Below are 144,179 nucleotides of genomic sequence, written 5' to 3'. Positions count from 1 at the left end.
TTTGAAAAATAATAGAATATACGAACTAATTTCATTTTGCTAGAATAAACATAAAACCTTGTATTTGTTATTTCGGTAGAATAAAAGCTATTTATTTGTTTAACTGATTCAGAATTTGTATTACTCTTGACGCATTAACCATAAAAAATAAAAAATAAAATAATAATTAGTGCTTGGCGCGATTTATCTCCATGAATATTTAGGCCAAACGTCTCTTCAAATTTGCGTCTTGCTCCCTTTTGATTTTCCTTACAAATTGGCAGATGGGACATTTATGTTTTACACCTTCTTTGCCCACCCTGGCGTTAAAGTCGACAAGCACGACTTTTATATTATGGCGTGGGCAGCGCTCGTATGTCCCTTCTAATTGTTCATAAAAACCTTCTTTCACCTCCTCATCGTCTTTCTACCCTGTCGGTGCATGGGCGCAGATGAATGATATATTAAAAAACTTTGCTTTAATTCGGATAGCGGCGAGACGTTCCTCCACAGGCGTCAACGCCAGTACTTGGCGACAAAGTCTCTCTCCCACCACGAATCCAACGCCGAAACTCCGCTTATTTGTATGGCCACTCTAATAGATGTCACACTTCTTTATCTTCCTTCTACCTTCCTTCGTCCAACGCATTTCATGATGGCGGTGATGTCAGATTTTGCTTTGATGAGGACATCAACCAGCCGGGCAACTGCGCCAACCCCATTCAGGGAGCGGACGTTCCAGTTGCATGCCCTCAATTCATTGTCCTTCAAACGTTTGCCATGGTCGTCATCAATAGGAGCGTTTCTTTTTATCCGAGGCTTGTTGGTGCTTTACATTGGAGTGTGGTTTGATGTGGCGGGTTCCAAGCCCAGCGCACAACCCGCTCAGCGGAGGTGAAAATATTAATGGCACGTTTATATAGCTAGCCGCTTGATCCAAGACAGACGCCCGCTTGCAGCCGCACCTCGTTGTGGACAGACGCTGCTGATGAAAGATCCCCTGGGTATCCCTTAAACCGATTATATCAGAGTGGCCTAGCCAGGTTGTCGCCTTCTCACATTAGCTCACCACTAAACGGCTACCCAGAGGATAGTTGGCCGCAGGCGACCGGAAGAAGTGAGTTGCTTGAACCGCATGCAAAAGAATCGCTCTGGCCTTTCTCAGGTGAATGGCGATCAGAAGCTTTCCCCAATTTCGTAGACTTTTACACACGGCTCCACCCACGCACTTTATCATTACTTGTTAATGCATTGTCCCAGTTTTTTCATATCTCGAAACTTTCGATATGGAAAGACAGATGGAAGGCTGTGTATAAGAAGTAAGCGTGATTTCAAATTGTTTCCGCCTATTTTTTTCATAAACAGTTATTGTTGTAAAAACAATACTCTAATCAAATATTGTGAGAATTCGTGGATAATTTATTAATAATTTGGGAAAGATTTAAAAAACGTCGCATCAGGACGGACAAGGTGACAGGTTTCGCTATTCTACTTTGTAAATATCTTCAGAGCCTTTTCTCACGGGAGAGTGATTCGAACCCGCACTCCTCCGAAGTCTGAACCGTAACAAGCACATTCAGTAAAGGCTATGTCTTTTTTATTATGCAACGTGTCCCAATTGACTTCCTTGCATAGTTTATTCTTTGCACAGTACACACTTTGTATGTTAGCTTTGGCTCAAGGCTTTTTTTGTTGTTGGTGGTTAAAAGGACTGGTTTCTTTGTTATATTTATAGGAATACAATGAGCTTTTTTTATTATTTTATTATCATTAGGCCTCGATGAACTGCAACCTTTAATTAGATCTATTATTTGTGCTTGGCCTCTCAACCTTCTACTGTATGTGGAGGCTTTTAATGCATTTAGGCACTCCATCAATCTTTTTGGTTCATATCGCGAAGGAAATAAAAGACACGCTACCTAGGCGGGAGTTTCTCTGCCTTAACAGAGCTATGTATACGCAGAACCGGCGTTTCATCCTCCAGCTCACAGAAGTGACAGATGTTTTTGTCGGATAAATTTAACTTACTTAGGTGATATCGTAGACTACAGTGTGTCGTAAAGTACGCAGAGTTCATAAGTAATCTCCGCTTAGATTAATGAGTGGGCTAATACTCTCGTTGCTGGGGGCATAAACGAATTGGTCTGTCTTTGCCCTGGTCATTCAATCCAGTGTTGTCTGAACTGTTTGGCTTCCCAGTTACTTATGGCTTTCCTAGTATGTGCCTCTGTGAGCCCACAAAAGACAAAGAATTTACCAAAATTGTTTATTGATATTAATTAGGCGAGGATTTACCTCATTGATTTTCAATGTATATGAATAAGAGTGATTTACTAAAAAAGTGGCGGTGCCACACCCATTTTCAAACATTTTCTAACTTTCGAACTTTGCTCCATTATATCAATTTCATTTGACTGTATATCGTGGTTGAATTCTTTGTTATCAGCAAGCTAGAAAAAACTGTGAAGTGCGCGTGCCCCCCAAACACAGTGTAAAAAGTAAGTAAGTAAGTAAGCTGTTTGGCTAATTTTAGTGTATTCACAAAAGATGTTTTGTTCTAAAAAATTGTCCAATTATAGATTAAACCCTTCGTTGGGCACCATTTGTAGGTGAAAACATAACTGTCAAATGAATCTATCTGGTAGGTAGCTATCCTCCAGATAAGATGTAACTTAGCTGGAGATGGTAAAAAGGCCTTTAATGACTACCTCCAAACTGGTGCTAATCGGATGCATATTGGAAGAGTAGGTAGCCACACTTGTATCAGCAATGCTGATTAATTTTAAAAGTTTAATTAATAAAAGTTTGCGACTATTTCAGAACCACCTAACACTGAACCAATTAGGAACGCTTTAAAAAGGTATACAATGAACTTGCCTTTTGAACGCGTCTTTAACTAATTCAGTGGCAGGTGGTTTTGAAATAGTCGCAGACTTTGATTAATTTATTTAAATATATATACCTAGCTCGAACCTAAGCGCTATTGGTACAAGTGTGAATACTAAATATCCCGCTCTTAATTTTCTGCTGGGTACTCATTTTTATTCTAAAGCTTATTGCTTTTTTTTGATTCAATAGCACACAATTTTTAGTTTGGTTTTCTTAAAGTGCTATGAAAAGGCAATTATAAGCTTCAAAAATAAATTATTTACCTTTAAGAGACACGTGTTGTTTAATTTATCTCATTCGTAATCTTTTTTGCATATGTGATCTGGAATCATGAAACGACCCTATTGTGCGAAAATACCGTTGTTCACTTTTTGAGTGATTCTTACAGGAAATTTAACGCTCTTTCCAATGGAGCAAACCGAAATTTTTTATCTTTCTTAGTTTTTTCACAAATCGCATTTAAAGCCAAATCGGACCACAAACCCGATTTTTTGTGAAATATTGCGATCCATGCGCCACCTAGGGCCGTAGAGAGGAAATCCGGGCCCGGGACTAAACAATTTACGGGCCCCCTATAACAAATTCAATAATACATTTGATTAATTTGAATTAAGGACATCTCATGCATGAATAATTACTGATAGATTACATCAAAAAAGTTTTTGCCACATCAACTAATTGATTTTGGGCCTAAGATCTGAAAATAAAATCAACACAGAATATTTACTATTTATACTGTTCTATTGTAACGTAGAAATAAAATTCTCTTTTAAAAGCCACATATTGTTTCAAATAATCGTTTCTAGTTATTTGGTAACAATTTAGTACATTTCTGATAAATATAATGATGATAATAAATTTTAATTATTCAATATAGAACGTTCGGATATCAAAGAGTGGCTTTTCTTGTTTTTTTCGCTACACATTTTTTTATAATAATATCCAAATTTAACTGTGTTGCCAAAACAGATTCAATACAAAGCGTGGCAAACAGGGCTGGATTCGCAACAACAAAACACAGCAAGCAGCGACACTTATGTACAAGTCAACGAAAAACATTCCACAAATATGACCAGCAGCTCGAAGTGAAGAGATATCTCACGCACACACATGTAGTCATCAGCCGAAGTAGTTACTCACACATACACATGTATAAACTACAAATATATATGTATATAGCTGGTAACCAAGCCTGACTTACAACAGTTCGCGATATTACTAGACCTTAGGAGAGATGTGTGAACGAGAAAACCGAGAGTATAAAAGCAGCGCAACCTGAGGAATCAGCAATCTGTTTGATTTAACCACGCTTTTATGAAGTACGCCATATTGAAGTATAATTGTACTAGTCCCAAAGTAGACTAAATAAAGACCATATTACAATACTGAATATTGAAGTTATTTCTTCGACAGTTCAGCGAAACGACCGTTAGCAGAAGGTGCACAATATCAGGAAATCCCCAAATTCGTTATTCATTTATATGTCATCCGTCATTAATCCTTCACTCATTCATCATTGTAGTTGAAATTTCCGCTTGAAAGCTTCTACACCCTCTGTTCCAAAACTAACCGAAATTTTTCAAAATAAAACAACCAGTGTACATTTTTAGATAATTCTTTTTTATTATTCAATATACTCCCCTTTCACTTCGATACACTTCTTTGTACGCTCATAAAATTTGTCAAATGAGTCGGAAATGTGCTTTTTAAGAACCTTGCCTAGTTCGTCGGTCGTCGCATTTTGAAAGCGGTAAATTGAGTTTTATTTATTTGAGTAAAATTTATTTTCAGTTCTGGGCCTGTATTACGTGTTACGATTCGTGATCGAAACTCATTTTTTAAATCACAATAGCTCTTGAAATGTGGATCGGATTAATGGCATATTTGAACTAGCGACAAATAGTACTTGTTAGATCTATTCCTTATTATAATTTTTAAAAAAATTTTGACAGTTGCATACTTATTGCTTGAGTGAAAATGGTTTTCAGTCACTGATCGTAATACGGGCCCTGATTATATTTTTCTTTCACTCTGTAGAATTTTATGTTGGTAAGAAAATTTTTGAAGACTTTTTATATTTTTCTAGGGCCCCCGATTTAGGCAACTCGCTATTCTGCCTACTTGTTAATCCAGACCTGGTGGCAAGTCCTGAAACTCGCTCTTGAGATGAACACGATCTATGAAAGTTTTTGGTTCTTTCAAGGACGCTGAAAAAACGTTCCGCACTAGCTACAATGGCAGATATAGTGCTAAAGATACATAAAGCAACACAAATGTTGGGGAAAATTGTATACAGATTTTGAACATAGATGGCATATAGCACTTCCAATGGCGACAGACCTTTATCAAAATTTGCTTCGTAAATGTATTTCAAGTGAATTATTTCGCATTCTGAGCTTTAAGAAACGTCCGACTTGTATTTTTCGACAAATTTTGCTGCGCTCGCCCGAACCGTAGTTTAATCTATGTCGTCAAATTGCCACCAAAAGGAAAACGTCTCGTTCAAATTTCTCAGTAATGCCGTGGTTACCGAATCAACGATCACCAAGAATGTATTGGATCAATCGTAATCATCTCATTTCCATTATCTTCAAAACGTCTTTTGGGTGTTCTCTACCGAATGTCTGGAAACTTTGGCGGGATGTTTAATTGAATAGCAACGGTTTTGCATTCGTTTCAAATTGTTTCCCATTGGTTCCTGATCAACTTCAAATCAGCAGATAAGGCATCTAGATGTCGGACCTTTTCATCTATGGTGGCGCCTCTAGCTTGGAGTACAACGTTTCTTTCATTAATGGTAGTCAGTATTTTGAACCAAATTGAGTACAGCAAGATACATTCGAACTTGTTGATGTAGTTGAGAATGTCGGTAACATCTTAATATGCTTGTGCAGTTAAATTTAGCTTAGGTAATGCGAACGTCACTGCCCGCGCCCTACATCCTATTATACAATCAGCGGGGACAGGCTCCACAATTCCTGGTGAATGGAAAGAAGGGGTTATAATCACTATCCCAAAAAAGGCGATCTTAGCCAATGCAAAAACTGGCGCAGCATTACATTGCTTAACACAATCCATAACGTTCTAGCATTCATCATACATGCAAGAATAACGCCCACGCTCAACGCACAATTGCGTAAAGAACAGAACGGCTTTAGACCAAATCGATATTGCCTGGACCACATCAATACCTTACGAATAACCATAGAATAGTCTAATGAATGGAGATCGCCACTATATTTTCTCTTCGCTGACTTTCAACGTGCGTTTGACACAATCTTCCGTGACGCGATATGGAGCGCGTTAGTTTTTACTACTCACACACTAGCTGCTGTTGCCGAAAAGCTAGAAATCAACGTTCGCGCAGTCGGTTTGAAAATTAACTACGCAAAAACTAAGCTAATGAGACTGCAAACAACGAACACATCTCCTCTCAAACTTGTATCAAAAGGCAGCACTACCGTCATTGAGGATGTAAAAGAGTTCTGCTACCTTGGTAGCCAAATTACTAAAGATGGCGGTGCAAAATCGAATGTATCTGCAGTGATCTGTAGGGCACAACTGCATTCCATAAGTTAAGCCGAGTATGGCGCTCTCGCATACTGTCGATGAAAACAAAATTGAGGATTTTTAACACCAGCGTGAAATCAGTTATATAGATCCGAAACCTGGCTTGTCTCTGACCGTATTAGCCGACGACTGCAATCGTTTATAAACAAGTATCTGCAAATAGTCTGCCGTATCTTTTGGCCAAGAACAATCAGTAACGCCGATACTGTCACTCACAAACAACCCCTCAATCAACACTGAAAGTAAAAAACGTAAGTGGGGTTGGATCGGTCACACTCTCAGCAGAGAAGATGACAACGTTGCCAAAATGGCCTTCCAATGGAACCCACAAGTAAGCCGGCGCAGGGGTCGTCCTCGACGTACTTGAGTGCGTACGATTTTCAATGAGAGCTCTTCCACCGCCACCTGGAATGAAATAAGACGTTAAGCGACTGATAGAAATCATTTGAGAGCGTTTGTCTCCGCCCTATGCTCCGGCTAGGAGCGATAAGTTGTGCTACTGGATGGCTATGGTATTAGTTTTAACTGTTGCGATTGTCAACTAGATGTTCAATTTTATCAAGGAATATAATAATAATAATGCGTTTAGTGCTTGTGTTAATCTTGGAACATAGTTTGCGAATGGTCTGATTGCCTTAATTCTAGCCGACCACCTAGTGTCTGAAAGACTGTGAAGAGAGCTCGGTACACTTTTTTTTTTTTTTTTTGAGGATGTCGTTGTGGACTACTGCTGAAAATAGTAAAACATTTTTGTACAACTCCGACGAAAGTAATTGCAGTCGCACAACACTCTGCAGCATCAATACCACATAAATTGAGACTGTGGGTTGCACAAGGCGAATAATCAGCATTCGAGCTTTTGTTGAGAATATGACGTTCTGCTCCGTTGTAAGCTCATTTCATGTTGGCCCGTTATCATACCCTTGTGCACAACAATCTTTTAATGGGATTTCATGTTTACCTAGAGTATAGCAAATTAAATCTGCGATTTCCTGACCAGTTTGTTGGTTACAATCCACGAAAGCCAAAAACCGTTCTTGAATTGTAAAATTTGTTGCTTTCGAAATGAAATGGAGGTAGCGCAAAATGAACGTAGTCTGTTCAACGTGACTAGCATCAACGATAATAGCAAAATACTTGGCTTCCTTGCGTTGATCTCATATATCATTAGCTAAATGTGAAAATGTGCTAAGTCACTTTTTTTGAAAAATTGTATTTTAATGCAGTTTTAAAACATTCAAAATACATCGATCACAAGACAAAAATTTTTTTATTTTTAATTTTTACGTGCTGTTTGCAATGATGTGTAAATGTGCTAAGTCGTCAACTGTTCAAAAAAAAAATATGCTAAGTCAACCTGTCAGTAATATCAATCTGAATTACTAGTCATTTCTTTGTGGGCGCATTTTATTTATTTATTTATTTAATTCATTCAGTCTAAAAGTACATGCTTTGTTGTTCTTGCTGTATTAACGATAAAGACACTCCCCGAAGGCTTTGGGCCGATGTTGATGGTTCTTTGCCGCATATAGATCCGGTACGTTCCGGTAACAAAGCATTATTAAGGTACTAGTCCGACCATCTCGGGAACGATTTATATGACATTAAACCTTCTAGGCTATCCCGTCCTCCCCACCCCCTAGTTCCATGAGGAACTTGGGGTCGCCAGAGCCTCGTCTGTCAATGAAACAGAATTCGCCACGGGTAGGCGAGGTTGGCAATTGGGTTGGAGAAGCTATATATTGCGCTGGGAACCCCTTGAGAGGGTTGCCTACACAGCCCCTTGAAATTGGATTTACCCAATTGAGACATGCCTTTGGTGTTTGATAAATGCTTTGCACTGACCTTAATCTACTTCAATTCTTACATGTCGATAACTACATGCTTTGTAACAGACTAGTTAAAAATAGAAAACAATTCAAGCTTAAACTTATATAAGCTGTTATTAAAATTAAGAACAGTACTGAATCGATTTGCTAGATGTATAGTCCTAGTTATAGGTTCATTCATAGCATAATTTGTTTTATTAGTTATTTAGATAAATAATATATTATGCCGAAGATCATATGGAATGAGCAAATTAGATAAATCAGAGCAATTCATGCTAACGTTTATTACATTATAGGATGGGAGGCCGTCTGGCCAGTGAACCATACGTAACTGTAAAAAATTGTTGAACTCTCTCAATTTTATAGGAGTTATATTCATAGGAAGGATTCCATATTATTGAGCAATATTCAAGAAGACTTCTGACCAAGGATATATGAAGTACCTTCTGGTCTAGTCACTGGGGTTATGTCTATTGAACCCAAACATTGCAACAAAAGAGAGTTTGGAGTTAAAAATTAGACTCAAGTCTTTACTCTCTTGACAACGATTAAGAGATTTAGTATTTAGTTTGTAGATAAAGTATGTGGCAGTTGTTTTTTGGGAATAAGACACAACACAGCATTTGTTTGAATTTAAATATAAATTATTGTCTGCGCACCATCCGGCAAAAGAGTCCAGATCAGAACCGTTAGAAATAGTTTGACAAATTATTATTATTATCTATATATGTATATAAAAAGAAGTGTACATTTTGATTGTCACTCCATAAGTCGAGAACGGATAGAAAGATTGCCATGAAATTTTTAGGAAAGATACAGGAAGGAGAGATGATGGTTAGTTGATTTTGAAATCCCAAATCGGTTTAGCCATTCTTGAGTTATGATTTTTTTTTAGAAAAAATGCAATCTAATATATAAAATTCTTCTGTCACGGTGTTAGAGGCTTAACTCCTCCGAAACGGCCGAACCGATTCTCATGAAATTTTGTGAGCATATTGGGTAGGTCTGAGAATCGGCCAACGTCTACCTCATTTTTCGCTACGTGCCTAGGGTCTTGAGATCAAACCGTGGACCCGGGTACCCCTAGAATGTGTTTATACAATATGGATAGCAAATGAAAGCTGTTGATGAGTGCTATAGTACAGGATAATTTTCGTACTCCTGGGTGATTAGGGTCTCGAGATATAAGCCAAAACGGGGACCCGGGTACCCCTAGAATGTGTTTATACAATATGGATATCAATTGAAAGCTGTTGGTGAGTGCTATAGTACATGATAATTTTCATACAACTGGGCGGCTAGGGTTTCGAGATATAGCCCAAAACGTGGACCCGGGTACCCCTAGAATGTGTTTATACAATATGGATATAAAATGAAAGCTGTTGATGAGTGCTATAGTACAGGATAATTTTCATACAACTGGGAGGCTAGGGTCTCGAGATATAGGCCAAAAAATGGACCCGGATACACCTAGAATGTGTTTTTATATTATGGGTATCAAACTGAATCTGTTGATGTGTGCTATAATACAGAGTAAGTTTTACACCGCTGAGTGACTACGGTCTCGAGATATAGGCCAAAACATGGACCCGGATACCCCTAGAATGTGTGTGTATTATGGATATCAAATGAAAGCTGTTGCAGAGAGCTTTAAAGTAATTTTCATTGTGATATTCGATTTAGTCGCATCAACCTGGCAAAACTGATAAATATGCATGGGAAGCCAAAATAAAGACATGAACTAATAATACCCACATACCTATTTACATGTCCTATTCGATTTGACTGAAATTTGGTATATAAATTTGCTTAGGCCCCGGCTTGCATCATGTTCCTCTTGTCCTGCAACTGGAGTTTTACGAATTTAGAAATGTCGACTTAGATTTGCTACCGGATAATTACTGTTTCAAAAATTGCAACTTTAATGCCATTAGCGATAGAATCAATTTGCATGATTGGGATACTATATTTTCTGGGAAAAGTGTAAATGAATGCTTTGATCTTTTCAAAGTTAAAGTCAATGAAATTTGCTCCACTTTAATTTCTCGAGTGAAAAGGAAATGTTACAAAATACCTTGGTATACAAGAAAGTTGAAAAGCCTTAAAAATTTAAGGAATACATTTTTTAAAAGGTATAAATTATCTAAAATGCGTCTTCATAAGGATAAATATTTATTATACTCAAGTAAGTACAAATCTTTGAGTAAGAAACTTCATAAAGAGTATGTTGCTAAATTTGAAAGGGATATTAAGTTAAACCCTAAATCTTTTTGGCGTTACGTTAAGGCTAAAAAGTCGTGTGCAAGTATCCCATGTCAAGTTTCTTATAATGGAAACTCTGCGTTTTCCCTCGGCGAAGCTGTCAACCTCTTTGCTTATTTTTTCGGGGCGAATTTTGAGACTGGGACGTTTCTCACCGAGGAACTAGATACGGAAAATGACACCCCTATTAATTTTGGTCAATTGTCCCTGACTCTTGAAGATGTCATTTGTGGCATCTCGGTGATCAAGTCGTCAGTACAAATGGATGTAGATGGTTTCTGTTCTTTTTTGTTTAAAAATATTGCAGCAGTTGCGTATCCAATCTTATTAATATTTTGATAAGAATTAATAGCCTTTATATTAAATAATATATTTTTAAATTTTTGAGCTGAAGGCCAATTTAAATAAAAACACAACTTTTTGTATTATAGTTGTATAATTTATTCTTGTCGATATTTCGGCTTTATTCTAAAGCCATCTTCGGGATCATATAAAGTCGATCGAACATGTTTATATGATCCCGAAGATGGCTTTAGAATAAAGCCGAAATATCGACAAGAATAAATTATACAACTATAATACAAAAAGTTGTGTTTTTATTTAAATTGGCCTTCAGCTCAAAAATTTAAAAATATACAATCTTATTAATTTTTAATAAATCTCTCAGGAATGGAGACTTCATAAACGCTTGGAAGGTAACGTCTATTACCCCGATATTCAAGAGTGGTAATAAAAGCAATGTTGCCAACTACCGTCATATTTTTAAACTTTCCACTGTCTCGAAATTGTTTGAAATTGTAGTTAAGGATAAAATATTATTCGCAGTAAAGACCTTGATTTCACCTAATCAGCATGGATTCATGCCTGGCAGATCAACTGTAACTAATCTAGCAGTATTTTCTGAATAATGTGTTCCTTCATTTAAAGGAGGGCACAAGTTGATACTATCTATACCGATTTTTCGAAGGCTTTTGAAAAAGTCAACCATTCATTACTAATATCTAAACTTGCTGGCTTGGGCTTCCATTTTAGTATGCTATCTTGGGTGAGATCTTACTTGGCAGATCGTAGCTGTGTTGTTGTGGTAGATGGTATTTGTTCGCGGTCGGTTACTGCCACTTCTGGTGTACCCCAAGGGCGTGTGTTGGGTCCCTTATTATTTGTTATCTTTATTAATGACATACGTCATTGTTTCAGTTATGCTGAATTCCTTTCGTTTGCTGATGACTTGAAAATTTTTGCATCAATCACGACTCAATCTGAGTCCACTACGCTCCAAGCTGATCTTGATAACGTAATGGACTGGTGTAGACGGAATCGTCTGCTTTTAAATATAAGTAAATGTTTTAGTATTATCTTTGCTAAAACTCGAAATGTTCTTCCTACTTCTTATCATATTGGGGACTCTACGCTGAGGGTTGTTGATGAAATATCAGATCTTGGTGTAGGCTTTGATGCGAAGTTTCTATTTCACAGTCAGATTAATTATGTCATTGCGAAGTCTTATTCCACACTCGCGTTCATTCGCCGTTTCAGTATGGATTTTAGTGATCCTTATACTTTAAAACTTTTATTTACAACCCTAGTGCGGTCTAAACTAGAATATGCTGTTTTCATTTGGAGGCCGTACCATGCCTGCCATATAGATCGACTTGAGCGTATTCAAAAAATATTTTTGCGATTTGCCCTCCGGTCTTTGCGTTTTCACGACCCTGTTCCAACATACAGTTCTAGGTGTCTTTTAATTAACCTTAAATCTTTAGTGAGTAGAAGATCAATGCTTTTATATGATATCATCAATGGGACGGTTGGCTCGCCTTATCTTTTAGAACGTATACGGTTCAATGTACCATCGCGAACCCTTCGATGTCACGATTTTTTCTGGTTAGATAGATTTAGAACGACTTATGCTTCCAATTCTCCAATTGCTAGGGCAATGAGGGAGTTTAATTTGCTGTATTCTATAGATATTTATTTTTTATTAAATAAATTTAGGTTTAAACTGCTATTGGATGAAATAATTTGAATATTATATATTTATTAGTTAAGATATATTAGTAAATAGTCTGTAAGGAGGTTCTGATTGTCCTAGACTATAATATGAATAAATAAATAAATTATGAAATAAATAAATAAATTATATTAGTATTTACGATGCTTTTTTCCAGGAAGTATACCAGAGAAGGACTGGGACTGGGATTAGGACTAGGACTGGGACTGAGACTGAGACTGAGACTCGGAGTGGGACTGGGACTGAGGCTCGGAATGGGAATGGAACAAAATACATACCACCTTCTGGGACTGGCAATAAGAGATGAAAAAGAAGGAGAAAAGAAAAGAGAGAAAGAGGCTGATAAAAAGATAGAATGAGGCGAAGATGGAGATGAAGCGAAAAAGACGGAGGGAGGAGTGAATAAAAAGATTAGGAAAAAGTGTAGAGGGGTAGGGCAGAGTTAGGCGGAAAAAGCTTATTAAAGAGTATGCAGATAGGCCAAATTTAGGGCAGAACAACGTCTGCCGGGTCTGCTAGTTATTATATATTTAGGAAACATTAGGACAATAAGACCTGACTGCAGTCTTTTTTAGTACAACTTTTATCACATAACTCTTACTCAATAATATTTATGTTAACAAAATCAATTTAATTTAAATTTAAAAATTATAATTTGTCTCGTTATTGGCCGTTAGTGTTTAGAAAAACTGAAATTTTTGGTTGAGCTCAAGGCCGGGTTTTGTTAAATAAAACACTTGGATGTGTATTTTATTTTGTTTTTATTTTTCAATATTTCGACTTCAGTGGAGATTTTGAAGTCTTCAAAGCGTAGCTTAAGATTCCTGAGGATGACTTCAGACTGAAGTCGAAATATTGAAAAATAAAAACAAAATAAAATACACATCCAAGTGTTTTATTTAACAAAACCCGGCCTTGAGCTCAACCAAAAATTTCAGTTTTTATTTAAAAATTGTATCAAAACTAAACATCCAGTTAGGAGTGTATAATATTATACTCTTCATGGAAATCATTATACATAAAACATATACAGAAAAGTAAATTAATAAAAGATAATACAATCTAAGATAAGTAAGTAATTAATAGTTTTATAGGTGGCCAATTTAAGCAAATTATGTTGAAAAATATTGATAAATAATTTGTCTATAGTTCCTTTGGTTTATACGGTTCTTTGTGGCAGCCGGTATGGAATTCCAGGTGCGTATAGTATTTACAAAAAAGAGTCTTGTTGAAGCCACAAAGTCGAAATTCGGCACGATTAAATCATTCAAACGACTAGACCTAGGAAAAACAAGCTTTTCATATAGATAAGAGGGCGTTTTTGTGCAATCAGCTGAACAAGAAAAATACAACTTCCCATTTTCAAATAAGCATGGATTTCACAACCAAGAAGCTTAGTTCTCCAAGCAGAAATATGGTCATACTTACATAGGCCATACACATATCACGTTATGTGGTTGAACACAACATCAATTGTATGAGCGGAACAGGAATCTATTTTATTGCATACCAACTCTGAATAGGTTATTATCGGCAACAATAGTTGAGCTGCAAGTTTTTTACGTATGGCAACTGGCGTAAATATTGACGACTGTCTTAGATTTCGGAGTGTGCAGTATACCCCCCCTACCATGAAATTAACATGATCAACGCAAGTAAGACTGGAGTTAACAACAAATCCCAGGTTTTTAACCTTGTTAACAATATTAATCACGTTGTTATCAATATGTATGATAGGTAGATTACCAATATTACCAATAACGATATACCTGCGTTGAGGCAGAGACCATCTGTGCTTGGCTCTAAATAGTATTTTTTGTGCAATATACAGTTTTAGTGTTTTATTTCAATCATTAAATGTGAGGAGTGATGGGAAAACATATTGAGTAAAAAGTGTTAGGTCTGGAGAAAAAATTCGTTATGAGTGCGGAAATTGTGCTAAGTCATAAAATAGCTGCTGGGTTGGCATACATGACTTTTATTTAACTTTTTTAAAGCTTCTACACTCAAAAGCATTGCAATTAAGGTATTTTCATTCACAGTTTTGGAAAAAAGAAGGTTATTTCAAAAGTTATTAAGTTTTTTTCGCCTCCTGTAAAATTCGTAAAAGTTGACTTAGCACATTTTCACATTAAGCTAACGATATGTAGTTTCCCTCACGTGTTCTATATAAAATTTCTTTCCACTTTTGAGTTTCAGTGATTAGCTGTTCATTAATAAGTATATCAATTGTAGCCTCTTTTTGAATTAGATTTTGTAAAGATCGCCATTGAATATAACATTTAATGTGATCTTGAGTATTTTCGTGTGCTGGCAGTTTATCGTATAGCTTCTTCCCACCTGCAATTTCGAATATCTGCCAGGACAACAAATTTTAGGTCGATTTAAAGTATTAGTGCTTAACAGACGATATGGTAGGCAATAAAAAGCATTGCTATTATTCCGCATCAACCAGTCACGCTCCACTTTCTCTCCATTTGGCAAGATTCTGTTTAACAACGAGGTAGGAAATGCCTCGTCCTGACGATCACGTGGAAAATACAGGACACTTTTTCGTCGATGAAATATTTCGTTCACTTCTTCAGATCGCAAAAACTCATTATTCACGGTACCGATGTCGAAGTCGTTTAAATAATCTGCACTTTGATACAGAGTTGGTGGTATTGTTGGAATACTTTTTCAAGATGAACCTTCATTAGTGTTGTGGGTTTTAGACCACTTAAAATGAGAACACCACTATTTATTTTTGATTTGAAATTTTATTATAAAATATTTTTATAGTTTAACTCCCGAAAGTATGCTTATGTAAGTGTCCGCACGAAACTTTACGATTTCGGATTCATGTAAACATATATTTTTGTTTGATGTTTTTATTGTCTCCTCACTGTTCGAAGGCCCAGGCAAAAAATCATTAACAATAGTCGAACGGGATGCAGAACCTGAATGGTTTTGTGCCAGCTGTCAAATGAAATATTTATTCTTAAATTTTAAGGAAAAGAACTTTTCTAATTATTTTTCACACTTCACTATAATATTAAAACGAAATGCTTTTGAAATTCGGCTTAAAAATTGCACATGGAAGAACTAAAGACTCCGGAATTAAAAAAAAAATGTCTTAGTACCTCTAAATCGCGGCCCCCTCAGAAACGACAAGCCCGGGGGCTTAAAGGCTTGCCAGTTTTCTATATATCCTAATATGGCCGAAACAGATATCCAATATTTCGAATAGACATCCTTCATATACGTATACAATATTTGGCATAGTGAACCTAGGTATAAAGAAAACGGGTTGGGGGTGGGTTGGTTAGTCGGGCAGCATTGGGAGATACCGGACCCAAATAGCGCTCTAGGCGCCATTTTGATATACTTTCAGTGTTTGGTGAGGGTGGGGTGGGAATTATAGAAGGTAGGGTAGAGATAAAAGGAGAGCTGTAGAAGGATGGATATGGAACTTAAGAGCAGCATAAGATAGTGTTAGGGGCCGAAGTGAGGAAAAAAGGGTTTTTAAAAATGTTAAAGCAACACACACAACAGTTGTGACAGATCAAAATCCGCAGTCTGCTTGTTTCTCCTTTATTGTGAAATTTTGTTGTGTTTTTTGTATCTTTCTTGTTTGGGTTTTTGTGTTTTATTGTTATGTTTTTTGGTATTTCTCTTTTTACACTTGCCTTGTTGTTGATCTTAATGCTATTTTTAAAGTGATGGTGCTTGTTATTTTGATAATGTTTGTGTTTGTTTATTGCTATTTCTGTAGATGTTTTTGCTATTGTCGTTTTTCTTCTTAGCTTGTTGTTTTAATTGTTCGTTCCTATAGCTGTTGGTAATATTTTTCCCACTTTTTGTCTGTTTGAAGCTTTTGTTTTTTAACGATACTCCGATACTCTATTTAAAATATTTTACCATCTTTATGAATTGAGATGTTTTTCTTTGTGACACAATCAATCCAAAACGGCTTAACAGATTTTGCTGATATTTTGAATTCAGATAGCGAATAGCCTGCAAAAGATCTCCTGGCTATATTCTTTCTCGAAAAAGAGGAGGTCCCACGCCTTAGTCATCCGAACTATTTCGAATTGATTTATAAATAATGTCGGCATCACTTCTAACCTGTTTTGGGATTATTTTTGAATTATCTCGGGATCACTTCGGTATTATTAACATTAGTGATTTTGGGATTATATCCGGACTATTTTCAAACCATTTTGGCATCATTGCGGGACTCTCTTCATGGGGTTGATTTCAAAAATACTGTACTATTTCGGAGCCATTTTGGCATCATGGTGTGACTATCCCAGATCTTATGGGCATTGTTTTCGGAAACACTGGAAAGTTTCGAAATCATTCCGGAACCGTTTTTGAATTATCTGCGGATTAATATGGGGTTTATTTCGAATATATTTCGGGATATTTTCACGATTATTCTCGGTATGGTTTCAGGACTATCTTCGGAGCATCTTTATCATCATTAATTGGCGCTTAACCACCCACGCAATTTTAGCTGATTCCTATCTGGGATAATTCTGGCCCCATCTGTGGATCATTTGGGAAATATCTTCACATTATTTTAAAATTGTTTGAATTATCATATTGCGATGGTGTCGACGCTTTCAGGATTGTTTTTTTTGGACTATTTCACTATCTTCATAAAAATCATATTGAGACTATATCCCATCTCCACTATTTACCTTCCTTTTCCTTGGACAGCCAGAGTTATTCGGAAAGAGAATGCACTGGAAAAATGCCTTGGTGTCAATTAAAAATTATTATCGCAAAGACAGCAAGATATTTGAAATAAAATACGGGTCACCTTTTGTCATAACTCCATTTTAATAATTTAATAAAATAGTATATAAATAAATATTGATAACAAGAAAAATTATATAATAATAAATAAAAATTTTTAACGACGTCTTAAGCCACCAAAACCTCCAAAGCTTTCTCCGCCGAAATATTCTAACCCTTGACCGCCGAAACCACCAAATCCTCCACCGAAACTAGATGCCGACGCCGAAGCGCTTGCACCACCAAAACCATCAGCCCAACCACTGTTAGGCCATACTTCAGAGGACGCGATATATGAATTGGTACAGGCAAAAATTTCGTCACATGCACTGGAACTGGAACCGGTACCGGTACCTGCACTGGTGCCAGTTGAGAATTGTTTATAACATTGCTTGTGGCAAAGGCACCTGCATAACCACCTTCAAAGCCGCCACCACCGAATTTTTTGAAATGCGCTCTTATAGGTGAAGCAAATATTCCGACGAGCAGTTTTGCAGCAAGCTGGTGATTTTCTGAGGGTGAAAAAAATCATACATTACCATCATTTATTCATAAAAAAAAAAACGAAACAAGATATGATCAAGATCAGAGATCGCAAATAACAGCTCCGGAAACCGATATTTTCAATTAAAACAATTATTTAACGAGCACTCTTTGAATGTCGGTTAAATGCCTGTACTTATCGTTTCGGTTTCTGCATGGCTCAATTATATGGTTGGCTCATATCATCAGCTGATTTTATTTTTTTCTTTTCACTGGCATAGGGATTGTCAAAAGCAAATGGCAAACGCAAAATGTACCAAAACAAATTGTCAATTCGTTTTTGCCGTCGTGCTAAATTTTTTATTAACAAATATTTCACAACATTTTAAGTTTATTTTTAGTAAATGCATCTAATTTAGCGTCTTATATTCCCTCCATTCCATTCGCCTAACACCAACACACAGATTTTGACAACCTGAACAAAGGTATGTTGTTGCTGCAGAATGAGCCAATCATATAGTTGAACCATGAGTTTCTGACAGAGAAGCAAAATAAAAGAAATGGTCAGTGAACGAGAACAACCGAATTACCGATAAAATACGCCCTGTTATACTGTGTACAAAAACACACCAAATTGGCAATTTGTACCATTTGGCAAATTTATTACGCAATTTATCATATAATAAAATGCAAATTTAAAAAAAATTGCGTAATAAATTATTTCAAACTGCAAATGCAACCTTGTAAAGTGTGTTTATTGAGTAGATTTAAACGTTGATCGATTTGTTAATGAAAAAATATGGTTCCTTTATAGAAAAGTGTCGATTTGTTGTCGGAAAGGTATTGAACTTTTATCGAAAATATATCGAATTGATATCGTAAAAATATCGAAAGATTTCGATTTTATTTCGGAAAAATTTCCATTTTTTGTCAAAATATATCGATTATATATCGAAAATATTTCTATCGAAAAGTTACCGACAAAACATCGGTTTCGAAAACAAGTCGATATTTTTGCTATAACAATTCGATATTTTGAATATTTTTCACACAGCAAATATACTTTTTTTTTGGAACCAATCGATAACAAGAATAAATATTGATTTATCATCGGAAAAATATTAGTTTTTTATAGAAAATATATTCATTTGTTGTCGAAAAGTTGCGATAACAATTCGATATTTTACAGATAAATCCTCGAAGAAAAATTAAAATTTTTCCGATGGCAAACCGGTAATTTATCGATAACTAATCAATAACAAATCGATATACTTTTGATAACAAATCTAGATTATCCGATAATAGTAAGACTTTTCGTATTTGTAAATGATTTTTTTCAAAATTATGCAAAATTTTTTATTATTAGTCACTATTGATCCAAAAAATATCCCGAAGCGATCTTAAATTAGTCCAAAAATAGACCCCGAAATGTTCCCGAACGACTTCCTGAAAGCATTACTACAAAAAGTCTCGTAATGATTGTAGTAATTGAAACCACGTATTATTATTTTAACAAAACTTTAAATTATATTTTTTAAAACGTCTAAATGTATGCGTCTATTTTATTTTTTATTTTTCACAATAATGAAAATTTTTGAAAATTAAAAATCAATATTTGAAAATTACAAAGTTCAAAGTAACTAAAATATAAAGTTAAATAAAAATAATAAGAACCCTACATTACTCCCCCTTCAAGAAAATTTATCATTAAACAAATGTAACTCTCTTTTTATGTAAATTCTTGGTGTTGTTTGTGTCCGTTGTTTCAATTATTGCAGGTTTTAATCTATCAATAGGAATAGTTTTAATATTATTATCTATTTGAAGTTTAAAACATTTTTGGTCTTTTTCCACAATTTTGTAAGGTCCTTCATATGGTTGTTGTAATGAATGTTTATTAATGACTCGAACAAAATCAAATTTACAAGTTTGAAGATCTTTTGGAACATAAATTCCAGTATCAGCATCTTTATGATGACTTAAATTTTATCTAACATTTCGAAAATGTTCACGTAAATTACTTAAAACCTCAGTTGATGAGAAATTTTTAGCTGATGTCACAACAAGTTCCCCTGCCAAACGTAAATTCTGACCGAAAACCATTTCCGCTGGTGTAGCCGAAATATCTTCTTTGTAAATAGATCGCAAACCAAGTAATATGACAGGTAACTCGTCATACCAATTATTTGTGTCCTCTCTAGCTATTATAGTAGTCTTTAATTGTCTATGAAACCTTTCAACCATACCATTTCCTTGAGGGTGATATGCGGATGTTGTATTTTGGTGACTACCAAGTAATTTAGTTAACTCTGAAAACAATTTCGATGTAAATTGGCTACCTTGATCAGTTGTTATCTTTAACGGAACTCCAAATCGAGAAATATATTCTCTAAAAAACTTATTTGCAATTGTAATTGCTGAAATATATTTTAATGCATATGCCTCAGGCCAACGGGTAAATATTTCAATAATCGTTAAAATATAGCGATGTCCTTTTGAAATAGGTAATGGTCCAACTATATCTAAATGGATGTGTTCAAATCTATTCTTGGGAATTTGAATTTTGACAACAGGGGATTTTGTATGACGATAAACTTTAGACTTTTGACAATTAAGACACTCTTTTGACCAAATATTAATATCCTTATTCATATTAGGCCAATAATATTTTTTAACTATGAGCCGTCGTGTAGCTCTTGTACCCGGATGTGCTATTCCATGTAAAATATCAAATACTGTCTTTCGCAAATTACTCGGTACAAATGGCCTAGGAGTGTCTCCTGAAATTTCACACCAAATATTAAAATTTAAAATGGGAATACTAATTAGTTTTAAATTTAGATATTGAGATTCAGATACAAGTTGATTTAAGTCATCATCTTTTTGTTGTTCAGTTTGTAAAATTTTAAAATTCAGTTCTGTATTATATATTGCATTAACCTCAAAAGCTCTAGATAGCGTATCTGCTACAACATTGGATTCTCCTTTAATGTATTGTATGTCATCAGTAAATTGTGCTATAAATTCCAAGTGTCTCGTTTGTCTGGGACTTCGTTCTGTTTTTGAATTTAAAGCAGTAGTCAAAGGTTTATGGTCTGTATAAACTGTAAATTGTCTTCCTTCCAACAGATATCTAAAATGTTTTATATTTAAGTAAATCGCCAATAACTCCCTATCAAAAGCACTATATTTTATTTCAGTTGGAGAAAGTTTTTTAAAAAGAATGCAATGGGCTCAATTTTATTATTGTAATTTTGTTGTATAACGCCCCCAATCGCTGTGTTAGATGCATCTACTATTAAAGATAATTTAGCATTTTTGTTAAAATGATTTAACAATATCGTAGATGCAAACTTATCTTTAATGCATTCAAAAGCTTCATTCGAATTCTCGTCCCATACCAAAGTTTTGTCACGTTTCTCACTTACTTTGTTAATTAGCTCATAAATTTTGTTTGTAAATTCTGCTAGTTTTGGAATGTATCTATGATAATAATTTACCATACCAATAAATTTCTGTTTGCTTAACTGATTTTGGACGTTCGAAATTGCGAATAGCTGATACCTTTTCATTGGAAGGTCGAATACCTGTTCCAGAAATGTTATGTCCTAAAAAATCTATATTTGTTACACCAAAAGTACATTTACTTGGTTTAATGTTTAAACCGTACTCTGTAAGGCGTTGAAAAAGGATACGTAAATCTTTTAAATGTTGTTCTTCCTCTTTATTTGCAATAAGTAAGTCGTCAATGTAAGCATATACAAAATCTAAGTCACCTACTACCTCATTTATAAATCTTTGAAAGGTTTGTGCAGAATTTCTATATTCGAAAGGCATTCTCATGAATTCAAACATACCGAAAGGAGTTGTAATAGCAGTTTTATAAATATCTTCTTCAGTCATAGGAATTTGGTGATATGCCCTAACTAAATCTAATTTTGAAAATATATTTTTATTATGAAGGTATTTAAAATCCTGAATGTGAGGTAAGCGATAACGATCAGGAACAGTTACAATATTCAATCTTCTAAAATCACCACATGGACGCCAATCATTCATCTCTTTTTTAGGTACAAGGTGAAGTGGTGATGCTACTGAAGAATTTGAAGGCCGACAAATGTCTGTTTTAACTAAGAAATCAAACTCCGTTTTCGCGACTTTGTATTTTACCGGATCTAAGCGCCTGGGCTTAGAAAATGGAAGACTACCTTCTGTTACAAGTCGATGTACTGTTGTATGTTTAACAGGTTTAGTATAATCTGGCTCTGAAATAAGTGACGGAAACTCTTTTAATAATTTTGTAAATTTATTGTCAACCACAAATAATTTAGGTAATGGCATATCACAAAAGTAGGATACTGTATTAACTGAGAGATTGGTTAATGGATCTACTAAACGTTTATGTTTAATGTCTATAAGAAGACCATATTTACAGAGAAAATCAGCGCCGATTATTGGCTTGGCTATATCCGCAATCAAAAATGTAAAGGGAAATTCACGTCTTAAACCCAAATTTACGTTTAAAAGCCTTTCCGGTAAGTGGCAATTGTTGAGCCATTAGCTGCAGTGAGAATTATGTCTGAACGTTTCGTACGAGGAAATTTAGACGCGGGTAATACCGAAATTTCTGCTCCACTATCAATTAAAAAATTTTGTTTGTTTTTTCTATCAAAAATAAATAAGCGACGCGTCGAAAATTCTAAATTTCCGTTGTTCGTCGCTGCAAAACGGAAGAATTTAGTTTGTTGAATCTTTGTTTTGTTATAAGAACAAGGTTGTTCACAACTTCTAGCATTATTTCCAACTTGTAGTGAAATCTATACAACCAATTTGGATTATTACGCGAGTTAGAACGATGCCTAAAAGAATTTCTAAAATTATTCCTAGAATTAGAACGCGACCTAGATTTATTCCTATACACTTCTGTTTTAATTTCTGCTAACTCCAAAGAAAGTTTCTGAAAACTTTCACACATTAAAGAAGTGGTTTTAACTAGATTTTCAATAACTGAATTTTGAGCTTTTGTATCTGATATTGTATTTACTGAGAAAACTTCTTTTTTATTCATAACTTCAAAAATATTATCCGCTAATTTTACTAATTTATTAATATTATTAGAACTTGAGCTAGCCAAAATTGCATTTAAATTTTTGGGAAGTTTTCTCAACCAAATTCTCTTTAAAATATTTTCACTAAAATTTGAACCGGCTAACAAAATTAATGACCGATAAAATTCAGAGGGCTTGCGATCACCCATTTCAGAATCATATAAGATTTTGTCAAGCTTTGAATTTTCACTAAGAGAATGTCTTTCTATTAAAACTTTTTTGAGTTCACTAAACTTGTTAGTGAGGGGAGGATTTTGGATAAAATCTAAAATTGTTACTATTACGTCTTGTGGAAGTGCTGTTATAATGTGTTCGTATTTGGTATTCTCTTGAGTTATATTTTTGGTGCTAAATTGTGTTTCAGCGTGTATAAATCACGCTTCTGGACAACTAGTCCAAAATTGTGGAAGTTTGACAGATGTAGCACAAATTTCGCAATTATTTTGATCAATAAGCGAATCATTTAAATTTTGTGTGAGTGTAGAAGTGTGTGTATTGTGTCGTGGAGAATGAAACATTTTAACTAAATTGAAGAAGGAGTTTACAAATTTAGTAAAATATTAAATATCAATATTATAAAAAATATTTATATTTTATAATAACTGTTTAAATAAACAATATATATGTATTTAATTAGCGAGCTTTGCTCATATTGCTTTATACAATGGTTTTTGTAATTGATATTAGAGAAAAATTGTAAGTTTACAAACGGCGATGGTTACTAGGACATGTTTCTGAATTTCACTTCTTCATCAGCTAGCTTTTCGGGAGCTGAGCGTTGAACTCGAATCTCCAACATTCATATCAGTGCAAGCCTTTAGCTGCTACGCCACATGAATGTTCCGTTGTTCGCTGTACAATTGGTCTCTAAGAGATGCCTTTTTGTTTATATGCCTTTTGATCACCATGTAGGCACATACACTCTGCATGTAGTTTATTCCTAATGGTGTGGATATGATTGTTAGGCGCGCTTTTGAAAGCTTAGTAACATTTGTTCGGATTTTTACAGTATTTGATTATAATACTTAGCGAGCTTTGCTCATATTGCTTTATACAATGGTTTTTGTAATTGATATTAGAGAAAAATTGTAAGTTTACAAACGGCGATGGTTACTAGGACATGTTTCTGAATTTCACTTCTTCATCAGCTAGCTTTTCGGGAGCTGAGCGTTGAACTCGAATCTCCAACATTCATATCAGTGCAAGCCTTTAGCTGCTACGCCACATGAATGTTCCGTTGTTCGCTGTACAATTGGTCTCTAAGAGTTGCCTTTTTGTTTATATTCCTTTTGAAGAAGTGAAATTCAGAAACATGTCCTAGTAACCATCGCCGTTTGTAAACTTACAATTTTTCTCTAATATCAATTACATAAACAATATATATATATTTAACTTAGAACAAACCAACCTCAAAATTCTTCTTCCAAAATTTTGTTCCCTTTTAATTGTGTAGTTGCTTTAAAATTGATTGATGAAATTTGACGATGGTTTTAATATTGTGCAATGGCTTTAAAATTGATTGATGAAATTGGACAATGTATTGTGCAATGGTTTTAAAATTGATTGATTAAATTATGCAATGGCTTTAGAAAGGATTGAGCCTCTGACAGATTGATTGATGCTGGTTTCACTATTTTGAAGCATTTGTATTTGACAAATGTGGACCTCCTTTTTAATAACTTTCGTTAATTTTATGTGATTTAATTAAGTTAAATATTTCAATAGAACGTTTCATTCGCACAAACGCATAAATGACTTTTGCTCAAAGAAATCATAGGTTCCAAATCAAAAATACATAGCAGGTGTTAGAAGCAAATGTCGATTATGATACGACTTAAATTGACTATATATATACTTTTCATAGAGTTATATTGTTTATTTAGTTTTTTTTTTTTTTTTTTAATACAAATTGTATAATTTGTGGCGGTGTGCACTATATTGCGATTTTTATCGAATTGAACAGCCGTCTGAATTATCTTGGTCAAATTGACCTCAAAATAAAAACGTTTTTGATAATTCCACCACACCAAGTTACTGCAATGAACAAGAAAAATCGTCTACTTTGCAAAATTTTAATTTAAGAATGTTCCATAATAACTACAGTTGCGTTTAGGAATCCCGTATAATTTATATATTTAAAATCGTTTTAAATATTTGTATGATCACACACACACTTTTTTAAAATAGGCAGAGATCGCCAATGTAGTAATTGAAACCACGTATTATTATTTTAACAAAACTTTAAATTATATTTTTTAAAACGCCTAAATGTATGCGTCTATTTTATTTTTTATTTTTCACAATAATGAAAATTTTTGAAAATTGAAAAATCAATATTGAAAATTAAAATATTTATAATACATTTGAAAATTACAAAGTCCAAAGTAACTAAAATATAAAGTTAAATAAAAATAATAAGAACCCTTCAATGATCTCAAAATTATCCCGAACAATCAAGAAATTGTTAAGAAATAGTGGCCGCGATCCGGACAAAGACGATATGCTGTTCATCTTGAAAAATAACAATTATTTGCATACCCTTATAATGTTAATTTTATCATAACAGAAGAGAGATTCACCATTACCGAAACCTATTACGGTCGCAACTTAACAGTTTTAAAAAGCCTAAAGGGCCCATTACTGATACTTAGCATAGACTTGACTTGACGCATACAATCTGGCATCATAATCAATAAATGTCAATTTGTTTGACAAAATGCCAAAATGAAATGGAAAGAAACAAATAGCATTTAAAATGTAAACGTTATAGTGTTAACTACTTTGTACTCTTTACTTTAATTTTTAAAATAATTTTAATTGAGTTTTCGTGTTAACTTAAAATTTTGAATAACTTCAAAAAAAAGAAAATTCTAATTAGTTGGAAAATATCTAAACTCAAAAATAAACAAAAATAAATTTTATATTATAAACCAAAATAAAAGTTTTTTTAAATATCAACATGAATGTTGATATATTGGCGATCCTACCAACGATCCTTCTGACCTACTCTCGATTTACGCGATAACAAAATTACGAAAATTCCGGATGAAATTTCGCTGTTAAAAAATCTAATAAAACTTGATTTTACGAATAATTCAACAACTAATCTACCATTGTCAATGACCTCCTTGGCACATTTAATTAACTTACAAATCGACGGCAATTCGATTAAATCCATACTACGCGTATTCTATGAACATTATGTGAACGTGCGTGTGCCTCTATCGAAAAACAACAACATCTTTATCAAAGTGATACATCATCGACATCATCGACAATTTCATTTATACCAAAAAGTTCATATAACATGAGTGTAGATAGTTTGAATAGCCCACGTCGTCCAACTGACGACTGTAATGACAATGCAATATCTTTCAACAATTCTTGATGAGGTATTCCAAACGAAATCAGAGAGCATATTAGCTACATACGTTAATTTATCTAAAAATCTTCTCGAAACATTGCCTGAATCGCTTCAATTTCTCAAAAGCTATACTAAACTTAGTGAAGCAATACAACAACATTCTGTGCAAATTTCATATAACAGTCGCTGTAAATTATATATACGAAACATTAAAACATAGAATAAATGTTGAAAATCAAATTAAAAACATAAAAAACTCTAAAAACGTGTGTGTAAACAAAATTAAAACATTTACAACCTAATACTCTTAAAAGCAACGATTGAGTTATCCAAGCCACAACAACAATTTTGCACGCAATACACACAAGAACAGATTTAAAATGAAGACATCACGATGAAAATTAAGAGATTTACAAAGAAAACAACAAAGCCATTGCATATTTTAAAAGCATTACAATATCAAATAATCCAGATATTAATTTCAAGATATTTTTAAACAATCATCAATCAACTACTTATTAATTTTAATATTTTTTTATTAAATTTAATTTTATGTAAGTATAATTTTTATTTTAATATTAAATTTAAATTTTTCAATTATAATTTAAATTAAAATTTTAAACCTTTTAACTTTCAAATTTATTTTAAGATTATTTTTATATCTTAAAAATTTTAATATACGTTATTTAAATTTATTTATTTTTTATATAAAATTAAATATTGTATTTAAATTGTTAACTCCCTTTCCAAAAAATTCTTAAATATTTTCTTATTTTCAAATTTTTCATTTAAATTTCTTTTCATATAGTTCTACGTTCACCAATACGAACTCGTAAATTTACAAATTCAGAAAATCAAAATATCAACCATACAAATAACATCATGACTCACAATACAACTCAAAATTCTAACATTAATACAACACAAAACAACATCTCTAATACAACACAAAATACTTCAACACAAGATAACTTTACAAATTTTCCTTCTACTAAATCTATTAAATTACCACAATTTTGGCAAGATTGTCCTGACGCCTGGTTTTTGTTTGCTGAAGGACAATTTGAAATTAACAATATCAATGATGATAATTTAAAATTTCAAAATATTCTAATTACTCTTCAACGAGATACTATATCTAAAATTTTAGATGTTATTAACCCACCTCCTCTTTTTAATAAATATGATACAATCAAAAAAGTTCTATGTGAAAGATTTTCTCTTAGCGAAGAAAAACGATTAGAACAATTATTTTCAAAAACTGAACTTGATGATCGTTCACCATCTGAATTATTCAGATTTATGAAATCACTTATAGGTTCTGCCTCCATAGTTAGCCAAGAATTACTCTTTAAATTGTGGATTCGTAAATTACCACAAGAAATACAAATTCATTTGACTTCCAATAATAATCAAAACAGAGATGAAATTATTATTTTAGCTGACAAACTTTTTGATTTAATCAATAAACCTCATTCTTCCAAATCTCCTGTAGTCTCAAGTATAAATAATAATATTTTAGAACAATGCGTTAAAAATTTAACTGAATTAACTACGACTATTTATCAAAATTTAAATAAAATTTCTAATGATATTAATCAATTACAAATCCGTTCAAGATCTAAAGATAGAAATAGATCTAAATCTCGAAATTTTTCAGGATCAAGAAATTTTTCAAACAATCGTAATTTTAATTCACAAACAACTATTTGTTGGTATCACACAAAATTTAAGAATAACGCTCTCAAATGTATACCCCCATGCAATTTTAATCAAAATCATAATTCAAATTACGAACAAAATTTAAACTGAAACGATCCATTATGACCGTGACGGATAATGGAACTATTATTAAACCTACTCGTCGCCTATTCATATTTGATAAATTCAATAAACTTAATTTTCTTATCGATACAGGTGCAGTTGTATCAGTTATTCCTTTTTCTAAATTTAAAATTTATAAAAAAAATTCGGATCTTACTTTGACCGCAGCAAACGGTTCTTCAATTGAAACTTTCGGTACAAAACTACTTAAAATTGATTTAGGTTTAAGAAGAGATTTTGAATTTCCATTCATTATTGCGAATATTGATACACCAATTTTAGGAGCAAACTTTTTAGAAAAATTCGGAATTATTGTCAATATTAAAAATAAAGAAATAATGGATTCTACTACAAAAATTAAAGTTACTGGATCTTCTGGATTTTCTGATATTTTCTCACTCAAAATTCCTATTGTCGAAAATAAGTTTTCAAAATTACTTAATGAATTTCCATCTATTACCTGTGAACCAGATTATACTAAAAAAGTTAAACACCATACGGTTCACAGGAGAGAAACAAAAGGTATTTTACCATTTTCGAAACCCAGACGTCTTGATCCAATCAAACTTAAAATTGCTAAAGCTGAATTTGAATTTTTAGTTAAAACGGGTATATGCAGACCCTCAAATTCTCCTATTGCATCTCCACTTCATCTCGTTCCTAAAAAAGAACCAAATGATTGGAGACCTTGCGGAGACTATCGAAGACTTAATTTTATTACTACACCAGATCGGTATCCTTTACCACATATTCACGATTTAACAATTGATTTAAAAAACAAACAATTTTTTTCCAAAATTGATCTTGTGCGTGCTTACCACCAAATTCCAATGGCAGAAGAAGACATTCATAAAACTGCAATAACTACCCCTTTTGGAATGTTTGAATTCGTAAGAATGCCTTTCGGTTTACGAAACAGTGCTCAAACTTTCCAACGCTTTATTAATGAAGTATTTTCTGATTTCGATTTTGTATTTACATACATTGATGACATTCTTATTGCCAGTGATAATGAAGATCAACATATAAATCATTTAAAATCAGTTTTCAAAAGACTTGAAGAATATAATTTAAATATCAAACCTTCAAAATGTACTCTCGGTGTAAATAAATTAAATTTTTTAAGTTACGAAATTTCAGGCGAAGGTATTAAACCATCTTTAGATAGAATTGAAATCATAACAAATTTTGAAAAACCAATTTCTATAAATAAATTACAAAAATTTTTAGGTATGATAAATTACTATCACAGATATATTAAAATGTTAGCAACAGAACTTAGTCCTCTGCATGAAATGTTAACACATGCAATTAAAAACAAACTCAAACAATTAAATTGGACAAATGAAACCACAACAGCTTTCGAAAATGTTAAAAAACTTTTTGCTCAAAATACTTTACTTACACATTTCGACAAAAATGGTACTTTATCATTAGCAGTAGATGCATCAAATGTTGCTATTGGAGCAGTTCTTCAACAAACTAGCAATAATATACTAGAACCCTTAGCTTATTTTTCAAGAAAACTAACTACAACAGAAACTAAATATTCAACATTTGATCGTGAACTTTTGGCAATTTATAATTCAATTAAACATTTTAAACATTTTCTTGAAGGTAGAACTTTTACAATTTATACTGATCATAAACCTTTAATTCATGTTCTAAATTCTAAAGTAGATAGATCTCCTCGTCAACTACGTCATCTTGAATATATTGCTCAATTTACAAATGATATTCAATATATACGTGGAAAAGACAACATAGTTGCCGACACACTTTCCCGTATTCCAGAAATAAATGCAATTTCAACTCAAGATATAAATTTAGAAACTTTATATAAAGAACAGCAAACTGATACATTTTTACAAAAAACCATTTCTGATCAAAATTCTAAAAATAATTTAAAGGAAATTCATATTCCAGTTATTAATTTAAATATATGGTGTGATGTTTCTCTACAACCTTTTCGACCTTATGTTCCACATTCTATGAGAAGAATTATATTTGACAAAATTCACTCATTATCTCATCCAAGTATAAGAACAACTAGAAAATTAATTCAAAATAAATATTATTGGCCTAACATGCGTAAAGAGATTAACGATTGGACTTCATCTTGCATCAATTGTCAAAAATCCAAAATTTCAAGACATACTAAATCTCCTATCCAAAAAATTCAAATACCATCAGGCCGTTTTGAACATATTCATATGGATATTGTTGGACCTCTTCCAGTTTCAAATGGAAATTGTTATATTTTAACAATTATTGACAGATTTTCACGTTGGCCTGAAGCTTATCCACTTAAAGATATTTCAACAAATACTATAGTAAAAACTTTTATTCAAAATTATATACCACGATTTGGTATACCATTGAATATTACAGTAGATCAAGGTTCACAATTCACCTCAAAATTTTTTATGGAATTAACTAAACTTTTAGGTTCTCATAAAATTCATACATCTCCTTACCATCCCCAAGCAAATGACATGATAGAGAGATTTCATCTAACTTTAAAAGCAGTAATTATAGCATCAAACGACTCGGTTCATTGGTCTGACATTTTACCATTCATTCTACTTGGTTTACGAACTTCTATTAAAGAAGATTTAAAATGTTCATCTGCTGAACTTGTTTATGGCCAAACACTTAGAATACCTGGTGAATTAATTATTTCAAATAGTAATAAAGAACATGATTTTTCTAATGACGCTCTTCATAAAATAAGAGAATATTTTTCGCTTGTTCGTTCTAAAGTGTTTCATCATAATAAAGAAAATTTTTTCGTTCCTAAACAATTAGAAAATTGTGAGTATGTTTTTGTTAAAGTTCTTCGTAAATCTAATTTAGAATCACCTTATGAAGGACCTTTTAAAGTTATCTCTAAGAAACATAAAACATTTACAATTCAATACAAAAATACTATTAAAAATATTTCAATTGATTTACTTAAACCAGCAAACATACTTATTAACACTAATTTAAATACAAATACATTAAACAACAAAAAACAAAAAAAGGTTACATTTAATATTAATTAATCATTTGTTTGTTTCAAATTTTCTTGGAGGGGGAGTAAATATAGTGTTAACTACTTTGTACTCTTTACTTTAATTTTTAAAATAATTTTAATTGAGTTTTCGTGTTAACTTAAAATTTTGAATAACTTCAAAAAAAAGAAAATTCTAATTAGTTGGAAAATATCTAAACTCAAAAATAAACAAAAATAAATTTTATATTATAAACCAAAATAAAAGTTTTTTTAAATATCAACATGAATGTTGATATAAACGTCACTTAGAACTTACATAGAAAATCAAAATTCACCAGACTTCTAAATCGAGTTAAGTGTTGCTAAGTTTTGAGTGATCAGTAATATGTAATGTTCATTTAACAGAACTGTGACAGTTCTCAAGCCAAGTCAAGTCTATGCTAAGTATCAATAATGGGCCCTTTACGCAATAAATCACTATACACGATCTCAGTGATAGTGAGAAAACGTTTGAAAATAAAAATTAATCACTGACAAAGACCGAAATAATTAAAAACAAAACATATCTCACTGAGAAAGCCTTTTATTCTTCTTGTATAAAAGTTGTTATCCGCAATCACCCGAATTGCCTTTTCTGGTTAACCGTTAAATGTAATCGCTAAATGAGATTATAAGCTCGAAGCTTCTTCACCCGAGCTGTATGACAACGTGTATTAAAAAAAAATGTTTTGAATTTTTTCATCATAGTGTTCTTGTGAGGCTGATTCTGCAGTTTTTGGACTACAATTGTTCTAAATATTTCGATAATTTTCTCAAACATCTTTTCATTTCGATAACTACTTCCGATTTGCCACCGGTAGATGAAAGAATTATATTTTTAGTATTAAATGTCCAAAGCAGATAAAACCCAACATTTATTCACGTACAACATTTCGCCGTCAACTTACGAAGCTTCCCATCATAAAACACGAATCCGGCAACAAAGCTTATTCACCAAAAATTTAAAACTGAACTGCACACAAAATGCGTATGAACTTTTATATTTCAGAGTCAATTTTTTGGCCAAAATGATCACTTATCTTTGACAATACAAATAGAACGTCAAAGAGGCAAGGGAATTCCAATTTAATAAGTCAAAGATGAAAATTTCCTGTTAGTCAAGCAGTGGCACACTGGCCCATATGGCCTTCACTAGCGGTTAAAAGTAAAAATTTTAGGTGTAATCAAGCGAGCATTTTTCATTTCCTATTGATGATAATGCCCAATTTTAGTAGTAAACTTTGTCAAAAACTGAAAAGCTAATGGAAAAAATGTATTTGTAAAAATTTTTAGGCAATTCACAAAGTCTGCTATCCATCGTGATTTGTCATGTGTTCTTTATTGATGTTTCGGATATAAAATAAAAAAAATATAATTCAGCAGCTTATGTACATTATACTGTAACGAATTTACTGCAAATCCTTCCTCTGTTGAATAAATAACTCCAATATTTAATAACGCAGAATGGCCTTTATTCAAGTACTTCACAATAAATAACTTTACTATTGCTCGACAGATAGCGTGCTTAATCGAAACTGATTGTAGCGCCTACGGTTGCTGTCTTATATACTCTTTGATTTCCTCATTGCATCTTCTAGGCGCTTCTGTTCTAGAATCTACTAGTTGGTTATCTGCTGTAATTATAACTACAGATGTACGTGTATAGCTCTCATATGCGCGTGTGTTTGTGAGCGACACTTCCACAATTATAATTGCATATCGCAGATAAGATATCTGCACGTGTTTGTGCGTTGCTTCTCCGCTGCGTGTGCGTACATATGTGTAGACATAATGATTGATTCGTTTATGTAGATACATAATGATTGATTTATGGATGTGCATACATACAATCACTGCTTAGCATCGGCTTAGAGATGGCAGTACACCTTAGTGTTGCTAATATTCGTAACACTGCCCTCCACCTAAGTCTGATCGTCCCGATCAGACAAATCTCTCGATCTAAATGGTGCTAACATCTCAAAATGAACCACCCTTCTATTTCGTGGTTTCCCAATGGTTTAATTGCGGTAGATGGAATTACTGATCTTCTTCACAACTCTGTATGGGCCTTCCCAACTGCACCGAAGTTTGGATGGAACACCATTCCGCCGGTGAGGGTTGTATAACAGTACCAAATCTCCCGCCAAGAAACCTTCCGAATTATTGTTCTCATCGTACCTGTGTTTCATCTTATTACTCATTACCCTGGTTCGTTCCCTCACACTCTGTTGTTTGGCCAATGAACTACTTTGTAGAGCTTGCGCTTGACGGATTTGCTTTGCATAATCAATATCGTTCCGACGCTTCACAACAGTAGTGTGCCCTGCTTGAAACCACCCTTGCATTCTTTCTGCGAAATCCTTTCCTTCGTTTTAGTACGTCCGTTGGGGCTTTTCAATACCAGTGTTTCACTCACAGGTACCTTCGGTTTTGTTTTGTTTGGCCCATTTGTTCCATCAACCTTTGCTCGATCTACTTTCCTTGACTTTCGTGGTCTCTGTCGAATCTCCTCCACCAGCACTCGCTTACTGCTGACCCCTTTTTCCAAACTGAAGTTAAGTGGAACATCCTGGTTTTTATACTGTATAATCCTTCTATGCATATCGATCCTGATGTCATAGTCAACTAAGAAATCCCCTCCCAATATGACTTCATCAACGATCTCTGCCACAACGAATTTGTGTACAACCATGACCTCCCCAATTAAGACTTCACATACCACTTCTCCCTGGACTTGGTTATACTCGCCAGTAATCGTACGCAATCTTGCTCCAGGTAATGGCTTTACTTTCCTGTTGACCAAATCAGATCGGATCAAGGAATGAGATGCGCCCTTATCTACAGTCAGTACACGCCCCTTGCCATCCACATTTCCTTTGACGGTAAGACTGCTCGATTTCCTTCCAGTTTGCGAGATAGGTATCACACGACATTCAATAACTGGGGCAAATTCTCGATCTTTACATTTGACTCGCTCTTGTTTATCTCCTCCAGCTTTGCGTTTACGACCAGCCAAGTTGGAACTACCATGACCGGTGCTGCAATGACGTGCAATGTGACTTGGGTTACCGCACTTGAAACACTTCATAACTCTGGCATTGTTTTGTTGTAATCCCTTCAGTGCTTCCAAAATTGTGTATACCCAATGTGGCCTTTTAACTTCCACGCGAATAGCTTTGTATGCGGGCTTACTCAAAAGTGACGCTGTTTCCTGGGTCAGTGCATGGAATACCGTTTCAGCAAATGTTGGCTTTGGGTTCGCGTATGTGGCTCGCTTCGTTTCGACGTCCCGTATGCCGTTAATAAAGCTCTGAATCCTTACCCTTTCAGTGTATTCCACGGGTGCGTCCGCATTTGCAAGATGAGCCAATGTTTCAACATCCGAAGCAAACTCCTGTAATGTCTCATTTGCTTTTTGGTAACGGTTTTGCAACTCTATTTGGTATATCTGTTTTCTATGCTCGCTTCCATAACGTCTCTCAACAGCGGCCATCAATGCTTCATAGTTGTTCCGCCCTCCTTCGGGAATCGTCTGTGGGATTTCGGCTGCTGGCTCCTTCAATGCTACGAATAGAGCATCAACTTTATCTTCAACATTCCAGTTGTTCACTGCTGACGGCTTCTCAAATTGAAGCTTGAATACCCCGAAAGGAACAGAGCCGTCAAAAGATGGAGTTTTTACCTTCGGATTTCTCGCTGGAACAGCTGGGCGATTTAGTTGTAACTGTTGCCTAAGACCTTTCAACGCTTCTATCTCGGCATCAATTTTGTCCTCGAGTTGTAAAATTTTTGCATCCTGCTCTTCCAGTTTCGCAAAGAGCTGCGATGATACCTGTTCCGAAATTTTTGTCGACATTCCAGATATACGTGCGTCTTGCGCTTGTAGTTGAGATGACATATATGTCTTCTGTTCTTCCAATTGAGATCACATTTGCGACGCCATTTCTGAAATGCGTGTTTGTACAGATATTGTGCTCGTCACTGTCTGCGGTGTTTCGTTTTTTTCTTCCATTTTTGTTGTTGTTTTGTCGCTATCATAATGAAAGACATACTCCTCAGCATTGATGATTCTTTCAAATACCATAGCTAGATACACTTAGTCGTTTTTGTAGCCGGGATTTATCGCCAAAAGTAGCCAATCCAAGGACTTCCAACTCCTCCTTCAGTTGCTGGATCGTCAATTCCCTCAACTTTGCCATGTCCAAGTTGTATTCCCAATCTTCGGAATTTATTCAACAATCCCACTTCTGACACGAATTGTGACGAATTTACTGCAAATCCTCTTATTTGCAACCTTCTGCTAAGTTCGGATCACTAAACTGTTGAATAAATAACTCAAATATTTAATAATGCAAAATGGCCTTTATTCAAGTACTTCACAATAAATAACTCTACTATTGCTCGACAGATAGCGTGCTTAATCGAAACTGATTGTAGCGCCTCTACGGTTGCTGCCTTACATACTCTTTGATTTCCTCGTTGCACCTTCTAGGCGCTTCTGTTCTAGAATCTACTAGTTGGTTATCTGCTGTAATTATAACTATAGATGTACGTGTATAGCTCTCATATGCGCGTGTGTTTGTGAGCGACATTTCCACAATTATAATTGCATATCTCAGATAATATATCTGCATGTGTTTGTGCGTTGCTTCTCCGCTGCGTGTACGTACATATGTGTAGACATAATGATTAATTCGTTTATGTAGATACATAATGATTGATTTATGGATGTGCATACAATCACTGTTTAGCATCGGCTTAGAGATGGCAGTACCCCTTAGTGTTGCTAATATTCTTAACAATACATATATCGTGTTGTTTTTTTTTTTTTTTAATTTGTTAATTTTTAAATGATTTTTTAACTCTAAAGTTTTTTCCGCACTTCGAAAAAAAATGTGTTCATTAACAAAAAAGACATTTTTTCATTTAAAATCAGTTTTTTACTTCTTAAGTTTTTTCTATTTTACAAAAAATTATAATTATATATTGCCAAAATATAAAAAAACATATTTGTTACATATTTTGAGTTTTTGATTTTTTGGACAAAAATTGTTCATTGTCAAAATGAAAACAAATAATTTTTTTATTGTTATATGTAAGCATTTTTAATTGACAAAACAAACACAAAAAAAATATTTCTATTTCAAAAACAACATGACTGAATTTTTTTCTTGCTGGGAAAAGAAAATTGTTCATTGTCAAAATAAAAAATAAAAAAACTTTATATTGATAAAACATTTTTTACTTCGTATATCTTTTCCGATTTAATAAAAATGAGTTAATTGACAAACGCATTAAAAAAATGACTAATTAACAAAAAAATTGTCGCGAAATTTTTACGTATTCCGAATAAAAATTCTTCATTGATTAAATAAGAACAAAAACAATCTACATTTTTTTAACCATTTAAAATTTTTAGAAATATGTGATCCGACCTATGAAAAGGTGGCTTATGACTCAAAAAAAAAGAAAACTACTAAGAAAATACATTGTTTATCTTTAACAGCTGTTTCTCACAATTTGGGTCATAAGCTACCTTTTCATAGGCCGGGTCACATATATTTATTTTACGAATATGTGGATCATTTGGGGATCCATTCGGGATAATTTGTGTATTGTTTTCGGGATCCCGTCAGGGCAATTACGGGACTTATTCTGGTCTATTTCGGGATCATTTTGGGACCCTTTCGATCTCATTTCCGTATAGTTTACTGGATCCGTCCGGAATCCCGTCGGGGTTATTTTGGGACCATTTCGGAACTATTCCGGGATCACTAGGGGATCCTTCCCGGATTATTTCTGGATGGTCTTAGGGATCCCTTCAGTGTAATTTCCGGACTAATACGGGACCATTTGGGGAGCCTTCCGAAATCATTTCTGGATGACTTGCGGGATCCCGTCAGGGTAATTTCGGGACTTTTTCGGGATCATTTAGGAACCCTTCAAGAAATATTTCTGCATGGTTTTCGGATCCGTCTTGGATCCCGTCAAGATCATTTTGGGACTTCGTCGGGAGTATTTCGGGATCATTTCTGGGAAGTTTTCAGGATCCATCCGGGATCCCGTCAGGGTTATTGTGACTATTTCGGAATCATTTTGGGTCCCCTCCGGGATAATTTCTGGATGATTTTCGGGATCTGTCCAGGATCCCGTTGGAGTTATCAGGATCATTTTGCGACCATTTCGGAAATGTTATAGCTAAATGTTATAGCTATAATTACACTCTTTGTAACCAACTAAATACCCGAAAAAGCAATATTATTTTCATCTAAAAATTCCCTTTGATTTTAGCTAATTGTAGTTTCACCCCTTTGTTCTATGAGTAGTAATCCTTTCACCCCTGACATATCAATTAATTTAACTTAAAAACAAAATGTATTTTCTTTATTTCGAAATAAAAAGATGATAAAAATATTTTAAGGACTACCTTTATATAAATGGACCAAAAAATGGAAGGCAATTTTTCGTTTAATACAGACATAGTCTTGTTGAATTTTGACTGAAAAATTATAACAAAAGCTCTTGTAAAATAATTTTGGGATTTAAAATTATAAAGGTAGAGCGCGTGTTTAAATTTTAAATAATCAATTAGTTAATCCCAAGTACATGGTTTACCTTAAATTGAAAGATTGCACTCCACCTTTATAGGTTTAAATCCCAAAATTCTTTTACAAGAGCTTTTGTTATAATTTTTTAGTCAAAATTCAAGAAGACTATGTCTGTATTAAAGGAAAAATTGCCTTCTATTTTTTGGTCCATTGATATAAAGGTAGTCCTTAAAATATTTTTATCATCTTTTTATTTTCAATTTTTTAGTACTGCCTACAAAAAGACAATTGCAACTTTGATGAGTAATTTCAGTAATTCCTAAGTGAAAATTCTTATCTTTATTTATTTGTTCAAATAGCTACCCGTTCTTTGGCGTTGCTCGGCCGTACTACGTCTACATCTATATTCGGCTTAGGTGACTGTAGAAAGATGTATGTGTGCTACATATAAATCGGTGAATTATTATAGCTGTTCGATGTTCTGGATATTGCTAGAGAGGGTGAGTAGGACAAAGAGGATGAATGTGGTGAATGATTCTTGTTGGCGATTATTCTCATAATTGGCGAAGCCGGATAGTGCAACGCAATCGATGTTGGTGAATATGATCACAATTGTTGAGGGAGTCAGTTCAACACAATTGATGATGTGGTGAAGAGAATTTCACCTCGTTTGTCAGCAACTTAATTTGCACAGCTGAATATCGTGGTGATATTCACATACGCCTAAAAGTCTAAAAGAATCGTGGTGAAAGTCGCGTATGCCTAAAACTATGCACGGACGTGCATTGAGTTGGGCCTTCAACGAGGTGGGATTCTACAATGCCTGCAACACTCAGGAGGCTAGTCATGAAGGTATGGCCTAATATTCTAAATAGTTCAACTTGTGCGTTACGTAGCTCAAATTTTTTGATCAAACATTGCACTTTCACTGAGTTTTAAACTATATTTCAGGTTTCAAGTCTCTAGATATCCAGGAAGTTGGTTAAAAACCGATTGCAAGATTCCCAATTTAAAATTAGTTTTCTCAATATTTCGATCCATGCGCCACCTAGCGGATTTTTTTTTTTGATAAAATATTGCATTGTTACCGGGTTCTGACTTACTGCCCAAGTCTCATGTCTCTAGCTCATCGGGAAGTTACTCGAAAATCGATCGCAATATTCCCCTCGTTTCTCAGGGATTTGTAGTTATCTCACTTAGCGCGCCACCTAGCGGAATTTTTGTTTTTTGTAAACTGTATTGTCACCAAGCCTCGAACTGTGCGCCAAGTTTCAGGTCTCTAGGACACAGGGAAGTTAGTTAAAAATGGATTGAAAGATTCCCAAATCAAAATTAATTTTCTTAATATCTCGATCCATGCGTCACCTAGCGAATTTTTTTGACCAAATATTGCATTTTCACCGGGTTCTGACTAACGGCTCAACTTTCATATCTAGGATTTCAGGGATTTTCGTTTATCTCGATTCGTCTGTCACTTGGCGGTATCTTGTTTTCCACGAATTGTAGTGCCATCGGCTCGCAAACTATGTGTTAAGTTTCAAGTCCCTGGATCACCGAGAAGTTAGTTAAAAGTCGATGGCAAAATTGCCATTTTAAAATTAATTTTCTGTATATCTCGATCCGTGCGCCACCTAGCGGATTTTTTTCACTTGCATTGTAATGTCTCCCAGATCTGAACTATGTTCTAAGTATCAAGTGTCTAGCTCAACGGGAAGTTACCGAAAAGACTTTTCCGTGGGTCAAAAATTCGTATGGAAATGAGGTGACAAACATGAAAGGGACTTAATATAAAGGTATAATAATAATAAAAAAATTTAAAAACAATTTTTAAGTTCAACGGTTTTATTGAAAACAATACTTACATGAAGTTATAATAATACTAAAAGCTAGAAAATAATCAGGTAGCATCAATCTACGGCGTTGATCAGACAATTAAATAAAAGCGTTGAGCACGTAAAATTTCTAAAAGTGTGAGGCGTAGCATAACCTGATTAAGGTTCAGTTGGTCTTATATATGACTATCAATAGAAATTTGACGCGTCCAACGCTTTTATTTAATTGTCTGATCAACGCCCTAGATTGATGGTACCTGATTATTTTCTAGCTTTTAGTATTATTATTACTTCATGTAAGTATTGTTTTCAATAAAACCGTTTAACTTAAAAAATTTTTTTTATAATTTTATTTTCAAGTTTTTAGTCTTTATTTAATTGCCTATTATTTCTCCTTCTATTTAGTTCATTTAGTGACTCAATATTACAAGGACTTTTTCCTGACAATTTGTTACAATCTAAGTCCTGAATACATAATCATTCGAAAGGCTTTACTCTACTCTGCGCCACGTATGCTTGTCCCTCCTCCAACTCCAAAATATTTTGATGTCAGTTCTACCAGACTGTATGTAATATTTGTTCCAAATATGAGCCAAATCGGACATCATAGGTCGCTTTCTATTCATGTATGTATAATGGTGTTCCAAATATGGACCAAATCGGACCACAAATACGTTTTTTTTGAATATCTCGATCCATGCGCCACCTAGCGAATTTTTTTTGATCAAATATTGCATTGTCACCGGGTTCTGACTTAGGGCTTAGGTTTCATATCTCCAGCTCACCGGGAAGTTACACAAAAATCGATTGAAAGAGTCCCCCCGTTTTTCAAGGATTCGTAGTTATCTCACTTACCGGCCCCACCTAGCGGAATTTTGTTTTCTGTATGTGGTATTGTCACCAAGCCTCGAACTGTGTGCCAAGTTTCAAGTCTCTAGGTAACCGGGAAGTTAGTTAAAAATGGATTGAAAGATTCCCAAATCAAAACTAATTTTCTTAATATCTCGATCCATGCGCCACCTAGCGAAATTTTTTTGATAAAATATTGCATTGTCATCGGGTTCTGACTTACGGCTCAAGTTTTATATCTCCAGTTCAGTTCCCTGCGTTTTTTCAGAGATTTTCAGGGATTTTCGTTTATCTCGATTCATCTGCCACTTGGCGGTAGCTTGTTTTCCACGAATTGTAGTGCCATCGACTCGCAAACTATGTGTTAAGTTTCAAGTCCCTGGATCACCGAGAAGTTAGTTAAAAGTCGATGGCAAAATTGCCATTTTAAAATTAATTTTCTGTATATATCGATCCGTGCGCCACGTAGCGGATTTTTTTCACTTGCATTGTAATGTCTCCCAGATCTGAACTATGTTCTAAGTATCAAGTGTCTAGCTCAACGGGAATTTACCGAAAATACTTTTCCGTGGGTCAAAACTTCGTATGGAAATGAGGTGATAAACATGAAAGGGACTTAATATAAAGGTATAATAATAATAAAAAAAATTTAAAAACAACTTTTAAGTTAAACGGTTTTATTGAGAACAATACTTACATGAAGTAATAATAATACTAAAAGCTAGAAAATAATTAGGTAGGTCCTAGGTACTAGTCATCACACTCCTCATCAATATAGGGCGTTGATCAGACAATTAAATAAAAGTGTTCGGCGCGTGAAGTTTCTAAAAGTGTGAGGCGTAGCATAACCTGATTAAGGTTCAGTTGGTCTTATATATGACTATCAATAGAAATTTGACGCGTCCAACACTTTTATTTAATTGTCTGATCAACGCCCTATATTGATGAGGAGTGTGATGACTAGTACCTAGGACCTACCTAATTATTTTCTAGCTTTTAGTATTATTATTACTTCATGTAAGTATTGTTTTCAATAAAACCGTTTAACTTAAAATTTTTTTTTAATTATTTTATTTTCAAGTTTTTAGTCTTTATTTAATTGCCTAATATTTCTCCTTCTATTTAGTTCATTTAGTGACTCAATATTACAAGGACTTTTTCCTGACAATTTGTTACAATCTAAGTCCTGAATACATAATCCTTCGAAAGGCTTTACTCTACTCTGCGCCACGTATGCTTGTCCCTCCTCCAACTCCAAAATATTTTGATGTCAGTTCTACCGGACTGTATGTAATATTTGTTCCAAATATAAGCCAAATCGGACATCATAGGTCGCTTTCTATTCATGTATGTATAATGGTGTTCCAAATATGGACCAAATCGGACCACAAATACGTCTTTTTTGAATATCTCGATCTTTGCGCCACCTAGCGGCGATTTTTTGTCATAGGTCGCTTTCTATTCTTGTATGTATTATGTGTTCCAAATATGATCCAAATCGGACCACAAATACGATTTTTGTGAATATCTCAATCCTTGCGCCACCTAGCGGAGATTTTTTTTTCATAGGTAGCTTTCTATTCTTGTATGTATTATGTGTTCCAAACAGACCTGTTAAATTTGAATTAGCATTAGTAATCAATTAACTAGATGCCTTTTGTAATGGCCAATGATTATTTCAATTGTTTTCCGAAAAAACAATTACTAATTAAATACCATTAGAAAGAAATAAAAAATAAATCATCTTTTTTCCGATTATTGAAAAAAATCAAAAAAATCAAAAATAATCAAAAGTAACCAAAGTGATTACTTTTCATTACTTTTGATTTTTTCGATTACCTTTGGTTTTTTTAAATTATTTTTGATTGTTTTTCCGCTTTGATGAAAGAAAAATTCTCCTTTGTTGCATGTACGGGATAATTTAAGATGCAATAGTAAATCGTAAGGGCTTATCGAGGCGAATATATACATACATCATATAGGGCGAATGGTATATGAGCGTTGATCTAAACATATTCTCCGGTAAGTTTACACGCTTGTGCATATTTTACTACACTCATTATATAAAATAACTAGCAGATCCGGCAGACGTTGTTCTTGCCTACCTGCATACATTTTAATAAGCTTTTTCCGTCTAACTCTGCCCTACCCCTCTACACTTTTTTCTAATCTTTTTATTCACTCCTCCTTCCTGCATACATTTTAATAAGCTTTTTCCGACTAACTCTGCCCTACCCCTCTATACTTTTTCCTAATCTTTTTATTCACTCCTCCTTCCGTCTTTTTTGCTTTATCTCCATCTTCGTCTCATTCCATCTCTTTCTCAGTCTCCTTCCCTCTTTTCTCAAGTTTTTCTCCTTCTTCTTCATCTCTTATTGCCAGCCCCGGAGGGTGGTATGTATTTTGTTCCAGTCCCATTCGGAGTCTCAGTCCCAGTCCCACTCGGAGTCTCAGTCCCAGTCCTAGTCCTAATACCAGTCCCACTCCGTCTCTGGTATACTATCAAAAGCATCGTAAATACTAATATAGGCAAATTTATATACAAAATTTCAGGCAAATCGAATAGGACGTATGTAAATAGGTATGTGGGTATTATTAATTCTTGTCTTTATTTCCGCTTCGCATGCATATTTTTCAGTTTTGCCAGGTTGATGCGACTAAATCGAATATCACAATGAACTTTAGAGCTCTTAGCAACAGCTTTCATTTGATATCCATAATACACACACATTCTAGGGGTATCCGGGTCCATGTTTTGGCCTATAACTCGAGACCCTAGTCACTCAGCGGTGTAAAACTTATTCTGTATTATAGCACACATCAACAACTTCAATTTGATACCCATAATATAAAAACACATTCTAGGTGTATCCGGGTCCATGTCTTGGGCTATATCTCGAGACCCTAGCGTCCCAGTTGTATGAAAATTATCCTGTACTATAGCACACATCAACAACTTCAGTTTGATACCCATAATATAAAAACACATTCTAGGTGTATCCGGGTCCATGTTTTGGGCTATATCTCGAGACCCTAGCGTCCCAGTTGTATGAAAATTATCCTGTACTATAGCACTCATCAACAGCTTTCATTTGATATCCATATTGTATAAACACATTCTAGGGGTACCCGGGTCCACGTTTTGGGCTATATCTCGAAACCCTAGCCTCCCAGTTGTATGAAAATTATCCTGTACTATAGCACTCATCAACAGTTTTTATTTGATATCCATATTGTATAAACACATTCTGGGGGTACCCGGGTCCACGTTTTGGGCTATATATCGAGACCCTAGCCTACCAGTTGTATGAAAATTATCCTGTACTATAGCACTCATCAACAGCTTTCATCTGATGTCCATATTGTATAAACACATTCTAGGGGTACCCGGGTCCACGTTTTGGGCTCTATATCGAGACCCTAGCCTCCCAGTTGTATGAAAACTATCCTCTACTATAGCACTCATCAACAGCTTTCATTTGATATCCATATTGTATAAACACATTCTAGGGGTACCCGGGTCCACGTTTTGGGCTATATCTCGAAACCCTAGCCTCCCAGTTGTATGAAAATTATCCTGTACTATAGCACTCATCAACAGTTTTTATTTGATATCCATATTGTATAAACACATTCTGGGGGTACCCGGGTCCACGTTTTGGGCTATATATCGAGACCCTAGCCTACCAGTTGTATGAAAATTATCCTGTACTATAGCACTCATCAACAGCTTTCATCTGATGTCCATATTGTATAAACACATTCTAGGAGTACCCGGGTCCACGTTTTGATCTCAAGACCCTAGGCACGTAGCGAAAAGAGGTAGACGTTGGCCAATTTTCAGACCTACCCAATATGATCACAAAATTTCATGAGAATCGGTTCATCCGTTTCGGAGGAGTTAAGCCTCTAACACCGTGACAGAAGAATTTTATATATTAGATAAAAAAAAATCATAACTCAAGAATGGCTAAACCGATTTGGGATTTCAAAATCAACTAACCATCATCTCTCCTTCCTGTATCTTTCCTAAAAATTTCACGGCAATCTTTCTATCCGTTCTCGAGTTATGGAGTGACAATCAAAATGTACACTTCTTTTTATATATATAGAGAAGATAAGATGTATGATCGAAAACGGCGGTTTTTCTAATTGCCCAGACAATATGTAAAAAAATGTTGGATTCGTAGGTTGGCATCCAAAAGCTTTCATTTAGCAACGATTCTTTATGGTTTCATCCTTAAGTCTAGCCAATTTTGTTATATCCAAAATAAATATATCCACTATTTTGGATAACGTTATGGATATGCACTGATTGTTTTGTACATACAAGTACATTGCTGGATGTTACGGTATATCGTGAGCGCTTATCTAGGCATATGGGTACATACATACCCACCTACAAATTATCGTGTCTATAGATGTATGCGACGAATACCCTGCGGGGGAGTGCGTATTGTTTTACGACTAAACAATATGCTCAAACAATATGTGAGTAATACTACTTAGGTTGATAGCTTCACTTCCAACTGGAACGATCCTCTAAGTTGTCACTCATCATCATGATCAGTTGTCTAACCAAAGGTTGTTATATCCCAAATAAATTTATTAACATATGTCCATGTACATTAGATTGAAACTTTTTTTTATTTCCTTATGATTACGTGGATATTTCCTATAAAATTTTATGTTTTGCATAATGAGCGATATTTGTATTACTAACAATGGAAATTCCAAACACATTTGTTTGCCAATCATACATTATTTTTTCGACATGGTTGGATATTTTCCATTGGGAGGGTGGAGCCGTGTGTAGAAGTCCACGAAAGTGGGGAAAGCTTCTGACCGCCATTCACCTGGGAATGGCCAGAGCGATTCTTTTGCATGTGGTTAAAGCAGCTCACTACTGCCGGTCGCTTGCGGCCAAGTATCCCCTGGGTAGCCGCTAAACATCCGTTTAGCGGTGAGCTAATGTGACAGGGCGACAACCTGGCTAGGTCACTCTGACATAATCGGTTTAAGGGGTAGCCGGGGGAGATCTCATCGGCAGCGTCTGTACACCTCTAGGTGCGGCTGCAAGCGGGCGTCTGTCTTGGAGCAAGCGGCTCGCTATATAAACGTGCAAGTAGTATTTTCACCCCCGCTGAGCGGGTTGTGCGCTGGGCTTGGGACCCGCCACGTAAAACCATACTCCAATGAAATATAACAACAAGCCTCGGATAAATACACTCTCTATTGATGACGACCATGGCACATGCTTGAAGCACAATGAATTGAGGGCATGCACCTGGAACATCCGCTCCCTGAATGGGATTGGTGCAGATGCCCGGCTGGTTGATGTCCTCGTTAAAGCAAAATCTGACATCACCGCCATCCAAGAAATGCGTTGAACGAAGCAAGGAAGAAAGAAGATCAAAAATTGTGACATCTATTGGAGTGGCCATACGAATAAGCGCAGTTTCGGCGTCGGATTCGTGTTGGGAGAGAGACTTTGTCGCCAAGTGCTGGCGTTCACGCCTGTCGACGAGCGTCTCGCCGCTATCTGAATAAAAGCAAAATTTTTTAATATATCATTCATCTGCGCCCATGCGCCGACAGAGGAGAAAGGCGATGAGGTGAAAGACACTTTTTATGAACAATTAGAACGCTCATGCGATCGTGCTTGGCGACTTTAACGCCATGGTGGGCTAAGAAGGTGTTTTTGGCCCTACAGTGGGAAAGTTCAGCCTACACAATGAAACTTCTCCTAACGGACTGAGGCTGATTGACTTTGCCGGTGCTCGAAACATGGTCATATCCAGCACGAGGTTCATGCATAAAAAGATACATCAAGCTACATGGCTGTTTCCTGATCGAAATACTCGAAATCAGATCGATCACGTTGTGATAGACGGTTATCTCGTTGCAGCCAAAATACGCACCCGCCTCAACGCGGCTAAAACCAAGGAACAAAAAACACAAGGACAGCTAGACGTCGAAAAGCTTCAATCACAACAGACTGCCAATGATTTCGCAACTCGACTCTCACACCTGCTCTCTGAGAGCGCAACTTATCCTGAAGGAATACAGGAGCAGTAGGCGCATATCTCCAAAGCACTTCGTACTGCCGCCGAGGAAAAAATTGGTTACCGGCGGCCACGAAAAAACAACTGGTACGATGAAGAATGCCGCGTTGCAACCGAAAGAAAAGAGGCTGCCTACAGGGCTACGTTAAAAGCGAGCGCGACAAGAGGAGTGTGTGAACGCTATCGTGAGTTGAAAAGGGAAGCGAGACGCCTTTTCAGGAAGAAAAAAGCAGAAGCAGAAAGGCCTGAGTGCGAGGAGCTTGAGCTGCTAGCCACCAGGAATAACGCCCGAAAATTCTACCATAAAATACGGTGACAGAAGGAAGGTTTTAAGACCGGGGCAAACTCCTGTAGGAATGAAAACGGCGACCTTGTAACTGATGTCCAGAGAGTGCTTAGATTATGGAGGGAATACTTCTCTGCTCTCCTAAATGGAGGCAGCAATTCACCGCGCAGAGATGAAGAACCCGATCCCGCAATCGATGATGATGGAACATATGTCCCCCCGCCCGATTATGACGAAGTTAGAATAGCAATAACCAGATTGAAAAACAACAAGGCCGTGGGCGCTGATGGATTGCCTGCGGAGCTATTCAAGTACGGAGGCGTGGAGTTGGTAAGGCGCATGCAGCAGCTTCTTAGCAAAATATGGGCGGACGAGTGCATGCCCGACGGTTGGAATCTAAGTGTTCTTTGCCCAGTCCACAAGAATGGCGATCAGCCTTCTTAATATCGCATATAAGGTCCTTTCAAGTGTATTGTGCGAAAGATTGAAGCCCACCGTGAACCGGCTGATTGGACCCTATCAGTGCGGCTTCAGACCTGGTAAATCTACCATCGACCAGATTTTCACAATACGTCAAATCTTGGAAAAAACCCATGAAAAGAGAACCGACACACATCACCTCTTCGTCGACTTTAAAGCTGCCTTCGACAGCACGAAAAGGAGCTGCCTATATGCCGCTATGTCTGAATTTGGTTTCCCCGTAAAACTTATACGGCTGTGCAAAATGACTTTGAGCAACACCATCAGCTAAGTCAGAATTGGGAGGGACCTCTTCCAGCCGTTCGAAACTAAACGAGGTTTCCTACAGGGTGACCCCCAATCGTGCGATTTCTTTAATTTGATGCTGGAGAAAATTATACTAGCTGCAGAACTTAACCGCACTGGAACAATATACTATAAAAGCGTGCAATTACTGGCATATGCTGATGACATTGATATCATCGGCCTAAACACGCACGCTGTTAGTTCGGCTTACTCCAAACTGGATAAAGAAGCGGTAAAGATGGGTTTGATGGTGCATGAGGACAAAACGAAGTACCTGCTGTCATCCAGCAAAGAGTCAGCGCATACGCGCCTTGGCAACCACGCTACTGTTGGCAGCCATAATTTCGAAATAGTAAAAGACTTCGTTTATTTGGGAACTAGCATCAACACTAGCAACAACATCAGCGCTGAAATTCAGCGAAGAATCAATCTTGCCAATAAATGCTACTTTGGACTAGGTAGGGAATTGAAAAGTAAAGTCCTCTCTCGGCGAACGAAAATCATACTCTACAAGTCACTTATCGTACCCGTCCTGCTATATGGGGCAGAAGCATGGATCATGACAACAGCAGATGAAGCGGCTTTGGGAGTGTTCGAGAGAAAAGTTCTTCGAAAGATTTATGGACCTCTACGCGTTGGCGATGGCGAGTACCGAAGAAGATTTAATGATGAGATGTACGAGCTATACGCAGACATCAACATAGTTCAGCGAATTAAAACGCAGCGGCTACGCTGGCAAGGCCATGTTATGCGAATGAATGATGATGCTCCGGCCAAGAAAGTGTTTCTATGGGAACCCGCCTATGGAAGAAAAGGTAGAGGGCGGCACCCACTCCGTTGGAAGGACCAGGTGGAAAACGATTTAAACTCCTTTGGTGTCACCAATTGGCGCGGGTTGGCGGAGCGAAGGAGCGACTGGCGCGCCTTGTTGGACGGCCATAACCGTTTAGGTGGTTAAGCGCCAATTAAGTAAGTAAGTAATATATTGTAACGAATTTACTGCAATTCCGCTTATTTCAAATATTCTACTAAGGTTCGAATCACTAAACTGTTGAATAAATAACTCCACTTCTCAATAATGCAAAATGGCCTTTATTAAAGTACAATAATACTACTATTGCTCGACAGATAGCGTACTTAATTCAAAACTGATTGAAGCGCCTCTACTGTTGCTGCCTTTGATACTCTTTGATTTCCTCGTTGCATCTTCTAGGCGCTTCCAGAATTTACTTAGTTACTGCTATAAAATTATAACTACAAATGCACGTGTATAGCTTCTCATATGCGCGTGTATTTGTGAGCGACACTTCCACAATTATAATTGCATTCTTTTGGGATCATCTCAGATAAGATATCTGGATGTGTTTGTGCGTTTCTTCTCCGCTGCGTGTACGTACATATGTGTAGACATAATGATTGAATTATTGATGTGCATCAAGTCACTGCTTAGCATCGGCTTAGAGGTGATAGTATCCCTTAGTGCTGCTAATATTCGTTACACTGCCCTCCACCTAAGTCTGATCGTTCCGATAAGACAAATCTCTCGATCTAAACGCTGCTAGCCTCTCCAAATGAACCACTTTCATTTTGGTTCGTGGTTTGCCAATGGTTTGTATGCGGTACACTACATCGTTGATCCGTTTTATAACTTTGTATGGGCCTTCCCAATTACACTGCAATTTCGGGGACAAACCTTTTTTTCGTTGTCGGTTGTATAACAGCACCAAATCTCCTTTCTGAAACCCTTCCGAATTAATTGCTTTATCGTATCTCGCTTTCATCTTGTCACTAATAATCTTTGCTCGTTGCCTTACCAGATCGTGTATCTCTCTCAGCTCTTCTTCCAAGACACCAGGAGATTTCTTGGCATTTCTCTCCGCATCGGCATCTATCCCATACTTCAAATCAGCTGGCAGTCGAAGGTCATTGCCAAAAATTACCTTTGCGGGAGTTTGGCCCAATGTCTCATGCCCTTATGGTACTTGTCTACTACTTTCCTTAAATGCTCCTCCAATGTTCTATTGAAAAGTTCCACCATACCATCGGACTGAGGATGCAATGCAGTTGTCCGTGTTTTTCGAATGCCCAACTTCTTCCACATTTCTTGGAACACAGCTGATTCAATATTCCTGCCTTGGTCAGAATGTAACTCCATTGGTACACCATACCTTGCAACCCAATCGTTTGTAACCACTTCTGCTACTGTTTCCGCTTCTGGATTTGGGATTGGGTAAACCTCTGGCCATTTGCTGAAATAATCCATTACCTCCAGTACGTATTTGTTTCCGCGGTTGCTAGTAGGAAATGGACCTGCGACATTCATGGCGATCCTTTCTAATGGTGCACCTGAAATATACTGCTTCATCTGGCCATGACTTCGTGTTTTGGGCCCTTTCGCTCTGTTGCAAACTTCACAGTTGGCAATCCACTCGGTGACCGACTGACGGCAACCAACCCAATAGAATCTCTGCTTAATTTTCTTGAGCGTCTTCGTGATTCCAAGATGGCCTCCACTTGGACCATTATGCAGCTCGCTGAGCACGTCAGGATTCCTCTTTCTGGGAACAACTATCAGTTTCTTTTTGCATTGACCATCCTCACTCTCCCATACTCGATGAAGGCAACCGGATATCAATTCTAAACTGTTCCACTGTGCCCAATATGACTTCGCAATGGGACTCTCTGCTGACATATCTTTGGTCTTTCGTTTCGTTCGAGCCATTGCATAACATGTGATAGATCTGTATCTTCTAGCTGACACTTTCTTAGTTGTTCCTTGTCTCAATCATCCGTACACGTTATAGTCATTAGCCGGACATATATAATGTCTTTTTAGCCTCGGCCTTTGAACAGTGCTTGCATTCCAAACTACATGGTCTTCGTGACATTGCATCAGTATTTCCATGGGTACTACTTTTCGATGCTCAATGGAAAAGTCATAGCTTTGTAGTCGCCCGATCCACCGTGCCAATTGTCCTTCCGGGTTATGGAACTGCAGAATCCATTTCAACGCTGCGTGATCTATCCTGACACGGAATCGCTGGCCATAGATGTATTTGTGAAAATGTTTAATGCACTCTACCAATGCCAACAGCTCTCTCCGCGTAACGCAGTAGTTCCTCTCTGGTTTTCCAATCGAACGGCTGTAATATGCAATTACCTTCTCCTGTCCATCGACCAGTTGTGATAAAACGCCTCCTATAGTATATCCACTCGCATCTGTATCTAGAATAAATGCTGCTCCTGGAATCGGATATGCTAACATTGGGGCAGTGCACAAACGCTCCTTCAATGTTTGGAAGCCACTTCTTTCTCCTTTTTCCATTCAAAAGCTTTATTTTTTCTTGTAAGCTCATGGAGGCTATGGGCTACGCTGGAAAAATTTGGTACAAATCGGCGGTAATATGTGCACAGCCCAAGAAAACTTCTCAATTCATGTAGGTTCTGTGGTCTTGGCCAATCCTTTACAGCCTCTATTTTTTCGTTCGCAGTGCAGATGCCCTCTGTCGTTACCTTGTGACCCAAATAATTGACTTCCTTTTTAAACAGCGCACACTTTTGGGACTTAACTTCAGACCAGCGCCAGCTATTCTCTGGAAAACTTCCTCCAAGTTCTTAAGATGTTCATCAAAGTTCTTGCCCAATACGATGATGTCGTCCAGGTACACCAAGCATGTTTTCCAATGTAGTCCTTTCAGTACCTGGTCCATTAGTCTCTCAAAAGTAGCTTGGTGCAAAGCCCATCACCGACACTGAAAGCTGTTTTCTCTTTATCTTCCTCCTTCACCTCAACTTGCCAGTAGCCGCTTTTCACGTCGAGTGTGGAAAACCATTTCGTACCAGATAGCGAGTCCAGAGTGTTGTCAATTCTTGGCAATGGGTAGCTATCCTTTTTCGTAACGTCATTCAACTTCCGGTAGTCCACGCAAAACCTCATTTTTCCATCCTTCTTCTTTACAAGTACTACCGGTGAGCTCCATGGACTAGCTGATGGTCGGTGACGCCGCTGTCGCCATTTCTTATATGAGTTGACTCACAAATTCCCGCTTCGCCAGTGGAACACTACGTGGAGCTTGACGGATCGGCCTCGCATCTCCAGTGTCAATATGATGTTTCACAACGTTGGTGCGGCCTGGTTTGGAACCATCCTGGTCAAATATGTTCGCGTACTTTAGGAGCAGTTGTTTTGCCTTACTCTGATAGGCTTCCCCTAGCCCCTGCATCCATGCCGTGATGTCATTTGAAAGATCAGTATTACTAGATGAAACGTGTTCCTGGAGTTGTTCGCAGTTAATCACTAATTCAGCCTTTTGGCATATTCCCAAAATAGCTCCTTTGGTCAGTTTGAGTGGTGACTTGAACTCATGTAGTACTCTTACCGGAATACGTCCATCTTGTTTTGTCATAGCCAGGGTTTTTCCTACAAGTATGTTGAGTGCTGATTTGTTTGCTGCTTCGACAACCCACAATTTAATTAATTAACCCACAATTGTTTGTCCTATAATCTCCATTAACCTTTGCCCAGATGACTGCTTCGGATTTTGGTGGTATTTGCGGGCTCTCTTCCACCAGCACTCGTTTATTGCTGTAGCCCTTCTCGTAGCCGAAATTAAGTGGCACATCCATGTTCTTATATCGCATCGTCTTGCTTTGCATATCTATCTTGATGCCTTGGTCGATTTAGAAGTCCACTCCAATTATGATTTCATCAACAATTTCTGCCACTATAAAATTGTGTAGTACCGTGGCGTTCCCAATTGCTACTTCACATTCTACTTCTCCAATTACCTGGGTGTCCTCTCCCGTGGCTGTACGTAATCTTGCTCCAAGCAATGGTCTTATCTTCTTGTTGACTAAATCTGATCGAATGATGGAATGGGATGCACCCGTATCTACAGTCAGTAAACGTTCCTTTCCATCCACATGTCCTCCGACAGTAAGATTGCTTGACCTTCTTCCAATTTGCGAGATAGAGATTATGGGGCATTCAATTGAGGGAGCCAGCTGTCGCCCCTTGCGGCTGACTCTCTTGAGTTTAACGATTGAGTGGACTTGGAGATTTGCTCATCTCCGTCAGCTCTGCTACGGCCACCCAGATTGTTGGAACTATTAGGACCGGTGATGCAATGACGTGCAATGTGGCCTGGGTTGCCGCACTTGAAACATTTCATAACTCCAGAGTTTTTCTGTTGTGATCCCTTCAGTGCTTCCAAAATTGTGTCCACCCAATCTGGCCTTTCTACTTCCACACGATGGGCTTTGTACGCTGGCTTACTCAAAAGTGAGGCAGTTTCCTGAGTCAATGCATGGGATAGCTTTTCAGCAAATGTTTGCTTTGTGTTCGCGTATGTGGCTCGCTTCGTTTCGACGTCCCGTATGCCGTTTATAAAGCTCTGAATCTTTACCCTTTCAGTGTATTCCACAGTCCGCATTTGCAAGATGAGCCAATCTTTCAACATCCGAAGCAAAATCCTGCAATGTCTCATTTGCTTTTTGGTAACGGTTTTGCAACTCAATTTGGTATATCTGTTTTCTATGCTCGCTTCCATAACGTCTCTCTACAGCGGCCATCAATGCTTCATAGTTGTTCCGCTCTCCTTCAGGAATCGTCTGAGATGCTCCCAAAAGTATGCAATTGTAATTGTGGAAGTGTCGCTCACAAATACACGCGCAGATGAGAAGCTATACACGTGCATCTGTAGTTATAATTATATGGCAGTAATTAAGTAAATTCTGGAAGCGCCTAGAAGATGCAACGAGGAAATCACAGAGTATAAAAGCACCAACAGTAGAGGCGCGAGAGTCAGTTTTGATTAAGCCCGCTATCTGTCGAGCAATAGCAGAGTTATTTATTGTGAAGTACTTTAATAAAAGTCATTTTGCATTATTAAATATTGGAGTTATTTATTCAACAGTTTAGTGATTCGAACTTAGCAGAAGGTTGCAAATAAGAGGATTTGCAGTAAATTCGTTACAATATATACATTTTAAAAGTCTACAACAGAGGTCGGTTGCTGACACGCACCCTAAAAGACTTAGATTGACCTCAGTATTAATAATCCGAAGGCGGAAAACAAAAATTTTGAGTTTTTAATTGAGTATTACCGAAGAAAAATTCCGATATATGATAAAGCTCTCTAAATGGGACGAAGAACACTCACATAGTGGCGATGATATGAAACCAATATTATTAAAATAAAGCGAAAAATATGATAAACTTTGATTACAAAACAATCAGTGCATAGCCATAACTTAATCCAAAATAGCAGATATATTAATTTTTGATACAAAACAGCTTGACTTAAGGATGAAACCATTATTATTTTATATAATGAGAATATGTTTGAATCAACGCTCATCTACTATTTGCCCTATATGTTGCCTGTATATATTCGCCTCGATAAGTTCTTACGATTTACCATTGCATCCTAAAATGTACTTTTATGTACTTTTGATTATTTTTGATTTTTTTATGATTTTTGATTTTTTATACTCAGTTGAGCAGAGCTCACAGAGTATATTAACTTTGATTGGATAACGGTTGGTTGTACAGGTATAAAGGAATCGAGATAGATATAGACTTCCATATATCAAAAACCATCAGTATCGAAAAAAAATTTGATTGAGCCATGTCCGTCCGTCCGTCCGTCTGTCCGTTAACACGATAACTTGAGTAAATTTTGGGGTATCTTGATGAAATTTGGTATGTAGATTCCTGGGACTCATCTCAGATCGGTATTTAAAATGAACGATATCGGACTATAACCACGCCCACTTTTTCGATATCGAAAATTTCTAAAAACCGAAAAAATCCGATAATTCATTGCCAAAGGCGGTTAAAGCGATGAAACTTGGTAGATGGGTTGACGTTATGCCGCAGAATAGAAAATTAGTAAGATTTTGAACAATGGGCGTGGCACCGCCCACTTTTACAAGAAGGTAATTTAAAAGTTTTGCAAGCTGTAATTTGGCAGTCGTTGAAGATATCATGATGAAATTTGGCAGGAGCGTTACTACTATTACTATATATGTGCTAAATAAAAATTAGCAAAATTGGATGAAGAACACGCCCACTTTTAAAAAAAATTTTTTTTTTAATTCAAATTTTAACAAAAAATTTAATATCTTTACTGTATATAAGTAAATTAAGTCAAAATTCAACTCCAGTAATGATATGATGCAACAAAATACAAAAATAAAAGAAAATTTCAAAACGGACGTGGCTCCGCCCATTTTCATTTAGTTTGTCTAGAATACGTTTAATGCCATAAGTCGAACAAAAATTTACCAATCCATCTCAAATTTGGTAGGGGCATAGATTCTATGACGGTAACTGTTCTCTGTGAAAATGGGCCAAATCGGTGGAAGCCACGCCCAGTTTTTATACACAGTCCACCGTCTGTCATTCCGCTCGGCCGTTAACACAATAATTTGAGCAAAAACCGATATATCTTTACTAAGCTTGGCCCACGTACTTATCTGAACTCACTTTATCTTGGTATAAAAAATGGCCGAAATCCGACCATAACCACGCCCACTTTATCGATATCGAAAATTACGAAATATGAAAAAAATGCCATAATTCTATACCAAATACGAAAAAAGGGATGAAACATGGTAACTGGATTGGTTTATTGACGCAAAATATAACTTTGGAAAAAACTTTGTAAAATGCGTGTGACACCTACCATATTAAATAGAAGAATATGAAAAAGTTCTACAAGGCGAAATCAACAGCCCTTGGAATCTTGGCAGGAATACTGTTAGTGGTATTGCATATATAAATAAATTAGCAGTATCCGACAGATGATTTTCTGGATCACCTGGTCCACATTTTGGTCGATATCACGAGAACGCCTTCACATATACATCTAAGGGTCACTCGCTTTTAAAACCCTCATTAATACCTTTAATTTGATATCCATATCGTACAAACATATTCTAGAGTCACCCCTGGCCCACCCTAACGGCGATATCTCGAAAAGGCGTACACCTATAGACCTAATGCCCACTCCCTCTTAAAATGCTCAGTAACACCTTTCGTTTGATACCCATATCGTACAAACATTCTAGAGTCACCCCTGGCCCACCCTAATGGCGATATCTCGAAAAGGCGTCCACCTATAGACCTAATGTCCACTCCCTCTTAAAATGCTCAGTAACACCTTTCGTTTGATACCCATATCGTACAAACATTCTAGAGTCACCCCTGGCCCCCCCTAATGGCGATATCTCGAAAAGGCGTCCACCTATAGACCTAATGCCCACTCCCTCTTAAAATGCTCAGTAACACCTTTCGTTTGATACCCATATCGTACAAACATTCTAGAGTCACCCCTGACCCACCCTAATGGCGATATCTCGAAAAGGCGTCCACTTATAGACCTAATGCCCACTCCCTCTTAAAATGCTCAGTAACACATTTCGTTTGATACCCATATCGTACAAACATTCTAGAGTCACCCTTGGTCCACCTTTATGGCGATATCTCGAAAAGGCGTCCACCTATAGAACTAAGGATTACTCCCTTTTAAAATACCCATTACCACCTTTCATTTGATACCCATATCGTACAAACAAATTCTAGAGTCAGCCCTGGTCCACCTTTATGGCGATATCCCTAAATGGCGTCCATCCATAGAACTATGGCCTACTCTCTCTTAAAATACTCTTTAATACCTTCCATTTGATACACATGTCATACAACCACATTCCAGGGTTACCCTAGGTTCATTTTCCTACATGGCGATTTTCCTTATTTTGTCTCCATAGCTCTCAACTGAGTATGTAATGTTCGGTTACACCCGAACTTAGCCTTCCTTACTTGTTTTTATTATTTTCAATAATCGGAAAAAATCATGATTTTTTTTTGATTTTTGTTTTTAATCAATTGAAAAGTAATCATTAAAAATAGAAAATAATGGCAAGAAATCATTAAATGGCGTTTCAAGAAAATAATCAATGGAACGGCTAATCATTACCATTAGTAATCATTATTTAACAGGTCTGGTTCCAAATATGAGCCAAATCGGACCACAAATGCGATTTTTGTGAATATCTCGATCCTTGCGGCACCTAGCGGCGATTTTTTTTCATATTATTGCATTGTCATCGGGTTTTGAACTATACTCCAAGTTTCAAGCCTGTAGCTTATCGGGAAGTTACTTAAATTTCAATTACTAAATTCATGCCAGTCAAATCAACCTAAAGAAAAACGTTTAAAAATAACCTTTATTTTCGGAATCAGGGTGATTTTACATAGGAATTTCGAAATGCCGTCTCTGATGCATTTTGGCTGTAAACTAATGTAATTAGCTTCACTTTATTCACGGAATTACAACGTCAGGGTAATATCGAGACCCTTCCGGGATCATTTCTGGATGGTTTTCGGGATCCGTCCGGCATCCCGTCGGGGTAATTTTGGGACATTTTCGGGACTATTCCGGGATCATTTGGGGACCCTTCCGGCATCATTTCTGGATGGGTTTCGGGATCCGTCCGGCATTCCGTCGGGGTATTTTCAGGAAAAATTATTGATGGTTTCCGGGATCATTACGGGCCTATTTCGGGATCATTTATTTGTTTGTTTATTTATTTCAGTCATCGAAACAAGATTTCTTACAGACTATGATCATGTTTACATATTTAATTAAATAGTGCAAATGGCTATCGGTTCATTATAAGAATAAAGCGGCCTATGTGAACCCTCAGTAAACTTTCTGGGATTTCTGAGATTAATATTAGATTCCTGTACTCGAAACAGAATAAATATATCTGGGCAGTCAATATTGCCTGATAAAATATTGTAGGCAAATAACAGCGACAGATATGACCTTCTGTCCGCAAGATATTGTAAGCCAAGGAGTTTCCTCCTTGAGGCGTAACTTGGAATGTCATTTTCGATAAACACTCTGTTCATAGCAAATCTGGTAAATTTCCTCTGGATCATCTCTATTTTATCAGAGTACTTTGTATAGTATGGGTTCCAAATGATCGTATAAAATACTCCGTACCAAAGCAATATAGAGTGTTTTCAGAGTCATATATTCCTTAAAATCTTTGGTGTTCCTGATTATGAAACCCACCATCGAGTACGCTTTAGAAGAGACTAGATCAATATGTTTAGAAAGAGTTAATTTTGTGTCAAAGATAATTCATAAATCCTTAGTTTCGGATTTACGCAACAAATCACCGCCATCCAGAGAATAGTTGAAAGTATAGACAAATGCGCGGCGGCAATAAGAGACAACGCAGCACTTGCTAATGTTTAGGCTTAGGTTATTGATGGTACACCAATTTAAGAAGATGTTTAAGTCTTGTTGAAGTTTTTGGCAATCGAGAAGGCTGTTAATATTGAGGAATATTTTGACATCATCTGCGAACATTAAGCACTTTGACGATATGATATAGGACGGTAAGTCGTTTATGAAGAGTAAGAATAACAGAGGGCCAATGTGAGTTCCTTGAGGAATACCCGATGTGGCATAGACTTCAATGTTCGTGCGTATTGAGTTTATTATCACCGACAATTTCCTACCAAAAAGAAAACTTCTGAAAAAGCTCAATAAAGGGCCGGAAACACCAAATTTATTGATCTTCAGTAAAAGAATGTTATGGTCTACTTTATCAAAAGCTTTTGTGAAGTCGGTATATATGACATCGAGTTACGAATATTGTTCCATTGCAGTGATAATGTTGTTTGAAATAAGACATAGATTAGTGACTATTGATTTACCTGGCAAAAACCCATGTTGGTAGCTAGTTAGGGCATGCTGAACATGTTCCAGAAGTTTTTTGTTAAGTATGTGATCGAAAATTTTTGGAAAGACCCCCTGCTTTACTATAGCTCGATAGTTGGAGATGCGGCTTTTGTTTCCAGATTTGAAGATGGGTTCAATTGAGCATGACTTCCAACAATCTAAGAATCTTCCTTGGCGTAAACATGTCTTAAAGAGTTTGGTGATTGGTTTTACTAGAGAATCCACGCACCGAATGAAAAATATTAGGGGAAGACCATTAGTGCAGTTGAAGCTTGGTTTAAGGTCTAAGATTGCATCTGCAACATCACCCTCAGTGATAATAAATGCGTCAATAAAATTAAAATCAGTTGGTCTTGAAATTGTAGAAGGAGTGTCTTCGGACTGGTAGCTTTCATAAACTTCTTGAAAAAATGAGGCAAACAGATTGCAAGTCTCTAGCGTAGTATTGGATACACAGCCTTTGAATTCCATTCTATCAGGTATGCCGCATGATTTACGTCTAGAGTTCACGTAATTCCAGAACGAAGACGGATTGAGTTTCAGGCTGTCTTCAGTTTTGGTTATATATTGATTAAAGAGATATTTATGAAGTCTGTCAAATTCGCTTTTATAATTGTTGAAATTATGAAGGTCCACGGGAGACTTTGAGATTCTGTATTTTTTTAGAGCCTTATTTTTAATGTTCTTTAGATGGCTTAATTCCGCGTTGAACCAAGGCGGTTTATTTTTGGGCTTAGAGGATTTCGAAGGAACAAACTTGGTGACGGCATCAGAAAGAATGTCACAAATATTTGTATATATTAAGTCTGAATTTTCTATGCAATCTAAGAAATCCCAGTTCGTGCAATAAAGAGAAGTATTCAATGCATCGAAGTTGGCTTTTCTAAAAGATAATAAGGGTTCGGTGTTCACATTAAGTCGCTGAAAACTTAGAAATTCGAATTTAATAGTTAAAGCTTTATGATGAATTGTGTTACGTGATGCAGGTGACAAATTCAATTCACATGCTAATTTGAGATCTTCTGTTGCGAATACTAAATCCAATATTTTATCATTAGAATTTGCAAACTAATTTAATTGTTGAAAATTGTTAGATAAGAAAAAACTAGTGACAGAAGATTCAATGTCGGATTTAATATTAAAAGGTAGTAGCCAGCCATTGTCAAATGACCAAATAATGTCAGGTAAGTTAAAATCACCCATAACTATTATCTGCCCATTTAGTGCAACAGATTCACTGACAAATTTTATGTTATTAATATGTTGTTCATAAACATTAAAACTAGAGTTAGGCGGTATATATGATATCAAGATGTAAATATGTTTGTCATTTGAAATTGATACATCTATGCAGACTTGTTCGACTAACATATCAGCAAAGGGCAAAACTAACAAACTGCTATTTAGGTTTGTTTTAGCTGCTAATAACACTCCTCCACCTCGAGCGCAGCCACTAGCAATAGGGCATCTATCATGGCGATAAACAGTGTAATGGTTGTCAAAAAACTCGGAGCTGGAAATTTGTGCACAAAGCCAGGTTTCGGTGCTGGCAACAATATCATATTCACGTAATGATGAAGCAATCCTAAATTCATTTGATTTTGTTCGTATACCACTTGCATTTTGATAGTATATTGAAAATGATTCAAGTGATATTGAGCCAGTTAGCCCGTTGACATTCTCCGCTCCCTCTTGAAAAGACTGAAATGGACGGATTTTAACATTAGCAGCCCATAGCTTTGCATCAAATATAGCATCATAGTGACATGGAGATACACCGAGTTTGAAGCTTATGCGCCTTAATTCATTGATATTTGCATCTTTCTTCACAAGCGGAAAACACGATAGATGGTCGCGAGTAATCCCAGTGTGCTTTGTAACGTAAGAGATAATATACTCTCCTTTGACGGTATTTTTAAAATAAGAGAGGTGAATCCATCTTTTCTTAGCAACCACATCAAGCTCCAAATTATCGTTCATACTAACCACGGGGCGGCATTTAGACTTGTTTTAGCTGCTAATCTGCATTTTGGCATTATGGGGTATTTTCCGGCATCATTTCTGTATGGTTTTCGGGATGCCGTTGGGGTAATTTCAGGACTTTTTCGCGAGTAATACGGGATCATTTGGGACCCCTTTCGGCATCATTTCTGGATGGTTTTCGGGATCAGTCCGGGATCCCGTCGGGTCATTTCGGGATCATTTGGTGATCTTCCGGCATCATGGTTTTCGGTATCCGTCCGGGATCCTCTCAGGGTCATTTCGCGACTATTAGATGATCATTTGAGGACCTTTCCGGCATAATTTCTGGATGGTTCTCGGGATTCGTCCGGGATCCAATCGGGGTCATTTCAGGAATTTTTCGGGATCATTTGGGGTCCCTTCCGGCATCATTTATATTGGTTTTCGGAATCCGTCCGGGATCCCGTCGGGGTCATTTCGGGACTTTTTCGCGACTAATACGGGATCATTTGGGGTCCTTTCCGGCATCATTTTTGGATAGTTTTCGGGATCCGTCCGGGATCCCGCCAGGGTCATTTCGGGACTATTGTGGGATCATTAGAGGACCTTTCCGCCATCATTTCTGGATTGTTTTCGGGATACCGTCGGGGTCATTTCTGGACTTCTTCGGGACTATTTCGTGATCATTTGGGGTCCCTTCCGGCATAATTTCTGTATGGTTTTCTGGATCCGTCAGGAATCCCGTCGGGGTCATTTCGGGACTTTTTCGGGACTTATACGGGATAATGTGGGGAGTCTTTCGGCAGCATTTCTGGAAGGTTTTCGGTATTCGTACGGAATCTCGTCAGGATCATTTCGGGATCATTTAAGGATGGTTTTCATGATTCGTCCGGGATCCCGTCAGTGTAATTTCTGGACTTTTCCGAGACTATTTTGGGACCCTTCCAAGATCATTCGGATTTCCGCATCTGTCCGGGATGAAGTCAGGGTCATTTAGGGATCCGTTCGAGATCCCGTCTGTGTCATTTCGGGACTTATTCGGGACTATTTCAGGATCATTTCTCGATGGTTTTCGGGATCCGTCAAGGTCATTTCGGGACACTTTCGGGATATGTTGGGGACCCTTTAGGGATCATTTCGTCACTTTTTCTGTATTATTTCGGGATCATTTGGAGACCCTTCCGGCATCATTTCTTGATGGTTTGCTATATCCGTCAGGGTCATTTTGGGACCATTATGGGATCATTTGGGGACCCTTTCTGGGGAGTCCTTTTTTGGGAGTCCTTTCAGGATTTTTTTGTTAATTTTTTGGGATAGTTTTGGGACCCTTCCGGGATCATTTCTGGATCCATGCGGGATCCCATCGAGGTCCTTTCTGGACTATTTCGGGATCATTTTCGGAACCTTCCAGGATCATTTCTACATAGTTTTCGCGATCTGTCGTGGATCGCCTCGGGGTCATTTCGGAACTTATTCTGAACTACATATGTCGGAATAATTTAGGGACCCTTTCTGTATATTTTCTGGATGTTGTTTGAGATCCGACCGGGAGCCCGTGAGGGTCATTTCGGAACTTTTTCGGGACTATTTCGGGATCATTTTGGTACCCTTCAGGTATCATTTCTGTGTGGTTATCTGGATAATCGTGTCGTTGTCATTTCCGGTTTTTTTGGGACTATTCCGGGAGATCTTGGAGACCCTTCCTATCAGATTATCAGCTGATTTAGTTTCTTGTTTTTACTCAATCACAAAAATAAAATGCATTAGTTAGGAATAAATTTTTAAACAGACAACTGTATGTGTTAACTTTTATATTGACAGTGGAACAGCAATTAAGACAATAATCTCGCATAGCACAGCATCTAAATGCATGTTAGAGTGTAAGCAGTCTCTGGAGAGAATTGGGACAGGGACAAGCATACATTTATATTGGGTCCCAGGGCATAAGGGAATAGATGGGAATGAAAAAGCGGATGAAGAAGCTAAAGAGGGCGCATCCTTTGAAGCTCCCAATTAGACCGGGCGAGAGGAAAGGCGTAGTTTCACGCGCGGGGCTGTAAAGTGTCGAAGATTATTTGTAGGTCTTACCACCTTAAATAAAGTTGCTTCTATCATTAAAAAGAGAGGACTGTAGACTCATGACGGGTATTCTCACTGGACACTGCCCTCTGGCGTCACATGCTTTTAAATTAGGCTTGGTCAGTGATAGCAGATGTAGGAAGTACGGACTGGAGGAGGAAACGATCGAGCACGTTCTGTGCTCTTGTCCTGCGCTTGCCAGGCTGAGACTCCAGGAGTGATACAGCAGTCAGATCTAGAAGCAGAAAGTAGCTTAAGTCCTAGGAAGCTTCTAGTATACGCCAAGAGGAGGGAGTCATTTTATAACATACGTCCTGGTTTTTGATAGGGTTTGTCAGTTGTTCGTTAAAACAAACTTCTGGTAAAACTACGGACTCATTGAATCTTTTTTTTATTTCCTCATGGACCGGCCAGTTCAACCTAACCTAACCTTATCCGAAAGGTTTCCGTATCTTCAACCGTCAATCCAATAATAATTGAAGCATTCGTGTCTCTTTGCTTCCATGCGGCATCTCGAGATTCACGAACAGGACTTTCAATGAATTCCCAAACCTTTTCCATCTTCATAATAAGCTGAATTCTATATTTTCACAGCTCGTGTTTATCGCGATATAATGTCGTAATCGCCAAACTTAGATCAGCCATATCGTAAGGTTGGGTTAGATTTAACTGGCCGGTCCATGAGGACCTCACGTAGACTGATTGAGTCCGCAGTGTTACCAGAAGTTTGTTTTAACGACCAAACTGAAAAACCCTATCAAAAACGAGGACCTATGTTATAAAATAACTCCGTCCTCTTGGCAAATACTAGAAGCTTCCTAGGATTTAAGCCACTTGCTGCTTCTAGATCTGACAGCTCTGTCACTCCTAACAGCTGGAGTCTTAGCCTGGCAAGTGCAGGGCACGAGCACAGAACAAGCTCGATGGTTTCCTCCTCCAACCCGCACTTCCTAATTCTGCTATCACTGACCAAGCCTAATTTAAAGGCATGTGACGCCAGAAGGTAGTGTCCAGTCAGAATACCTGATAGAAGCAACTTCCTTAGTCTAAGGTTGTAAGACCTACAGCCCCGCGCATGAACCCACGCCTTTCCCGCTTGGTCGATCATGTGCACCTCTGGCTTTTGCTTAATCTCGCCCAGTCCAATTGGGACGTCTACGGAGCAAGCTTCAAGGAATGGGACATTTTTAGCTAGCTCTTCTGCTTTTTCATTCCCATCTATTCCCATATGCCCTGGGACCCAATTTAGATGTATGCTTCTCTCTGTCCCCCTTCTCTCTAGAGACTACTTACACTCTAACATGCGCTTAGATGCTGTGCTATGCGAGATTATTGCCTTAATTGCTGCTTGACTGTCAATATAAAAGTTAACACGGTTGCAGCTTAAGCTATTCTCTTCCAGGGTTTATACTGCTTTGTTTACGGCTAATATTTCCGCTTGGAAAACGCTACAGTAATCCGGCAGCCTGTAGGATCTTTTTATTTCCGGATCAGCACAGTATACCGCAGACCCTACTCCTTCCTCTACTTTGGAACCATCGGTGTACACATGTATCGCCTCGTCCGCCATTTGCGCACCCTTGCGCCAACCGTCCACCTCTATTGTGGCCTTAAGATCTCCCTCGAAGCGCAGATAGGGAATCAGGTAGTCTGTTCGTCTTGAGATTGATGACGCTATACTACTATGGCCATATGGTCGGCGCTTTAGCTGTCCCGAGGCACCGAGCCTGGTTGCGGTCGTTAATGCATTGTTCTGTGCTACCAGGTCTATAGGTGGAATGTACAGAATGGCATACAGTGCAGCTGTGGGGGTTGTTTTCAGGGCTCCCGTAATGCTAAGCATTGGTAGTCTGCATACCCCTCTAATTTTTTTAGGTATGTTGTTTTTTGTGTGGCTTTCCACCAAACAATAACTCCATAGTATAGAATAGGGCTTACAATCGCTCCAAAAACACAATGAGAAAGAGAGGGCGATAGGCCCCTCGTACACCCCAGCATTATTTTACATGCATAGAGTGGCGTTGAAGTCTTCTTGACCCTCTCCTCCACGTTGAGCTTACATGACAGCTTATTGTCTAGGATGATTCCTAGATATTTTGTGCAAGGTTTCCCCTGTAAGGTCACCCCTCCCAACTTAGGCCTGGTCAAATATCCGTCTTCTACGCATTGACTTTCAACCCGACATTACATGCCCAGGTATGAATATCCCGAAACGCCAGATCAATCAAAGAACTAATCGTTGGAAGGCACTTTCCACTTATGACAATTGCAACGTCATCTGTGTAAGCCGTAAGTACTACGGGCCCCTCATCGAATCGTCTGAGCAGTTGGTTGATGACCAGCGTCCACAGCAGAGGTGATAGCACCCCTCCCTGCGGCGTGCCCCTGTCCGCTGATTTCGTGGCCTCGTACAATCACCATTGTGATGTAATCTTTCTGCAATTTAACATGCCGCCGATCCATCTGATTAAGGCAGGATGTACTTTAATGTAATTAAGACCATCCATAATCGCCAATTTTGCAACATTATTGAAAGCCCCGGCAATGTACATGAAGACTCCTAGAGCACACTCTTTATATTCCAGGGATTTCTCTATGCTTATTACCACCCTATGCAATGCGGTGTCTAGCAATATCGTACAGTGTCAATAGAATTACTGAACAAACAAATTACAAATGTAAAATATTTCATAATTCTCTATTTTGTAATCAGTTTCAAAAATTTTCAGTTTTATAATAAAGTTTCTGACAATTACAAATGAAAACTAAATGCCTATAACAAGCAAAGTTCCTGCAGGCCGTGGTGGGATTCCATAATTTCCGCATTGCCTGTGATCGATACGGTAGAGTTGATTTACGTCAATCCCTCTCTCCCTTAAAATAAACATGTACATGTCTTCAAGCCAACCCAATTGATTTTCAGATCGTGTATAAACCCAAACGAGTTCTAAATTTTGGAAGAGAAAATAATGTTATAAATATGTTTATATGTGATTTTTGAATGGCATGTAAAATTATGACTACGTTCGTCCATTTGTGCAGCATTCTTCAAATTTTATTAAAGGTAGAAATGGATTGTTGAACTCTAATCCATTATGTAGACTTTTGGTTCAAAGACTATTTTGAAGATAAGTGTGGGAATGATTTACCCACATCCCTTTTGGAATTTGGTTTGTTAACGAAATTATTACGATGTTCAGTGTCATTGTTTTTTCTGCATTCCAATATTTTGTAGAAAAAATAGCTAAAACATATTGCAAATACATAATACACGAAGCCCAACAATACAGCTGTCTTTTGCTTAATGTTAATTTGAGAGTTGGTGAAAATCTCATATTAAAAACTTGCCTACCAATTGTTGTTTGAGTTTCTTTTTAGAGCTAACGTGTCAGATTTGAGAACAAGGCTAACGTTAATTTGGGATTTTTAATTAGAATTCCCAAACCCATCACAAACATGATGAATGAACAATGCAGAGAATCAAATTGGGATCCAAATTTTTCTACAACTTTTGAGAATTTTTGTTCTGTTCCTTTCTCGGAAAAATTGCCAATTGAAACTTATTGTAATAGTATTGGCGCTACTTTTCTCTTCTCTGCTATGCTGCCGAAGGCTTCCACAAAATAAATTAAAAGCGCTATTCTGTGCACTTGGACAAATTCACCATCTTGCTTATTTGTTATTTGTCAAGTTTGACAATTTATCAAGTAGATAATTGCTACTTTATGTAAAAAATAAAAAGTTTTTTCGCTGACAAATTGTCAATAAGTCAAACGCTCTTGTTAATTTAATTTATAGAGATAAATTTAAACTAGAATTCTGTTATTGTGCGATCGAGAGAAAATGGAAGAAGATTTATTACTTTTGCTATTATTGTGCGGGGACCCTCCTTGATTGGATTTTTGGGGTAATTTCTGGGTGGTTTTTGAAACTCCCTCGGGGTCCTCCCTGGGTCATTTGGGGGTCGTTCCGGGATCTTTTAGGAGACTCTCTCGGGGTAATTCGGGTTCTTCCGGGATGGTTTTGGGGAGTTCCCAATGCCCACCAAATTAACCCGAGGGAGTCCCCATAACCATTCCGGAAGGTCCACCAAATTACCCCTAGGGACCCCGATGGAATCCCCAAAATCATCTCAGAATATCCCCCAAATGACCCCGAGGAAGTCCCCAAAAAATCCCGGAACGACCCCTAAAAGACCCCGAGGGAGTCCCCAAAACCATCCCGGAATGTCTCCCAAATCACCCCAAGGGAGTCTTCATAACCATCCCGGAAGGTACCCCAAATTACCATCGAAGAAGTCCCCAAAACAATCCCAGAATGTGCCCCAAATGACCCCGAGAGAGTCCCCAAAAAGATCCCGGAACGACCTGCAAATGAACCCGACGGTGTCGCCAAAACCTCCCCGGAAAGATACCGAGGGAGTCCCCATAAACATCCCGGAACGACCCCTAAATGACCCCGAGGGAGTCCCCAAAATGATACAGAAATAACCCCCAAATGACCCGAGGGAGTCCCCAAAGTCATGCCGAAATGACCACCAAAAATCCAGCGGATTATTTTTTCCTATTCCCATTTCGGGGTTAGCAGCACAAAATGAGATATATCGCTCCAATTGTTCATGCGTAGCACGTTCCACTTTTGATTTCCTTGAAAAAACTATGATTTTAAAATATTTGTTACAAAAAATAATGAACAATATTTACTTATGTTTTTTTCTTACGTTTTTTCCATTTCACGATTCTTGCACTAAACAGCTGATTTCTGTTTACTTTATTTAGTTCACCACAATATGATGAAAAGCACAAGTATTTTGATAAATTATTAAAAATGTATTTGATAAAAATAAGTAGCCATAAAGGAGTAAAAAATTTAAGCACTTATAATACTTGTTAATAAAAAGAAAAATAGAAAAGGTTTTGATAAAAACTTGATTTAATTAAAACGAGTACAGATATTTGATAAAAAAAATTCGAAAAATAACTTTTTTATTTAGAAGTAGTAAAATAAATAAACAAAGAATTTTTTTGGAAATAATTAGTAAACACAAGTAAGGAAGTCTAAGTCCGGGTGAAACCAAACATTACATGCCAAGCTGTACACTTGAAATGCTGTTGTTGTTTGTTTTGTGTTCTTAATATTGTTACAGGGTTGCACAATAATATATATGTACATATGGTTCTATTCTGAACTAATTCTTCTTCGAGTTATGGTCCCGAAATTTGGGAAATGAAATGCTATTCATATAAAGCTATTTTTTGCAACGATATTGCTTATTTTATTCGTTCACGACCCTTTTAAAAATCTTTTATATAAAAGTGGGCGTGGTCCTTTACCGATTTCGTTAATTATTCTTCAAAGCATTCCTTATAGTAAAGGCAAACTCTCTGCCGAATTTTGTTACGATAGGTTTCACGATTTTTGATTTATGATTAATAATATTTGTAAAATTGATTTTATCACAAGTGGGCGGTACCACGCCCATTTTAAAAAAGTTTTTAAAATTTTCACACGTTAAGTTCCAACATTCTAGGTGTATTATTTACGAAATAATCAGGATTTTTGTGTTTTCCAAAATGTTATATATATAAAAAGTGGGCATGGTTATCATCCGATGTCGCACATTTTCAATACCAATCTATTCTGGGTCCAGATATGCTCGTGTACCAAATTTGGTGAAGATATCTCAATATTTACTCAAGTTATCGTGTTAACGCATCGACGGACGGACGGACGGACATGGCTCAATCACATTTTTTTCGACACTGATGATTTTGATACGAGTATACGGAAGTCTATATCTATCTCGGTTCCTTTATACCTGTACAACCAGCCGTTATCCAATCAAAGTTATAATACTCTGCGTACAAGCTGAGTATAAAAACTAAGTAATTTTTTGAAATAAGTATAAAAAATATAAACAAGTATTTAGTAACAAGAACAAAAAATTCATAAAATTTGTGAAAATGTAACAAAGTAGAAAGAAATTATTATTAATTTTAATGATTTCATTAATGATTTCATTAAAATTAGTAAAGAATATTTGTAAAAAAAATTTATTTAAAAGAAGAAAGAAATATGTAAATTTAGAAAAAAACTTATAAAAATAAAAATAATTAGTAAAAAACGGCGGGCTCATTCATCCTATTTGACGTCCTCACGGATCGGTCAGATCAACTATACATTGCAATACATTTTAAAATACATATCCTGTATGTGAGAGAGTCGTATTAGCGTGTGCTCCTATATATTCTTTACTGCCTTTATGGCATAGGGAATGAGAATAAGTTGGCGGAAATAATTTTTAGTAAAATAAGAATTTATGTATGTTTGTTTAATGGTGTGTTCAGTTTATATTTATATTTAAGAATTCATGAGCTTAACACCGGCTTATAATAATTGAATTTCAATTATTATGTTTTTTTCTAAGAGAAAGGCTACTGCAGTTTCACCATGTGATTCACGGTTCGAATCTCGGTGAAACCTTTGATAACATTACAAAATTGCCTGATGATGATTACGTTGGCGGTTTTCGAAATGGTCCATCGCAATATGCCAGTAAATGTTTCTTTCTTTTCAGTTTCTCTTAGAAAAAAACATAATAATTGAAATTCAATTATTATAAGCCGGTGTTAAGCTCATGAATTCTTAAATATAAGTATAAAATAAGAATTGTACAACTGATTTTCCACCAATAAGAAAACCGCTTCTATTTATATTTATATCGCTCAAATGATCTTGCAGACCATTCGCTTTCGGTGACGAACATGCTTAATAGGGACCTGGTCTGGCGGCGTTCGGACACACACAAAATCGAAATGCTTAGTCAAATCAAAACTTACTAACCAGCGTGCTCTGACGACGATTCAAAATTCTGGCAGGCATAGATGATAAGGAACGCTGAATTACTAGTTAGAACTTTGTACCTAAGATTATTCCAATCAATCTCTCCAGTTCCGGGATTAGCTGCAAAATATAAATAAAATTTATAGTTTACATTTCTTAGAAAGATATGATTATAATAACATACCTCTTGGCCAATATGTAATTCGAAATTGTGCTCCACAATTCGAAGGGAATTTAAGTGATCCGACGCTAACAATTGGGGTCTCCCTAGTAATTGTGAAAAAAATGTGTTAAGCTGCTGTGTATATTTTCAAAGTAAACAACAAGAAGAGTATGTGAACGCTACTGCGAGTTTAAAGAGGAAGTGAGACGCCTTTGCAGGAGGAAAAAAGCATAGGCAGAAAGGCATGAGTGTGAGGTTGTTAGTCACCAGAATGACGCCTGCAAATTTTAGCAAACAAATTCGACGACAGACGAAAAATTCTTAGTCCGGGGTAAAATACTGTCAGAATGAAAACGATTACCTTTTAACCGATGTTCAGAGAGCACTTAGATTGTGCAGGGAACACTTCTCTGACCTTCCAAATGTAGACAGCGATGTACCTATCGCCCAACTTTGAGCCCGCAATCGATGAACTTATGTTCCTCCACCCGACTATGACGAAATCAGAATATCAATAACCAGATTAAAAAACAACAAGACCTCGGACGATCAGTGACGTAGTGAGATTTTCTTGCGCCCGGGAAAAATATTTTTTTGGTTTGCCCGCAAAACTGACGTTGAGCAACACCATCAGCTCAGTCAGAATTGGGAAAACCCTCTTCGAGTAGTTCGAAACTAAACGAGGTTTCAGAGAGGGTGACCCTCTATCGTGCGATTTCTTTAATTCGTTGCTGGAGAAAATTATACTAGCTGCAGAATTTAATTGCTCTGAAAAAATCTAATTCTAATCTATCTAATCTAATATCTAATCTAATATCTAATATCTAATCTAATCTAATATATATATTATAAATGGGAAAGTTTGGATGTTAAGATGTTTGGATGTTTGGATGTTTGGATGTTTGTCCAGACGTTTGTCTTTGTGACTCAATAACGCAAGAACGGCTGGACCGATTTGGATGAAATTTTGCACACATATAGCCAATAGTCTAGAAGTATCTACTAGCTATATATTTTTCAAAAGGGGCGTGGTCCCCGCCCCCTAGGAACAGTTATAATTTAATTATTATATTTTTTCGTCTTTGCGACTGAATCACGCCAGAATGGCTACACGGATTTTGATGAAATTTGGGACACAGACAGTAGTCTACTAGCGAAATTTTTTTCGAACATGGAAAGAGGGGTGGGGGTCCCATGACCCCTTCGAGAAATTATTTTTCATAATTTTTACACATTATAACTTTACGTATACTGGCCTTCACCAATATCACAGACTCAAGGGGTCAAATAAGTCGAGGGCTTACAAAGCAAGCAGTGACACCCTCCGCCCGCCCCCCTTTATCTCCCCCTCTGGTGTAAAATCCATAAATTGTTATAACTCAATCTAAATTTTCTCCTAAATCAATAGTTTTTGGTATCTGGTACATACAGAACGAGATCTAGACAATTTTGGAGGAACGATCAGTGGTCCTCTCCTCTACTCCCGCCATCCGCCCTCCATCAATTGTTTTTATTAGCACGCTTTTATTAGCTTTACCTGTATATTTCTATCTAACTTTTTATTCGCTCCAATGTGCCTGCTGCCTTATTAACATGGTTTTATAATTAGCTTCACCTTATTTGTAATCCCGTAAGGGTCATATCGAGACCCTTCCGGGATCATTTCTGGATGGTTTTCGAGATCGGTCCGGGATTACGCCGGGGTAATTTCGGGACTATTTCGGGATCATTTTGGGACCCTTCCGGGATCATTGCTGTATAGTTTACGGGATTCGTCCGGGATCCCGTCGGGGTTATTTTGGAACATTTTCGGGACTACTCCGGAATCATTTCGGGACTATTTCGCGATCATTTGGGGACCCTTCCGGCATCATTTCTGGATGGTTTTCGGGATCCGTGCGGGATCTTGTCGGGGTCATATGGGGACTTTGTCGGGATCATTTGGGAGCTCTTCCGGCATCATTTCTGGATGGTTTTCGGGATCCGTCCGGGATATCGTCGGGGTCATTTGGGGACTTTTTCGGGATCATTTGGGGGATCTTCCGGCATCATTTCTGGATGGTTTTCGGGATCCGTCCGGGATATCGTCGGGGTCATTTGGGGACTTTTTCGGGATCATTTGGGGGCTCTTCCGGCATCATATCTGGATGGTTTTCGGGATCCGTCCGGGATCTCGTCGGGGTCATTTGGGGACTTTTTCGGGATCATTTTGGGGCTCATCCGGCATCATTTCTGGATGGTTTTCGGGATCCGTCCGGGATCCCGTCGGGGTCATTTCGGGACTTTTTCGCGACTAATACGGGATCATTTGGGAACCCTTTCGGCATCATTTCTGGATGGTTTTCGGGATCCGTCCGGGATCCCGTCGGGGTCATTTCGGGACTTTTTCGGGACTAATACGGGATCATTTGGGAACCCTTTCGGCATCATTTCTGGATGGTTTTCGGGATCCGTCCGGGATCCCATTAGGGTAATTTCGGGACTATTAGGGGATCATTTGGGAACCTTTCCGGCATCATTTCTGGATAATTTTCGTGATCCGTCCGGGATGCCGACGAGGTGATTTTGGGAATATTTCGGGATCATTTGGGATACCTACCGGCATCATTTCTGGATGGTTTTTGGGATTCGTCCGGGATCCCGTCGTGGTCCTTTCGGGACTTTTTTTCGACTAATACGGGATCATTTGCGGACCCTTTCGGCATCATTTCTGGATAGTTGTCGGGATCCCGTCACAGTCATTTCGGGACTATTAGGGGATCATTTGAGGACCTTTCCGGCATCATTTCTGTATTGTTTTCGGAATCCTTTAGGGATCCCGTCAGGGTCATTTCGGAACTTCTTCGGGACTGTATCGGGATCATTTATGGATGGTTACGGGATCCGTCCAGGATCCCTTAAGGGTCATTTCGGGACTATTAGGTGATCATTTGAGGACCTTTCCGGCATCACTTCTGGATGATTTTCGTTATCCGTTCGGGATCCCGTGAATCATTGCGGGACTCTTTCGGAATCATTTGAGATCCCTTCCGGCATCATTTCTGGATGGTTTTCGGGATTTGTTCGGGATCCCGTCGGGGTTATTTCGGGACGTTTTCGGGGCTAATACGGGATCATTTGGGGATCCTCTAGGGATCGTTTCGTGACCTTTTCTGTATTATTTCGGGATCATTTAGGGACCCTTCCGGCATAATTTCTTGATGGTTTGCCTGATCCATCAGGGTCATTTCGGGACCATTTTGGGATCATTTGGGGACCCTTCCGAGATCATTTCTTGATTCGTCCGGGATGCCGTAAGAGCCATTTCGGGATTTTTTGTTACTTTTCCGGGATAGTTTTTGCACCCTTCCGGGATCATTTCTGGATCTGTGCGGGATCCCATCTGGGTCATTTCCGGACTATTTCGGGATCATTTTGGGATCCTTCCGGAATCATTTCTGTATGGTTTTCGCGATCCGTCGTGGATCCCCTCGGAGCCATTTCGGAACTTTTTCTGGAGTATGTCGGGATAATTTAGGGACCCTTCCTGGATATTTTCTGGATGGTTTTTGAGATCCGCCCGGGAGCCAGTCATGGTCATTTCGGAACCTTTTCGGGATCATTTTCTTGCGGGGCATTTCTGCATGGTTTTCGGGATCCGTCCGCGATAACGCTGGGGTCATTTCGTAGCTTTTTCTGGATAATTTCGGGATCATTTGGGATCCTATCAGGTTATCAGCTCATTTAGTTCTTTTTTTTACTCAATTACAAAAATAAAATGCATTAGACAGAAAACAAAAGTTTAAACAGATAACTTGATAAGCAGGCTAACGCGAATAGCCCATATATTTAAATTTCTCCTTGCGGACGAGGCCGCGGGTAAAGGCTAGTATATACTATAATTCCTATATATTTCGGCATAATTTCTTGATGGTTTGCCGGATCCATCAGGGTCATTTCGGGACCATTTTGGGATCATTTGGGGACCCTTCCGAGATCATTTCTGGATCCGTCCGGGATGCCGTAGGAGCCATTTCGGGATTTTTTGTTACTTTTCCGGGATAGTTTTTGCACCCTTCCGGGATCATTTCTGGATCTGTGCGGGATCCCATCTGGGTCATTTCCGGACTATTTCGGGATCATTTTGAGATCCTTCCGGAATAATTTCTTTATGGTTTTCGCGATCCGTCGTTGATTCCCTCGGAGCCATTTCGGAACCTTTTCTGGAGTATGTCGGGGTCATTTGGGGACTTTTTCGGGATCATTTGGGGCGCTTCCGGCATCATTTCTGGATGGTTTTCGGGATCCGTGCGGGATCTCGTCGGGGTCATTTGGGGACTTTTTCGGGATCGTTTGGGGGCTCTTCCGGCATCATTTCTGGATGGTTTTCGGGATCCGTCCGGGATATCGGTCATTTGGGGACTTTTTCGGGATCATTTGGTGGCTCTTCCGGCATCATTTCTGGATGGTTTTCGGGATCCGTCCGGGATCCCATCAGGGTAATTTCGGGACTATTAGGGGATCATTTGTGGACCTTTCCGGCATCATTTCTGGATAATTTTCGGTATCCGTCCGGGATGCCGACGAGGTCATTTCGAGATTATTTCGGGATCATTTGGGATACCTACCGGCATCATTTCTGGATGGTTTTTGGGATTCGGCCGGGATCCCGTCGGGGTCATTTCGGGACTTTTTCTCGACTAATACGGGATCATTTGCGGACCCTTTCGGCATAATTTCTGGATAGTTGTCGGGATCCGTTCGGGATCCCGTCACGGTCATTTCGGAACTATTAGGGGATCATTTGAGGACCTTTCCGGCATCATTTCTGGATAGTTTTTGGAATCCTTTCGGGATCCCGTCAGGGTCATTTCGGGGCTTTTTCGGGATCATTTAAGGATGGCTTTCAGGATTCGTCCGGGAGCCCGTCAGGGTAATTTCTGGACTTTTCCGAGACTATTTCGGGATCATTTTGGGACCTTCCCAAGATCATTTCTGGATGGATTTCGGGATTTGTCCGGGATGCCCTCAGGGTCATTTTGGGACTATTAGGTGAGCATTTGAGGACCGTTCCGGCATCACTTCTGGATGGTTTTCGGTATCCGTTCAGATTCCCGTCGGAATAATTGCGGGACTTTTTCGGGATCATTGGGGTCCCTTCCAAAATCATTTCTGGATGGTTTTTGGGATTCGTCCGGCATCCCGTCGGGGTCATTTCGGGACTTTTTCTCTACTAATACGGGATCATTTGCGGGCCCTTTCGGTATCATTTCTGGATAGTTGTCGGGATCCGTTCGGGATCCCGTCAGGGTCTTTTCGGAACTATTGGGAGATCATTTGAGGACCTTTCCGGCATCATTTCTGGTTAGTTTTCGGGATCCTTTCCGGGTCCCATCAGGGTCATTTCGGGACTTTTTCGGCATCATTTAAGATTGGTTTTCAGGATTCGTCCGGTATCCGTCAGGGTAATTTCTGGACTTTTCCCAGACTATTTCGGGATAATTTTGGGACCCTCCCAAGATCATTTCTGGATGGATTTCGGGATCTGTCCGGGATGCCGTCAGGGTCATTTTGGGACTATTAGGTGATCATTTGAGGACCTTTTCGGCATCACTTCTGGATGGTTTTCGGTATCCGCTCAGACTCCCGTCGGAATTATTGCGGGACTTTTTCGGGATCATTTGGTGTCCCTTCCGGCATCATTTCTGGCTGGTTTTTGGGATTCGTCCGGCATCCCGTCGGGTTCATTTCGGGACTTTTTCTCGACTAATACGGGATCATTTGCGGGCCCTTTCGGCATCATTTCTAGATAGTTGTCGGGATCCGTTCGGGATCCCGTCAGGGTCTTTTCGGAACTATTAGGTGATCATTTGAGGACATTTCCGGCATCATTTCTGGATAGTTTTCGGGATCCTTTCGGGGTCCAGTCAGGGTCATTTCGGGACTTTTTCGGGATCATTTAGAGATGGCTTTCAGGATTCGTCCGGGAACCCGTCAGGGTAATTTCTGAACTTTTCCGAGACTATTTCGGGATAATTTTGGGATCTTCCCAAGATCATTTCTGGAAGGATTTTGGGATCAGTCCGGGATGCCGTCAGGGTCATTTTGGTATTAGGTGATCATTTGAGGACCTTTCCGGCATCACTTCTGGAAGGTTATCGGTATCCGATCAGGATCCCCTCGGAATCATTGCGGGACTTTTTCGGGATCATTTGGAGTCCCTCCCAAGATCATTTCTGGATGGATTTCGGGATCTGTCCGGGATCCCGTCAGGGTCATTTAGGGGTGCGTTCGAGATCCCGTCAGGGTCATTTCGGGAATATATCGGGATCATTTCTGGATGGTTTATGGGATCCGTCCATGACCCCTTAAGGGTCATTTCGGGACTATTAGGTGATCATTTGAGGACCTTTCCGGCGTCACTTCTGGATGATTTTCGGTATCCGTTCGGGATCCCGTCGGAGTCAATGCGGGACTTTTACGGAATCATTTGGGATTCCTTCCGGCATCATTTCTGGATGGTTTTCGGGATCCGTCTGAGACCGCGACGGGGTCATTTCGGGATCATTTGGGGTACCTAGCGGCATCATTTCTGGATGGTTTTCGGTATCCGTCCGGGATCCCGTAGGGGTCATTTCGGGACTTTTTCGGGATCATTTGGTGTCCCTTCCGGCATCATTTCTGGCTGGTTTTTGGGATTCGTCCGGCATCCCGTCGGGGTTATTTCGGGACCTTTTCGGGGCTAATACGAGATCATTTGGGGATCCTCTAGGGGTCGTTTCGTGACTTTTTCTGTATTATTTCGGGATCATTTTGGGACCCTTTAGGCATAATTTCTTGATGGTTTGCCGGATCCATCAGGGTCATTTCGGGACCATTTTGGGATCATTTGGCGACCCTTCCGAGATCATTTCTGGATCCGTCCGGGATGCCGTAGGAGCCATTTCGGGATTTTTTGTTACTTTTCCGGGATAGTTTTTGCACCCTTCCGGGATCATTTCTGGATCTGTGCGTGATCCCATCTGGGTCAATTCCGGACTATTTCGGGATCATTTTGGAATCCTTCCGGAATCATTTCTGTATGGTTTTCGCGATCCATCGTGGATCCCCTCGGAGCCATTTCGGAACCTTTTTTGGAGTATTTCGGGGTCATTTGGGGACTTTTTCGGGATCATTTGGGGCTCTTCCGGCATCATTTCTGGATGGTTTTCGGGATCCGTGCGGGATCTCGTCGGGGTCATTTGGGGACTTTTTCGGGATCATTTGGGGGCTCTTCCGGCATCATTTCTGGATGGTTTTTGGGATCCGTCCGGGATATCGTCGGGGTCATTTGGGGACTTTTTCGGGATCATTTGGGGGCTCTTCCGGCATCATTTCTGGATGGTTTTCGGGATCCGTCCGGGATCCCATCAGGGTAATTTCGGGACTATTAGGGGATCATTTGTGGACCTTTCCGGCATCATTTCTGGATAATTTTCGGTATCCGCCCGGGATGCCGACGAGGTCATTTCGGGATTATTTCGGGATCATTTAGGATACCTACCGGCATCATTTGTGGATGGTTTGTGGGATTCGTCCGGGATCCCGTCGGGGTCATTTCGGGACTTTTTCTCGACTAATACGGGATCATTTGCGGACCCTTTCGGCATAATTTCTGGATAGTTGTCGGGATCCGTTTGGGATCCCGTCACGGTCATTTCGGAACTATTAGGGGATCATTTGAGGACCTTTCCGGCATCATTTCTGGATAGTTTGTGGAATCCTTTCGGGATCCCGTCAGGGTAATTTCGGGGCTTTTTCGGGATCATTTAAGGATGGCTTTCAGGATTCGTCCGGGAACCCGTCAGGGTAATTTCTGAACTTTTCCGAGACTATTTCGGGATCATTTTGGGACCTTCCCAAGATCATTTCTGGATGGATTTCGGGATTTGTCCGGGATGCCCTCAGGGTCATTTTGAGACTATTAGGTGAGCATTTGAGGACCGTTCCGGCATCACTTCTGGATGGTTTTCGGTATCCGTTCAGATTCCCGTCGGAATAATTGCGGGACTTTTTCGGGATCATTGGGGTCCCTTCCGACATCATTTCTGGATGGTTTTTGGGATTCGTCCGGCATCCCGTCGGGGTCATTTCGGGACTTTTTCTCTACTAATACGGGATCATTTGCGGGCCCTTTCGGTATCATTTCTGGATAGTTGTCGGGATCCGTTCGGGATCCCGTCAGGGTCTTTTCGGAACTATTGGGAGATCATTTGAGGACCTTTCCGGCATCATTTCTGGTTAGTTTTCAGGATCCTTTCCGGGTCCCATCAGGGTCATTTCGGGACTTTTTCGGCATCATTTAAGTTTGGTTTTCAGGATTCGTCCGGGATCCGTCAGGGTAATTTCTGGACTTTTCCCAGACTATTTCGGGATAATTTTGGGACCCCCCCCCAAGATCATTTCTGGATGGATTTCGGGATCTGTCCGGGATGCCGTCAGGGTAATTTTGGGACTATTAGGTGATCATTTGAGGACCTTTTCGGCATCACTTCTGGATGGTTTTCGGTATCCGCTCAGGATCCCGTCGGAATTATTGCGGGACTTTTTCGGGATCATTTGGTGTCCCTTCCGGCATCATTTCTGGATGGTTTTTGGGATTCGTCCGGCATCCCGTCGGGTTAATTTCGGGACTTTTTCTCGACTAATACGTGATCATTTGCGGGCCCTTTCGGCATCATTTCTAGATAGTTGTCGGGATCCGTTCGGGATCCCGTCAGGGTCTTTTCGGAACTATTAGGTGATCATTTGAGGACATTTCCGGCATCATTTCTGGATAGTTTTCGGGATCCTTTCGGGGTCCAGTCAGGGTCATTTCGGGACTTTTTCGGGATCATTTAGAGATGGCTTTCAGGATTCGTCCGGGAACCCGTCAGGGTAATTTCTGAACTTTTCCGAGACTATTTCGGGATAATTTTGGGACCTTCCCAAGATCATTTCTGGATGGATTTTGGGATCAGTCCGAGATGCCGTCAGGGTCATTTTGGTATTATGTGATCATTTGAGGACCTTTCCGGCATCACTTCTGGATGGTTTTCGGTATCCGATCAGGATCCCCTCGGAATCATTGCGGGACTTTTTCGGGATCATTTGGGGTCCCTCCCAAGATCATTTCTGGATGGATTTCGGGATCTGTCCGGGATCCCGTCAGGGCCATTTAGGGGTGCGTTCGAGATCCCGCCAGGGTCATTTCGGGACTTCTTCGGGACTATATCGGGATCATTTCTGGATGGTTTATGGGATCCGTCCATGATCCCTTAAGGGTCATTTCGGGACTATTAGGTGATCATTTGAGGATCTTTCCGGCATCACTTCTGGATGATTTTCGGTATCCGTTCGGGATCCCGTCGGAATCAATGCGGGACTTTTACGGAATCATTTGGGATTCCTTTTTGGGATTTTTTGTTACTTTTCCGGGATAGTTTTTGCACCCTTCCGCGATCATTTCTGGATCTGTGCGGGATCCCATCTGGGTCATTTCCGGACTATTTCGGGATCATTTTGGGATCCTTCCGGAATCATTTCTGTATGGTTTTCGCGATCCGTCGTGGATCCCCTCGGAGCCATTTCGGAACTTTTTCTGGAGTATGTCGGGATAATTTAGGGACCCTTCCTGGATATTTTCTGGATGGTTTTTGAGATCCGCCCGGGATTCAGTCATGGTCATTTCGGAACCTTTTCGGGATCATTTTCTTTCGGGGCATTTCTGCATGGTTTTCGGGATCCGTCCGCGATAACGCTGGGGTCATTTCGTAGCTTTTTCTGGATAATTTCGGGGTCATTTGGGATCCTATCAGGTTATCAGCTCATTTAGTTCTTTTTTTTACTCAATTACAAAAATAAAATGCATTAGACAGAAAACAAAAGTTTAAACAGATAACTTGATAAGCAGGCTAACGCGAATAGCCCATATATTTAAATTTCTCCTTGCGGACGAGGCCGCGGGTAAAGGCTAGTATATACTATAATTCCTATATATTTCGGCATAATTTCTTGATGGTTTGCCGGATCCATCAGGGTCATTTCGGGACCATTTTGGGATCATTTGGGGACCCTTCCGAGATCATTTCTGGATCCGTCCGGGATGCCGTAGGAGCCATTTCGGGATTTTTTGTTACTTTTCCGGGATAGTTTTTGCACCCTTCCGGGATCATTTCTGGATCTGTGCGGGATCCCATCTGGGTCATTTCCGGACTATTTCGGGATCATTTTGAGATCCTTCCGGAATAATTTCTTTATGGTTTTCGCGATCCGTCGTTGATTCCCTCGGAGCCATTTCGGAACCTTTTCTGGAGTATGTCGGGGTCATTTGGGGACTTTTTCGGGATCATTTGGGGCGCTTCCGGCATCATTTCTGGATGGTTTTCGGGATCCGTGCGGGATCTCGTCGGGGTCATTTGGGGACTTTTTCGGGATCGTTTGGGGGCTCTTCCGGCATCATTTCTGGATGGTTTTCGGGATCCGTCCGGGATATCGGTCATTTGGGGACTTTTTCGGGATCATTTGGTGGCTCTTCCGGCATCATTTCTGGATGGTTTTCGGGATCCGTCCGGGATCCCATCAGGGTAATTTCGGGACTATTAGGGGATCATTTGTGGACCTTTCCGGCATCATTTCTGGATAATTTTCGGTATCCGTCCGGGATGCCGACGAGGTCATTTCGAGATTATTTCGGGATCATTTGGGATACCTACCGGCATCATTTCTGGATGGTTTTTGGGATTCGGCCGGGATCCCGTCGGGGTCATTTCGGGACTTTTTCTCGACTAATACGGGATCATTTGCGGACCCTTTCGGCATAATTTCTGGATAGTTGTCGGGATCCGTTCGGGATCCCGTCACGGTCATTTCGGAACTATTAGGGGATCATTTGAGGACCTTTCCGGCATCATTTCTGGATAGTTTTTGGAATCCTTTCGGGATCCCGTCAGGGTCATTTCGGGGCTTTTTCGGGATCATTTAAGGATGGCTTTCAGGATTCGTCCGGGAGCCCGTCAGGGTAATTTCTGGACTTTTCCGAGACTATTTCGGGATCATTTTGGGACCTTCCCAAGATCATTTCTGGATGGATTTCGGGATTTGTCCGGGATGCCCTCAGGGTCATTTTGGGACTATTAGGTGAGCATTTGAGGACCGTTCCGGCATCACTTCTGGATGGTTTTCGGTATCCGTTCAGATTCCCGTCGGAATAATTGCGGGACTTTTTCGGGATCATTGGGGTCCCTTCCAAAATCATTTCTGGATGGTTTTTGGGATTCGTCCGGCATCCCGTCGGGGTCATTTCGGGACTTTTTCTCTACTAATACGGGATCATTTGCGGGCCCTTTCGGTATCATTTCTGGATAGTTGTCGGGATCCGTTCGGGATCCCGTCAGGGTCTTTTCGGAACTATTGGGAGATCATTTGAGGACCTTTCCGGCATCATTTCTGGTTAGTTTTCGGGATCCTTTCCGGGTCCCATCAGGGTCATTTCGGGACTTTTTCGGCATCATTTAAGATTGGTTTTCAGGATTCGTCCGGTATCCGTCAGGGTAATTTCTGGACTTTTCCCAGACTATTTCGGGATAATTTTGGGACCCTCCCAAGATCATTTCTGGATGGATTTCGGGATCTGTTCGGGATGCCGTCAGGGTCATTTTGGGACTATTAGGTGATCATTTGAGGACCTTTTCGGCATCACTTCTGGATGGTTTTCGGTATCCGCTCAGGATCCCGTCGGAATTATTGCGGGACTTTTTCGGGATCATTTGGTGTCCCTTCCGGCATCATTTCTGGCTGGTTTTTGGGATTCGTCCGGCATCCCGTCGGGTTCATTTCGGGACTTTTTCTCGACTAATACGGGATCATTTGCGGGCCCTTTCGGCATCATTTCTAGATAGTTGTCGGGATCCGTTCGGGATCCCGTCAGGGTCTTTTCGGAACTATTAGGTGATCATTTGAGGACATTTCCGGCATCATTTCTGGATAGTTTTCGGGATCCTTTCGGGGTCCAGTCAGGGTCATTTCGGGACTTTTTCGGGATCATTTAGAGATGGCTTTCAGGATTCGTCCGGGAACCCGTCAGGGTAATTTCTGAACTTTTCCGAGACTATTTCGGGATAATTTTGGGATCTTCCCAAGATCATTTCTGGATGGTTTATGGGATCCGTCCATGACCCCTTAAGGGTCATTTCGGGACTATTAGGTGATCATTTGAGGACCTTTCCGGCGTCACTTCTGGATGATTTTCGGTATCCGTTCGGGATCCCGTCGGAATCAATGCGGGACTTTTACGGAATCATTTGGGATTCCTTCCGGCATCATTTCTGGATGGTTTTCGGGATCCGTCTGAGACCGCGACGGGGTCATTTCGGGATCATTTGGGGTACCTAGCGGCATCATTTCTGGATGGTTTTCGGTATCCGTCCGGGATCCCGTCGGGGTCATTTCGGGACTTTTTCGGGATCATTTGGTGTCCCTTCCGGCATCATTTCTGGCTGGTTTTTGGGATTCGTCCGGCATCCCGTCGGGGTTATTTCGGGACCTTTTCGGGGCTAATACGAGATCATTTGGGGATCCTCTAGGGGTCGTTTCGTGACTTTTTCTGTATTATTTCGGGATCATTTTGGGACCCTTTAGGCATAATTTCTTGATGGTTTGCCGGATCCATCAGGGTCATTTCGGGACCATTTTGGGATCATTTGGCGACCCTTCCGAGATCATTTCTGGATCCGTCCGGGATGCCGTAGGACCCTTTTGCACCCTTCCGGGATCATTTCTGGATCTGTGCGTGATCCCATCTGGGTCAATTCCGGACTATTTCGGGATCATTTTGGAATCCTTCCGGAATCATTTCTGTATGGTTTTCGCGATCCATCGTGGATCCCCTCGGAGCCATTTCGGAACTTTTTCTGGAGTTAGTCGGGATAATTTAGGGACCCATCCTGGATATTTTCTGGATGGTTTCTGAGATCCGTCCGGGAGCCCGTCAGGGTAATTTCGGAACTTTATCGGGACTATTTCGGGATCAATTTGGTACCATTCAGGCATCATTTCTGTGTGGTTATCTTGATAAGTCTAGAATCGTGTCGTTGTCATTTCGGGTTTTTTTGGGACTACTTCGGGAACTTTTGGAAACACTTCCGGGGCGTTTCTGGATGGTTTTCGGGATCCGTCCGCGATAGCGTCGGGGTCATTTCGTGGCTTTTTCTGGATAATTTCGTTATCATTTTGGGATCCTATCAGGTTATCAGCTCATAAAGATATTTTTTTTACTCAATTACAAAAATAAAATGCATTAGACAGAAAAAAAATTTTAAACAGATAACTTTCTAAGCAGGCTAACGTGAATAGCCCACATATTTCATTTTCTCCTTGCGGACGGGGCCGCGGGTAAAGGCTAGTCTAATATATATTATAAATGGGAAAGTTTGGATGTTAAGATGTTTGGATGTTTGGATGTTTGGATGTTTGGATGTTTGGATGTTTGTCCAGACGTTTGTCTTTGTGACTCAATAACGCAAGAACGGCTGGACCGATTTGTATGAAATTTTGCACACGTATAGCCAATAGTCTAGAAGGATCTACTAGCTATATATTTTTCAAAAGGGGCGTGGTCCCCGCCCCCTAGGAACAGTTATAATTTAATTATTATATTTTTTCGTCTTTGCGACTGAATCACGCCAGAATGGCTACACGGATTTTGATGAAATTTGGGACACAGACAGTAGTCTACTAGCGAAATTTTTTTCGAACATGGAAAGAGGGGTGGGGGTCCCACGACCCCTTCGAGAAATTATTTTTCATAATTTTTACACATTATAACTTTACGTATACTGGCCTTCACTAATATCACAGACTCAAAGGGTCAAATAAGTCGAGGGCTTACAAAGTAAGCAGTGACACCCTCCGCCCGCCCCCCTTTATCACCCCCTCTGGTGTAAAATCCATAAATTGTTATAACTCAATCTAAATTTTCTCCTAAATCAATAGTTTTTGGTATCTGGTACATACAGAACGAGATCTAGACAATTTTGGAGGAACGATCAGTGGTCCTCTCCTCTACTCCCGCCATCCGCCCTCCATCAATTGTTTTTATTAGCACGCTTTTATTAGCTTTACCTGTATGTTTCTATCTAACTTTTTATTCGCTCCAATGCGCCTGCTGCCTTATTAACATGGTTTTATAATTAGCTTCACCTTATTTGTAATCCCGTAAGGGTCATATCGAGACCCTTCCGGGATCATTTCTGGATGGTTTTCGGGATCGGTCCGGGATTACGCCGGGGTAATTTCGGGACTTTTTCGGGACTATTTCGGGATAATTTTGGGACCCTTCCGGGATCATTTCTGTATAGTTTACGGGATCCGTCCGGGATCCCGTCGGGGTTATTTTGGAACATTTTCGGGACTATTCCGGAATCATTTCGGGACTATTTCGGGATCATTTGGGATACCTACCGGCATCATTTCTGGATGGTTTTTGGGATTCGTCCGGGATCCCGTCGTGGTCCTTTCGGGACTATTTTTCGACTAATACGGGATCATTTGCGGACCCTTTCGGCATCATTTTTGGATAGTTGTCGGGATCCCGTCACGGTCATTTAGGGACTATTGGGGGATCATTTGAGGACCTTTCCGGCATCATTTCTGTATTGTTTTCGGAATCCTTTCGGGATCCCGTCAGGGTCATTTCGGGGCTAATACGGGATCATTTGGGGATCCTCTAGGGGTCGTTTCGTGACTTTTTCTGTTTTATTTCGGGATCATTTGGGGACCCTTCCGGCATAATTTCTTGATGGTTTGCCGGATCCATCAGGGTCATTTCGGGACCATTTTGGGATCATTTGGGGACCCTTCCGAGATCATTTCTGGATCCGTCCGGGATGCCGTAGGAGCCATTTCGGGATTTTTTGTTACTTTTCCGGGATAGTTTTTGGACCCTTCCGGGATCATTTCTGGATCTGTGCGGGATCCCATCTGGGTCATTTCCGGACTATTTCGGGATTAATTTGGGATCCTTCCGGAATCATTTCTGTATGGTTTTCGCGATCCGTCGTTGATTCCCTCGGAGCCATTTCGGAACCTTTTTTGGAGTATTTCGGGGTCATTTGGGGACTTTTTCGGGATCATTTGGGGCTCTTCCGGCATCATTTCTGGATGGTTTTCGGGATCCGTGCGGGATCTCGTCGGGGTCATTTGGGGACTTTTTCGGGATCATTTGGGGGCTCTTCCGGCATCATTTCTGGATGGTTTTTGGGATCCGTCCGGGATATCGTCGGGGTCATTTGGGGACTTTTTCGGGATCATTTGGGGGCTCTTCCGGCATCATTTCTGGATGGTTTTCGGGATCCGTCCGGGATCCCATCAGGGTAATTTCGGGACTATTAGGGGATCATTTGTGGACCTTTCCGGCATCATTTCTGGATAATTTTCGGTATCCGCCCGGGATGCCGACGAGGTCATTTCGGGATTATTTCGGGATCATTTAGGATACCTACCGGCATCATTTGTGGATGGTTTGTGGGATTCGTCCGGGATCCCGTCGGGGTCATTTCGGGACTTTTTCTCGACTAATACGGGATCATTTGCGGACCCTTTCGGCATAATTTCTGGATAGTTGTCGGGATCCGTTTGGGATCCCGTCACGGTCATTTCGGAACTATTAGGGGATCATTTGAGGACCTTTCCGGCATCATTTCTGGATAGTTTGTGGAATCCTTTCGGGATCCCGTCAGGGTCATTTCGGGGCTTTTTCGGGATCATTTAAGGATGGCTTTCAGGATTCGTCCGGGAACCCGTCAGGGTAATTTCTGAACTTTTCCGAGACTATTTCGGGATCATTTTGGGACCTTCCCAAGATCATTTCTGGATGGATTTCGGGATTTGTCCGGGATGCCCTCAGGGTCATTTTGAGACTATTAGGTGAGCATTTGAGGACCGTTCCGGCATCACTTCTGGATGGTTTTCGGTATCCGTTCAGATTCCCGTCGGAATAATTGCGGGACTTTTTCGGGATCATTGGGGTCCCTTCCGACATCATTTCTGGATGGTTTTTGGGATTCGTCCGGCATCCCGTCGGGGTCATTTCGGGACTTTTTCTCTACTAATACGGGATCATTTGCGGGCCCTTTCGGTATCATTTCTGGATAGTTGTCGGGATCCGTTAGGGATCCCGTCAGGGTCTTTTCGGAACTATTGGGAGATCATTTGAGGACCTTTCCGGCATCATTTCTGGTTAGTTTTCGGGATCCTTTCCGGGTCCCATCAGGGTCATTTCGGGACTTTTTCGGCATCATTTAAGATTGGTTTTCAGGATTCGTCCGGGATCCGTCAGGGTAATTTCTGGACTTTTCCCAGACTATTTCGGGATAATTTTGGGACCCCCCCCCCCCCCCCCCAAGATCATTTCTGGATGGATTTCGGGATCTGTCCGGGATGCCGTCAGGGTAATTTTGGGACTATTAGGTGATCATTTGAGGACCTTTTCGGCATCACTTCTGGATGGTTTTCGGTATCCGCTCAGGATCCCGTCGGAATTATTGCGGGACTTTTTCGGGATCATTTGGTGTCCCTTCCGGCATCATTTCTGGATGGTTTTTGGGATTCGTCCGGCATCCCGTCGGGTTAATTTCGGGACTTTTTCTCGACTAATACGTGATCATTTGCGGGCCCTTTCGGCATCATTTCTAGATAGTTGTCGGGATCCGTTCGGGATCCCGTCAGGGTCTTTTCGGAACTATTAGGTGATCATTTGAGGACATTTCCGGCATCATTTCTGGATAGTTTTCGGGATCCTTTCGGGGTCCAGTCAGGGTCATTTCGGGACTTTTTCGGGATCATTTAGAGATGGCTTTCAGGATTCGTCCGGGAACCCGTCAGGGTAATTTCTGAACTTTTCCGAGACTATTTCGGGATAATTTTGGGACCTTCCCAAGATCATTTCTGGATGGATTTTGGGATCAGTCCGAGATGCCGTCAGGGTCATTTTGGTATTATGTGATCATTTGAGGACCTTTCCGGCATCACTTCTGGATGGTTTTCGGTATCCGATCAGGATCCCCTCGGAATCTTTGCGGGACTTTTTCGGGATCATTTGGGGTCCCTCCCAAGATCATTTCTGGATGGATTTCGGGATCTGTCCGGGATCCCGTCAGGGCCATTTAGGGGTGCGTTCGAGATCCCGCCAGGGTCATTTCGGGACTTCTTCGGGACTATATCGGGATCATTTCTGGATGGTTTATGGGATCCGTCCATGATCCCGCCAGGGTCATTTCGGGACTTCTTCGGGACTATATCGGGATCATTTCTGGATGGTTTATGGGATCCGTCCATGATCCCTTAAGGGTCATTTCGGGACTATTAGGTGATCATTTGAGGATCTTTCCGGCATCACTTCTGGATGATTTTCGGTATCCGTTCGGGATCCCGTCGGAATCAATGCGGGACTTTTACGGAATCATTTGGGATTCCTTCCGGCATCATTTCTGGATGGTTTTCGGGATTTGTCCGGCATTCCGTCGGGGTTATTTCGGGACCTTTTCGGGGCTAATACGGGATCATTTGGGGATCCTCTAGGGGTCGTTTCGTGACTTTTTCTGTATTATTTCGGGATCATTTTGGGACCCTTTCCGCATAATTTCTTGATGGTTTGCCGGATCCATCAGGGTCATTTCGGGACCATTATGGGCTCATTTGGGGACCCTTCCGAGATCATTTCTGGATCCGTCCGGGATGCCGTAGGAGCCATTTCGGGATTTTTTGTTACTTTTCCGGGATAGTTTTGCACCCTTCCGGGATCATTTCAGGATCTGTGCGGGATCCCATCTGGGTCAATTCCGGACTATTTCGGGATCATTTTGGAATCCTTCCGGAATCATTTCTGTATGGTTTTACCGATCCATCGTGGATCCCCTCGGAGCCATTTCGGAACTTTTTCTGGAGTTAGTCGGGATAATTTAGGGACCCTTCCTGGACATTTTCTGGATGGTTTTTGAGATCCGCCCGGGAGCCCGTCAGGGTCATTTCGGAACCTTTTCGGGATCATTTTGGAATACCTTCAGGGATCATTTCTGTGTGGTTCTCTACATACGTCTAGAATCGTGTCGCTCTCATTTCGGGTTTTTTTGGGACTATTCGGGGAACTTTTGGAGACCCTTTCGGGGCATTTCTGGATGGTTTTCGGGATCCGTCCGCGATAGCGTTGGGGTCATTTCGTAGCTTTTTCTGGATAATTTCGGGATCATTTGGGATCCTATCAGGTTATCAGCTCATTTAGTTATTTTTTTTACTCAATTACAAAAATAAAATGCATTAGACAGAAAACAAAATTTTAAACAGATAATAAGCAGGCTAACGCGAATAGCCCATATATTTAAAATTTCCTTGCGGACGGGGCGCGGGTAAAGGCTAGTTTATAATATATATTAGATATTAGATTAGATAAATGGCAAAGTTTGGATGTTTGGATGTTTAGATGTTTGGATGTTTGGATGTTTGTCCAGACGTTTGTCTTTGTGACTCAATAACGCAAGAATGGCTGGACGGATTTGGATGAAATTTGGCACACATATAGCCAATAGTCTAGAAGGATCTACTAGCTATATATTTTTCAAAAGGGGGGAGGACCCCGCCCCCTACGAACAGTTATAATTTAATTATTATATTTTTTAGTCTTTGCGACTGAATCACGCCAGAACGGCTACACGGATTTTGATGAAATTTGGGACACAGACAGTAGTCTACTAGCGAAATCTTTTTCGAACATAGAAAGAGGGGTGGGGTCCCCTTCGAGCAATTACTTTTTAATTATTTTTACACATTATAACTTTACGTATACTGACTGGCCTTCACCAATATCACAGACAAATAGGTCGAGGGCTTACAAAGTGAGCAGTGACACCCTCCACTCGCCTCCCCCCTCCCCTTCTAACCCCTCTGGTGTAAAATCTATAAATTGTTATAACTCAATATAAATTTTCTCCTAAATCAATCGTTTTTGGTATCTGGCACATACAGATCGAGATCTAAACAATTTTGGAAAAACGAGCAGCGGTACTTCTCCCGCCATCCGCCCTCCATCAATTGTTTTTATTAGCACGCTTTTATTTGCTGTACCTGTATGTTTCTTAGTAACTGTTTATTCACTCCAACGCGCCTGCTGCCTTATTAAAATTGTTCTACAATCAGCTTCGCCTTATTTGTAATCCCGTTGGGGTCATATCGAGACCCTTCCGGGATCATTTTTGGGTGGTTTTCGGGATGCGTCCGGGATCCCGCCTGGGTCATTTCGGGACTTTTTCGGTACTATTTCGGGATTATTTTGGGACCCTTCCGGGATCATTTCTGTATAGTTTTCGGGATCCGTCCGGGATCCCGTCGGGGTTATTTTGGGATATTTTCGGGACTATTCCGGGATCATTTCGGGATTTTTTCACGAACACTTAGGGACCTTTCCGGCAACATTTCTGGATGGGTTCCGGAATCCGTTCGGCATCCAGTCGGGGTATTTTCGGGATCATTTGCGTACCTTGAGATATAAATTCTTGATGGTTTCCGGGATCATTACGGGACTTTTTCGGGGTCATTTTGGGTCCCTCCCGCCATCTTTTCTGGATAGTTTTCGGGATCCGTCCGGGATCCCGTCGGGGTCATTTCGCGACTTTTTCGGGATCATTTGGGGCTCCTTCCGGCATCATTTCTGGATGGTTTTCGGGATCCGTTCGGGATCATTTCGGGACTATTTCGGGATCATTTCTGCATAGTTTCCGGGGTTCGTCCGAGATACCGTCGTGGTCATTTCGGGACTTTTTTTCTCGACTAATACGGGTTCATTTGGGGAACCTTTCGGCATCATTTCTGGATGGATTTCGGTATCCGTCCGTGATCCCGTCAGGGTAATTTCGGGGCAACTAGGGGATCATTTGAAGACCTTTCCGGCATCATTTCTGCACAGTTTCCGGGATCCGTCGGGGCTCTCGACGGGGTCATTTCGGGACTATTTCGGGATCATTTCTGCATAGTTTCCGGGGTTCGTCCGAGATACCGTCGGGGTCATTTCGGGACTTTTTCTCGACTAATACGGGATCATTTGGGGTCCTTTCCAGCATCATTTCTGGATGGATTTCGGTATCCGTCGGGGATCCCGTCTTGGTCATTTCGGGACTTTTTCTCTACTAATGCGGGATCATTTGGGGACCCTTTCGGCATCGTTAATGGATGGTTTTCGGGATCCGTCCGGGATCCGCGCGGGATCATTTCGGGACTCTTAGGGGATCATTTGAGGACCTCTCCGGCATCATTTCTGCATAATTTCCTGGATCCGTCGGGGCTATCGGCGGGGTAATTTCGGGACTATTTCCGCATCATTTGGGGATCACATCTGGATGGTTTGGTATCCGTCCGGGATCCCGTCGCGATCTTTTCGTTCCTTTCCTTTCCGGCATCAGTTTTGGATGGTTTTCGGGATTCGTCCGGGATCCCGTCGGGGTCATTTTGGGACTTTTTCGGGATCATTTGGGGTACCTACCGGCATTATTTATGGATGGTTTTCGGGATCCGTCCGGGATCCCGTCGGGGTTATTTTAGGAATTTTTCGGGATCATTTGCGGTCCCTCCCGGCATCATTTCTGGATGGTTTTCGGGATTCGTCCGGGATCCCGTCGGGGTCCTTTCGGGACTTTTTCTCGACTAATACGGGATCATTTGGGGACCCTTTCGGCATTGTTTCTGGATTGTTGTAGGGATTCGTCCGGGATTCCGTCGGGGTCATTTCGGGACCTTCACCAATATCACAAACTCAATACGTCAAATAAGTCGAGGGCTTAGAAAATGAGCAGTGACACCCTCCGACCCCCAACCCCCCCCGCCCTCCTTCTCCCCCTTATGGTGTAAAATTTATAAATTGTTATAACTCAATATAAATGTTCCCCTAAATGTATAATTTTTGGTATCTGGCTCATACAAATCGAGATCTAAACAATTTGGAAAAACGATCGGTGGTGCTCTCCGTCTCCTTCCGCCATCCGCCCTCCATCAATTGTTTTTATTAGCACGCTTTTATTAGCTTTACCTGTTTGTTCCTTTGTAACTTTTCATTCGCTCCAACGCGCCTGCTGCCCTTTTAACATGGTTTTATAATTAGCTTCACCTTATTTGTAATCCCGTTAGGGTCATATCGAGACCCTTCCGGGTTCATTTCTGGATGGTTTTCGGGACCCTTCTGCGATAATTTCTGTATAGTTTTCGGGATCCGTCCTGGATCCCGTCGGGGTTATTTTCGGGACTCAGGATCATGTTGCGATCATTAGGGGACCCTTCCGGCATCATTTCTATATGGGTTTCGGGATCCGTCCGGCATCCCGTCGGGGTATTTTCGGGATCGTTTGCGTACCTTTGTGAGATAAATTCCTGATGGTTTCCGGAATAATTACGGGACTTTTTCGGGGTCATTTATGGTCCCTTGCGGCATCATTTCTGGATGGTTTTCGGGGTCATTTCGGGACTTTTTCGGAATCATTTAGGGTCCCTTCCGGCATCATTTCTGTAGGGTTTTCGGGATCCAGTCGGGGTAATTTCAGGACTATTTCGGGATCAGTTGGGGTACCTACCGGCATCATTTCTGGATGGTTTTCGGTATCCGTCCGGGATCCCGTCGGGGTCATTTCGGGACTTTTTCGGGAACATTTGAGGTCCTCTTCGGCATCATTTCTGGATGGTTTTCGGGATCCGTCCGGGATCCCGTCGGGGTCATTTCGGAACTTTTTCGGAATCATTTAGGGTCCCTTCCGGCATCATTTCTGTAGGGTTTCCGGGATCCAGTCGGAGTCATTTCAGGACTTTTTCGGGATCATTTGGAGTACCTTCGGGCATCATTTCTGGATAGTTTTCGGGATCCGACCGGGATCCCGACGGGGTCATTTCGGGACTATTTCGGGAACATTTGGGATACCTACCGGCATCATTTCTGGATGGTTTTCGGGATCCGTCCGGGGTCCCGTCAGGGTCATTTCGGGACTATTAGGGGATCATTTGCGGACCTTTCCGGCATCATTTCTGGATAGTTGGGATCCGGACGGAGCCATTTCGGGACTATTCAGGATCATTTGTGGTACCTACCGGCATCATTTCTGGATGGTTTACGGTATCCGTCCGTGATCCCGTCGGGGTCATTTCGGGATCATTTGGGGTCCCTTCCGGCATCATTTCTGGATCGTTTTTGGGATTCGAGCGGTATCCCGTCGGGTTCATTTCGGGACTTTTTCTCGAATAATACAGGATCATTAGGGGACCCTTTCGGTACCATTTCTGGATGGTTTTCGGGATCCGTCCGGGATACCGTCGGGATAATTTCAGGACTTTTTCGGGATCATTTGGGGTAATTTCCGGCATCATTTCTAGATGGTTTTCGGGATTCCGTCAGGGTCATTAAGGGACTATTTAGGGATCATTTGGGAACCTTTCCGGCATCATTTCTGAATGGTTTCCGGGATCCGTCGGGGATCACGTCAGGGTCATTTCGGGATTATTAGGGGATCATTTAAGGACCTTTCCGACATCATTTCTGGATAGTTTTCGGGATCCGTCCGGGATCCCGTCGGGGTCTTTTGAGGAACTTTTCGGGATCATTTTTGGTCCCTTCCGCCATCATGTCTGGATGGTTTTCGGGATTCGACCAGGATCTCGTCGGGGTCATTTCGGGACTTTTTCGCGACTAATACGGGACCATTAGGGGACCCTTTCGGTATCATTTTTGGATGGTTTTCGGGATCCGTCCGGGATCCCATCAGGGTCATTTCGGGACTATTAGGCGATTATTTGGTGTACTTTCCGGCATCATTTCTGGATAGTTTTCGGGATCCCGTCGGGGTCATTTCGGGACTATTTCGGATCATTTGGGGACCATTTCGGCATCATTTCTGGATGGTTTTCGGGATCCGTCCGGGATCCCGTCAGGGTCATCTCGGGATTGTTAGGGGGATTATTTGAGGACCTTTCCGGCATCATTTCTGGATAGTTTTCGGGATCTGTACGGGAACCCATCGGGGTAATTTCGGAACTTTTTCGGGATCATTTGGGAACCCCTTAGGGGTCATTTCATGACCTTTTCTGTATTATTTCGAGATCATTTGGGGGCCCCTCCGGCATCATTTCATGATGGTTTGCCGGGTCCATCAGTGTCATTTCGGGACCATTTTGGGATCATTTGGGGACCCTTCCGAGGTCATTTCTAGATCCGACCGTGATGCCGTAGGAGTCATTTCGAGATATTTTTGTTACTTTTTCGGGATAGTTTTACGACCCTTCCGGGATCATTTCTGGATAGTTTTCGGGATCCCGTCGGGGTCATTTCGGGACTATTTCGGATAATTTGGGGACCATTTCGGCATCATTTCTGGATGGTTTTCGCGATCCGTCGTGGATCCCCTCGGGGTCATTTCGGAACTTTTTCTGGACTATGTCAGGATAATTTAGGAACCCTTCCTGGATATTTTCTGAATGGTTTTTGAGATCCGTCCGTGAGCCCGTCAGGGTCATTTCGGAACTTTTCCGGGACTATTTCGGGATAATTTTGGTACCCTTCAGGGATCATTTCTGTGTGGTTCTCTGGATAAGTCTAGAATCGTGTCGTCATTTCGGGTTTTTTGGGAATGCTCCGGGAACTTTTGGAACCCTTCCGGGGCATTTCTGGACGGCTTTCGGGATCCGTCCGCGATATCGTCGGGTCATTTCGTGGCTTTTCCTGGATAATTTCGGGATTCTTTGGGGATCCTATCACGTTATTAGCACATTTAGATATTTTTTTTTACTCCATTACAAAAATAAAATGCATTAGACAGAAAAAATTGTTTAAACCGATAACTTGATAAGCAGGCTAACGTGAATAGCCCATATATTTCATTTTCTCCTTGCGGAGGGGGCCGCGGGTAAAGGCTATATTCTATAAAAACGTGCAATTATTGGCATATGCTGATGACACTGATATCATCGGCCTAAATACCCGCGCCGTTAGTTCTGCTGACTCCAAACTTGAAAAAGAAGCGGTAAAGACGGGTTTGATGGTGAAGAGAACAAAACGAAGTACCTTCTGTCATCGAGCAAAGAGTCAGCGCATATGCACCTTGGCAACCACGCTTCTGTTGCCAGTCATAATTTCGAAAGAGTAAAAGACTTCGTTTATTTGGGAACCAGAATCAACACTAGCAACAACATCAGCTCTGAAATCAGGCGAAGAATCACTCTTGCCAATAAATACTACTTTTAACTAGATAGGCAATTGAAAAGTAAAGTCCTCTCTCGGCAAAGGAAAATCAAACTATAGAAGTCACTTATCGTACCCGTCCTGCTATATGGAGATGAAGCGGCTCTGGGAGTGTTCGAGAGAAAAGTTCTGCGAAAGATTTATGGACCTCTACGCCTTTGCGATGGCGAGTACCGAAGAAGATTTAACGATGAGCTGTACGAGCTCTGCGCAGACATCAACATAGTCCAGCGAAATAAAAGGCAGCGGCTGCGCTGGTTAGGCCACGTTATGCGAATGAAAGATTACGCTCCGGCCAAGAAAGTGTTTCTATCGGAACCAGCCTATGGAAGCAGAGGTAGAGGGTGGCCCCATTCCGCTTTAAGGATCGGGTGGAAAACAATTATACTTCCTTGGTGTAACCAATTTGTGACGGTTGGCAGAGAGGAGAAGCGACTGGCGCACCTTGTTGGACGGCCATAAACGTTTTAACGGTTAAGCGCCAATTAATTAAGCAAACTAAGCCGTGTAAATCTTGTACGTATTTCTTTTTGGAGACGATCGAGAACACTTTTAATTATGCGAGAAATTTCACATTCTGCGGAAAGACCAACATCTCTAGCCGATTCTCCAGGCATTTTGCGGCGCCTTCTTACACGTTTTACTATATCAATATCGCATTTTTCAAAAAGAGACTTCGCTTTTTCTATTACTTCTTCACAGAAAGTGTCTCGAATTTCGGATAGTTCAGTCGCTAATGATTAAGATAATGTACGCTTCCTTCTCTAAAATTCATCCCCGGATCTTGTAATCTGAGCTGCACACGATCAATCCTCCTTAAGATTTCATACCAGAAACAAACTAATGTTATGAAACTAAAATTTAGTTTATTTTGGAAAGGATTGTAGCTTCGCATCTGGTGTCACTTGTTATGTGCTAATCTGCAAACTGTTCTATGTGTTCTACTACATTCTCTAGCCCATCGAGGATAACGCTAAGCGCTTGTATTCTGGCGCTGCATCGTGTATCATATTCACGTTTGACATCGTAACGTTGAACGTGAGAAAAATCATATATGCTTTCAATTATTCCAGAACCTGTCGCAAGTATTCCGGATATATGCATGCATTTTTTTGTATAGAAAATTTTTTCCAGAAATCAATATTTTCCAGAAATCAGTTATAATAAAAATACAAATTATCCAGGAAGTTCTGCTTTGCGAACCATTTGGCGCCCCTGTGTGTAGCGCCCGGTGCAAATGCTCCCCTTGCCTGCCCCCCACTTTCCACTTGTAGAACTTATTCGTGGCGAGGATGTGTTTTCAAATACCCCTAAATTAGATCATCGATATATCCTCCGGAGATCTGACTAACTTAGAACAAAATACCATAACCTAGCGGCGAACCCTTAAAGAATGTATCGACAGCATGATTTAATATCATCGTCCTCAATGCAGCCTCAACACGAAGAGGTTTTGAGTGTTCGTCAGATCCCTAATGAATATTATCGGAAACCTAATCACCAGGGCTGCTTGAGCCTTGTTGAGAGCAATCATTTAGGTAGACCAGTTCTTCAGTCCAATGTTTGTTTGGCTGATTTTTGGCTCAATTTTTTATTTTACACGCAATTTACCCCTAACCAGCATGTCTAGATCATCTATGCAGGCAAACACTTGGCAGCAATTGTTTTTAAAGTTGCAGTGTAGAGCATACTGAACTCAGCTCTCATCCCTCTCCGCTACGCAATGAAAATCGGGCCATATCTATATCATAATCACATCATAATATTGTGGCGATTTTTAGCATCACTAAGCTGTTAGTAAATAAAGGCTCAACAACAGTAATGCAAGCTGCCACTCTTATGTACCCGAACACATCTATTTAATCCATTTACACACGTACATAAAAGGCGACGAAGAGATATCTCACACACACAGATGTAGTCATCGCCGAAGTAGTTACTCGCACATACACACGCATATGGCCAGTAGAAAGGCATTAACTACAAATATACGTCTATATATGTGGTAACTATCCAGGAGATCCAACATTTCTAGAAGGTGAAACGTCAAGACCTTTGGAGAAATATGCGGACGAGCCAACAGAGAGTATAAAAGCAGCGCAAGCTGAGGAATGTTTACTCAGTTTGATTTAAACACGCTTTTGTGAAGTAAGTCATATTGAAGTACAATTATACTACACCCAAAGTAATCAAAATAAAGACCAGTTTGCAATACTAAAAATTGGAGTGAACTATTAAACAGTTTACTCATTCGAACGTTAGCAGAAGGTTTGGAATAAGCGGAATTTCACCGAAATTCGATAGAATTGGTGTCAGAAGTGGAATTGATTTATTTGTTTATTAAGTTAACGAACACAAGTTCTTGCAGACTACCAATTCAAAAATTATACAGCATACTATTAGCAAAATTCTTACTGGCTACTAACAATTTTCATACAATTAAAAAACAGACTACAATTAAGAAATACAAAAATTTAACAAGTCAATGAAAAACTAGCACTTACAGACTAATATAAAAGTATTGATAACTAAAAAACACACTTTAATAAATTAATAAAAACATTCTTCGACAAAGAGAAATCAAGCTCGATAAAATATGCGATCTTATTAATTTCACTCACAGCGCGGGTAATTAATTGGGGCATTTCACTCATAATTCGTTTACTATTAATGCCATAAAAAGGGTAAAAGCTTCTAAGTTCTCTTCTGGGAACATTAAAATAAATTTTCTTAAGAAGAGCAGCACAATCTGTATCCCCAAGGATGATGCAATATAAAAGGTCAAAGAAAGAATAGACCTTCTCGCTTCTAAAGGTTTGAAAAATTTAAAAGAAGTAAACGAGCATTATATGCGGGAAGCGGGCTAGTATATCTAAGCGACCGCAGACAGTATTTAAGAAAAACTTTTTGAACTCGCTCAATCCTGTTAATTGCAAACTGTTGGAACGGTCGCCAAATGATAGTGGCGTACTCGAGATGAGATCGTACAAATGAATTGTAGAGCAATTTAAGTGTATACGGGTCAGAGAACTCGGAACTATTGCGCCGAATAAAACCAAGCATTGCATACGATTTGGCTATGATAAAGTTTACATGGCTGTTGAAAGAAAGTTTGGTATTATAAACCACACCATGGTCCTTGATTTTATCAACAGTCTGCACTGGATTGTTATCAATGGTATATGAACTATTAAACTTAAAGCTCAATTTAGAGTAGGTTACGTGAAAGCATTTACTAATATTTAAATAGAGGTGCAATCTAACGCACCAGGAATGGAGACTATTAATTTCATACTGAAGTTCGAAAATATCACGCGAAGACTTTATATAGGAGAAAACTTTAAGATCATCACCATACAAGAGAAACCCAGCATACGAAAAGCAAGCGCTGATGTCCTTGACGAACAGGACAAAGACCAAGGGTCCAAGAATACTGACTTGCGGAACGCCGGAAGTCGCAACGTAAGGATCGAATGATACACCATCAGTACAGTCAATACACCATCAGTTAATTAAATATGATTATAGCCACTACAGAAAAATTGAGTGAAAACCAAGACAGGAAAGTTTATGAATAAGTGATACCTTATCTAAAGCTTTGGAGAAGTCAGAATAAGCACAATCTACCTGGTATCCAGATGCAAAAGCAGATATACAATACTCACTAAACTCCACTAGATTGGTGACCGTCGAACGTCCCGCAACAAAACCATGCTACTTGGCACAAATTAGGCTCTTCACTGAAAAGTATAACTTGTCTTTTAAAACACATTCAAATAACTTCGAAACAGTAGTGAGCTTTGATATAGGTCTGTAGTTACAGACATCACTCTTATTTCCAGATTTGTAGATAGGAGTTTTCGATGCAAGTTTCCAAGCATCAACAAACTCCCCGCACTAAAGTCAACAGGATCTCAAGAGGCAAAACTAAGGCCGGACAACCTTTAATCAAGGCACTTAAGAGACCATCAGAATCTGTCTTGACCGATTGCTTTAATTTAGTAATAACACTTTAGATATCGTCACATGAGATGGACATTGAACCGAAATCCAGAGAAGAATTTAAATCAGAAAGAAGGGGCATCATTATAGCATGCAAAATTAGCACTAAAAAAGTCCGCAAACAGGTTCAATACCGCACTAGGATTTTTAGCTACATTATCTTGGTAAAAGACAAAAGCAGGAACCGAGGAGCAGGTCCTTTTAGATTTAATAAAATTCCAAAATGTTTTAGGATTGGACTTAATGTTTATCTGAAAGCTAAGAATATAGTTTTTGTAAAGAAACTTATCCAAACAGTTAAACTCCTTTATATACTGCTGATACTTCTCGTAAAAGGACAGACTCTTGGTCTGACTAAACTTTTTGTAGTATTTGTTTCGCAAATTCCTCAATTTTTTTAAACCCTTTGTTATAGACTGGAACATGCCTTAAACATAGGTCAAAAAGCTATGATATAAATATTTCATAGGAAATGCTAACATCTGAGGAGGAAAAAAGATCAGCCCAGTTAATTTCCGAGAAAACATGGTTAATGATAGACATATCGCACCGTGCAAAATTAAAAGCGATATCATCATTTCTAGAGGGTACACAAAACTCATAAAACTCAAGTTTAAGAACAATAGTAGTATGATGCATATCCGACGGAGCAAATGGTGCATGGCATTCGGATATGTTAAAATTAATATTATCACTGAGGAATATAAGATCTAATATTCTGTCAAGCCTTTTAGTGAAGTTATTGATTTGCAGTAAGTTTAAGCTTAGCATGTTATCTAAAAAATAAGCCTCAAAGGCTTATTAAGAACTACAGACGAAATATTGTCAGCATGAGCTTTATAAAGATCTTCAGAACTATTCGGCGGAATATAAGATGCCATTACGAATAGAGAGCCGCAGTACGTAGAGCCACTAACATTAACACAGAGCTGGTCAAGTAGCGAATCGTTATTATCCAGCTGAATTAGGGAAGTATTATACTTGCGTTGAACTGCAATAAGTACACCTCCACCTCGCGAACGCTCAGTTTTTCCTGCATCCCTGTCTTTACGGAAAACGACTAACAAATTGGGATCGAAGAATTAGCCATCAAAAAAAACTGGAGTCAGCCAAGTTTCAACAATGACAAAGATATCGTCAGAGAGGATAGATAGAATAAGAGACGTCATTTCAATTTTTATTTGTAATGTACCTGATTGGCGGGTATTAGAAAATTGGCTTCTACACATTTTTATTTTTCGTTATACCCAGCTTTTCTGGAGGGGTAGGGATTGGTCTCATATAACCACTCACCTAATTTCAGTCGTCTAGCCTTAATACTTTCAGATATATTGACTACGAAAAATTCCAGTTGTATGGGAGGTGTCACGCCCCCTTGTCGAAAACTATTTTTATATAGCCTACCATAGATTGACGCACTCAGGGTATGTCATGGCAAAATTTCGTTCGATTCCATTCTGCGGTTTAGGCTGCAAGTCCAAACATACATACAGACATACTTTCACAAATATATAGTAGATGTAACTGATTGGCGGGTATTAGAAAATTGGCTTCTACACATTTTTAAGAAGTGTATATTAATATATATTGTGATTGTTGGAAAGAGGATGAATTGCTTAATTAATACAATTCTTTAAAACAATCAAAAATACCTCATGAAATTACCCCTCAAATGGGACATTACAAATAAATTTCGCAAAAAGTATGAAATGACGTCACTTATTCTATCTATCCTCTCTGGTTGATGCCAAATTCGATGACGAAGTTGAAATTGATGTCGAACACGAGGCAGTGCTAAAAATAAGTGCGTCATCATATATCGTCGTTACAATGCCAAAGTCACGAATGTGCCATTTTTGTTCAAACGAAATATTATATATGTTAAATTTTGCAAAGCCAAAACGAATGTGCATTTTTTGAAAAAATAAAATATAAACATTTTTCAATTAGCATTGCTTAGTAGTTTACAAAAGTAAACCTCCCAAAGGTGGTTGAAATATACAAAATTAAATCTGTATTAATTAAATCTCTATTTTTAACAATGTCTTCAAGGTTTGAAACGCTTTTTTCACAAAACATCAAATATCCACATTCGTGAATTTGGCACTGGACCGACGATATTGGCTGCAATATCTGCACAAACGTCGACAATGGCATCTCCCTGGAGACATCCATAACATCGAAGATTGAAGCACAATTGGAAGAACAGAAGACATATATGGCATCTCTAAAATAATATAGACTGAATGAGTCCGTAGTGTTACCAGAAGTTTGTTTTAACGACCAAACTGAAAACCCATATCAAAAACCATTACCTATATTATAAAATAACTGCGTCCCCTTGGCTGGCGCGGATTTACGGGGGGCTGTGTCTTTAAACATAACATTTATTTACATTGCTATTATTACATTCAGGCCTGTTCTGAATAGTAAAACGACATTGATTTCGACTCGGTTTCTATTTGGTGTTCTCAATTCCGATTGTAAAAAATCGATTCGAAGTCGATTTCGAATCGTTTTCATTCCGATTCGGTAACCAGTTTAATCAGCTGTTTTTGTTTATCAGGTGTTCTGAATTCCGATTCCGATCATTTTTTTCGGAATCGAAATGGATTGGAGTTCTCAATTTCGATTCCGACCAAAAATTATCGGTTTGAAAAGTGTTGCCTCTGAGCAGTCGGAATGAAAATTAATTGACAGATTATACACAAATGTTGCGATATTTGTCTTTCAAATAATTTTTTTTTAATTGTTCATTTTATTTGGAAGAGTTGTGTGTATTTTTATACTCAGTTGAGCAGAGCTCACAGAGTATATTAACTTTGATTGTATAACGGTTGGTCGTACAGGTATAATCGAGATAGATACAGACTTCCATATATCAAAATCATCAGTATCGAAAAAAAAATTGATTGAGCCATGTCCGTCCGTCCGTCCGTCCGTCTGTCCGTTAACACGATAACTTGAGTAAATTTTGAGGTATCTTGATGAAATTTGGTATGTAGATTCCTGGGCACTCATCTCAGATCGCTATTTAAAATGAACGATATCGGACTATAACCACGCCCATTTTTTCGATATCGAAAATTTCGAAAAACCGAAAAAATGCGATAATTCATTGCCAAAGGCAGATAAAGTGATGAAACTTGGTAGATGGGTTGACGTTATGACGCAGAATAGAAAATTAGTAAGATTTTGGACAATGGGCGTGGCCCCGCCCACTTTTACAAGAAGGTAATTTAAAAGTTTTGCAAGCTGTAATTTGGCAGTCGTTGAAGATATCAAGATGAAATTTGGCAGGAACGTTACTACTGTTACTATATATGTGCTAAATAAAAATTAGCAAAATTGGATGAAGAACATGCCCACTTTTTAAAAAAAAATTTTTTTAATTCAAATTTTAACAAAAAATTTAATTTCTTTACTGTATATAAGTAAATTAAGTCAAAATTCAACTCAAGTAATGATATGATGCAACAAAATACAAAAATAAAAGAAAATTTCAAAACGGGCGTGGCTCCGCCCATTTTCACTTAGGTTGTCTAGAATACTTTTAATGCCATAAGTCGAACAAAAATTTACCAATCCTTCTTAAATTTTGTAGGGGCATAAATTTTTTATTTTTTTTTTTTATATATTCTATGACGGTAACTGTTTTCTGTGAAAATGGGCGAAATTGGTGGAAGCCACGCCCAGTTTTTATACACAGTCCACCGTCTGGCCTTCCTCTCGGCCGTTAACACAATAACTTGAGCAAAAACCGATATATATTTACTAAACTCAGTCCACGTACTTATCTGAACTCACTTTATCTTGGTATAAAAAATGGCCGAAATCCGACCATAACCACGCCCACTTTATCGATATCGAAAATTTCGAAAAATGAAAAAAATGCCATAATTCTATACCAAATACGAAAAATGGGATGAAACATGGTAATTGGATTGGTTTATTGACGCAAAATATAACTTTGGAAAAAACTTTGTAAAATGGGTGTGACACCTACCATATTAAGTAGAAGAAAATGAAAAAGTTCTACAAGGCGAAATCAAAAGCGTTTGGAATCTTGGCAGGAATACTGTTAGTGGTATTGCATATATAAATAAATTAGCAGTACCCGACAGATGATTTTCTGGATCACCTGGTCCACATTTTGGTCGATATCGCGAAAACGCCTTCACATATACATCTAAGGGCCACTCGCTTTTAAAACCCTCATTAATACCTTTAATTTGATATCCATATCGTACAAACACATTCTAGAGTCACCCCTGGCCCACGCTAATGGCGATATCTCGAAAAGGCGTCCACCTATTGACCTAATGCCCACTCCCTCTTAAAATGCTCAGTAACACCTTTCGTTATTTACCCATATCGTACAAACATTCTAGAGTCACCCTTGGCCCACCCTAATGGCGATATCTCAAAAAGGCGTCCACCTATAGACCTAATGCCCACTCCCTCTTAAAATGCTCAGTAACACCTTTCGTTTGATACCCATATCGTACAAACATTCTAGAGTCACCCCTGGTCCACCCTAATTGCGATATCTCGAAAAGGCGTCCACCTATAGACCTAATGCCCACTCCCTCCTAAAATGCTCAGTAACACCTTTCGTTTGATACCCATATCGTACAAACATTCTAGAGTCACCCCTGGCCCACCCTAATGGCGATACCTCGAAAAGGTGTCCACCTATGGGCCTAATGCCTACTCCCACTTAAAATGCTCAGTAACACCTTTCGTTTGATACCCATATCGTACAAACATTCTAGAGTCACCCCTGGCCCACCCTAATGGCGATATCTCGAAAAGGCGTCCACCTATAGACCTAATGCCCACTCCCTTTTAAAATGCTCAGTAACACCTTTCGTTTGATACCCATATCGTACAAACATTCTAGAGTCACCCCTGGCCCACCCTAATGGCGATATCTCGAAAAGGCGTCCACCTATAGACCTAATGCCCACTCCCTCTTAAAATGCTCAGTAACACCTTTCGTTTGATACCCATATCGTACAAACACATTCTAGAGTCACCCCTGGCCCACCCTAATGGCGATATCTCGAAAAGGCGTCCACCCATAGACCTAATGCCCACTCCCTCTTAAAATGCTCAGTAACACCTTTCGTTTGATACCCATATCGTACAAACATTCTAGTGTCACCCCTGGTCCACCTTTATGGCGATATCTCGAAAAGGCTTCCACCTATAGAACTAAGGATTACTCCCTTTTAAAATACTCATTACCACCTTTCATTTGACACCCATATCGTAAAAACACATTCTAGAGTCACCCCTGGCCCACCCTAATGGCGATATTTCGAAAAGGCGTCCACCTATAGACCTAATGCCCACTCCCTTTTAAAATGCTCAGTAACACCTTTCGTTTGATACTCATATCGTACAAACATTCTAGAGTCACCCCTGGCCCACCCTAATGGCGCCATCTCGAAAAGGCGTCCACTTATAGACCTAATGCCCACTCCCTCTTAAAATTCTCAGTAACACCTTTCATTTGATTCCCATATCGTACAAACACATTCTGGAGTCACCCCTGGTCCACCTTTATGGCGATATCTCGAAACGGCGTCCACCTATGGAACTAAGGATTACTCCCTTTGAAAATACTTATTAACACCTTTCATTTGATACCCATATCGTACAAACATATTCTAGACTCACCCCTGGTCCACCTTTATGGCGATTTCTCGAAAAGGCGTTCACCTATAGAACTAAAGCCCATTCCCTTTTAAAATACTCATTACCACCTTTCATTTGATACCCATATCGTACAAACACATTCTAGAGTCACCCCTGGCCCACCTTAATGGCGATATCTCGAAAAGGGTCCACCGATAGACCTAAGGCCCGCTCCCTCTTAAAATGCTCAGTAACACCTTTCATTTGATACCCATATCGTACAAACAAATTCTAGAGTCAGCCTTGGTCCACCTTTATGGCGATATCCTTAAATGGCGTCCATCCATAGAACTATGGCCTACTCTCTCTTAAAATACTCTTTAATACCTTCCATTTGATACACATGTCATACAACCACATTCCAGGGTTACCCTAGGTTCATTTTCCTACATGGTGATTTTCCTTATTTTGTCTCCATAGCTCTCAACTGAGTATGTAATGTTCGGTTACACCCGAACTTAGCCTTCCTTACTTGTTTTGTTTAAATTTGAGATAAATTGGCATAATAAATCTTTCTTTAAAAACTTCTATCAAGAAATCTATTAGGCAAACAAATCGATTCTGATCGAAATGAAGTCGACCTGTTCTGAACTCCGATCCATGGCATTTTTACGATTCGCACGCACAATAGCACGTCTTCTTGCGTCTGCGCATTCAAAAACCATATCTGCAGGCATTTTTTAATTAAAATAAAATTTTGTGATCCTCCGCCTGCTTGTTTATTTGGAAGATGTAGAACTGATCTTCCCCCGTAGGCCGAGATACAGTAAGTACCTCCCCATCCTTTGTCGGTATGTTCGGATTCTGATTCTGCAGAAGTCGAAGTGTATCCTCCGACGTCAGCACGCATGGTATCCACACCTTAACTTTTGGTACCGTTGTGATTTGAGCTTTATCCACCACCTCAAACCGCGCGATCGTGCCTTGCCTTTGGAGGTTTGGAACCACCTCTTCCAGCCATCGCAGGCTCGCGATGTTGTCGCACGCTGACATCTCACACCAGACTTATGAAGCATTAATGGCCGCTATTGAGAGACGTTACGAAGGCGAGCACAGGAAACAGATATACCAAATTGAGTTGCAAAACCGCCACCAAAAACGAATGAGACTTTGCAGGAGTTGCGTCGGATGTCGAAAGGCTGGCCCATTTAGCAAATGTGGACGCAACGGTGGAATACATCGAGAGGGTAAAACTCCAAAGCTTTATAAATGGCATACGGGACGTGGAAACGAAGCGAGCTACATACGCAAATCCAAAGCCAACATTTGCTGAAACTGTATCCCATGCACTGACTCAGGAAACAGCGTCACTTTTGAGTAAGCCCGCATACAAAGCTCATCGCGTGGAAGTAGAAAAGCCAGATTGGATAGACATAATTTTGGAAGCACTGAAGAGATCACAACAAAAAAATGCCGGAGTTATGAAATGTTTCAAGTGCGGCAACCCAGCTCACATTCTACGTCATCGCAGCACCGGTCCTAATAGTTCCAACAATGTGGGTGGCCGCAAACGCAGAGCTGAAGGAGATGAGCAAATCTCCAAGTTTACTCAGTCGTTAAACTAAAGCGAGTCAGCGGCAATTGAACGCCCCATAATCTCTATCTCGCAAATTGGGAGAAGGTCCAGCAATCTCACCATAGGGAGACGTGTGGTTGGAAAGGAACGTTTACTGACTGTAGAAACGAGTGCATCTCATTCCATCTTTCGATCGGATTTAGTCAACGAGAAGATAAGACCATTGAATGAGCAATATTGGTTACAGCCACTGGAGTAGACACCCAGGTTCTAGGAGAAGTAGCATGTGAAGTCGCAATTGGGAACGTCACGGTACTACAGAATTTTTTAGTGGCAGAGATTGTTGATGCAATCATAATTGGAGTGGAATTCTTAATCGACCAAGGCATCAAGATCGACATGCAAAGCAAGAAGATGCGATATAAGAACATGGATGTGCCACTTAATTTTGGCTACGAAAAAGGCTACAGCAGTAAACAAGTGCTGGTGGAGGAGAATCAGCAAATACCACCAAAATCGGAGGCGGTCATTTGGGCAAAGATTGATGGAGATTGTGGAAAAAACAAATTGTGGGCTGTCGAGGCAGCAAACAAATCAACAACGAAAATACTTGTAGGAAAAACCCTGGGTACAACTAAACAAGATGGACGTATTCCGGTACGAGTACTCAATAAGTTCAAGTCACCATTCAAACTGATACTATATTGGGAAGATGCCAAGAGGCTGATGTAATTATTAACTGTGAATAGATCCAGCAAAACGTTTCAACAAGCAACATTGATCTTTCAAATGACATCACGGCATGGACGGAGGGTATAGAGGAAGACTATCAGAATAAGGCAAATCAACTGCTCCTAAAGTACGCAAATATATTTGGCCAAGATGGCTCCAATCCAGGCCGCACCAATGTTGTGAAACATCAAATTAGCACTGGAGATGCGAGGACGATCCGTCAAGCTCCTCGTAGTCTTTCACTGGCGAAGGGGAAAGTTGTGAGTCAAATCATACAAGAAATAAGCGACAGCTAGTCGATTGAGCTCACCGGTGGTACTTGTGAAGAAGAAGGATGGAAAAATGAGGTTTTGCGTGGACTACCGGAAGTTGAATGACGTTACGAAAAAGTATAGCTACCCATTGCCAAGAATTGACGACACTCTGGTGTCGCTCTCTGGTACGAAACGGTTTTCCACACTGGACTTTAAAAGCGGCTACTGGCAAGTGGAAGTGAAGGAGGAAGACAAGGAGAAAACAGCCTTCAGTGTCGGTGCTGGTCTTTGGAAATTTACAGTCTTTTGGACTATGTAATGCACCAGCTACTTTTTAAAGATTTATGGATCAGGTGTAATGTATCCAAAGTGACTGCATACATATCTACACACATAACACACACGGTGTCTAAGTTGTTTAGTCTGTAACTAAGAATTTGCTGACACCGCGTATTCCTCTACTCCAACATTTTCACACGCTTTCAGCAAGTACATTGAAGCAACTTATGAATGTGTGTACGAATGTGTATGCATACGCTTGGCTACATGACTTTTGTTATTTTGTTAGACTTAGTAAGAATGTAAGAATTAAGAGTAAATATGTATATGTTTATGTAGTAACTAAGTAGCGCATAAGAATTATGTATAAATACGCTGAAGTTTTTATTAATAAAGAAGATTCGGTATTCGGCACTCAAGGGTGGCACCTCCTTAAATAATCTTGTTTAAATATTTAGGGGTATGTATGGTGTCTCCACTCAAATAAATAATTTAATATATTTTACACAAGTACTGAAAGGACTCCATTGGAAAACATGTTTAGTGTACTTAGACGACAATATCGAATTGGGAAAGAACTTTAAAGAACATCTTAAGAACTTAGAGGAAGTTTTCCAGACAATACCTGGCGCTGGTCTGAAACTAAGTGCCAAAAAGTGTTCGCTGTTTAAAAAGGAAGTAAGTTATTTGGGTCACGTGGTAACGACATAGGGCATCTACACTGCGAATGAAAAGATAGAGGCTGTAAAGGATTGGCCAAGACAACAGAACCTGCATGAATTGAGAAGTTTCCTTTGGCTGTGCACATATTACCGCCAATTTGTACCAAAATTTGCCAGCGTAGCCCATAGCCTCCATGAGCTTACAAGAAACAAGTAAGGAAGGTTAAGTTCGGGTGTACCCGAACATTACATACTCAGCTGAGAGCTATGGTGACAACATAAGGGAAAATAACCATGTAGGAAAATGAACCGAGGGAAACCCTGGGATGTGTTTGTATGACATGTGTATCAAATGAAAAGCATTAAAGAGTATTTTAAAAGGGAGTAATCCTTAGTTCCATAGGTGGACGCCGTTTCGAGATATCTCCATAAAGGTGGACCAGGGGTGACCCTAGAATTTGTTTGTACAATATGGGTATCAAACGAAAGGTGTTAATGAGTATTTTAAAAGGGAGTGCGCCTTAGTTCTATAGGTGGACGCCGTCTCGAAATATCGCCATAAAGGTGGACCAGGGGTGACTCTAGAATATGTTTGAACGATATGGGTATCAAATGAAAGGTATTAATGAGAGCTTTAAAAGGGAGTGGTGGTAGTTGTATATGTGAAGGCGTTTTCCAGATATCGACCAAAATGTGGACCAGGGTGACCCAGAACATCATCTGTTGGATACCGCTAATTTATTTATATATGTAATACCTGCCAAGATTTCAAGGGTTCTTTATTTCGCCCTGCAGAACTTTTTCATTTTCTTCTACTTAATATGGTAGGTGTCACAACCATTTTACAAAGTTTTTTCTAAAGTTATATTTCGCGTCAATAAACCAATCCAATTACCATGTTTCATCCCTCTTTTCGTATTTGGTATAGAATTATGGCATTTTTTTCATTTTTCGTAATTTTCGATATCGAAAAAGTGGCCGTGGTCATAGTCGGATTTCGTTCATTTTTTTTCCCAAGATAAAGTGAGTTCAGATAAGTTCGTGAACTAAGTTCAATAAAGATATGTCGATTTTTGATCAAGTTATCATGTTAACGGCCACGCGGAGGGACATACGGACGACTGTGTATAAAAACTGGGCGTGGCTTCAACCGATTTCGCCGATTTTCACAGAAAACAGTTAAGGTCATACTATCTATGCCCCTACCAAATTTCAAAAGGATTGGTAAATAGATAAATTAAATGAAAAAGGGCGGAGCCACGCCCATTTTGAAATTTTCTTTTATTTTTGTATTTTGTTGCACCATATCATTACTGGAGTTGAATGTTGACATAATTTACTTATATACTGTAAAGATATTAAATTTTTTGTTAAAATTTTACTTTAAAAAAAATTTTTTTTTAAAAGTGGGCGTGGTCCTTCTCCGATTTTGCTAATTTTTATTAAGCGTATATATAGTAATAGGAGTAACGTTCCTGCCAAATTTCATCATGATATCTTCAACGACTGCCAAATTACAGCTTGCAAAAGTTTTAAATTACCTTCTTTTAAAAGTGGGCGGTGCCACGCCCATTGTCCAAAATTTTACTAGTTTTCTATTCTGTGTCATAAGTTTCATCGTTTTAGCTTTCTGTGGTAATGCATAATCGCACTTTTTCGGTTTTTCGAAATTTTCGATATCGAAAAAGTGGGCGTGGTTATAGTGCGATTTCGTTCATTTTAAATAGCGATCTGAGATGAGTGCTCAGGAACCTACATACCAAATTTCATCAATTTACCTCAAAATTTACTCAAGTTATCGTGTTAACGGACGGACGGACGGACGGACGGACATGGCTCAATCAAATTTTTTTTTCGATCCTGATTATTTTGATATATGGAAGTCTATATCTATCTCGATTCCTTTATACCTGTACAACCAACCGTTATCCAATCAAACTTAATATACTTTGTGAGCTCTGCTCAACTGAGTATAAAAATAAAGTTTCTGAATGGAAGAAGGAGCAAGATGTGGCCCTCCAAACATTGAAAGAGCGTTTGTGCACTGCCCCAATGTTGGCATATCCGATTGCAGGAGCAACATTTATTCTAGATACAGATGCCAGTGAATATGCTATAGCAGGCGTTTTATCACAACTAGTCGACGGACAGGAGATTTCAGCCTACGAACTGGAAAACCAGAGAAGAACTATTGCGTTACACGCAGAGAGTTGCTGGCATTGGTAGAGTGCATTAAACATTTTCACAAGTACCTCTACGGGCAGCGATTCCGAATCAGGACAGATGGCGTTGAAATGGCTCCTGCAGTTCCGTAATTCACAAGGTCAATTGGCACGGTGGATCGGGCGACTACAAAGCTATGACTTTTACATTGAGCATCGGAAAGGTAGTACCCATGGGAATGGCGATGCAATGTCACGAAGACCATGTAATTTGGAATGCAAACACTGTTCGAAAGCTGAGGCTAAGGAAAACATCATAGATGTCCGGCTTATGACTATAATGTGTTCGGATGAATGGGCCATGGAACAACTAAGGAAGTGTCAGCAAGAAGATACAGATCTGTCACATGTTATGCGAGGGCTCGAAAGAAACGAAAACCAAATAAAGAGATGTCAGCAGAGAGTCCTATTGCGAAGTCATATTGGAACAGTTTGGATACAGGATGGTCAATGTAAGAGGAAACTAGTAGTTGTTCCCAGGAAAAGGATTCCTGACGTTCTCAACGAGCTACATAATGGTCCAAGTGGAGGTCATCTGGGGATCACGAAGACGCTTGAGAAAATTAAGCAGAGATTCTATTGGGTTCTTTGCCGTCAGTCGGTCATGGAGTGGATTGCCAACTGCGAGGTTTGCAGCAGAGCGAAGGGGCCCGAATCCCCAAGTCGTGGCCAGATGAAGCAATATAACTCAGGTGCACCATTTGAAAGGATCGCTATGGATATCGCAGTTCCATTTCCTACTAGCAATAGCGGAAACAAATATGTACTGGTGGTTATGGATTACTTTAGCAAATGGCCAGAGGTATACTCAATCCCAAATCAAGAAGCTGAAACAGTATCAGAAGTGTTTGCAAATAATTGGGGTGGAGGTGTACCAATGGAGTTATATTGTAACCAAGGCAGGAATTTTGAAGCAGCTGTGTTCCAAGAAATGTGTAAGACATTGGGCATTCGAAAAACACGGATACAGTTGTATTGCATCCTCAACCCGTTGGTATGGTGGAACGATACAATAGAACCTTGGAGGAGCGCTTGAGGAAAGTAGTGGACAAGTTCCATAAAGAGTGGGATACATACATATTATTATTCTTGATGGCTTACCTATCGGCAGTGCATGAAACAACGAGCCAAACTCCCGCAAAGGTAATTTCTGGCAATGACCTTCGACTGTCAACTGATTTGATGTTTGGGATAAATGCCGATTCGGAGAGAAATACCAAGAAATCCACTGGCGTCTTGGAGGAAGAGATGAAGGAAATACACGATCTTGTAAGACAACGAACCAAGATTATGAGTGACAAGATGAAAGCCAGATATGATAAAGCAATTAATTCAGAAGGCTTTCGGGAAGGAGATTTGGTGCTGTTATACAACCCACAACGAAAAAATGGTTTGTCTCCGAAATTACAGTGTAAGTAGGAAGGCCCATAAAAATTGTAAAACGAATCAACGATGTAGTTTGCATCATACTAACCACGAAAGAAAATGAAAGTGGTTCATTTGGACAGGATGGCAGTGTTTAGATCGGGACGAGCCGACTTAGGTGGAGGGCAGTGTGGCGAATGTTAGCATAACTAGACTGTTAGTAAATAAAGGCACAACTACAATAAAGCAAGCTGCCACTCTTGTGTACACGAACACATCAATTTAATCCATTTACAAGCGTACATAAAGGCGACGAAGAGATATTCCACACACACAGATGTAGTCATCGCCGAAGTAGTTACTCATACATACACACGCATATGACCAGTAGAAAAGCATTGACTACAAATATACATGTACATATATAGCTGGTAACCAAGCAGGAGATACAACAGTTGCAGAAGGTGAAACGTCTAGACCTTTGGAGAAATATGCGGAAGAGACAATAGATAGAATAAAAGCAGCGCGAGCTGACGAACGAGTAATCAGTTTGAGCTAAACACGCTTTTGTTAAGTACTTGATATTGAAGTATAATTGTACTACTAAAATTGTACCCAAAATCTAAAGAAAGACCAGTTTGAAATACTGAAAATTGCAGTGAATTTTTCGACAGTTTAGCGATTCGAACGTTAGCAGAAAGTTTGAAATAAGCGGAATTTCCCCGAAATTCGTTCCAATATAAAGAAAAGTGTAGTTATTTGGGTTGAAAGAAATTTTTTTCAAAATCAAATTTTATAAATTGTTTTTCTTGATTCGTTCTCGATAAATTGCACTAAAGATGGCACAATGCCGAAACCGGTTTGTCTCCGTACCAAACTTGACGCGGAATGGCGGGAAATGGTTCCAATTCAAGTAATTGCTGTATATTGGAACAATTTTCCATCATTCCTTGTCAAATTTGATTTGAAAACGAACCGGGTTCGGTGTTGTGCCATCTTCAGTGCTATTTTTTGAGAACGAAAAGGGAAACTAATATTTTACCTATGCACTTGGTATTTGAGAAAAGTTTCTTTTGACACAAGTCTTCACTTTTGCACCCTATCGAAAAATCAACAACATAAAAGACAACATAACTTTCAACTAAAACCAAAAGCTTTGCCTGCAATTAAAAATACTTACCCTCTATTACGTATTCTGAATGCTTCTGCTCTATACCCCGTTTCGTCTGGGCTTACATATAAATACGTGAAATTCATTCTTCGGCAGCGGAAAGCCCTAGGATTGTCGAGGGTCATTCCATGGTGCATATACCAGATACCTTCGAACTGTAAATAATTAAAGCATAACGTCGCTCCGCTCCCAAAAACAGTTATGTGTTTTTCAGTAACTTTTCAGGAGATCAAAAACACTTATTTCTGGTGTCCATTGGCAAAATTATGCAAATGTCGTATTTTGAAATATTTTATGGAAAGTACGTTATGATGTGTGAAGGAAAAAATCATTATTTTTAACCAGTTACGACGTGATAAATATTTGCGCCGTTTTATAGCACATAGCTGCTTTCAAACATGATTCAAATTTGCTTTCGGCGGTAGGGAAATGCATGCAATTTTTGCCGTTACTCCTCATTATGATTACGGAGATTACCCCTTAAGCCCATGGGAGGTGTAGCTTCATCAATCAGATGTCTGTTGGGCTGCCCAGGTTTCTGGGTATTCAACAGAAACAGAACTGTTTGGGAGTACTCTCGCCGCATTGTGTACGTGTTGTTCTGGGGACGTAAGAAAACAGGCCGTAGCGGTTCTGAGAGCAGTATTTTGGCAGGCCTGTATTTTCTTCCAGTGAGTAACCTTTAGGCTTGGCGACCATATCGGGGCGCGAAGCATGCAACCGGCCGGCCAATTGCTTTGTAAGTAGTAATGAGTGTTTCTTTGTCTTTACCCCAAGTGCTGCCGGAAAGAGGTTTGGCGATTTTATTACGGCTCTGGATTTTCGGTACAATCCAAAATGTAGATCCTGATCGAACGTCACACCCAAGATTTTAGGGTGTAAGACAGTCGGTAGCGTAATGCCGATGTCGGGATTAAATAGATTATATTGCACTGTGTGGTGAGTGATAAACGCGAGACCGCCTGCATTTTCGCTCTCTCGATCTCTTCTGTGGACGCTATGTCCAGAGCAGGTCCTCAGCAGATCTTGCTGTATGTTTGGTATCTTGGATCGCTGCAATGCGCATGTTATGCCGCTTCATGAAATCAACTACATATCTCCGTGATCTTCCCAGTTAACCCATAACAGTTTAACTGCAGAATTTTGAAGTGCAACGGGGTTAACGTCGTCACTCTGGGGGTACGTCTGAGTTGAGGGAGGCCAGGGCGCAATTGCTGTTGTGGCCTTGGGACTAGACTTCCCTGGGTAAGCATTTGGGTACCCGATGTAGTTGGGTTTGCGGCCTAGCAGTATGGCGCGATAAAACCCGTCGGGGGATTGCCGTCGCTGAGACCAGAACATCTAAGAAAGTGGCATCGTCCAAGGCAGGAGCTGCATTGGACAAATGTTGCAACCATATATATTCTGTGCTGGCAAACGGTGCAAAAGGTGGTAGGGACCTAAGAATTTGTTTCTCTGACCTACTCCAGTACTAGTGCCGGAAAGAGGGGGAGAAGAAGACGGGGGCGGGGGCTGATGCTCGGCATTGCTACCGACTCTATTACGGAGATTGTAGTTATGAGGAGGAGCGATGTTGTTGTTGTTGTAGCGATAGGGTTGCTCCCCGAAGGCTTTGGGGAGTGTTATCGATGTGATGGTCCTTTGCCGGATACAGATCCGGTACGCTCCGGTACCACAGCACCATTAAGGTGCTAGCCCGATCATCTCGGGAATGATTTATGTCGCCACATTAAACCTTCAGACCATCTCCTCCCTCCCCACCCCCAAGTTCCATGAGGAGCTTGGGGTCGCCAGAGCCTCGCCTGTTAGTGAAACAGGATTCGCCGCGGATAGGTGAGGTTAACAATTGGGTTTGGAGAAGCTATATATTGCGATGGGAACCTGAAGGGTTGCGCTACACACCCCTTGAATCTGGTATTTTAGTCGCCTCTTACGACAGGCATACCTACCGCGGGTATATTCTGACCCCCTTACCCATCGGGGGAGGAGCGATCGTATGAGCTGGTGGGGCCGGAGCAACAGTGGTTACTTGTTATGGCTTGCTGAGAAGCGAGGCAGCTAGAAGGAAGTGAACGCAGACTACGGGACTCCCTTGGGCGTAATCAGCAAGGAGACAAATTTATATGAGGGCTTCGGGTTTTGGGCTCTAGCCCAGAACATCCTGTCCGATGCAACCATCTCTTGCACGTGACACATTGACAAGAGTGTGCCCGTCCTAAAAAGATTATTTTCCGGCAAACGCAGCAAAACCATTTCTCTGCACCGGGGTCAGGTACAGGTCCTGGATTGCGTTCGATACCCTCCCGGAGCAGGAGAATATTGCGCAGTCACGCTGCAAGGATCTGCTGGGAGGATGACAATTTGAGGGAGGGACGCAACAAATTAAATGGTGTTACACTGAATTGGTCGGGAAAAATCCGGAGTCGCTCCGGTTCATAGAACCTGCTGCCTTGGGGAGCGAGATGGTTTGTAATTATTTTTTACATTGAAATCAAAGCACTTTCGCCAGCGATTCAAAAAAATTATAAGCTAGTGAGTAAGTACATAACCGTTTTTCAGAGTACTTCTAGTACTGTGAGCACATAGTTGTTTTCATTCACTTCTAAACCAAAAAAGATATAAAAAAACTGCATATGCAGAAATGTTGGCTCTATATAGTGATAATAAAATATGCAATAAAAAAAATTTTAAGAAAAACACATAACTGTTTTCGTTAACGCAGCGACGATAAGCTTTTAAAATGGCTTTATAGTCTATGCATAGTACTATAAAATTGGCCTAGCTATATACATAGAGCTGACACTTAATTTATTTAAGTATATAAAACTTCATACTCACATCTTCTATGTCGACGCTTTGCAAATATTGTATATCTGTTCGACACGAACCTGGCTTTCGACCTTGTCCGGCCACCAAATATGATGATGTCAAAAAAATTAAAACTAACAAAGGGGAACTGAAAAAAAAAATGAAATTAATTAAAAAACAAGTAAGGAAGGCTAAGTTGGGGTGTAACCGAATATTACATACTCAGCTGAGAGCTTTGGAGACAAAATAAAGTAAAATCACCATGTAGGAAAATGAACCTAGGGTAACCCTGGAATGCTTGTATGACATGGGTATCAAATGAAAGGTGTTCATGATTATTTAAAGCGTAGTGGGCCTTAGTTCTATAGGTGGACGCCTTTTCGAGATATCGCCATAAAGGTGGACTAGGGTAACCCAGAACATCATTTGTCGGGTACCGCTAATTTATTTATATATGTAATACCACGAACAGTATTCCTGCCCTGATTCCAAAGGCTTTTGATTTCGCCCTGCAGAACTTTTTTATTTTCTTCTACTTAATATTGTAGGTGTCACACCCATTTTACAAAGTTTTTTTCTAAAGTTATATTTTGCGATAATAAACCAATCCAATTACCATGTTTCATCTCTTTATTCATATTTTGGTATGGAATTATGGAATTTTTCGTAATTTTCGATATCGAAAAAGTGGGCGTGGTCATAGTCGTATTTCGGCCATTTCTATACCAAGATAAAGTGAGTTCAGAAAAGTGCGTGGACTAAGTTTAGTAAAGATATATCGATTTTTGGTCAAGTTATCGTGTTAACGGCCGAGCGGAAGGGAAGGACGGTCGACTATGTATAAAAAATGGGCGTGTCTTCAACCGATTTCGCCCATTTTCATAGAAAACAGTTATCGTCATGGAATCCATGCCAATACTAAATTTCAAAATGATTGGTAAATTTTTGTTCGACTTATGGCATTAAAAGTATTCTAGACAAATTAAATGAAAAAGGGCGGAGCCACGCCCGTTTTGAAATTTTCTTTTAGTTTTGTATTTTGTTGCACCATATCATTACTGGAGTTGAATGTTGATATAATTTACTTATATACTCTAAAGATATTAAATTATAATTTGACTTTTAAACATTTTTTTTTTTATAGTGGGCGTGTTCGTCATCCGATTTTGTTAATTTTTATTTGGCAAACATTTTGGCAAAATATTTAAATAACCTTCTTTAAAAAGTGGCCGGTGCCACGTCCAATGCCCAAAATTTTACTAATTTTCTATTCTGCTGTCATAAGGTCAATCCACCCATCAAATTTCATCGCTCTATCCGTCTTTGATAACGAATTATAGCACTTTTTCGGTTTTTCGAAATTTTCGATATCGAAAAAGGGGGCGTGGTTATAGTCCGATTTCATTCATTGTAAATATCGATCTGAGATGAGTGCCCAGGAACCTACATACCAAATTTCATCAAGATACCTCAAAATTTACTCAAGTTATCGTGTTCACGGAGAGACAGACGGACTGACGGACGGGCGGACGGACATGGCTAAATGGATTTCTTTTTTCGCCCAGATCATTTTGATATATAGAAGTCTATATCTATCTAGATTAGTTTATGCCGGTACGGGGTACCGTTATGCGAACAAAATTAATATACTCTGTGAGCTCTGCTCAGTTGAGTATAACAAGTAAAGGTGTCTAAGTTCGGGTGTAACCGAACATTATATACTTAGCGTGAGCTTCAATTGTACATTTCATTTCAGATAAATTACTTTTCTACATAACACGTGGCTCCGCCCGTTTAAAAAATGTCTCCCCATTTCCTCGTATAATAAAACTTGATAAGTGAAATATCATTGATTCAAAACTATTTTTTGCTAAGTTATAGCTTATTATTCTAGTCTACGACCCTTTTAAGCTTATTTTATATCTAAGCTGCCGTAGTCTTTAACTGATCCCGTCCATTTTTACTAGACATATTTTCTGCTATAAGGAAAATACGTGTACACAATTTTGTTACGATATGTTAATTTTTCTTCGAGTTATGGCTCCCGAAACAGAAAATGGCTTAGTCATAAAAGGGGCGCTACCACGCCCATTTTTTTAAATTTGAAGTTTTTCCTATTGATTGTTATAAATCTGCTTGAGAAATGAAATGCCATTATATAAAGTTCTTTTGCACAAAGATATAACTTATTTTATTCGTCCACGACCCTTTTAAAAATATTTTATATGAAAGTGGGCGTGGTCTTTAAAAGATTTTGTTAATTTTTCTTCAAAGCATTCCTTATAGTAAAGGCAACCTCTCTGCCGAATTTTGTTACGATAGGTTGAATGATTTTTGGTTTAGGAATAATAATATTTGTAAAATTGATTTTATCACAAGTGAACGGTGCCACGCCCAATTGAAAACATTTTTCCAAATTTTTATCAAGAGTCTCAATATCAGTCCCATTTCAAATTTCAACATTCTAGGTGTATTATTTACTAAATTATCAGGTTTTTTGTGTATTCCAAAATTATATATATGTATATAAAAATGGGCGTGGTTATCATTCGATTTCGCTCATTTTCTATACCTATTCTGGGTCCAGATAAACTAGTGTGTCAAATTTGGTGAAGATATCTCAATATTTACTCAAGTTATCGTGCTAACGGACGGACGGACGGGCGGAGAGTTTGCCGGCATCAGTTCTGCATGGCTTTCGGGATCAATCTGGGATCCCGTCAAGGTCATTTCGGGATCAATCAGGGACTTTTTAAGGATCATATCTGGATGGTTTCTGGGATCCGTCCGGGATTATTTCGGGATTATTTGCGGATCCTTTCGGGATCATTTCTGTGTGGTTTTCGGAATCCGTCTGGGATCCCGACGGGGTAATTTCGTGACTTTTTCTGGACTATTTCAAGATCATTTGAGCACCCTTCTGAGATCATTTCAGGATCTGTCCGGGATACCATAAAGGTCATTTCGGAAAATTTTTAGCACTATTTCGGGAACATTTGGGGATGGCTCCTGTATCATTTCTTGGTGGCTTTCGGGCTCCGTCTGGTATCCCGTCAGAGCAATTTCGGGAATTTTTTGAGACTATTTCGGGATCATTTGAGGACCCTTCTGGCATCATTTCTAGATGGTTTTCGAGATCTGTCCGGGATCCCGTCAGGGTCATTTCGGGACTTTTTCGGGACTTATTCGGGACTTTCGGGATCTTTTCGGGACCATTCACACAAAGTACCAACTTATTTTTATACTCAGCGTGCTTTGCACACAGAGTATATTAACTCTGATTGAATAACGGTTGGTTGTACAGGTATAAAGGAATCGAGAAAGATATACACTTCCATATATCAAAATCATCAGTATCGAAAAAAAATTTGATTGAGCCATCACGAAATGACCCGACGGGATTCCGTAAACCGTCACGAAAGTATCACCGAAGGGTCCCCAAATGAACCCGAAAAAGTCCCGAAAAGACCCGGACGGATCCCGAAAACTATCCAGAAATGATTCCGTAAGAGTCCAAAATGATCCCGAAAAGACCCTGACTAGTACCTGGACGGATCACGTAAATCATCCAGAAATTATACCGGAAGAGTCCCTAAAAGATCCCGGAATAGTCCCGAAATGATCCCACATGTATCCCGAAAACTATCCACAAATGATAGCGAAAAAGTCCCAAAATGACCCTACGGGATCCCGGACGGATCGCGAAAATCATCCAGAAATTATCCCGGAAGGATCCCCAAATGATCCCGAAATAGGCCCGAAATAGTTCCGAAATGATCCTGACGGGATCCCGAAAGTCGTCCAGAAATGATACCAGAAGTATCCCCAGATGATCCCGAAAAAGACCCGAAATAACTCCGACGGGATTCCGGACGCATCCCGAAAGTCGTCCAGAAATTATACCGGAAGAGTCCCCAATGATCCCGAAATAGTTCCGAAATAACCCTCACGTGATCCAGAAATGCTCTCGGAGGGATACCGAAAATGACCCAAAATAACCCCGGCGGGATCTTAGATGTATTCCGAAAACTATCCAGAAATGATCGCGAAAAATTCCCGAAATGAGTCTGACGGGATCCCGGACGGATCGTAAAAATCATCCAGAAATGATGCCGGAAGGGTCCCAAAATAGTTCCGAAAAAGCCCCGAAACTACCCTAGCGGAATCCCGGAAACCATCCGGAAATGATCCCGGTAGGATCCCCAAATGATCCCGAAATAGTCCCGAAAAAATCCCGCAATGACCCTGGCGAGATCTCGAAAGTTTTCCAGAAATGATACCGGAAGGATCCCCAGAGGATCCCGAAAAAGTCCCGAAATAACTCCGACGGGTTGCCGGACGCATCCCGAAAATATTTCAGAAATTATACCGGAAGGGTAGGGGGTAGGATGTCACTGCGCACTTTGTAAGCCCTCGACTTATTTGACCCATTGAGTTTGTAATATTGGTGAAGGTCAATATACGTAAAGTATTCGCCAGTAAACTATTGTCTCTGTCCTAAATCCGTGTAGCCATTCTGGCGTGATTCAGTCACAAAGACGAAAAAATACAATAATTAAATTATAACGGGGGGACTTCCCACCCGCCCACCTTTTCAAAAAAATATAGCTAGTAGATCCTTCTAGACTATTGGCTACATGTGTGGAAATTTCATCCAAATCTGTCTGTTCGTGCGTTATTGAGTCACAAAGACAAACGTCTGGACAAACATCCAAACATAAAAACATCCAAACTTTCATATTTATAATATACATTAGATTAGACTAGATTAGATTAGATATTAGATTAGATTAGATATTAGATATTTTCCACCGATCTCCATGATTTTTTCAGACAACAATATATGCTATATATGTGAGCATTTGATGAAATTTGAAGCTTCTAACTGATAAAATGGGGCTGAAATTGCGAAAAGTTTCTTATCTGAAAAATCGGTTGTATGAGATATATACTATATATACAACCGATCTCTATCATTTATTCACACAGCAGCATTTGTTGAAATTTGAAGCCTCTAGCTCTTAAAATGGGGCAGTAATTACGAAAAGTTTCCTATCTGAACAATCGGTTGTGGGAGATATGTGCTATATATACGACCGATCTCATCCATTTATTCAGACAACAATATGTGCAATATACGAAAGCATATGGTGAAGTTTGAAGCTTCAATCTGATAAATTGAGGAAGATATGACAAAAATCCTCTTTTTCTGAAAAATTGGTTGTATGGAGGATATATGCTATAGTGGTCCGAACAGGCCGGTTCCAACAAATGTCTAATCGGACACCTAAATACACCCGCTCACGAAATTTTATTAAGATATCTCAAAAATTGAGGGACCAGTTTGCACACAAACAGACAGACGGACAGGCGAACAGACGGACATGGCTAAAACAACTCAGCTCTTCATCTTATTTGTTTCGGTATACCTAGTGGTGGGTCTACCTATTTTCTTTTAAGAACTTACAATTTTAGGATTCGTGCCGAAATTAGTATACTATTTCATTTTCATGAAAGGTATAAAAGATAGTGAGGTTCGACCCAAAGGAGAGCGCGAGCGTGAACGCAATATCCGCTTGCCTCCTTGCGACACCGAAGTATTTAAGGGCGATTACCTATCTTGTCCAACTTTCCAGGACATGTTCACGGCCATATATATCAACAAGAGTCCGCTTAATGCCGAGAGGTTGTATTACCTCATTCAAAAGACTGAGGGGGAAGCAAAGGAAATTGTTCTAAAGTACCAACTCACAAACGACGTTTTCACCACAGCATGGAAGAATTTAACTGACAGGTACGCAAACTAAAGTATCCTGATCAACACCCAACTAAAGATTTTATTTAGTTTAAAAAAATTTTGAGTGAGTGTGGTAACTCGACGCAACGCGAGATCAATAACTGTATCGCGTACCTTAAAACGCTCAGATCGACATCTCAAACTGGGATGCCATCATTACTTACCTATGCTCGAACAAGCTGCCAGAAAGTACCTTAGCTCTCTGGGAGCAGACAGTCGCCAATAAGACAAAAGTCTCCAAGTGGAAAGAAATGGACAAATTCTTCCCATAGATTCCAGGCACTGGAAACTGTTTCAGGCATTACCGGTAGCGATATTAGTAAAGCCCCTAAACAGCAGAACGATAGACAGTCTACCGATCCTTCGCGCCGAAATCTTGGCGCCTTTCAAAGAAGCGTGGCCAAGCGCGCGTGCAGTATGTGCAAGTCCAACGAGCCCAAACTCATGTCCGATATCAGATTACACTTTATTAAAAGTAACAACACTTGTATCAAGTGCCTCTCGTCGGGACATACTGTCTCTAAGTGTACTAGCTCATATAACTACAGCATTTGCCACCTACGACATCACACGCTCCTACATATTCAGGCAATTGCATCAACACCTGCGGGTAGGCCAAAAGGATCATACCCCAATGACAACATCCCAAGCACTTCGGCCGAAGCAATGCAGAGGCGTGATGCGGCAAATAAGCACAACAACAATGTCAATAATGTCACATCATGTTTCTCAGCTTCCAATATAAAATACGGAAGCCTTACTAGGTACAGCACACGCCAACGTATTTTACAATAATACAAATTTTTCGGCGCGTGCCTTAAATGATTCTGGGCCCGAATGCACCTTTATTACAGAAAGGCTCAAAGGCCGTATCAACTTGCCGCCTACTAGGCTGTCACTGGTATCACTAATCAGGTTTCCGCGAAAGTAAAACTTCCCAACCTGTCAGGCAAATCCAACCGCATTACAAGCTTTCCCTAATATCATATTAGCGGACAAACGGTTCTTTATTAACGAATCAGTCGACCTTATTTTAGACGGTGACATTTACTTCCAAATCATGTTAGGGGGTATCAAAAAAGATAATCTAGGGACTCTCATCGTCCAAGAGACCGTATTTGGCTGGATCTGTTTCTCTACGAAGGCCATCCATGTGGAACGGAACTAACTTCGTCGGGGCAGCTCGGGCGCTTAGAGCAGAATTTAAGGCATTATTAACCGATGCCCGCCTCAAGATCCTAGCTCTTCACTCCCACCAAGAAATAGCGTGGCTTTTTATCCCTGCTGCGGCTGCTCACATGGGAGGGGGGGGGGGGGGGGGGGGGGGCTGTGTGGAAATCAAAAGTTTCACAAAAAATGTCATGAAAATATCTCAAAACTCCAAATAAACATTCCAGGACTTTGCCACGCTATTGCGCAGAATGAAGTATTGATAAAGTCGATATGGAACCACTAACGCCTGGGCATTTCCTAATTGTAGGGCACTACTTGCTCCTCTACAACCCGATGCCAGCGAAAACCCACCATCGGTCATCAACCTAATCGAACTCCAAAAACAAATATGACAATAGGAGATTTGATGAGCATAAAGGAAGACAACCTCCCCCCGAATGAATGGAGACTGGGCAGGGTGGTCAAAGTCCACCTTGGCTACGACGACCGAATTCAAGTGGTAGCAATCATGACCGCTCGAGGCCCTCGTCAAACTGATACGCCTCCCTCCTGGCAATGAAGGAGAGGACCCTACAAAAGCACAATAATTATCTTAACTGTAACCGGAATTCCACTTCGCAAAATCGCAAAAAAACAAGTAAGGACGGGACTGTCTTCGGCTGTGCCGAAGACTTCATACCTTTCATGAATGGGGTTGAACAATAATCTTATCCCATTCGTAATCTCCAAATAATCGGCTTTATAAGATAAGAAATATATAGTGAACAGATGTACATACCTAAGCGATTTTTAAGGTAAATATAAAATATAACAAGTAAAGGTGTCTAAGTTCGGGTGTAACCGATCATTATATACTCAGCGTGTGCTTTAAGTGTACATTTCATTTCAGATAATTTACTTGTCTACATAACACGTGGCACCGCCCGTTTAAAAAAAATGTTTCCCCATTTCCTCTTACAATAAAACTTGATAAGTGAAATATCATTGATTCAAAACTATTTTTTGCTAAGTTATAGCTTATTATTCTAGTCTACGACCCCTTTAAACTTGTTTTATATCTAACTTGCCGTGGTATTTAACCGATCCCGTTCATTTTTTACTAGGAATATTTTCTGCTATAAGGAAAATACGTGTTTCAGTACGAGTGGGAGTGGACTTCTGAGTTGACCATGACATCATCATCGATATGCAGAGAAGGATTATGCGCTATGAGAACCAGGATGTGCCACTTAACTTCAGTTTGGAGAAAGGGTGCAGCAGTAAGCGAGAGCTGGTGGAGGAGACTCAACAAAGACCACGAAAGTCAAAGGTAAAGGTTGATGGAACGAATGGGCCAAATAAAGAAAAATCAAAGATATCTGCAAGAGAAACACTGGCATTGGCAAAACCAAATGGACGCATTAAAACGAAGGAAAGAATTTGAACTGTCAAGACTATACTGAGGATGCAAAGTCAATCCGTCAAGATAAAGCTCTGCGAAGTAGTTCATTCGCCAAACAACAGAGTGTGACGGAACGGTTCAGGATAATGAGTAGTAGGATGAAACACAGGTACAAGAATAATAATTCGGAAGGTTTCCTGGAGGGAGATTTGGTACTGCTATACAACCCTCACCGGCGGAAAGGTGCTCCATCCAAATTTTGGTGCAATTTGGGAGGCCCGTACAGAGTTGTGAAGAGGATCAGTGATGTCATCTACCGCATACAAACAATTGGGAAACCACGAAATAGAAGGGTGTTCACTTGGAGAGGCTAGCAGCGGTTAGATCGAGAGATTTGTCTGATCGGGACGATCAGACTTAGGTAGAGGGCAGTGTGACGAATATTAGTATCACTAAGCAATACTACCATCACTAAGCCGATAATAAGCAGTATGTATGTGAACAAATCAATCATCATGTACACCCAAGGCAGCGGAGGGATACTCACCATTAGCTGAAGTAGTACTCACATATGGCATGTGGCTATGCGAGAGACTATAAACTACAAATATACATGTACATATATGGTTGATAACCAGGCGTGAAGTTCTCGAAGTTACTAGGCCTTAGTAGAAATGGGTGAACGTGCAACAGAGAGTATAAAAGCAGCGAAAGCTGAGTAGTCAGTAACCAGTTTGATTTAAACACGCTATCAGTTGCGAAGTGGAGTATAATTGTGAAGTATAATTGTACTACTCCCAAAGTAATCTAATAAAGGCCATCATGCTTTACTAAATATTGGAGTTTCACTAAATTCGTTACAATATTTACATAAATTATACGATGGAGAATTAACGAGTGGAACTCCCTCTTTATGGATTTTCAACAAACCATACAACCTAGGCGTATTTGCAGTTTTACTGAGGAGACTATATTTTTCTTTTATATTTATCACATTTTTTTTAAAATTTTTTCTACAATTTCATTATTCTTGTCCTGTAACTTGTTTGTGAGGTCGCGTTTCAAGACCCGATATGAGGAAATATCGTTTATCATTTCCTGTAAAATCTTATCATAATCAGATTTTTCCATCAGAACTGTTACGTTGCCCTTGTCAGGGTTCAGGACTAATAGTTCTTTATTGTTTTTTAAGAACTTCTTAGCCGACTGAAAATCTGGTGATTGTGGACACCGCCTCGAGCGAACCCGCAACCGCCAAAAAAAATCTCGAGGACCCGTGCAACACCTTGAGTGGACATGAGGCTCCGGATGTCGAGAGCGATACAGTCTCGGTATCTGAGATTGCGGGCGAGTTCTTTACTAGCATGGACGAGCAACTTCTGTTGAAATCCGATCCGTCGGATGCTGAATTCGACGATACTATCGTGGAGGAGGATACGACGGTGCGGATCAGCGGAGGATGGACATCGATGCTGAAACCGACCATTAGCGAGCGCGCAGGTACTGCATATAAACCTGCACCACTCCAAGGCAGCTTCGGCTGCGCTAATATTACGCCACAGCACAACATATGAGGACGTCGTTCTAGCCCAGGAGCCTTGGGTCGTTGGCAGCAAGGTCTGTGTGATCTGTTGTCATGGCAAGAATACTGTTCGTACATATATAAATAAATTAGCGGTACCCGACAAATGATGTTCTGGGTCTCCCTGGTCCACATTTTGGTCGATATCTTGAAAACGCCTTCACATATAAAACTAAAGGCCACTTCCTTTGAAAACCTCCATTTATACCTTTAATTTGATACCCATAACGTACAAACACATTCTTGAGTCACCCCTGGTTCACCTTATTGCGAAATAAGGCCCTCTCCCTTTTAAAATAATCATTACCACCTCTCATTTGATACCCATGCCATACAAACACATTCCAGGGTTACCCTAGGTTCATTTTCCTAAATGTTGATTTTCCCTTATTTTGTCTTAACCTTGCTTATTTTATTAAAAACTTTTGATTTGATCGTCTAATGTATAATACACGAAACACTAGTAAGAATGCCATTTGTGGAGTTAGGCACTTTTGATATGTGTGGACTCATATTTAAAACAGAGAAAATATAGTACTTTCACAATCATTGTGTACAATACAAAGTGTGTCAACTAAGGGATAAATGTCAAAATTCAAACAGCCTAGCTCGCAAATCTCAGGTCTAGAATTGCATTTTTTTGGTACGTAAGAGTACTTTAAGCTGAGTTGCATTTGATAGTTAAATAAAACTTTGTAGTAGATGAAACAGTTGCATATATTCCTGCGGAAATATAAATAATAGAAGACTTGCAGCCTCCAAGAATGCGGAAACATACGGAAAGAAAAATATATTTAAATTAGAGTCAAAAAAGTCTAGAGAAACTTAACAAAATATAAAGTGCCACACGTGTAACATTGTTGTTTTTATACTCAGTTGAGCAGAGCTCACAGAGTATATTAACTTTGATTGGATAACGGTTGGTTTTACAGGTATAAAGGAATCGAGATAGATATAGACTTCCATATATCAAAATCATCAGTATCGAAAAAAAATTTGATTGAGCCATACGTCCGTCTGTCCGTTATTCTTGAAAAGGCGTCCACCTATAGAACTAAGGCCCACGCCCTTTTAAAATACACATTAACACATTTCATTTGATACCCATATCGTACAAACAAGTTCTAGAGTCACCCCAGGTCCACCTTTATGGCGATATCTTGAAAAGGCGTCCACCTATAGAACTAAGGCCCACGCCCTTTTAAAATACACATTAACACATTTCATTTGATACCCATATCGTACAAACAAATTCTCGAGTCAGGCCTGGTCCACCTTTATGGATATATCTCGAAAAGGCGTCCACCTAGAGAACTAAGGCCCACTCCCTTTTAAAATACTCATTAATACCTTCCATTTGATACACATTTCATACAAACACATTCCAGGGTTACTCTAGGTTCATTTTCCTACATGGTGATTTTCCCTTATTTTGTCTCCATAGCTCTCATCTGAGTATGTAATGTTCGCTTGCAACCGAACACAAATATAAAGAACTTGGGTACAGAAATTCAGAAATCCTAGAAAATGTTTTACCGACTTACTTTGCTGTTGTGTTTGAAAAGTTTTTCACAATAATTAGAAAAAGTATATGTTTTCTATGTTTTTTATACAAATGAAAGTGCAAAAGTGTGTTCCTGCGAAAGCATAGACTAGAGAAAAATTTTAAGTTTTGCAATTATTTGCAAAAAATCTCTGTTTGGACCATTCGCCATATAAATTATCGAAACAAAGAAAAATTCAAAACGCTACAGTTAACCATCGCCTAAATATCTGCTTAGAGGCCAAAATTCTGTCAAATTATTTATGAAATGAGTTTATATCGCCGTAGTAACTGCAAAACGTATCGAATTAGTTACTTTCTGGTGATAGACGATAAAATTATCTAAAAATATCTGGAAGGAAAACTTTGCAAAGGCATACATAGATATGTTTTTCAACCGACTGCAGAAATAAATCACAAATTTGATAACGTGGCCGAATCGATCCCCTCGGTATTTTAAAATTTAGTTTGCGTGTGAACGCATTGAATGTAGCCAATAGCCTATCAGAAATCAGATTCAGCGGGCTCAATGAGGTTATGTTAGCTGGTTATGTTAACTAGCTGGTCTGTGACGACCCCAAATATACTATATTCGTCCATTGTGTTTGTTTAAAGGCCAAACTGAGAAATAATATTTAAAAGCAGGACCTATCTTATAAAATAAGTTCGTCCTTTTGATAAAGCTTTCTAGGACCTATGCCACTAACTATACTATATCTGATTTAAATAAAGGAAAAATTCAAAAACAGGATGTACATATATATTTCTCTAAATTTAAACCAAAGGACATATAGCAGTATGTGCTTTACTAATATATCGATTTGACTCTTAAAATATCTTTTAATTTGCGATACTATTTTTTTCTGAAAGGATAATATAATTTAGTTACTTACTTAGCAATCAGATGTTTCAGCATTTTGTAAAGTATTAGCTTGAAGAAATTACAACAAAATATCACTTACGTCTTCAACACTAAAACTGACAATGTGATATTAAAATTTTTCACACCTTTTATACTTGCAATCTATGCCGATTTTTTCAGCGAAATTTCCACACACACACAAAACACATTATACCATTCCAAATAACAAAACAAAAACAGAAAGTAGCCTAAGTTCGGGTAACATTGTATATACCCTACAGAAAAAATTAGAGACAATCACGCAAAGCGACAGTTTCGCAATAGATTTAGGTCCGTCCCTTTTTTCTAAGATACATATACAAATTGGCGGCCATCGTGGCGTGATGGTGGCGTGCTCCGCCTACCACACCTTATGCCCTGGGTTCCCATCCCTGGCAAAGCAACATCAAAATTTTAGAAATAAGGTTTTTCAATTAGAAGACAATTTTTCTAAGCGGGGTCGCCCCTCGGCAGTGTTTGGGAAGCGCTCCGAGTATATTTCTGCCATGAAAAGCTCTCAGTGAAAACTCATCTGCCTGCAGATGCCGTTCAGAGTCGGCATAAAACAAGTAGGTCCCGTCCGGCCAATTTGTAGAGAAAATCAAGAGGAGCACGACGCATATTAGAAGAGAAGCTCGGCCTTAGATCTCTTCGGAGGTTATCGTGCCTTACATTTATTTTGTTTACATATACAAATTTCTATTTTCTACATACTCGCGTCTCTGTTATGTGCATTTCCTAATATAGTGTAAAAAAAGTTAACTGTTTGGCCAATTTTCGTGTATTCACAAAAGATGTTTTGTTCTACTTATCGATTTAACCCTTGGTAGGTCACCCTGTGTTGGTGAAAACATAAGTGTCAAATGAATCTATCTGATAGGTAGCTATCCTCCAGATAAGATCTACCTTAGCTGGAGATGGTAAAAAGGCCCTTAATGACTACCTCCGAACTGCTGCTAATCGGATGAATATCGGGAGACTGAACCAATTATGAATGCTTTAAAAGTGTCTACACTGAACTTGCCTTTTGAACGCGTCGTTAACTAACTCAGTCGCAGCCTTTAATTAATTTATTTAAATATATAAACCTAGCTCGACCCTAAGCGCTACTGGTACAAGTGTGAGTACTAAATGTCACGCTCTTCATCCGATTTGTACCCGTTCAGCACCGTTCGTTTTTTCTGCTGGGTATTCATTTTTGTTCTAAAACTTATTGATTTTTATAATTCAGTAACACACAATACTACTTTAGTTTCCGTAAAGTGCTTTGAAAACGCAATTATAAGCTACAAAATATAATTATTTACCTTTAAGAGACACGTTTTTGCATATATTGATAATGAGCCAAGCAAGCAGAACATAAAAAGTTCTAAAAAGTAAAAAAAATCAATTTTCATATCATTTATCTATAAATATAAGCAGACCTGGCATACGTTGTTCTGTCTTAACTTTGATCTATCTACATAAGCTTTTGTCTCAAAATCTTCCTCCCCATTTTCCTTGTCCTTTTATTCACTCGTCCCTCTGTTTTTCTCTTTCTATACGTCCCTTTCTCCTTCTCCGTATTTTCTTCTCTATCTTCGTCGAACTCCATATCTTTCTCAGTTTCTTTCTCCGTCATTCTTTTCTCTCTATAGTTCTTATTCTTCACCATCCCTTATTCCCAGCCCCAGTTCCAGTTACAGTCCCAGCCCCAGTCAAAGCCCAAGTCCCCGCAGTCCCTGTCTTAGTCCCAGTCAGTCCCTGGTCCGCTCCCCGGAAAAGTCTCGTAAATACTAATCCAGACAAAGGGCTGCTTAAATACCTAATTTCAGGCAAATCGAACCGTGAATAGAATTAGTTGGAATGGATCGTTCCCGGGTCCCCTTTCCAGGAAGGGATTTGATAGGAATCCTCTTGAGTTTGCGATGAAGCGACCCTGCAAATTTGATCAAAATCGGGGAATGATTTCGGAGTACATAAGTTGTATGCAAACATACATCCTTCTTTATAAGTATATTTAACCTCTAACCATTTATGTTGCGGGAACCGAACATTTTGCAAATTTCCCCACCACTATAATATATACCTTCAAATTATATCGAAAATGCCAATCTAATCTAGCTTAGCTTTGAAATGCAGAAAACCGTTTTAAAATCGGAGCACTCTGTGTGAAGTGATGGGCCTACAATGACATTAGCGACTTTATTTTAAAAGATTTATATATGGATATAGATATATCATAAATTAAAGTCGGAGAGATGTAATCTGATACAATACTAAACGTATTGGATTGTAACTTGCTTTAAAAAAAATCTTAAATGTAGCTCTATGAAATAGCTACATAAAAGAAAAATGAGCCTTACAATTTTTTACACTACGTACAACATTGCTGCAAACGAACGCACTACAGCACTTAGTGACTAGAAGTATGATTGTGTGATTCGTAAATCAACAACCCTACGTTCTGTTAAAGTAAGTGCACGCTAACTAATAAAATGAAAAAGAAACTACGTATTTGGGCTATCCCATATGTAAAGTGAATTTTCTGAAAGTCAAGCCATGACGAAATCAATGAAGTGAAGGCAGTGTCAAGTTCAAGTCAGTTCGCTTTTCCACTATGCAACTGAATTTGGCAAATACTGTAATGCTTGACCATGTCAACAAAAACGGTTTATATACAATGTCAAATGGTGTGCCGTCGATTTTCACTACAAAGTGACAACTAAGTTGACCAATAAATGAAAACAACAATTGCCCATTTACCATTAAAATTTCATTTGCTAACTTGTTGGCATTTTATTTTCGTTTGCCGACTGGCGTCCCATCATCATACATATAATGACACAGCGTATAAAACAACGGAAAATAACGAAATAGATTGTGAAATAAATGAACACAAAATTTTAGCATGGATTTTGACCATGAAGTTCTTTATCGACTTTGAGTTAGTAATGTTCAGAATTAAACGGCTTTGACCCCAACTGACCACAGGGTCAGTCAGGGTCAGTCAAGCTGCAGTTTTGATGTCAGTCATTTTGACCTAATAAAAACAAGCATTAGATATGTTTGTTTTGATTTGTTTTTCAATGCTTTGTATTGTTTTTGTTTTGTTTTCATTTCAATTTTCAGGAAATTTTCAGCGAATTTAACACGGAAAACATTTTTATTTGATAAAAAATAATACTTTTCTTATTTTATTTAATTAGGTTGGGTCGATTTGTATGGACGAAAGTTAACCTATATCGCGCCATCGATCTTTCGATAGGATTTGTGCTCAGGAAAAAAAGTTCCACTACACATACCCTGCGAAATTTCATTTTTTGACTTTTTTCGACTTTGATTTTTAAGGTTTTTTTCATGACCTACTAAAAAAAATTTCATATGTATAACCTTTCCGACCCAAAAATGTAATTTCGCAGGCGTGGTGGAACTTTTTTTCCTTAGCCCAAGTCCTATCGAAAAATCGATGGCGCGATATCGGTTAATAAATCGACCCAGTCTAATGCATAGGCACTATTGCAATGACAAGACGCAAATCCCATTTGTGGATCAGCGACGAAATAATGAAAGTTTGCGGGTTACACATATGAATGTGCGTTGTCAGCGAAGGTGCAATAAAAAAAAATATAATGCAGTTCCTTATGAGTGAAGTGAAGTTTAAAGATCTATTTTGGTATCTATCATTGGGTTGTGTAACATCTAAAGAAGACTGTGAAGGGATGGGAATTCCCGGCTCTCAATGTCTTAGTATCTAGGGCTTACATTTAAACATGAAAGGGATCAGTGCAAGGATACAAACAAATTAAAGAATGTTCCAAAACCCTTTCAACTTTAGTCACTGACCGCAGAACGATTTTTTGCTATGGGTTCATTGGGAAACATTTTGTTATTTTTAAGTTATTATTTTTCTAGTTTTTGCCATTTGTTTATACAAAGCAAACAAAGCACATTAATTAAGGTTTCAATTATGATGTTTGACAATCAATCACCTATTTATTTGAACAAAAAAAAAAATTGTTTTTAAGATATTTTTCACCTGTTCAAAAGTAAACAAAGAAGTATTTCTTGAAAAATAAATAAAGCGGCATTTAACCTGCAGAAATTCTCATCTACTCCCAACATCAAATCCTTTGCAAATGACTAAATCCACGTTATAACAATCTATAGCTTGGTTTTCGCTTGGACAATTTTGGTCAAATCAATAAAAACGACTTGTCATACAACGTCAAAAGCGATAATTACATTGCTTGCTGATTATCGGCACATTCTCATTTACAGATGCTTATCATATTTACGCACGGCGACTCTTTTTAAGCAACAGTCTGACATTTCATTTCATCTCATTCTAAAAAGTTGTTTTATTTATTTAAAATTTTAAAAATTGTTGTGAATCATTGGAAATACCTATCAATTAAAACCAAGGCGAATTCAGTACCAGATGTTGTTATCTCAACAGCTGGTTGCTTCTTCATGATTATTTGCCATGCAACAATATGTTAGTTAATCGAAATCAATGAAAATTTTGTTTTGACGTTCTGATTGTTTGAATTCGCTCTGCCATCACCTTTTATGGAATCGCCTTGATTAAAACTTTAAAAATTTGTGTTTCAAATCAAAATAAAATTTTTCAATAAAAACAGTTTAAACAAGTAAGGAAGTCTAAGTTCGGGTGAAACCGAACATTACATACCCAGCTGTACACTTGAAATGCTGTTGTTGTTTGTTTTGTGTGCTTAATAGTGTTACAAGGCTGCGCAATAATATATATACTATAGTTCTATTCTAAACTAATTTTTCTTCGAGTTATGGCTCCCGAAACATAGCAAATTGCTTAGTCATAAAAGGCGCGGTGCCACGCCCATTCTTTATATTTGAAGTTTTTCCTATTTATTGTTATAAAACCACTTCGGAAATGAAATACCATTGATATAAAGCTCTTTTTTGCAAAGATATAGCTTATATTATTCGTCCACGATCTCTTACATAAAAGTGGGCGTGGTCCTTAAACGATTTCGTAAATTTTTCTTTAAAGCATTCCTTATAGTAAAGCCAGCCTCTTTGCCGAATTTTGTTACGATAGGTTTAACGATTTTTGACTTATGATTAATAATATTTGTAAAATTGATTCTATCATATTTTAAAAATTTTTTCTAAATTTTTATCAAGAGTCTCAATATCAGTCCACACGTCAAATTTCAACATTCTAGGTGTATTATTTACTAAATAATCAGGTTTTTGTGTTTTCCGAAATGTTATATAGTAAGCTGGGTCGATTTATTAACCTATATCGCGCCATCGATTTTTCGATAGGTTTTGAGCTCAGGAAAAAAAGTTCTACTACGCATACCCAAAAAAACATATATGTAATCAGGCATGCTTAACGAACGAAACGATATCATTTCGTTACGATAATCAACGTTAATAAACGAAACGAAATGACTTCGTTTCGTTTATTAACGTTAAGAACGACAAATTAACGTTAATTTGACGATCTTAACGTTAATAAACGAAACGAAGTGACTTCGTTTCGTTTATCAGCGTTGATTATCGTAACGAAATGATATCGTTTCGTTCGTTAAGCATGCCTGTATGTAATACTCCTATGTTGCTAATAGAAAATGCTCGCAATGTGTTTTGAATTCGAAATCAAAACAAGACAGCCTATAAAATTTTTGTGTTTTAGCCGCATAAGTGTGACAAGAAAAAATTTTAATTTAGGCACATTCGATTATTCAATATAAAAACAAAAACCTTTAAAAAGCAATACATAATATTATATCGGCACTCTGATGTTTGGGAATGTACCTAGCCTTTTGTAGCAATATAGGAGTATTACATATATGCAAACAAATAATTTTCGAGTCGCAAAATTTGCGTTTTTAACACGCTTTTATTAGCTTGGCCTGTATCTATGTAACGGAATCTTTGAGCTTAATTTTCACCGGTTTATAGAAGTCTGATTAATTTGAAACTTTGCGTACGTAACAAGGACCGATGACAATGCATTAATGTGATGGTGTGGTGGCCAGAAGGTCAATTGGCCTTATTACCACTTTGAATGGCCATGAATTTGATTGAAACTTTGCACACGTATCAAGGCTCGATGACAATGCATTAATGTGATGGTGTGGTGACATAAAGTCAACGGCCATAAGATCAATTGGCCTTATTACCACTTTGAATGGCCATAAGTTTGATTGAAACTTTGCACACGTATCAAGGCTCGATGACAATGCAATAATGTGATGGTGGGGTCACATAAGGTTAACGGACATAAGGTCAATTGAACTTATGACCACCCCAAATGGCCATAGATTTGAAACCTTGTACATAATGCGAAAAACGCATTCCTTTATTAATGATAGAAGTGGATGCATGGCACATCTACGAAAGAGCATACTGGAGCCCTTTTTAACACGCTTTTATTAGCTTGGCCTGTATCTATCTATGTATCTATGTATCCATGTATGTATGTAACGGACTCTGTAGTGGAGCCGAGAGCCCCGGTAATGCAGAGCTCCAAACTCCGTTGCAACTTTTGAAGCATTTTAAGATAGGTACTTTTAGCTAGTGCAGGCCACTAGACCAAGGCACCATAAGGAAGAATCGGGCACACAATGGCTGTGTAAATCCAGTAGATCGCCTTAGGGGAGAATACCCAGGACGTGCCAATTGCCATTTTGCAGGTGAACAGCTCTGCTGCTGCCTTCTTGGATCGATCCACTATATGGTCACTCCATAATAGCTTCCTATCCAGAATGACTCCCAAATACTTGACTTGATCGCTAAACGCTAAGAACGTACCCCCAATTCTTGGCGGTGTAAGATTTGGTACTTTGTACCTCTTCGTGAAGAAAACAAGCTCGGTTTTATCCCGGTTGACTTCCAAAACTGTGGCGGGTTGTACTCCTGGAGCAGCTCCAGGATGTCAGCTGGATCCGCTGGCGTCACTGGAACCCAGGCGCGCGCCCGGATATACCACCCCTATCAGTGTGACGGCGGCCCTATAGAGGTTTACCGACCTGGCGTCGTCACAGGCAATTAGCTTGACATTGCCCTGGAACCACCCTGCATCAGTGTAAGATAGCGGTGGGCCAGGGTTGTCTTTCTTAACCTTAACGGCCACCGTAGCGAGCGCGGCCTCGATCCACTTCCACTGTTGTTTCGGGATCCTGCCATCTTCGCTGCTCTCGTCTATAATGCCAATGATCTGCCGACCCTTGGCAATTTCGGCGAAATACCGCGTCCAGCCTCCCTGCGTCTTGGCCCTTTTCGGTGCCGTGGGGTTGGATTTATCCATGGACCGCTGGCGTTTCGAGGTTTCATCACTCTCGACTAAAACTTTTAAAATTACTTGAACTAAAAAATTAAAAATAAATAATAATTTAAAAAAACTAAAAAAACACGCTTTTATAGTAAACCGAACTAAAAAATAGAAAATAGTTTTCAATTAAAAAGAGTTTATATAACAGTAGTAAAAGGTCAAACAATCGTTTATAGTTAACCACCTCAAAATAAAATTATAATAAAATTTAATTTATTAACAGAATAATTAAATTCACAGTAAAAAGCGTGGGGTGCTTGATATTGAATGTTACAATCATTCTATTGGCAACTATCTGAGAGGAAAGATATGAAATGTAGTCAAATGCACCCCACGCTTTTTACTCTGAATTAAATTATTCTGTTAATAACATAAATTTTATTATAATTTTATTTTGAGGTGATTAACTATAAACGATTGTTTCACCTTCTACTACTGTTATATAAACTCTTTTTAATTGAGAACTATTTTCTATTTTTTAGTTCGGTTTACTATAAAAGCGTGTTTTTTTACTTTTTTAAACTATTATTTATTTGACTTTTTTTCTTTGATTTTTAAGGTTTTTTTCATGACCTACTAAAAAATTTTCATGTATACCCTGTCCGACTCAAAATTGTCCGCTAAAAACTTTGGCGATAACAGATTTTTGAAAAAAAAAAAAATATTTTTTTTGGTTTTGAGGAATGTTTTGGTGAAAAAATTTATTTTTTTTGCCTGTTTTTTTTTTAAGAGTTTCTTCAGAAACGTGCAAAAGTGTTGCTGATGAAAACGAATTTGTCTCATAGTTCCTATCCCACTTAAAATTATGCGATAAAAACGTTGGCATTAACAGTTTTAAAAAATATATATATTTTTTGTTTTTTTGGTTTTTGGGACTTGTTTTGGTCGAAATCGATTTTTTTCATTTTCAGTGCTCCATATCATTTTTTATATATATGTTTCCGTTAGACCCACCAATAAGTATACCAAAATGATCAGGGAGCGAGCTGAGTTGATTTAGCCATGTCCGTCTGTCCGTCTGTCTGTTTGTTTGAACGCAAACAAGTCCCTCAATTTTTGAGATATCTTGATGAAATTTGGTAAGCAGGCATATTTTTATGGGGAATTTGACATTTGTCGGAATTGACCGGATCGGACCACTATAGCATATACCTCCCATACAACCGATTGTTCAATAAGAGGGCTTTTGCCATTTCTGCTCTATTTCTGCCTCATTTTAACAGCTAGAAAATTTTAACAGCTACCACAAGCTTACGTATTCGGCATAGACGGTTGTCTGAAAAAATCGTCTTAATCGGACTGAAAATCGATTCCGACAAAAATGATGAAAATCCTCTTACCGGAACAGTCGGTTGTATGGGATATATATTGTAACGATTTTACTGTAACGCCGATTATTTTCAACTTGCTTCTTACGTTCGTATCGCTAAATTGTGGAATAAATAAATCAAATATTTAATTATGCAAACCGGCCTTATTAGACTACTTTGAATAACATTTATACTTCACAACTGTTATCGTGTTTTAAATCAAACTCAAGTCAGACTACTCCGCTTTTGCCGCTTTTATGCTCTTTTCTGCATCGTTGGGATATTCCAGATGTTTCTCCTTGTAGAATGTTCTACTTGTTTACCCTAGTAATTGAGCTACATATATGTATACCTATTTGTAGTTTATAGACTCTCACATAGGCATATGCGTGTATATATGTGAGTAATACTTTGACTGTTGATGTATGATGCATGTGGGTAAACGACGATTAATGTGTTTATGTGTATTTCCCCGCTGCGTGTAAGTTAAGGAACATGACTCCACTCAAATCAGGTGGCAAATATAAACAAATTGTTTAAACATTGCTATTTGATTTATTTACTGAATCTGTTGTAACATTCCAATCCCACATACTGACATTGCGTTAGCCAGCTGATGCAATGCCAGGAGTAAAATTACTAAGGTATCGTATTAACATAAACATCCTATTCAATATTCCTATTGTAAACTATTTGTAAGTTATAAATAAGAGTAAAATGTAAAGCTTAGTCAGTTTTTGAGCAGCATTGAAATAAAATGCAAGAGTTTTTTAAAAACTCAATTAACCCAACATAAACTTTAATTTGTATGTAAGTGTTGCTTGTCGTAATGTGTACATAATGATTTATTTATTTACGCACATACTGCTTAGAATCATCCTAGCGATGTGATGTGAGTATCACTTAGTGATTCTAATATTCGTGACACTGCCCTCCACCTAAGTCGGATCGTCCCGATCAGACAAATCTCCTGATCTAAACGTTGCTAGCCTCTCCAAATGAACCACTTTCATTTCGGTTCGTGGTTTGCCGATGGTTTGTATGCGGTAAACTACATTGTTGATTCGCTTTAAAATTTTGTATGGGCCTTCCCAATTACACTGCTATTTCGAGGACAAACCTTTCTTCCGTTGTGGGTTATATAACAGCACCAAATCGCCTTCCTGAAAACCTTCCGAATTAAGTGCTTTATCGTATCTGGCTTCCATCTTGTCACTCATAATCTTTGTCCGTTGTCTTACAAGATCGTGTATTTCTCTCATCTCTTCTTCCAAGACACCAGTGGATTTCTTGGCATTTCTCTCCGCATCGGCATTAATCCCAACTCCAAATCGGCTGGCAGTCGAAGGATATTACCAAAAATTACTTTTGCGGGGGTTTGGCCCGTTGTCTCATGCACTGCCGATCGGTAAGCCATCAAAAATAATTGTATGTGCGTATCCCACTCTTTATGGTACTTGTCGACTACTTTCCTTAAGTGCTCCTCCAAGGTTCTATTGAATCGTTCCACCATACCATCGGACTAAGGATGCAATGCAGCTGTCCGTGTTTTTCGAATGCCCAGTATTTTACACATTTCTTGGAACACAGCTGATTCAAAATTCCTGCCTTGGTCAAAATGTAATTCCATTGGTACACCATACCTTGCAACCCAATTATTTACAACCAAGACTGCAATTGTTTCCGCTTCTTGATTTGGGATTGGGTATACCTCTGGCCATTTGCTAAAATAATCCATAACCACCAATACGTATTTGTTTCCGCTGATGCTACTAGGAAATGGACCCGCGACATCTAAAGAAATCCTTTCAAACGGTGCACCTGAGTTATATTGCTTCATCTGGCCATGACTTCGTGTTCTGGGCCCTTTGGCTCTGCTGCAAACCTCGCAGTTGGCAATCCACTCAGTGACCGACTGACGGCAACCAACCCTTATAGAATCTCTGTTTAATCTTCTCGAGCGTTTTCGTGATTCCCAGATGACCTCCACTTGGACCATTATGTAGCTCGTTGAGAACGTCAGGAATCGTTTTCCTGGGAACAACTATCAGTTTCTTCTTGCACTGGCCGTCCTCACTCTCCCATATTCGATACAGGCAACCGGATATCAATTGTAAACTATTCCACTGGGCCCAATATGACTTCACAATAGGACCTTTCTGCTGACATCTCCTCTTTATTCGGTCTCTCATTTCGTTCGAGCCCGTGCATAACATGGGACAGATCTGAATCTTCTAGCTGACACTTCCTTAGCTGTTCCATGTCCCAGTCATCCGAACACGTCATAGTCATAAGCCGAACATCTATAATGTCTTTCTTAGCCTCAGCTTTTGAACAGTGTTTACATTCCAAACTACATGGTCTTCGTGACATTGCATCAGCATTTCCATGGGTACTACCTTTTCGATGCTCAATGGAAAAGTCATAGCTTTGTAGTCGTTCGATCCACCGTGCCAATTGACCTTCTGGGTTACGGAACTGCAGGAGCCATTTCAACGCTGCGTGATCTGTCCTGGCGCGGAATCGCTGCCCGTAGAGGTATTTATGAAAATGTTTAATGCACTCTACCAATGCTAATAGTTCTCTCCGTGTAACGCAATAGTTCCTCTGGTTTTCCAATTGATCGGCTGTAATATGCAACTACCTTCTCCTGTCCATCGACCAGTTGTGATAAACCTCCTCCTATAGCATATCCACTCGCATCGGTATCTAGAATAAACGTTGCTCCTGGAATCGGATATGCCAACAAAGGGCAGTGCACAATCGCTCTTTCAATGTTTGGAAAGCCACTTCTTGCTCACTCTTCCACTGAAAAGCTTTATTTTTTCTTGTAAGCTCGTGAAGGCTATGGGCTACGCTGGAAAAGTTTGGTACAATTCGGCGGTAATATGTGCACAGCCCAAGGAAACTTCTTAATTCATGCAAGTTCTGTGGTCTTGGCCAATCGTTTACAGCTTCTATTTTTTCATTCGCAGTACAGATGCCCTCTGTCGTTACCTTGTGACCCAAATAATTTACTTCCTTTTTAAACAGCGAACACTTTTTGGGACTTAGTTTCAGACCAGCGCCAGCTATTCTCTGGAAAACTTCCTCTAAGTTTTTAAGATGTTCATAAAAGTTCTTGCCCAACACGATGATGTCGTCCAGGTACACCAAGCAGTTTTCCAATGTAGTCTTTCAATACCTGATCCATGAGTCTCTCGAAAGTAGCTGGTGCATTACAAAGTCCAAAAGACATCACTGTAAATTGCCAAAGACCATCACCAACACTGAAGGATGTTTTCTCTTTGTCTTCCTCCTTCACCTCCACTTGCCAGTAGCCGCTTTTCAAGTCCAGTGTGGAAAACCATTTCGTACCAGATAGAGAGTCCAGAGTATCGTCAATTCTTGGCAATGGGTAGCTATCCTTCTTCGTAACGTCGTTCAACTTGCGGTAGTCCACGCAAAACCTCATTTTTCCAGCCTTCTTCTTCACAAATACCACGGGTGAGCTCCATGGTCTAGCTGATGGTTCGATGACGCCGCTGTCCCTCATTTCTTGCACGATTTGACTTAAAACTTCCCGCTTCGCAAGTGGAACACTACGAGGAGCTTGACGGATCAGCCTCGCATCTCCAGTGTCAATTTGATGTTTCACAACTTTGGTGCGGCCTGGTTTGGAGCCATCCTGGTCAAATATATTCACGAAGTTTAGGAGCAGTTGTTTTGCTTTACTCCGATAATCTTCCTCTAGCCCCTCCGTCCATGCCATGATGTCATTTGAAAGATCATTGTTGCTGGTTGGAACGTGCTTCTGGAGCTGCTCACAGTTAATAATTACATCAGCCTCTTGACATCTTCCCAATGTAGCTCGTTTGGTAAGTTTGATTGTTGAATTGAACTCGTTGAGTACTCTTATCGGAATACGTGCACCTTGTTATGTCATAGCCAGGGTTTTTCCTACAAGAACATTCGGTGTTGATTTGTTTGCTGCTTTGACAACCCACAATTTGTTTGTCCAACAATCTCCATCAAACTTTGCCCAGATGACTGCTTCTGATTTTGGTGGTATTTGCTGATTCTCTTCCACCATCACTCGTTTCCTGCTGTAGCCTCTCTCGTAGCCGAAATTAAGTGGCACATCCATGTTCTTATATCGCATCATCTTTCTTTGCATATCGATCTTAATGCCTTGGTCGATTAAGAAGTCCACTCCGATTATGATTTCATCAACAATCTCCACCACTATAAAATTGTATACTGCCGTGATGTTCCCAATTGCGACTTCACATACTACTTCTCCTAGGACAGTGGTGTCTTCTCCAGTACGCAATCTTGCTCCATGCAATGGTCTTATCTTCCTGTTGACTAAATCCGCTCGAATAATGGAATGAGATGCACCGGCATCTACAGCCAGTAAATGTTCCTTGCCATCCACATGTCCTCCTACAGTAAGATTGTTTGACCTTTCTCCGATTTGCGAGATAGAGATTATGGGGCATTCAATTGGGGGAGCCAGCTGTCGCCCCTTGCGGATGACTGGCTTTAGTTTAACGATTGAGTATACTTGGAGATTTGCTTATCTCCTTCAGCTCTGCGTTTACGGCCACCCACATTGTTGGAACTATTGGAATTGCTACTGCAATGACGTGCAATGTGACCTGGGTTACCGCACTTGAAACATTTCATAACTCCGGCATTTTTCTGTTGTGATCCCTTCAAAACTTCCAAAATTGTATCTACCCACTCTGGCCTTTCTACTTCCACACGATGAGCTTTGTATGCTGGTTTACTCAATAGTGACGCCGTTTCCTGAGTCAATGCATGGGATACCGTTTCAGAAAATGTTTGCTTTGGGTTCGCGTATGTGGCTCGCTTCGTTTCGACGTCCCGTATGCCATTTATAAAGCTCTGAATCTTCATTCTTTCCGTTTATTCCACGGGTGCATCCGCATTTGCAAGATGAGCCAATCTTTCAATGTCCGAAGCAAACTCCTGCAAAGTCTCGTTAGCTTTTTGGTAGCGGTTTTGCAATTCTATTTGGTAGATCTGTTTCCTGTGTTCGCTTCCGTATCTTCGTTCTACAGCAGCCATCAATGATTCGTAACTGTTACGTTCGTACTCTGGGATGGTCTGTAGGATCTCAGCAGCTGGTCCTTTTAAAGCCACGAACAATGCTGCAACTTTATCTTCGGTATTCCAGTTGTTCGCTGCTGACGTCTTCTCAAATTGAAGCTTAAATACCTGGAAAGGAACAGAACCATCAAGCGTTGGTGATTTTACCTTCAGAGTAGACGCTGAAGTGATTGGACGGTTCAATTGTAACTCCTGAATCCGATCTTTCAAAGCATCCATCTCAGCCTCCATTTTATCTTGTCGTTCACTAAAACCCTCCAACTGCGATGATATGCGATCCTCTTGCGCTTTCAACTGCTGAGCCAACTGAGATATCATATATGTCTTCTCTTCTTCCAGTTGAGATGCCATATTTGTGGATATTTGTGATGAAATTTCTGTTATACGTGTTTCTTGTGCTTCAATCTTCGATGTAATCTGTGTCGACATTTCTGAAATACGCGTTTCTTGAGCTTCAATCTGTGATGTTATGCGTGTCTCCTGTGATTCTAGTTGAGATGACATTTGTGATGTCATATATGTCTTCTGTTCCTGCAGTTGAGATGACATATATGTCTTCTGTTCTGCCAGTTGAGATGACACTGTCGATGTTTGAGCAGATATTGCCGCCAAAATCATGTTCAAGTCTGTGCTCGTAACTGTCTGCGATGTTTTGGTTTTCTCCTCAATTTTTGTTGTTGTCTCCTCGCCATCAGGATGAAAGACATCATCGTCCACATTAATTCCCTCCGACTCCATTAACTCTCGTAGCCGTACTTGAAGTTCGACCTTATTGCCGGTTGTATTCAATCCACGGTTCTCCAACTCCTTTTTCAGTTGATGGATCCTTAATTCACTTAACCTTGCCATGTCCAAGATGTATTCGCAATCTTCGGAATTTATTCAACAGGAATTGTAACACCAATTGTAACGATTTTACTGTAACGCCGATTATTTTCAACTTGCTTCTTACGTTCGTATCGCTAAATTGTCGAATAAATAAATCAAATATTTAATTATGCAAAACGGTCTTTATTAGACTACTTTGAATAACACTTATACTTCACAACTGTTATCGTGTTTTAAATCAAACTCAAGTCAGACTACTCCGCTTTTGCCGCTTTTATGCTCTTTTCTGCATTGTTGGGATATTCCAGATGTTTCTCCTTGTAGAATGTTCTACTTTTTACCCTAGTAATTGAGCTACATATATGTATACCTATTTGTAGTTTATAGACTCTCGCATAGGCATATGCGTGTATATATGCGAGTAATACTTTGACTGTTGACGAACTATGTACATCTGTGTATGAGTTATCTCTTCGCTGCCTTGTATGCATGTGGGTAAACGACGATTAATGTGTTTATGTGTATTTCCCCGCTGCGTGTATGTAAATGTTGCTTGTCGTAATGTGTACATAATGATTTATTTATTTACGCACATACTGCTTAGAATCACCCTAGCGATATGATGTGAGTATCACTTAGTGATTCTAATATTCGTGACAATATTATAAATATGTCCAATCTTGACGATTTTTTCAGACCATCATCTATGCCCAATACGTAAGCTTGTGGTAAAATTTGATGTTGCTAGCTGTTAAAATGAGGCAGAAATGGGGCAGAAATGGCGAAAACCCTCTTATTGAACAATCGGTTGTATGGATGGTATATGCTATAGTGGTCCGATCCGGTCGATTCCGACAAATGCCAAATCCCCCATCAAAATATGCCGATAGAAACACTTTCTTGGCTGGAAGGTCATCTTTCATTCGCATAGCTCCGCTGCGTTTCAATTCGCTGGACTAAGTTAATGTCTGCGTATAGCTCGTACAACTTATCGTTAAATATTATTCGGCACTCGCCATCGCCAATGCGTACAGGTCCATAAATCTTTCGAAGAACTTTTCTCTCGAACAGTCCCAGAGCCGCTTCATCTGATGTTGTCATGGTCCATGTTTCTGCACCATATAGCAGGACGGGAACGATAGATGACTTGTAGAGTATGATTTTCGTTTGCCGAGAGAGTACTTTACTTTTCAATTGCCTACCTAGTCCAAAGGCGGCCACCGTGGCGTGACGGGAGCATGCTCCGCCTACCCCACCCTATGCCCTGGCTTCACACCCCGGGCAAAGCACATCAAATTTTTAGAAATAAGGTTTTTCAATTAGGAGAAAATTTTTCTAAGCGGGGTCGCCTCTCGGCAGTGTTTGGCAAGCGCTTCGGGTGTATTTCTGCCACGAAAAGCTCTCAGTGAAAACTTATCAGCCTTGCAGATGCCGTTCGGAGTCGGCATAAACATGTAGTTCCCGTCCGGCCAATTTGTAGGTAAAATCAAGAGGGGCACGACGCAAATTGGAAGAGAAGCTCGGCCTTAGATCCCTTCGGAGGTTATTGCGCCTTACATTTATTGTTTTTTTTTTACCTAGTCCAAAGTAGCATTTATTGGCAAGAGTGATTCTTCGCTGGATTTCAGAGCCAAAACTGCGCTTATTTATATGGCCACTCCAATAGATGTCACAATTTTTTAGATTCCTTCTTCCTTGCTTCGTCCAAGGCATTTATTGGATGGCGGTGATGCCAGATTTTGCTTTGGCAAGGACATCAACCAGCCGGGCATCTGCACCCTGCTAGCCCTTAAACCGGTTATGTCTGAGTGGCCTGGCCAGGTTTTCACATTCTCACATTAGTGGCTACCCAGGGGATATTTGGCCGCAGGCGACCGGAAGTAGTGAGCTGCTTGCACAGCATGCAAAAGAATCGGTCTGGCTATTTCCAGGTGAATGGCGATCAGAAGTTTTGTTTTGCCCACTTTCGTGGCCTTTTACAAACGGCTCCATCCACGCACTTTATCAGTCCGTGTTAATGTATTGTGCCAGTTTTTTATATCTCGAAACTTTCGATATGGAAAGACAGATGGAAGGCTGGGTATAAGAAGTAAGCGTGATTTCAAATTGTTTCCGCCTATTTTTTCCATAAACAGTTATTGTTTTAAAAACAATGCTCTCATCAAATATTGTGAGAATTCGTGGATAATATATTAATAATTTGGGAAAGACTTAAAAAACGTCGCATCAGGACGGACAATGTGACAGGTTTTTCTATTATACTTTGTAAATATCTTCAGAGCCTTTTCTCACGGGAGAGTGATTCGAACCAACACTCCTCCGAAGTCTGAATCGTTAGAAGCACATTCAGTAAGGGCTATGTCTTTTTTGTTATGCAACGTATCCCAATTGCCTTCCTTGCATAGTTTATTCTGTACACACTTTGTATGTTAGCTTTGGCTCAAGGCATTTTTTTGTCGGTGGTTCAAAGAACAGGTTTCTTTGTTATATTTATGGGAATACAAAGAGCTTTTTTTATTATTTTATTATTATTAGGTCTCGATGAACTGCAACCTTTATTTAGATCTATTATTTGTGCTTGGCCTCTCAACCTTCTACTGTATGTGGAGGCTTTTAATGTATTTAAGTACTTCTTCAGGCTTTTTTGTTCAAATCGCGAAGGAAATAAGAGACGCGCTACCTAGGCGGGAGTTTCTCTGCCTTAACAGCATTTCATCCTCCAGCTCACAAAAGTGACCTAATTGTGTGTCGGATAGATTTAACTTACTTAGGTGATATCGTAGACTACAGTGTCTCGTAAAGTACCCAGTGAGAGTTCTCTCACCTTAGATTAATGAGTGGGCTGATACTTTCATTGCTGGGGGCATAAACGATTTGGTCTGTCTTTGCCCTGGGCATTCAATCCAGTGTTGTCTGAACTGTTTTGATTCCTAGTTACTTATGGCTTTCCTAGTATGTGCCTCTGTGAGCCCACAAAAGGGCT

At 39.3% G+C, this 144,179-nt stretch overlaps 1 protein-coding gene across 1 annotated transcript; it reads right to left on the bottom strand.

Annotated features, from left to right (window-relative positions):
- Window positions 1-64,954: 64,954 nt before the first annotated feature.
- Window positions 64,955-126,740, bottom strand: LOC137235744 (uncharacterized). Its single transcript, XM_067758605.1, has 6 exons — window positions 126,630-126,740; window positions 114,291-114,408; window positions 111,462-111,607; window positions 69,312-69,394; window positions 69,128-69,247; window positions 64,955-65,231 (listed from the first exon to the last, which is right to left on the bottom strand). Exons 1-6 carry the CDS (start codon window positions 126,650-126,652, stop codon window positions 65,050-65,052), a joined length of 672 nt encoding a protein of 223 aa, XP_067614706.1. The 5' UTR covers window positions 126,653-126,740; the 3' UTR covers window positions 64,955-65,049.
- Between the last annotated feature and the right edge of the window lie 17,439 nt (window positions 126,741-144,179).

The sequence above is a fragment of the Eurosta solidaginis genome, unplaced genomic scaffold (assembly GCF_040869045.1).
Source record: "Eurosta solidaginis isolate ZX-2024a unplaced genomic scaffold, ASM4086904v1 ctg00001059.1, whole genome shotgun sequence".
Taxonomy (NCBI): Eukaryota; Metazoa; Arthropoda; class Insecta; order Diptera; family Tephritidae; genus Eurosta; species Eurosta solidaginis.
The sequence above is the reverse complement of the archived record's forward strand: the minus strand, read 5'-3'. Positions and strand labels throughout refer to the sequence as shown.

Bases quoted from the DNA above. Each gene is read 5' to 3' on its own strand.
- LOC137235744 (XM_067758605.1), bottom strand. From the start codon at position 126,652: ATGCTGAAACATCTGATTGCTAA. The intron at 114,409-126,629 runs GTAAGTAACTAA...TTTTTTTTTCAG, and splicing joins CTGAAACATCTGATTGCTAA to TTCCCCTTTGTTAGTTTTAA. The intron at 69,248-69,311 runs GTATGTTATTAT...TATATTTTGCAG, and splicing joins AATTACATATTGGCCAAGAG to CTAATCCCGGAACTGGAGAG.